Source organism: Malania oleifera, chromosome 8, assembly GCF_029873635.1.
Source record: "Malania oleifera isolate guangnan ecotype guangnan chromosome 8, ASM2987363v1, whole genome shotgun sequence".
Taxonomy (NCBI): Eukaryota; Viridiplantae; Streptophyta; class Magnoliopsida; order Santalales; family Ximeniaceae; genus Malania; species Malania oleifera.
This window is the reverse complement of record NC_080424.1, coordinates 4736181-4840859: the sequence shown is the minus strand read 5'-3', so window position 1 is coordinate 4840859 and position 104679 is coordinate 4736181. Positions and strand designations below refer to the sequence as shown.

At 36.0% G+C, this 104679-nt stretch overlaps 2 protein-coding genes across 3 annotated transcripts; both read right to left on the bottom strand.

Annotated features, from left to right (window-relative positions):
- Positions 1-9546: 9546 nt before the first annotated feature.
- Positions 9547-72112, bottom strand: LOC131163074 (probable protein phosphatase 2C 11). 2 transcript variants are annotated; one of them, XM_058119778.1, is made up of 9 exons: positions 71681-72112; positions 70053-70195; positions 69686-69784; positions 69435-69593; positions 66671-66757; positions 64941-65032; positions 51947-52018; positions 10026-10163; positions 9547-9948 (listed from the first exon to the last, which is right to left on the bottom strand). In XM_058119778.1, exons 1-8 carry the CDS (start codon positions 72004-72006, stop codon positions 10035-10037), a joined length of 1107 nt encoding a protein of 368 aa, XP_057975761.1. In that variant the 5' UTR covers positions 72007-72112; the 3' UTR covers positions 9547-9948; positions 10026-10034. The 2 variants fall into 2 exon arrangements, with proteins under 2 accessions (XP_057975761.1, XP_057975762.1); XM_058119779.1 differs by having other exon boundaries at positions 9547-10163; positions 71681-71961.
- A 16111-nt stretch (positions 72113-88223) lies between these two features.
- LOC131161862 (uncharacterized) lies at positions 88224-89931 on the bottom strand. Its single transcript, XM_058117848.1, has 5 exons — positions 89827-89931; positions 89012-89131; positions 88819-88915; positions 88579-88696; positions 88224-88371 (listed from the first exon to the last, which is right to left on the bottom strand). The coding sequence occupies exons 1-5, from the start codon at positions 89929-89931 to the stop codon at positions 88224-88226; spliced, it is 588 nt and encodes a 195-aa protein (XP_057973831.1).
- Positions 89932-104679: the final 14748 nt, after the last annotated feature.

The window sequence follows — 104679 nt, the reverse complement described above, 5'->3', positions numbered from 1 at the left end:
AGTAGTAGACAATCTAAAATGATTCACCAAAAGTGTACTTATTGGTTTTGCATTATCCATGCTAAACCTCTCAAACACCCTCTCAAAATTGCTACGCTGAGATAACCATAATCTTCTGGAAGCTCTGTTCCTGCGAATCTCCATCCCAAGAATTTTCTTGGTCGCACCCAAATCCTTCATGTCAAATTATTTGCTCAACAAAGTCTTCAACTTGATGACTTCACTCATGCTCTTCGCAGCAATCAACATATCATCCACATAGAGTAATAGAAAAATAAATGAACCATCATCAAGACTCTTCACATAAACATAACAATCATACTCACATCTCTTGTAGCCAATTAGAATCATGTAGGAGTCAAATCGCTTGTACCACTGCCTCAGAGACTACTTCAGCTCATAAAGTGATTTCCTCAATTTACAAACAAAGTGTTTTTGTCTAGACCAACTGAACTTTTCTGGCTGTACCATGTAAATCTGCTCCTCCAAATTACCATGAAGAAAAGCTATTTTTACATCCATCTGCTCCAATTGCATATCAAAATGTACTACCAAAGCCAACACTGCCCTGATGGAAGTGTGTCTAACCACATAGGAGAAGATATCATCATAGTCAACCATTTCCTCTGTGAGTAGCCCTTTGCTACTAGATGAGCCTTCAACTTTTCTCCCTATTTTTCTAATATTGCTTCTTTTTTCTTATACACCCATTTGCGTCCTATCACTCTCTTCCCCTCTGGAAGCTCCACCAACTCCTATGTCTGGTTCTTATATAGAGACTCCATCTCCTACACCATAGCACCCATCCATCTACTCTTCTATTGGCTGTGTACTGCCTCTTGAAAAGTAGTAGGATCCCTGCTAGTAGTAACGAGTGCATAAGAAACCAAATCTTCAAAACCATGCCTGATGGGTGGCTTGATAGTGCGTTGGGGTCTGTCTATAGCTATGCTATAATGCTGCTGATCTTTTGAGTTAGAACTTCTTGCATTTTGAACATTGTCTTCTCTACCATAGGTTTGTAGTTCTACCTGCACCACATTCTCATTGTTGCTGTAATTTTCTGGCACCTGTTTCTCTTCTTCCTGAATACGCTACAACATGACTTTCTCATAAAAAAATCACATCTTTACTAATCACCACCTTGTTTGCATTTGAATCCTAGAGCTTGAAGCATTTCACCCCTTTTTGATACCCCAAAAAGATACACTATCTAAACTTCGCATCAAACTTTGATCTTTCGTTACTAGACACATGCTTGTAGGCTTAACATCCAAACACTCTCAAACCAGAGTGGTTTATTTAGCTGCTTGTCCACACCTTCTCTACTACTTTCCCATCTAGTGCTGCACTAGGTGACCTATTAATCAATAAACATGCCATATTCACTGCTTCTGTCCATAATTTCTTTGCAAGACTGGCATTCACCTTGAGACACTGAGCTCTTTCAGCTATTATTCTGTTCATCTTTTTTGCTACACCGTTCTATTGTGGTGTCTTGCGTGTAATGACCTGCTTAATTTCCATATTTCTTCTATAATATAATAAAACCAACATGACAAGCTTAGCAGATCATAATCAACTTGAACCCGTGGGTACATGGATACATAAGAAGTACAGTACGGATGCCTAAGTAGTAGGAAAATAATAAAATATCATATATCCATCATCACTCATCACAATACCAGAGTTACTACATCCATTGTATTTATATATACATAATACACAACCCAGAAGAGACCTAGGGTCACTTTTCACAAAATCCATTTGACCCTATCCAAGTACTTACCCTTCAGAAAGGGCAAGTCAATTGTATCTATCTCAGCGGAGCTTTATCCGCTCTCCTATCAGAGGCTTCTGAAAAGTTTATATAATTCGGAGTGAGACACCTCTCAGTAAGGGAAATAAACTAATACTAGTGGGTGACAACATGAGCTTTTCTGTGTTATACATATATTTGTATACATAAACATAACCAGTAAAATTGTATGTATCATTTTTGGGAAAAACATGTATAATCATTGCATAACAGAACATACAGGATTTTCATAGTATAATTCATCTCATATAATAATAATACGAAAGCAACCCTGGTAGGTTAGCTGGTTGTTGTCATATATTACCCCCACATGATTAGGTTGTGTGGCCCAAAAGCAGGACCTGACAATGGTTGGCCGACCACTGCCAAGTCAAAAGTACAGTCTGTAAATCCAATGGGTCTGCCAGACCTGGTCCGTACACCAGGGGCGCTCACACTTCTTAAAACCACATCGACTATCCGTCCTCACGCTACTCCGTATAGCAGTGTTAACACAATATCTTGATGATCATGAACACATAGCAGAGGTACTGTACAAGTGCTAGCCTAAACCAAGCCAACCTGGTTCTGATAACATATAACATATAATGAAACTGTGATACATGGATATTTCATACTATTAATTGCCAAATCCATATCATCATGTCATTTTGCATATATACGTGTATATCATGAAAATCATTGGCCCGTATGCCGACATTTGATATTTTACCATAGTTCGGCCTATATGTTGGCAAAACATATCCATAGCTCGGCCCGTACACCGGAAAAACATATCCATAGCATGGCCCATACGCCGGCAAATCATATCCATAGCACGACCCGTACACCGGCAATACATGTAAAATTCTTGACTCGTACGCCGATTTTATTATAAAAATCCACATCATTATCATATTCCCAAAAAAACAGTATTTGATCATAAATTCTACTCATGTCACACAAAATGGGATTTTCATAAATTCAGAGTATCTCATCAGTTTCAGCAGTATTTTCCAACATAATGCATAATTATATAAATATATATATATTTTCTGAAATCAAATTATATAAAATTTATACTATTTTTTCATAAAGCATCTAGCTTAGTTTATCCCCTTACCTGATTCCTAAAGAGCCCCTAAGAAAACAGTCCTGCACTCGCAGGATTCCCCATTCAACACCCTAAAAATGATATTTCCCAGGACTAAACTTTAGTGTTTCTACGCGTACTATGCTTTCTATAACTGTTAATAAGTCAAATACTGAGTAGAAAGCCTTACCCTGAATTTGGAATGAATTTCCAACTCGACCCACCGACAATCCACTCTAGAAGATATGTAGAGAACTTCCCTAGGAGTATTGTGGTGGCTTCGGATCGTCGATCTGGCGAAGAACGGACCCAGAAATTAAGAGAGAAGGGGTGGGAGCTGAAGAGGAGAAAGAAGGAGAATTCCACGCGTGAGATTTTGGCCAAAAATGAAGATTTGTCCTATTTATACACTAGCCCTCGTCAACGAGTCACGTCACCTCGTTGATGAGGTCATGAAGACAACTCGTCGACGAACTCTCTCCTCGTCGACGAAATTAAGAATCACCCAAAAACCCCTCTCGGTATTTTCTCGTTGACGAGCCCAGTATGTCGCGTGCATTTGTCGTCGAAGACCTGTTGTGCCCCCTTTTTAATTTCTTTTTCTCCCTTTTTTTTATTATTTAAATATTATAATTTCTCTGGGTCGCTACATTGCGTGTTGTGAAGTGTCTCTTAATCCCATGCTGCTCACACAACTCTATGAACTTTGAATCTGTGTACTCATTACCATAGTCAGACTTGAGGCATTTGATTTTCCTCCCTGTCTAGTTTTCTATTTCAACTTTCCACAACTTGAACTTGGCAAACATTTCTAACTTGTGCCACATAAAGTAAACCCAAACCTTTCATGAGTAGTCATCAATAAAACTCACGAAATATATATGTCCTCCCCGTGATGCTACCCTTATTGGCCCCCAAACATTTGTATGAACATAGTTAAGAATTCCCTCTGTCTTGTGTGTAGATATCTTGAACTACACCCTAATTTGTTTTCCAAGAACACAATACCTATAGAAATTAAGCTTGTATGTTTTAACACCTTTCAATAGATTTCTCTTATGAAGCTTCATCATCCCACGCTCACCCATATGACCCAACTGCACATGCCTCAAGACTATACTATCTGACTCAAACATCGCAGCTGCAACTCCACCTACAAATGTGGTACCTAGCAGTGTATAAATATTTCCTGCTAGTTTCTACGCCTTCATCATTGTTAAGACACCTTTACTCACCTTCATTACTCAACTTGCAGACTTGTAATTAAACCCATTACAATCTAAAGTGCCCAATGAAATCAAATTCTTCCTTAAATCTGGTATATGTCTAACACCGCATAACGTTCTAACAATGTCATCAAACATTTTAATTTTGATTTTCCCTATTCCAACAACTTTGCATGATGCATCATTACCCATCAGAACAAAACCAGAATTTACTAACCTGTAGGTGTCAAACCAATTTTTATTGGGTGTCATGTGATAGGAGCATGCTGAATCCAGAATCCAAGAATCTATGAGATGATCTGAATTGGATGAAACAGAAAGCATATCCCCGTCACCGCTCTCCGAGTCTTCTTCTTCCACTACATTCGTAGACTTTGATGGACCCTCTTTATTCTCTGTATTCCCCTTCTTTTTCTCTAGACAATCTCGTTTCATGTGCTCCTTTTTCCCACACTTATAACACTGTATGTATTTCCTCTTCCTGGATTTAGACCAAGATTTATTGTTACTTAATTCGTTTCGAGACTTGTTCCTCCCACATTCCTAGTTACCCCTTACCATAAGCCCTTCACCTTGTAAATTCTCATCACTAGCTTTCTTTCTCTGATGAAAAACTATTAGAGCACTTGTGATCTCCTCCAATTAGAGAGTTTTTTCCCCAAATCAAAGTTGTAACCAAATTTTCGTACGTTGGAGAAGCAGGTAAGGAATTTAGTAACATCAGTGCTTTGTCTTCTTCTTTGAACTTCACATCAACTCACTTCAAATCACTGATGATCTGGTTAAACACATTGATATGCTGGTTCAGATCTAAGCCCTCTAACATCTTAAGACCATACAGTTTTTGCTTAAGATAAAGCTTGTTCGTCAACAACTTGGACATATACCAACTTTCTAGTTTCAACCAAACTGCCATCGGTGATTCCTCATCCATGAAGTGATACATCATGTCATCAGCTAGACAAAGTCTGATAGTTGCCACAGCCTTCGCTTCTAGTTCTTTCCAAATTATGTCATCCATTCCTTTCGACTGCTTTTCGTATAACGCCTTCACCATGCCCTACTGCACAAACAAATCCTTGACCCTCCTATGCCATAATCCAAATATTCCAAATCCATTGAACTTGACCATGTTGAACTTCATAGAAGAAATCCCAGACATCGTGACATGTGCTCTGATACCAATTATTGTGAAACATACGACAATTATGATGAATAGTACGGAAAAACAGAGAGATAAAGCAACAAAAACACACAAATTTAAACGTGGTTCAACAATATGCGTACACCCACAGGAGTGAACCGCAATTGAATTTCACTATTTCAAAGTAGAGTTACATCATATGTATTTATACTAACCCTAGCCATATAGAGGTATTAGAAAAATTCCTCAAACACCCTTGTATCGTACCGTGGGGGGTTGCCCCCGCATCCCCAACCTATTAATTGTCATAACCAATAAATCAATAAATTACAAACCTAAAAGGCAAATATCGTTATTCTTCTCCACTTCCGGCATCAGCTTGCTTTCTTTATACATATGTTCCACTCGATATGAGCGACATACTACAAACACGATGAAACTTTGGGAAAGGGTAGTTGAACAAAGATTAAAGCTAGAAACAAAGGTCTCAAAAAATCAATTTTATTTTATGCCTGAGAGATCTACCATAGAAGTTATAATCTTTTAAGAAGATTAATAGAAAAAGTTTAGGAAAAAGAAGAGGAACTTACATATGGTATTTAATGACTTAGAGAAAACATATGATAGATTACTTAGAGAAGTTATATGATGGATTTTAAAAGAAAAAAAAAAAGGCATCTGTAGTAGGTATACTGATGTCATTAAGGATATGTACGATGGAGTAATGACTAGTGTAAGGACTATAGATGGAGAAACTAGAGAATTTTCAATCACCATAGGTGTGTATCAAGGATTTGCTTCAAGCCTTTATCTTTTTACTTTAGTGATGGACCAACTAACTAAGAACATTCAAAATGAGGTGTCATGGTGTATGTTGTTTGCAGATAGTATTGTATTGATTGATGAAACTAGGACCAAAGTAGAGGCTAAGTTAGAATTATGGAGAGAAGCTTTAGAATCTAGATGCTTTAGGATAAGTAGAAATAAGACAAAATATATGAAATGTAATTTCACTAATGGTTGGAGGAATATTGGAGACAAAGTTAAACTTGATGATGAAGAAATAAATAGCACTTGTAGATTTCGATACCTTGGATCTATTATGCAAGTTAAAGGAGAAATTGAAGATAATGTGATGCATAGAGTTAAAGCAGGTTGAGTAAAATGGAGAAGTGCTTCAAGAGTGCTTTGTGATTGTAGAATACCCTTGAAATTAAAAGAAAATTTTTATAGGATGGCTATAAGACTAGTTACGTTAAATGGATTAGAATGTTGAGTGACGAAAAAATAGAATATCCAAAACTTAAAAGTTACTAAGATGAGAATGCTTAGATGAATGAGTGATATAACACTGACAGATAGATTAACGAATGAACATATTCACGATAAGTTAGGTGTAACTCCTATAAAAGATAAGATAAGGGAGAGACGACTCAGATGATTTTGACACTTGCAACGTAGGCCACATAGTGTGCTAGTGAGGAAGAATGAGTTAGTTATTGTGGGGGATAGTATAAGGGCTAGGGGTAGACCTAAAATAACTTGAAATGAGATAGTGAATGAGGATTTAATAGCAATAAATTTGTCAAAATGAATGGTCCATGATCGCATAAATTGGCAGAAAAAGATTCATATAGCTGACCTCACGTAGTGGGACTTGAAGTTTGGTTTTGTTGTTGTTGTTGTATAAATTTTAAGACTTAATTACCACAACATGAACTTGCAAGGTGAATATGTAGATTGAACTTTGAGTCTACATGCTTGTTAGTATAATAATTTAAGGATAATAGACAAATTAATGAAAGATCAATTGGTTGACGTGCCTCGTCAACCACCCAGATTCTATATGTGAATTTAAAATTGTAAACTTTCCACTAAAGTGTAATTTAATTAGTTGATTAATATTTTGAAATTTAAATTTATAATTTAATATTTTAATTACTATTGATAATTGAATGATGAATAATATTTGAATTAAAATTTTTGTAACCATTGTTAATAAATGAATTAATTTATGAAACAATAAGTAAAATAATTTATATTTTGAAAAATCCATGTAAATAAAACAAATAGTATTTGAAACCTCCAATAAATTAATAATTTAATTTTTATAGCATATAATAGTAATTAAATTAATATTTTTTATAAGCACTAATAATATTTAAATTTATTGATTTATTTGTCTATGATATTTAATGTCATTAAACATTACTATTATTTTTTAAATTTCCTATTTAAGGAGTGTATCCTTAAGAAGTGGTTTTTTTTATTTTTTATTTTTTAATGTAGTTCAAAATAAAATTAATTAGTATTAGTCAATGCAAAACAAGTAGGTACAGTTGAAAATAAGCAGATGCATATTTGATAGTGAACTAATGGAGATTGAAAAGAAAAATTAGAGACTAACAGATGGAGAGTTTGACAACAAACAAGAAAGCAATGCATGCCTATAATAAGATTGGAGACATAAAAGAAGAAAAAAATTAATGTAGGGGCTAAATGAAATATAAACATAAATAAATTTTTATTAGCACCAAAATTGGAGATACATCTATTTAATATAAATATTAAATTCAAAATTACGAAAAAACCAAAATAGAACGGCCAACTTGAAATTCCATCACTAATAAAATTAGAGAATAGAAGATGAATAACTCAAAATTCAATTTAAATTGTCACAGACCAAATTCAACATGCTCAAACTAATTCAAAAATCAGCTACACTGCAAATAAAAAAAAATAATCCTAAATGAAAGCTATGAAATCAACTTAATTTCTCAAATTCAACTCCAAAAATCAAATAACTGTTCACGCTTGAAAAGGGGTATATCGACATCCTCACATTGCTCGTCTCAACACTTGTAGTTTCAAAGATGATAAAGTTGAGGTATCAAACAATGTTGAGATTAGCTTGCCTTGTCAGAATGTAGCGAAACTCGCTTCATAACCACCATATCTTCACTTTCCTTCATCTCCTTCTTCCTCTTCTATTGTTGTCTTTCACAATTTATTTCTTTTAATTTATTGCCAAATTAGCAATAATTTTAATTCTACTCTTTCACTCCATAATCACACTATCAAAATCTTATGATCATATAGATAATCTCTAAACAATCAACAATTAATTAACAAAAGCCAATCTTAATATTATAAGAACAAGCAAAAAAATGATATTTTTAACTTGTTTCTATTAACCATGATTAAAAATAGGGAAATTATGAGTTTAATTTTTATGAAAACCCAAAAAACTAATATAAATCAAAATCCTTGTTTCTAACATTAAATCGATGATAAATTATGAATGTTAGAAGGAAGATTGTGAATTTATTTATCAAAATCTAGAAATTGATTTCAATAAAAGAATAAAAAAATCATCTAGTGAAATAACAAGAACTCCTCTTTGAGGAATATGATTCATGATAGTCGTTACATCATAAGGATGAAAAATCATGAAAATTACATACATGAGCTTTCATAAATTAGAGTGGTGTATTTTATGTTTTTGATGATTTAATTGATTATATAATGAGTTATTAATAGGATTTTAGGAGTTAAAAAATCAACCAATTACAAATTAGTAGAACATTTTTAAAAATAAAAATTCTAAAAAAATTAGATTTGAATTTGCATACGAGTTACACCATTTCTATTTTAATATTATAGTATATACTTACATACATATATATAAAATCAAATTGATCCATATGGATTACAATTAGTACACTCATCAAATCATTAAGATCAATTGCCCCAGGGCAAATAGGAGCTCACCAAAAAAGAAAAAAATGCACTTCAATTTTAAATTTGAGGATTATATCTACAATTTGCCGAAACATATAAAGCACATGAATAATACAAATTTAATAATTTGCTAATAAGCAATCTTCATTTTGATTATTATTTTTTTCATAATGTTATCACCTATCCAACCTGCCATCTTAAATATATAACTTTAAAACTTAAGTTTTCAGATGTTCTAAAAGTAAAAAGTATAAATTTCAAAACTTAAATTTTAGATAGCATTTGAGAGCATGAATTTCAAAACTTCAATAGAATTTTTAGAGATTTGAAACATCCTCAACACAATTTCATATTACTCAAAATCCATGCTGAGGTAAATAGTACTGTGTTGGTACTTGCGATTTGTCTGTCAAGAAGGCCAATCTTCAAGCACCAACTTGAACAAAAACAAAACCAAAAAGGAAAAGAAAGAAGAAAATATAAAAACAAAGGAAAATATATTTTAGCTTTGATTTAATCGAATTAGTCCAATGTACAATGATCATATATGAAGTCAATATATTAAACAGGTTGAATAAATATTCCAATGCTTCTGAGACAGTCTAACCATTGGGGAACCCATAAAATAGGACAAGACTACAATTTATCATTAACCCAACCTGTGCTTGCAGACCAATTGGGAAGGTAGAACACATGAATGCCCGAGATACAGTTATATGGGCATGTAGATATTAACTAAGAAGAAAACTTTAAAAAATAGAATAAAATAAAATAAAATTACAAATTGATGCACAGATCAACAGCTGAATCAGAACAAGGCTCTGGCCATGACCATGTCAAATACTGCCTGACAGAACGACTACCTGTATTGAGTGGGAATGAGCGAAGGGGTGAAAGCTTTTCCCCATTGCGGTGCGAATTTTCAGACTACTTTTAGCACCTACAACTGCAATCCAAGTATAAAAGCATTACATTAGATATTTGATTTTCAAAGAGCAAATCAAAGATGGAGAGAAACAAAACCTTAAATGCTCAAGAATTCTCAAACCGAACAACGACACAAGTAATGTTGTCGGAGCTCCCTCGTGCATAGGCTTCTGATATAAGTTTTCTTGATGCAGCTTCTGCATCTGATACGTTCTGCACTAAAGCCACAGCATCCTGAATGCAGAGGATGGCACTTTTGAGTGTGTGAAAATCGATTATCTATAGAGAAATCTAGTTTAGCAAAAGCAGTTAGAAGTAATTGATGATTTTAACCCTTTCCCTGCACTGATGACTTCAGAAGTACTAATTGAATCACCAAAAAAAATGATAAGAAAAAAATAATTATAAGCGGATATAAATTTAAGAAAAGGGAATTCTCTTTCAACTACAAATGTGAGGCCTTGTCATTAATAATATGGCCCACTTAAATGAACTTGGAATATAAAATGAAAGATCTACCATACTAGTGTGGACTAGTTATGTACATATGAATTTGTTGACATATCTATTCACATGCTAACAAAAATTTCAACAAACTTCCGTTAAGACTGTAGGACAGAGAGCATGCCACTATGCAGAAAGCCACAGTTGACGATGAGAGTGCTACTCAAAATCTTTATACTAGTATATACTATAATAGCCAAGCTCTTCCCACTCCCTCAATTCCTTTTGGGTAAAAGAAATGAGTTTATTAACGACTAACTAGACCAAGAAAATGAGTCCTTATAAGATACAAGAAACACACACACATACACACACACACACACACACACACACACACACACACAAATATATATATATATATATATATACAAATACAACAAAACAGCACAACCGCCATTCTGCTGTAATTCAGAAAAAGAAACCCCATTGAAACATTCTGCTGCAGAAGGCCACAAACAGAATCCTATTCCACAGCATAATCGAAGACATCCTCTTTCCCATTAAAATTCAAGCATTCTTCTCCCAACCAAATCCCCCACAAAACTGCAAAAATCGTACATCTCCACAATGCCACCATCTTGACCCCTCCCAAAACCTAAAAATGGTATAGCTAAAAAATCTTCCACCAACTCCAGACACAATTCTCTCCAAATAAGCCAAAAAGATTATTTCACACCCTCCATGAAAAGGAGCAATGAAGGAACATTTGAGAAACATATTCTGAACTTTCAAACAAAGAGAACAAACATCCAGGGACAAAGCCTCAAAAGGTTTCCTTCTCTGCAACATTGTTAGTGTTAGCTCTTTTAAGAACAACCAGCCAAATGAAGCCTTAATATTTGAGGGAACTTTAGCCTTCTGGATAGAACTATGAAGTGGAAAAGACAAAATTAGTTAAATGTTAAAAAACAACTTACAAGAGTATTCCCAGAAAAAAAATTAGAATCCCCCAACGGATGGCTTTAAATAATGATAGCATTCGCAGTGTAACAGTTGTGGCCATTGTGAATCTAATGTAACAGACACCGCGCTTGTGAATTCATTTTTTGCATTAGCAAACTTCTTAAAAACATATAGTTTCACATGTTTTGATCCTATAATCTTATATACTAGTGCTTTAAATGATTTTTAGTAAATTTTAATCACTTTGAATATAACATCTACCGCAAGTATTGGATGTCATCTTGGTTGCTTTAGTTACTATTGGCGAGAAGAAGCATGCATTTTCTAGTGATTCACAACTTCATTGATTATAAATAAAATTCAAACGAAGAAATCATATATGTAAAAAAATATAAATTATAGAATGCCATATTTTGTACCCTTCTGATCTTTAATGGAATTTTTTGCATCCAAAAAATAAACCATGTAATGTTTTTATGCTAGACAAGTGAACGTATTTTATTAGTCTCCAATGAACCTAATTGCTTTGCTGATCTCGTGAACCATGACTGCAAGTGCTCAAACCATATAATTACCCTTCTCTTATGTTCTATAAGCAATCTATTTTAAAGTGATGCGGCTTATCCATAACATTTTCATTTCAGATTGATATAGGGCAAGAAGACCGACCTTGGGAAGATCCTTGCTAGAAAATAATTAAGAGTTGGGTTAAAGAATTGTGGGGTTAAGTTAGTAGTTTATTATGTGTGTTTAGTATTAATTAGTATGGGATTATATGTACTTGGGGGTTTTTTGTAATATTTGTGTAAAGTAAGGGTATATTTGTAAACCTTGATGCTGCCCGTGCATCACAACCCTTTAACACAATTTCCCACAAGCCTTGCTCCCAATTTCTCCAAAAACTTTCTTTAATTCACCTTGATATTGATTGTCCTGCTGACATGAAACAAAGTCACAAAGAAAGCTCACAAATTACAGCAACAAAACATGATTTTTTATGCTGGCAGTGTCAATTTCAAGGTTTTGTGCTACAATTATCATGCTCGCTGGCAATATGCTGTGTTCACAACAAAACATCTCCTTGCAGCTCAAAATATTGTGGAGAAAATCCAAAATCTCGTGGCTGAAGCAATTTTTTCGCAAGACTGAAAATTGCAGAAAACTGTGGATGTTTCCCAGTTGCAGGTCGCCAGCGTGTGGGGCGCATGTGCCACTGGTGAGGCACCTCCAGCGATGAAACTTGGGTCAAGGGGAGATCAGGGGATGAGGAGTTTATTGGTGGTGGCAGTGTGATGAGAAAAGCACAGGAGATTAGAGTTTTCAAAGTGCCAACGGCTGTAGAAATTTTGGTCAGTGCATGGGGTTCCTCTGGTATCAAGACAATGAAATTTTGAGGGAACAGGTTTCGGGGAGTTCTGTTTTTGGTGGTGTTGCGGGACAGTTGCTGGAAAGTGGTGTTTGAGATTTGTGGAAATTACTAGAATTTCTGAAAAGTTCAGAAATTGCAAAACTGCTTTTCATTTTTTTTTAAAATTGAAATTCGCAGAGAAAGAGAGAGAGAGTTAAGAAACTGAAGGAGAAAAAAGAAGAAGATGAGATGTTGGAGGAGTTACTGGACAGAAACTTCCAAGAGACAGCCACAGAATTCAGAAATGAGAGAGTTGAGAGAGTGATGGAAGAGAATAAAGGAGAAGGGAACAGAGAAGAAGAAAGAGGGCAGAAAGCTGCTGAGCAGCAAAGGATTAGGGACAGAACATGATATCAGAACATAGAAGAGAGGTGAAGGAGAGAAGAAATCAGAAATAGAGAGAATTAGGAGAGGGGGGAGAAGAACAGGGCAGAAAAGAAGAGACAAGGGGATGATTTGGGGGGGGGGGGGGGGGGGGGGGTGAAATGGAAGAATGGAGATTGAAGTTGGGCTCTGATACCAAATGACGCAGGGGCAGCATCAAGGTTCTGCAGCCATGGAGAAATTAGAAGAGAAGAAGGAAGGGGAAGGGAGGATAGAGGAGATACCAGGGGGAAAACTCATGCTCACTTCTAATTCATCAATAACTGCCTACAACATGACTTTCACACACTATTTATAAGAAAGCCTCTTTACATGAAATTACACATAAACCCCTAAAACTACATTACGTTACAAATATAACCCTACTTTACACAAATATTACAAACCCCAAATACACATAATCTCATACTAATTAATACTAAACACACATAATAAACTACTAACTTAACCCAACACAATTCTTTAACTCTTAATTATTTTCCAGCAAGGATCTTCCCAAGGTCGGTCTTGTTGTCCTACATCAGGTTGTGATATATAGCTGCAGCATGTATAGGCATAAATTGAGCAACAAGGTGACAAAATATAGGAAAATGGAATGCCATTTGCCAAACTTTGGGCACAATTGTAAACTTTTCAACACCTTTCTCAAAAGTGGAGAAAAGGTTTGCAAAATCATCATTAATGGAAGACGTCCAATGAATGTGGTTTCCACAAAATGTAGTCATTCATATGCAACTTTATCCGGAACCCCATCCAAAGCCTTATGACATATCTTGGATTGAAAACACTATCTTACATGTTTATGAAAGATGTTTGGTTCCTATCCAAATGAGTGACTATTTTGATAATGTTTGGTGTGATATCAAACCTATGAGAATTGGCCATGTACTCCTTGGTTCTCTTTGGTTGGATGATTTGGGTGTGACTCAAGGCTTGAGAACACGTCTTCCATTATAATGGAAGAAAATCGTTTTGAAGTCTGCACTACCAATTAACCAAGACAAAGAATCTGAGATTATCGATCATGTAAAAAACACTCAACTTAAAGACACTACAACTAAGGCAATGAATGTGTTTGAAGACATCCAAAGACTTTCAAACATTTTCATTGTAGAGTTTGTCATCCTTGATGAGTTCATTGATGCCAATTCTCAAGTCAAGTCTATGGTGTTGCCAATGGAGCATGGTTTCTAGTCTTATTCAAGCACTAGCTTTCAAACAATCCAAGTTTGCTTCTCCCCTTGAATCTCCAACATTTCAAAATTCGAGGCTGAATTTTTTCTAACTGGGGGAGAGTTGATGTAGGACAAGAAGTAAGACCTTGGGAAGATACTTGCTGGAAAACAATTAAGAAGAGTAGGGTTAAGGAATTGTGGGATTAAGTTACTAGTTTATTGTGTGGGTTTAGTATTAATTAATTAGTATGGGATTATGTGTTTTTGGGGGTTGTTTGTAATATTTGTGTAAAGTAGGGGCATATTTGTAATGTAATGTAGTTTTACAAGTTTATGCGTGTAAATAGTGTGTGAAAGCCATAGTGTAGGCAGTTACTGATGAGTTTGAATTGAAGTGAACGTGAGTTTTCCCCCTGGTATCCCCTCCCTTCCCCTTCTCTCCCCTCTTCTAATTTCTCCATGGCTGCAAAATCTTGATGCTGCCCCTGCATCACAGATACATTTGTTTTTTTGGATATTTTACCTCCTAGTTACCCAACATGGTTGGTCCACGTAGCATAGCTTGTCTTATACTCATTTTATAAAATTTTTCTTTTACTTTTAAGGGCAGTCTACCATTTTATCTAGCCTGCTTTATTCCATGTATTGCATCTTCTTTAATTATTTTTTGCTTGCATAATAAACCCAAGGTGGCAAAATCTACAATGCTGAGTAATTTCTTGATCAGGTTCAACATTTTCTCCATTGTCTGGAGTCACTGGAGGATTTATTCTCTCTCTGCTTTATAAGTTTCGGGATGAGTAGAGATGGTTCATCCTTGTGAAGGTGCAGGATGGTTGCTGTCTTGTAGTGTATTTAGTTGGAGAGAAATGCTTGAATTTTCACAGGGAAGAAGATGTCTAGTTCTATGCTCTGTGATAGGATATCAGTGTATGGCCTCTTGTGGGCTTCTGCAGCCAGTTGTTTTAGAGGGCTGCCATTTTCAGATTTTGAGCACGATTGGATGGGGGTTTTGTTTCGATATTTTTTCTCTTTTTTTAAGGTGTATGGTGGAGAGATCATTTGGTTAGGTGGGAGGTGGTATGTAGGTAAAAAAAAAAGGTGGTGGGTCTTGGTAATTTGGTGTTCAAAAAGTACTTCCCTGTTGGCTAAATGGCTGTGGAGGTTTTCCCTTGGAGGTGAATTCTATTTTGGCAGATGTTTGGAAGGTGGGGTTGTGGGGGGCCAGCATTATCTTCTTAGCTCACTTTGTATTGTCTTTCTTCCTATCATAGCAAATGTGATTTCCTCTTTTCTTATTCTTGAGACTTTCATTTGGAAGGGATTTGAATGATAGAGAAGTGAGCGGTTGCCTTCTTGTTAGGATTCCCAAATCACTGGGATTTCTAATTAATATGTTAGGATTCCCAAATTAGTTGGGATTTCTAATTAAGGCGTTATGATTCCCAAATCAATTGGGATTCTATTTAATGTTGGGATTTTTATTTAACGTGTTAGGATTCCCAAATCAATTAGGATTGAGTCCATTAAAGGCTTGAATTGGAATATTATACATTCCTAATAGGAATAGGATTCCCTATCCTATATATAATCCTATGGGGCTTTTTCATTCAAGCAATAACATAATTCATAGCCTTTGGCTGATTTGGAGATAGATCCCCTCGAAGTGATCGACCCTATTTTATCTTTCTATTTTCTATCCTTTCAATTTTCCCAATTTCTATACAATAAAACCCTAGAAGTCTTATAATTGGCATCTGAATCGGCGTTCTTGTGGATGTTAACCCACTAACAAAACCTAGATCTTGGAATTCTCGATCTTCACTCATACGCAATGGCCTTAGAAAATTCAATGAAGTCTGAGATGGAAGTTAGGCTAAAGGTTGAACTTAGCAATATGTTTAAGCCTCAAAAGAGATCTAGGCATCGCTCTCTACCAGTAAAGAGAAAGAAAATGATGACTCTACGTCAACCAATCATAGGGAGTAGCCATACATGCCCAAAAAAAGTCACTAAGGTGAGCGTGATCATGGTCCTCCTCATATGAAGGTGGAATTTCCTTGATAGGACAATGATCACCCTACTGTCTGGGTTTCTAGAGCTGAAAAATATTTTTGCTTTCATTGTACTTCAGAAACATCTATTGTTGAGATTGCTACTATTAGTTTGGATGGCGATGTAATTCAATGCTATAACTAATATGAAGCATGTCATGTAATGCCTTCATTGGCAGAATTTGTTTTCGGAGTACTTGTCTGATTTGGGCTCATTGGACATTAGAATATTGATGGAGAGCCTGCCAAAATATGCCAAACTAGCATTGTCTTGGAGTATCAAACATGCTTTGAGCGACTATCAAACAAGACTAAAGATTGAATTGAATAGGTATTTTTATTGAAAGTCTCCTACCTAACATTGGACGTAAGGTCAAAATGCGTGGACACGTCACGAGCCTAGCTTGTTTAGGGCATTATGCTTGCATGTGACAGCTTGTCTCGTGCGTTTGGGATGGGTTTCCATCATGTAAATGCCAGTGTAGGTTTATTTTCTACTAGTTGTTTCTCTGTTTGCCAAATAAGGCAATATGACTCCTCAGTCACTTTGATGTTTCCTAGCGCCAAGATGAGAATTGCATGTAAAAATCTTTAGGGGAGGGTGAGTGTTCATCAATCTTGTAAAACTCACTAGCTATTGTCAACGTGTTTAGCCTACTTGCCTCCCTTGCTAAACACACAATGTTAACAGAAGTGTTGTTAATGAATTGTGTTGCTTCAATGTTTACTGCTTGCTCACCATTACTTTCATAATTGCTTACTGCTTCCACTAATATCTGATTGAATGTTAATGAAAGTGTTTCGTGGATGAATTTTAGTAAAAGATGGGTTGGTTAGTTAAGCAATAAAACTTTAGCTAGCGCCGCACGGTCCTTTCACAAAGGTGTGAAAATAGTCAGCCCGTGACACCTAGTATTAGAGCTCGGTGAATTGCTACGTGAATTTAGTTACCTTCGTTGTGGGATTGGGAAAGCTTTGGTAAGTGACCATGGCACCAACCAATGCTGAGAGAATCAGCGTATTGGAAGCATAGGTTGAGACAACATCCAAAAATGTGGCCGCAGAGGTGGCCAAACTGAGGGAACTTTTTGATGAAGTGATGGGATCACGAAAGCATCAGGCAACTTTGATAGGTGAAATGTTAGAGGACTTTCACCATACAGTGGAAACTTTGCAATCGCCAATAGCTGATCTGGATGCAAAGATGAATATGATGGTTCTTGCTATGGGGAACTCCCAACGCTCTGGGAGTTAGCAAAACCAAGGTACCAGAACCTAGGACATATGCTGCCTGTGATTCCAAGGATTTAAAGAACTTCTTGTTTGATATGAAGCAGTACTTTCAAGTTGTGAGGATGGCCTCAAAACAGGTGAAGCTGGATATTGCGACCATGTACTTGGTTGGCGATGCCAAACTATGGTGGCGTACCAAGTACATTGAAATTGAAAATGGACGCTGTGTAGTGGATAGTTGGGCAGACTTAAAGAGAGAGCTCAAGACCCAATTCTTTCCTAGAACATTGAGTACAATGCTAGGAAAAAATTAAGAGACCTCAAGCATATTGGGTCAATCAAGGAATACATGAAACAATTTTTTGCTTGATGTTGGATATCTGGGACATGTCGGAAAAGGATAAGCTATTCTATTTTCTTGAGGGGTTGAAGTCGTGGGCAAGAACAGAACTTTATAGGCAAAGAGTTCAAGACTTGTCCACCGCACAAGCTGCTGCAGAATGCTTGACTGACTACGCTAGTGATAATACCGTTTCGTCCAAAGGGTTTAGTAGAGAGGGAAACAATGGAAAGTCTTTCAAGAAGGGCAAACCCAAGAGTGGGGGGGCCAACTATAAGGCCTAAACTTCAAAGGAAGCTTCATCATCTCGAGGATCCAACACACCCAATGGAAAGGGTAAAATTTCATGCTACTTGTGTGGAGGCCCTTATAGAGTTATAGAGTGCCCACACAAGGGATCCTTCGATGCCTTCCAAGCTTCCACTTTGGGACAAGTGGTGGAAAGTGATGCAGAGGAGGAGGACACCCCGAGGGTGGGTGCAATGCATCCATGGTTTTAAATCACGATAGCAGGTAGCGTAACATAACGGTAACGGGTGTAATGGGAAGCAGGAGTAGCGGATGTTACATAACGGGAAGCGGGTGTAATGGCCGTGAATTTTTTTGAAGCACACACAACCTTGTGCATATTAGCATACTAGCATGTTTTAAACTTTTAGCCCTTCTTAGAAAGAGTTTTAGTGTATTTTGGATCCTTTAGTCCGAGTAACTAAGTTATTTGGTAAGGGCAACAAGTTTAGATTTGTTTTAAACCACCACTGATAGAAAAATTACGTGTGTGTGTGTGTGTGTGTATTTATACTTCTCATTGTTCTTATTTGTGATAAATTTTTATGTGCGCTAAATTAATTAATATAATAAAATACATTATACACTCCATTAATCTATTAGACACATAAGACATAAGAATAATACAAATATAAAATAGCTAGAAAAGAAAGAAGGTTGAAGTTGAAAAATATAGAACATAAATATCACATTGCTAATATTATCAAAATAAAATATTTTCCTAACAAGTTAGTATTTTCAAATTGTTAATTAATGCATCTATTATGAGTATTTAAAAAAATAGTAAATTTTGTATCATTGTCATCCTCTTTATAATCTTTTCCCCCTCTTGCACTTGGTATATTGAGAATGATATATGAAAGAGAGGGAAAAAGTGAGAAGAAAAAGTAAAAAATAAAATATTTTTTGGTGTAACAATCCTGTAGCAGTTATGTAATGGCCGTAGTGGCCTTTACGTAATGGTTGCGGTCCGTAACGGCTACTACGGCTGTGATTTTGCTTCCTACCAATTTCGCGGTGTGTAACGGTATCGGTAATCCAAAAAACCGTTACGTAACGGTCGCGGCCTTTATTTAAAACCATGAATGCATCAGGTGAGCACATTGGAAAAGCAGGCGAAAGCTCCAAAAGTTACACGGGCAAACAAACTGCTGTTTGTGAACTTGAGGATCAAAGGGAAGAGTACCCGCACTATGGTGGATACTGTGGCTACTCATAATTTTGTTTCACAACCGAAAGCATGGAGACTTAACTTATCCTTGGAGAAGGATATAGGACGCATGAAAGCAGTGAATTCTGTAGCCTAGCCTACTCTGGGAGTAGTGAAGCAAGAAACTGTGAAGCAACATTTTTGAAAATCAAATGCAATGAAATATGCTTGTTGAGTTTAGGAACACAAGAAACAGATTAATCCAAGTTAAGTATCAACTAAGAGGTTTATACACCATTTAGTAAATCTGGCATGATACCCTTGTTGCCACATTTTCATGGGATGGAATCTAAAAATCCTTATTTGCATCTTAAAGAATTTGAGGAAGTATGTTCTATATTTTTAGGTCAAAATTGCACCAAGGAGATTATTAGATTGAAACTGTTTCCTTTTTCTCTCAAGGATAAAGCAAAAAGATGGTTAAATACACTGAGACCAAGGTCTGTTGGAACAAGGCAAGAAATGCAAACTGAATTTTTGAAAAAGTTTTTTCTAATGCAACGAACCAATGCTTTAAAAAAACAAGTCATGAATTTTGCTCAAAAGGAAACTGAAACTTTTTATCAATATTGGGATAGGTTCAAAGATCTTTTAAATGCGTGTCCACACCATGGTTACGAGGATTGGCGTATTATTAGTTTCTTCTATGAAGTTTTGACACCTAAGATGCTCCAATTTGTCGAAACAATGTCCAATGGAGAATTTTTCAATAAAGAACCTAAAGAAGCATTTGTTTATTTTGATTATTTGGCTGAAAATGCTCAATCATGACACACCTCTTGTGTTTATGATCAAACTGAACCATTAAGGACCATGAGTGGGAGAGGTAAGTATACGTTGAATGAGGAAGATGTTTTGCATGCTAAATTTGCTTTACTGTCTAAGAAATTATAAGCTATTGAGTTAAAGAAAGTGCATGCAATTCAGGGCATTTCAAAGCAAGAAAAATGTAATATTTGTGAAGATGATAATCATATGACATCCGAGTGCCCCACTATTCCAGCTTTTAAAGAAATTTTGCTTGAATCATCTCACCTCGTTAATATGATTCCTCAACCTTCTTCTACACAATATTCTGACACTTATAATGCAGGTTGGAGAAATCATCCCAATTGCAGCTGGAGAAATGATCATCTCATGAATTCATCACATCCCGGAGCTGGTGCACCTCAATATTCAGTTCCTACTCAACAAAATGCACCACCTCCAGCTCGTAGGAAACCCATGGATGATCCACTTCAACAAATAAACACTACTCTTCGACAGTTCATGCATAGTCAAACCACCATCAACAACCAAACCTCTCAAGCCATCAATGACATGAGGAGCAATTTGACTAGGCTGAATACAACCTTGAGTGCAATAGAGAAAGTTAAATTCTCATCTCAAGCCCAACCAAACCCTCAAGTGCAGGTTGCAGCCATGGAGCCTTCATCCTCTACAGGAGTAAAAGTCAAGAATTGCAATGTTGTAACAACTAACCGCAGTGGTTAGGTGATTGGTACACCAGATAGAGAAGCTGATCAAAATGGTGAAAGTTACACTTCTAAAGAACAAGGTAAAAATTCTGATGTTGATGTTTCTGAATAATTGAAGGTAACTGTTCCAGCACCTTTTCCTCAAAGATTGGTTCTTCAAGAAATGAATTTTTTGGAATCCATACTTGATAAAAATCCTTTCTTGTTGTTGAACATGTTTTGTCGGATACTTTGGAGAGCATTGATTTATTTAAGGCTAATTTTTGTGCAGGTAACAAAACAGACTCGTGCCGAATCAATTTTCGAGACCCACCATTTCAATCTATAAACTTGCACCCATCAGATGAAATTCTTCCCAAGCCTCCAGACATCCTGTGATGCTTTACTTTGTTTTATTTTTAGTTTATTTGCACGTACATATTCTTTTAGTTTTAGTTTTTCTTTGTCCCTTACTTCTCTACCCAGGTACTCTTCTACTTCTCTTAGTATCATTCTTTTGCTTTTCTTTTCAATCATTGAGGACAATGCTTCATTTTAGTTGGGGGGAAAGCATTTGTATGTGCAATTGTGTGCTGCCATGTGATAGAGCTTTAATGTGATGTTTGCATGCATTAGACAGTTTGGTCCACTTTAGTAAAGTGCTGATATTGAGCTCAAAGCATACTAAATTCCTTATTAGTGTACTTTACATGTTGAATTTTTTAAATTTTTAAATTTTATTTTTATTTTATTTTATTTTATTTTTTTAGGACATGGAGCATGTAGAATGTAGTGCAAATCAAAGTTTAGATCAAAAAAGGAACTTATCCATTTCACTTAGTTTCAACCAAGGGAAAGATGTTAAAAGATTTTGCTAAAACACACACAACACGGGTAAGAATACTTAGATAGACTACCTTGAGTCATTATTAGTTGATTTACACTTTAGTTATTTGAGACTCTAATGAACCATATCCTAATGGCTTAGAAAAAGAAAAAAAAAAAAACAGGGAAAAAGTCTTAAGTGAATGAAAATGAGAAACAAGTCAGGGATCAATTGCAAAAAAGAAAGAAAAAAAGAGAAAAGAAGAAAAAAATAAATAAATAAAAAGAGAGGGAAACAATTGTGTATTGGAAAGGGCTACCTATTACCGGGGTCATAATAAAATAAGAAAGTAGGTGCCTTCTAAAGTGTAGTAGCGTGAAAGCCACCATTGTACATTTGTGTATTGGAAATGACTACCTATTACCGGGGTCCTTGCTAAATAAGAAAATAGGTATCTTTTAAAGTGCAATAGCGTGAAAGCCACCACTACAATGGTTTTGAATTAGAGTAATACCATGCAGTTGTCTCAAATTAACTATTATAATTGAAACTGTTAATGCCTCCTAGTAGTCAATCTTGGAATTCTAGCCTTATTCCCTTGCACGCAAGCTTTGTTACATTCCATTACCTTGGTTGATTTACTAAATGATGTATAAACCTCTCAGTTGATACTTAACTTGAATTAATCTGTTTTCTGTGGTCCTAAACTCAACAAGCATATTTCATGGCATGTGATTTTCAAAAATGCTGGAATTATGGTTGCTACTCCCTTGGTATGAGAGCATTCACGTTATTTGCTAGAAACTAGCAAAACGTTAGTTCTGGGGTGTGATTACGCGTCAAAGTTGCATAATTAGGTGTTTAAATGCGTTAATTAGTTATTGCAATTTTAATTAAATGCCTATTTATGTGCAATATTTTAACATTGAGTTCAATTGAAATTATTAAGATAATTATGGTCTCTTTGCCGTAAATTTACAAACATTCGTGTTTAATTATTGCAATGTATTATCGGAAATTAAAGGAGAAATTTAAAAAAAAAGAAGCTAAAAGCAAAAGAAACCATGCAATTGGAAAATAATTATATGTGTGACCCATGCAAGAAATTTAGTTCACGTGGGCCATGCACTTTTATTTTTGGGACGAATTTAAGCTTTTAAATTGGAGGCTAGGGGCAATATATTGCATGGACCATGAAATTAAAATTCAAAAGGAGTGGGTTAGCATGGAAGACTTTAAAATGCATGGCTTGAAAATGAAATTGGATAGGGCAGCAGCAAATTAATAAAGGAGGGCCCAATATAATAAACACATGCCAAGTGGGCCGTGGACACATGCAGCCAAAAGAAGAAGTGGAGTAGCATGCGGCCATGCAAGCTGGGAGTCCATGCGCAAAAGGGTTTTATATTTTAAAAGAGAGGGGCATCATGGGTCTCAGCCAATCACTACTGGGACGCACATGCACATGCACATGCAGAGGAGCATGGGTCTCTACCAGACACAGCATGGGATGCAGAGGGTGATGGCAGTGCAGTGTGTATGGTGAGTGCTGGAAAAAGGGCACACACAGCCGGGAAACAAATAAAATAAAGCATAGGGCAGTGGGTGTATGGGCTGTGTGTGGAGCAGCACATGCAGGTCATTCGACAGGTTTTTAGAACACCAGGGGAGGTCCAAAAAAGAAAGCCGTGAAGGAGAGGAGAGGCCGTGCGCCTAGGAGAAGCACAAAATGGCCATGAGATATAGAGGATGCATTTGGCCAAGCTTGGAATTTTTCCCATTCTTCTTCTCCTTTCTCTCCTCTCTCCTCTTGTTTCTTTATTTTTATTGTTTGCAATGATTTGTTCTTGCTTTAGGTTCTTCCAAAAATTTCAGATTACAACCATGTTAGGCCAGAATTTATCTTGAAGTTCAAGGAGTAACCCGTGGATGTTTTGGGTTGGATTTTCTCGTTTTCCCTAGAACTTTAATGTTTAATTTAATGGATTGTATTTCGTTTTATATTTAGAAAATATTAAAATGCTCTGTTCTGGGTTTTGATCAGTTGTAGACGTGAATACACAATTGATCCTCGAACTGGTGACAAGATTTTAATATTTCCTTACAAATTCTCTATTCTAGGTTTTGATCAGTTGTAGACGTGAAGGCACAACTGATGCTTGAACTAGTATTGTTGAATATACAATCTGTTAAGTAATTTGGATTATACTGAAATTGTGGGCTTGGAGCTAATTTTATTGCATTGACTTCCAAGCGCAGAAGCTGTCAAAGTAATATACAAGGGTGATTCCCAAGATCGAATTCACGGGGACAATGGGAAATATGTAAACATTAACGTTTCAATTATAACCCAAGAAATCAATTTATTATTTATGGTGACACGGATTCCTAAAACAAATAATTAACTAACGGATTGAAACAAAAATCAGGAAAACGAATGATAAAATAATGAGGTTCACGCACAAATATGATTTGACAATGATAATGAATCTAAGGATCTAAAATTACCAAAAACTAAATAACTAAAAGGGAACGCGCAAAAATTAAATTGCAATTAAAAGAAACAATTAATTAAGCACTTGAGGTGCAAGTTTTGCCCATTTCCGATCTGGTATTGAATATTCCCCTAATTTCCTTTTCTCTCAATCACTTGCCCATTCCTAGAGACCATGACTGGATAATATAACATTCAAGCTCGTAATTTCAATATAATCCAAATTATTTAACACATTGTATAATAAATTCAACAATACTAGTTCAAGCATCAGTTGTGCCTTCACGTCTTCAACTGATCAAAACCCAAAACAGAGAATTTGTAAGGAAATACTAAAATCCTATTACCAGTTCAAGGATCAATTGTGCCTTCACGTCTACAACTGATCAAAACCCAGAACAGAGCATTTTAAATAATTTCCAAATAAAAAAAGAAATACAATCCATTAAATTAAACATTAAAGTTCCAAGGAAAAGGTGAAAATCCAACCTAAAACATCCACAGGTTACTCCTTGAACCTCAAGATAAATTCTAGCCTAACATGGTTGTAATTCGAAATTTTCGGAACAACCTAAAACAAGAATAAATCATTCCAAACAACAAAAATAAATAACAATAAAAATAAAGAAACAAAAGGAGAGAGGAAGAAAGGAGGAGAGAAAGGAGAAGAAGAATGGGAAAAATCCCAAGCTTGGCCAAATGCATCTTCTGTATCTCATGGACGAATGGCCATCTTGTGCTGCTCCTAGGCACATGACTTCTCCTCTTCTTTGCAACTTTCCTTTTTGGACCTCCCCCGATGTTCTAAAAACCCTCAGGTCGAATGACCTGCATGTGCTGCTCTACACACAGCCCACACACCCACTGCCCTATGCTTTATTTTATTTGTTTCCTGGCTGTGTGTGCCCTTTTTCCAGCACTCTCACGCAGCACTCACCACACACAGCACTGCCATCACCCTCTGCATCTCATGCTGCGTCTGGCAGAGACCCATGCTCCTCTGCATGTGCATGTGCTTCCTAGTAGTGATTGGCCGAGACCCATGCTGCCCCTCTCTTTTAAAATATAAAACCCTTTTGCGCATGGACTCCCAACTTGCATGGCCGCATGCTACTCCACTTCTTCTTTTGGCTGCATGTGTCCACGGCCCACTTTGCATGTCCCATGCAACTTGCAATTGAAAATATAATTTAATCATTCAAAAGCCCACTTCTTCTTTTGGCAGCATGTGTCCACGGCCCACTTTGCATGTGTTTATTATATTGGGCCCTTCCTCATTAATTTTCTGCTGCCCTATCCAATTTCATTTTCAAGCCATGCATTTTAAAGTCTTCCATGCCAACCCACTCTTTTTGTATTCTAATTTCATGGACCATGCAATATACAGCCTCAAGCCTAAAATTTAAAAGCTTAAATTCCTCCCAAAAGTAAAAGTGCATGGCCCACATGAATTAAAGTTCCACTGCCACACCAATTTGCATGGGTCATGCATATAATTATATTCCAATTGCATGGTTTCTTTTGCTTTTAGCCTTCTTTTTATTTCTCCTTTAATTTCTGATAATACCCTGCAATAATTAAGCACGAATGTTCGTAAATTTACAGCAAAGAGAGCATAATTATCTTAATATTATCAATTGAACTCGATGTTAAAATATTGCACGTAAATAGGCATTTAATTAAAATTGCAATAACTAATTAACACATTTAAACACCTAATTATGCAACTTTGACGCGTAATCACTTGGACAGTGGGAAGGTCATACGAATTTCACAGCGGTGCCATTGGATGACTTTCCAATCATTTTGGGAATGGAGTTCCTGAGGGGGATGAAGGCAGTGCCGATGCCTTCTACTGGTTCCCTATGTTTGATGAGAAATCACCCATGCATGGTGCAAGTCATTGCAACGAAAGGAGACGATGGGAGGTTCCTTTCAACCATGCAACTCAAGAAGGGATTGAGAAAGGGTGAGCAAACATATCTAGCCACAGTGGTGGTAGATGAAGAAGTAGGCCAAGAATTGATGCCTACGACCATCCAAGCGGTGTTGGATGAGTACAAGGAGGTGATGTCGGATAAGCTGCCTCACAACTTGCATCCACAACGGATTGTGGAGCATGAGTTCAAATTGTAGCTAGGATTGAAACCACCTGCTAAAGGACCATATCGGATGGCGCCTCCAGGGCTAGCAGCATTGGGGAAAAACCTTGATGAGTTGTTGGAAGCGGGATATGTTTGCCCTTCCAAAGCACCGTTGGGAGCATCGGTGTTGTTTCAAAGGAAACATAAAGAGTATCTACGGAAGGTGTTCGACAGGCTAAGGGGAAACAATCTACATGTGAAGAAAGAGAAGTGCTCTTTCGCTCAACGAAATAACAAATTCCTTGGTCATGTGATAAAGCAAGGTCATATCCGGAGGGATATGGAGAAGGTAAAGGGAATGGAACATCCCCACGACAGTGAAGGATTTGCGTTCCTTTCTTGACCTTGCCAACTATTACAGGAAGTTCGTAAAGGGGTATTCGCGGAGAATGACTCCAAAGACAAAATTGGTGAAACAGAGGTATTATTGGCCGCACATGTATGATGATGTGGTTGACCATACCCGAACTTGTCTCACTTGCCAACAAGACAAGGTGGAGCGGAAGAAGATGGCAAGGCTGCGGGAGCCCCTACCACTACCATCCAAACTGTGGGAAAGTGTCTCACTAAACTTCATCACCAACCTGCCCAGAGTAGGATATGCAGGGTCTATACTTGTGGTTATAGACAGGTTATCAAAGTATGGTAAGTTCATAGCCGTACCAAAGTACTGTTCAGCAGAGGAGACGACACAATTGTTCTTTATGAAGGTTGTGAAATATTGGGGTGTTCCCCAAGAGATTGTTAGTGATTGAGACTCAAGATTCACTAGCAGTTTTTGGACAGAACATTTCAGAATCCTTGATTCACATGTTGACATCTCTTCGAGTTACCATCCAGAGTCAGAAGGACAAACAGAAAGATTTAGTGAGCTACTGGAAGAGTACATACGCTATTTCGTCAACGACAACCAGAAGAATTTGGTGCAACTACTTGATGTCGCTCTATTCTGTTTCAATGCCCAAAGGAGCTCAACAACCAACAAAAGCCCTTTTAAACTTGTTACAAGCCAGCAGCCACTATTACCTCACCTAGTGGGTGAGTCGTACCGAGGAAAGAGTCCCAGGGCGTACATCTTCACCAGAGAATGGAGATAGAATGCAGAAACTGCCCAAGCCTATCTGGAGAAACCTTCTAAGAAGATGATGAAGTGGGCAGATCAAGGGGAGAAGACCGCAACACTTTAACTGGATGAAAGTTCATCATGTGTTTCACGTCAGCCGCCTCAAGCCATTCAATGCCGACACTGACGATCTGAGTAAAAGTTAGTCAAATAGAGTAAAGTTGAAGACAGTGCAACCTGATAGACTTGAAGAGATCCTTGTAGACAAAGAGTTCATATCCTTAAGGAAGAAGCGGCAGAAGTTCTTAGTGAAGGGAAAAGGCCTTGGTGATGAAGAAATTAGCTGGATTTTTGCGGAAGATATGCAACCATTCATGGGCAAAGTTGAAGTGTACCTAGCGTCAAAATCTATGAGGACGTCAACCGCATAAGGGCGAAGCGTCATGAGCCTAGCTTGTTCAAGGCATTGCGCTTGCCTGTGACAGCTTGTCTCATGCATATGAGATGGGTTTCCATCATGTAAATGCTAGTGTAGGTTTATTTTCTACTAGTTGTTTCTAGTATGCCAAATAAAGCAGCATGACTCCTCGTTCACTTTGATGTTTCCTAGTGCCAGGATGAGAATTGCATGCAAAGCTCTTTAGGGGAGGGCGAGTGTTCATCAATCTTATAAAACTCACTAGCTATTTTCAACGTGTTTAGCCTACTTGCCTCCCTTGCTAAACACACAATGTTAAAAAAGGTGTTGCTAATGAATTGCGTTGCTTCAATGTTTACTGCTTGCTTGTCACTGCTTTCATAATTGCTTACTGCTTCTGCTGATATCTGATTGAATGTAAATAAAAGTGTTTCGTGGAAGAATTGTGGTAAATGACAGGCTAACTAGTTAAGCAAGAGTGTTTTAGCTAGCGCCGCATGGTCCTTTCACAAAGGTGTGAAAATAGTCGGCCCGTGACACCTAGTATTAGAGCTCGGTGAATTGCTACGTGAATTTAGTTACCTTCGTTGTGGGATCGGGAAAGCTTTGGTAAGTGACCATAGCACCAACCAATGCTGAGAGAATCAACATGTTGGAAGCACAGGCTGAGACAACAGCAAAAAATGTGGCCGCAGAGGTGGCCCAACAAAGGGAACTTGTTGATGAAGTGATGGGATCACAAAAGCATCAGGCAACTTTGATAGGTGAAATGTTAGAGGACTTTCACTATACAGTGGAAACTTTGCAATCACGGATAACTGATTTGGATGCAAAGATGAATATGATGGTTCTTGCTATGGGAAACTCCAACACTCTGGGAGATAGCAAGACCAAGGTACCAAAACCAAGGACGTATAGGGGTGCTCATGATTCCAAGGATTTGGATAACTTCTTGTTTGATATGGAGTAGTACTTTCACATTGTGAGGATGGCCTCAAAATGGGTGAAGGTGGATACCGCGATCATATACTTGGTTGATGACGCCAAACTATGGTAGCGTACCAAGTACATTGAAATTGAAAATGGACGCCCTGTAGTGGATAGTTAGGCAGACTTTAAGAGAGAGCTCAATGCCCAATTCTTTCTTGAGAACATTGAGTACAATGCTAGGAAAAATTTGAGAAACCTCAAACATATTGGGTCAATCAAGGAATACGTGAAACAAACTTCTTCTTTGATGTTGGATATCCAGGACATGTCGGAAAAGGATAAGCTATTCTATTTTCTTGAGGGGTTGAAGTCGTGGGCAAGAACAAAATTTCATAGGCAAAGACTTCAAAACTAGTCCACCGCACAAGCTGCCACCAAATGCTTGATTGACTACGGTGGTGATAATACTGCTTCGTCCAAAGGGGTTGGCGGAGAGGGAAATAGTGGAAAATCTTTCAAGAAAGGCAAACCCAAGAGTGGGAGAGCCGACTATAAGGGCTTCAACTTCAAAGGAAGCTTCATCATCTCAAGGATTCAACACACCCAATGGAAAGGGTAAAATTTCATGCTACTTGTGTGGAGGCCCTTGTAGAGTTATGGAGTGCCCACACAAGGGATCCCTTAATGCCTTACAAGCTTCCACTTCGGGACAAGTGGTGGAAAGCAATACGAAAGAGGAGGATACCCCGAGGGTGGGTGCAATGCGTTAGGTGAGCACATTGGGAAAGAAAGCGAAAGCTCTAAAGTTACACGGACAAAAGGACTGATGTTTGTGGACTTGAGGATCAATGGGAAGAGTACTCAGGCTATGGTGGATACCACGGCTACTCATAATTTTGTTTCGCAACCACAAGCATGGAGACTCAATTTAACCTTGGAGAAGGATATAGGACACATGAAAGTAGTGAATTATGTTGCCCAGCCTACTCTAGGAGTAGCCAAGCAAGTGACTGTGAAGCTTGGAGAGTGGGAAGGTCATGCAAATTTCACAGCGGAATCATTTGATGACTTTCCAGTCATTTTAGGAATGGAGTTCCTGAGGGGGATGAAGGCAACACTGATGCCTTCTACTGGTTCCCTATGTCTGATGGGAGATCACCCATGCATGGTGCAAGTCATTGCAACAAAAGGAGACGGTGGGAAGTTCCTTTCATCCATGCAACTCAAGAAGAGATTGAGAAAGGGCGAACATACATATTTGGCCACGGTGGTGGTAGATAAAGAAGTAGGCCAAGAGGTAGTGCCTACGACCATCTAAGCAGTGTTGGATGAGTACAAGGAGGTGATGTCGGATAAGCTGCCTCACAACTTGCATCCATGATAGATTGTGGAGCATGAGTTTGAATTGTTGCTAGGAGTCAAACCACCTGCTAAAGGGCCATATCGGATGGCGCCTCCAAGGCTAGCAACGTTGGGGAAACAACTTGATGAGTTGTTGAAAGTGGGACATGTTCGCCCTTCCAAAGCACCATTGGGAGCATCGGTGTTGTTTCAAAGGAAACATAAATAGCATCGACAGAAGGTCGTCGAACAGCTGAGGGGAAACAGTCTACATGTGAAGAAAGAGAAGTGCTCTTTCACTCAGCAGAGTAACAAATTCCTTGGTCATGTGATGGAGCAAAGTCATATCCAAAGGGATATAGAGAAGGTAAAGGCAATTCAAGAATGGAAGATCCCCACAACAGTGAAGGATTGGCGTTCCTTTCTTGGCCTTGTCAACTATTACAGGAAGTTCGTAGAGGGGTATTGGCAGAGAATGACTCCAAAGACAGAACTACTGAAGCAAAGGTATAATTGGCCGCAGATGTGTGATGATGTGGTTGATTATACCTAGACTTGTCTCACTTGCCAACAAGACAAGGTGGAGCGGAAGAAGATTACAGGGTTGCAGGAGCCCCTACTGCTACCATCCAAACTGTGGGAAAAAGTCTCGCTAGACTTCATCACCAACCTGCCCAGAGTGGGAATGCAAGGTCTATACTTGTGGTTATAAACAGGTTTCTGAAGTATGGTACGTTCATAGCCACACCAAAGTACTGTTGTGAAGAGGAGACGACACAATTGTTCTTTATGAAAATTGTGAAATATTGGGGTGTTCCCTAAGAGATTGTTAGTGACCGAGACAAGATTCACCAGCAACTTCTGGACAGAACTTTTCAGAATCCTCAGTTGTTCAGGGCATTATGCTTGTTTGTTACCGCTTGTCTCGTGTGTTTGGGATGGGTTTCCATCATGTAAATGCTAGTGTAGGTTTATTTTCTACTAGTTGTTTCTCTGTATGCCAAATAAGGCAGCATGACTCCTCGGTCACTTTGATGTTTCCTAGTGCCAGGATGAGAATTGCATGTAAAGCTCTTTAGGGGAGGTTGAGTGTTCATCAATCTTGAAAAACTCACTAGCTATTATCAACGTGTTAAGCCTACTTACCTCACTCGCTAAACGCACAATGTTAACGAAGGTGTTGTTAATGATCTGCGTTGCTTCATTGTTTACTGCTTGTTTGCCATTGCTTTCATAATTGCTTATTGCTTCCACTGATATCTGATTGAATGTTAATGAAAGTGTTTCGTGGATGAATTGTGGTAAACGATAGGCTGGCTAGTTAAGCAAGAGTGTTTTAGCTAGCGCCGCACGCTCCTTTCACAAAGGTGTGAAAATAGTCGACCTGTGACACCACAGACTATGACTGTTGCAATTTCCTTTGCACGGTTAGAAGAAGAGAAGTTAGGAGAAGGAAGACATGACTCCAACAAGACCATTAGCAAGTAAAATGTTGATAGCACTACTACACCATCTGCTCCTTATAATCCTCATCCCAAACAATTAACTCAGGAGGTGCTTAAAGAGCGACCGAAAAAGGGTTTGTGCTGGCATTTTGATGAGAAGTGGAATAGAGGGCACCGTTGCAAAAAGAAAGCACTCTTGATGATTAAACTAGTGGAGGAGCCAAAAGAGGTTGAGGATGATTGTGCTGATTCATATCAAGAAGGTATGGAATCAGATGATAACGACGAATTTATCACTTCTTCAGTTCATGCTTTAGTTAGGTATGTTAATCCTCAAACCATGAAAATTAGTGACTTCCAAAAAAAAACCAGCCTCCCTTAATTGATACGAGTAGCACTATAATTTCATGGACATTAAAATTGCTAACGTCTAGCCTATCTTGTGGAGCAACATGAAAAGTTTGAGGTAAAGGTTGTCGATGGATGGACCTTGACATGTCAAAGAAGGTGTTCGAAGGTTAAACTTACTATGCAGAATCATCGGTTGTATGTTGATTCCTTTTTGCTGCCACTACAAGACTGTCAAGTGGTTTTGGGTATGTTAAGAACTTTAGGTAATATAGCTTATAATTTTTCTAAATTGGTTATAAAGTTTGTCGTGAACAGCCAAAGAGTGACTCTTAAAGGCAAGCATTGCACTAATGTCCCTATAGTTTCAAGACATCATATAGAAAAGCTCCTTAAAAAGGAGCGACATAGCAGCTTGGTACAACTTCGAGCACCAGAGGAGTTATGACATCAATTTGGTCAAGACCAAAGGCTCGAATCTCATATTTCCAAATTTTCTAACTTATTTGTGGAGCCACAAAGATTGCCACCTCAACAAACACATGATTACCCATTCCTCTATTGTCAGGTTAACAACAGCTACTAGTTGGCATAGTGGACTTGTAGCAGATGAGTTTAATGTAATTTTTTATTTTTGTAACATCCTTTAGGGTGGTTGATTTCTTGTACTCTGGATTGGTGACCCCTTGATGCCCTTTTAATACATACTTTCTTTATTGGAAAAAAATTCCTCTATTGCCAAGTAGTGTCCCCACTAACGTTTGTCCTTATCCCTATCCTTATTTTTAGAAAGTATAAATATAAAAATAGTTAAAGAAATGTTAGATGCTAGAATAATTAAACCAAGTGTCCTTCCATATTCTTCTTGTCTTATTGGTGAAGAAGAAGGTTGACACTTGGCGGATGTGTGTTAATAATCAAGCAATGAACAGAACATTGTGAAGGATAAATATCAATCCTCGTTGTGGATGAATTATTAGATAAGTTGGGAGGTGCCTAGTAGTTCACTAAACTCAACTTGTGATCAGGTTATCACCAAATTCAAGTACAAGAGGATGACATTAGAAGACTGCATTCAGAATTCATGACGACCATTACGAGTTCGTTGTTATGCCTTTTGTGTTAATTAATGTGCCTTCTACCTTCCAAAGTCTCATGGATGACATTTTCATGACCTTACCAACATAAATTTGTTCTCATATTTGTTTTATGATATCCTGATATATAGCTCATCTCTTGAAGACCGCTTCTATTATTTGCAAACTGTACTCACCACTCTTCATGCGCATCATTTTTTTGTCAAGAAATCTAAATGAAGCTTTGTGTTAGGGGTTGATAGTGTGACCTCGGTTAAATGGGGAGGAGAGATGTCTTCACTTGCCTTTACCAGGGATTTTTATACTGGATGTTGAATAAATCGGAGGATGGCTTGTGTGGTTGTCTTGGTGATTGAATATAACAACTAGTTCCACATGTCATTGAGTATGAAGGTCGCTTGTCTTCATGAATTCATAATTGTTGGCACTGATATTTCATACCTATGATGGCTTTCAGAAACCTCTTGCATGTTCATGACAGCCAAACTCAATGTGTGTTATTGGCTAACTCTGTCGAGGGTGTGGCTCGATGAGTGCCGCGTGGCCCCTTAATTGGGTTGAAATTGGCGGTCCGTGAAAATTGGTATCAGAGCATGGTTTGCATGAGCCCAGTGGGCGTGAGAACACTGTGAGTTGTAAAATGAGAATTTAAAATTTTGTAAAACAGAACAATGTGGAGGCATGTAAGGCAAGGGACGACTCAAGAGAAAAATGATTTTGAAAATACAATTGGGGAACTGGAATAAGTCACTCAATGTATGAAAATCCCTGGTATGGAGTAGTTGTAAGCCTCGAGAATAGGTTGAAATACATTGAGGGCATGATGCCATCTCCCATCTCGTGAAGGAAAAAGACAAACGGAGCTTGCGGTATTCGAAGGAAGATTGGGCAGTTGGAAACCTAGCAAGGGCGCGATGACATACATAATCCGTGGGGGTCGTGCCAATAGAGCTTGAGGCCTCCCTAAGGGAAGCAGACCAATAGAGCTTGAGGTCTGCCAAAGAATATTGAGTTATTGGAAGCCTTGTATAGGCTGAAACATATCGAGGGCGTGATGCTATTCATTGTCCCAAAGCGGTAGTGCCAATAAAGATTGAGGCCCCCCTACGGGAAGGAGACCAATTGAGCTTGAGGTCTATTTGAGAATATTGAGCTGTCAGAAGCCGTGAATAGGCTGAAAGACATCGAGGTCGAATGCAATCTAGAATCTCATGGGTTTGTACCAATAGAGATTGAGGCCGCCCTACGAAAGTTAATTGAGATCGTTCCTATGTTGCGCGTACAGAGTTTGGGAAGAGAACCCATTACAATTTGATGGGTAAGTGAGCAGAGGACCTCCAGTAAGGCTACAAAGAGAAGGTAATGGTTCACACCAAGCACGCAGAAAAGTAGGCAAGGTGACACCCAAAAGTGCAAAAGGGAAGGCAATGTGAATGCTACACGCTCTGTAAGTCAACATGGAAGAGAAAGGGTAATGGTTCACACCAAGCACTTGAGAAAGTAGGTAGGGCGTCACACCAAGTGCAAAAGGGTTGGCAGGGTAAATGATGCATGTTTCGGTTGGTATGGCAAAGATAGGATAATGGTTCCCGCCAAGTACCTAGGAGAGTAGGCAGGGTGACATGCCATATGTGTGAAAAGGGGTAGGCAGGGTGAACGATGCGCGCTCTGACCAAATTAAGATAGATAATTGCAAGCCTCTGATGACTTGAACGATGATATGATGCGAGATTTGGTAGATTTCAATACCCAAAAGACAACCAACTGGAATGGATGAGTCATATACCCTTTCCATTTCTTTACTAGTCGGTAGTTGTAGATACCTCACATAGTTGATGAGTCGTATCCTTTTTCAGATCCTTAACTGTTTGTTGTCGTAGTTATCTTACACAATCAATGAGTCCTATCCTTTTTCAGTTCTTTACCAGTCAGTTGTAGTAAGTACTTCGCACAGTGGGTTGAGTTATATCCCTTTTCAGTTCTTTACAAGTCGGTGGTTGTATTTCTTTTATACTGTGGATGAGTTGTACAGAGTCAAGATAAAATATGTAGGGTATAACCTGGTAGACATGTAGTCAATGACGAAGGGGGCATCAACAACAAGAGTGGGAAGTCTTACAAATACATCGACGAGGTCATCGATAGAGTGAGTGGGGGAGAATGTTAGGGGTTGATAGTGTGACCTCGGTTAAATGGGGAGGAGAGATGTCTTCACATGCCCTCACCAGGAATTTTCATACTGGATGTTGAATAACTCGAAGGATGGCTTGTGTGGTTCTCTTGGTGATTGAATATAACAACTAGTTCCTCATGTCATTGAGTATGAAGGTCGCTTGTCTTCATGAATTCATTATTGTTGGAACTGATATTTCATGCCTACGATGGCTTTCGGAAACCTCTCGCGTGTTTATGATAGCCGGACTCAATGTGTGTTATTGGCTGACTCTGTCAAGGGTGTGCCTCGATGAGTGCCACGCAGCCCTTTAATTGGGTTGAAATTGGTGGTCCGTGACACTTTGCTTAACCGCATGTGGAATACCTTGGGCATATTGTTTCCCAAGAAGGTGTTTCAATTGACCCTTTTAAAACACAAGTGATGACAAACCGACCTGTTCCACAAACAACAAAATGCTACAAGGATTTTTGGGGTTGACTAGTTATTATTGCAAGTTTGTCAAGGATTATGGAAAGATTAGCGCTCCACTGATTGATCTATTGAGAAAGGATGCATTCAAATGGAGTGAGGAAGCTAAACAAGCTTTTGTTAAGCTTAAGCATGCAATGTCCACCACACTTGCCTTGCCAGATTTAAATAAGGTGTTAATCACTGAGTTTGATGCATTAGGAGTTGGCATAGGTGTAGTTCTAATGCAAGACGGATGCCCCATTGCTTTACCAGTAAGGTTCTTTTTCCGTCCCACATCAACATATTAAAAAAGTTGCTAGCCATTGTGCATGCAGTTACAAAATAGAGATCGTATTTAATTGGCCGGCATTTCCAAATCCAAACTAATCACAAAAGCTTGAAATATTTTTTGGAGCGATGAATCTCTTCCATGGAACAAGTGAACAACAGAAGTGGGACACTAAATTGTTTAGGCTATGATTATGAGATTATTTACAAGAAAGGGGTCAAGAATGTGGTAGTAGATTCACTCTCACGACTTCCTGAACAAGTTGAACTTGTAGCTATTTCTATATTGACATGTACTACTCTTGAAAAAATTAGAAGGGAATCGTGGAAAAATTCGGATACTAGAGGTATTATCCAAAAGCTACAAGGAGAGCCAACTCCAGTCCCTCTTTACTTTTGGGACTCTTTAAACTTATTGAATAAGGGGAGGGTTTTATTAGTGCCTAATTCAGCCCACAAGAAAACCATACTATAAGAGTTATACTCATCATTGATCGCAGGTCACTTTGGTTTCCTTCGAACCTCCGTGTGCATTTCTTGGGAATTTTACTAGGAGGGAATGAAGAGCTAAATCAAAAATTTGCGGCAGAATATTCCTTCATTGCTGTCACAAATAAAAACTCAAAAGTTGGATAGAAAGAATTATGTTCAATGGTCTAAGGCTGTTAGGATTTATTTAATAGGATTAGGAAAATCTGACCACTTGCTCCAATCTGATCCTTCTGATGAGAAGAGAAAAGAAGTGTGGATTTAGGAAGATGCTTTGATTGTTTCCTTCTTGTGGAATCTGATGGAGCCCCAGATTACATAGATGTGCATGCATCTAGATAAATGTAGGAGATTTGGGATTATGCCAAGCTTCTATACTCTAGTAACATTACACATATGTATGATTAATCACAAGAGTACTTTCAATTACAACAGGGAGGCAGAAGCAATGCAAATTAATTTGGAGAGATGAAACGTATTCATAAGGAGCCTAATGTTGTGTAATCTATAACTACCAACGTTCATAAGATGCAAAAGTAGAAGGGGCATATGACAAATCTTCCGGTTCAAGCGAGCTTGAGATCTGAGTTTGAGGTTGTCCAATCCTAGATACTTAGTAGTGCAGAGTTGGCATCATTTGTCAATGTTTATTCTCGTGTCCTTCGTGCTTCCTTTAACACACATTCTCTTGCTTTTGTATCTAATTCTAAAAGGACAGCCTTTACCACACATGGTGATTCTAGTTCTCTACCAAACAACCACAAAAGTTATTGAGGTGGCTCGAGCGGTCATTGTGATAGAGATGAACGAGGTAGAGGCACTCCTTGTAAGTGCGCTCATTGTGGATGAGGTAATCATAGTATTGAGCAATGTCGAGATCTCCACGGAGTAGACCTTCATGTGTTGCCAATGCAACCACCACCAACTCCACACTTTTGGGGGCAGCAAATGCAGCCGCCACCGACTCCACTCCTTTGGACCAAGTGGGGGGCAACCTATTGTATCTATGTCAAAGGAAGACTTGTAGAAATCCCTACAGTTTAGGAGTCATGTGTGATCTCTATAATTAAGGAATGATTCTTGACTGTCTTATTTTAGGCATGTACAGAAGAGGTGCTGGTCAATAGGGATTTCCGTGATTCTTGTATATTCCTTTATTTTAGGATTTCATTTCCTTAACTTAGCTACTGGTTACAATGTTATATAGTAGGGCATATTGTACAGTTTTTTAAAATTAATATACAAAACAGTATTCTTACAGTTTCAACATGGTATCAGAGCTCTTTTTTTCCTAAACCAAGCTAACTATGGGGGACGACTCCATCAATAGTCGAGAGTCAACAACCTCAAGGACTCAAACGAGTCGAACCAATGCCATCATCAGTTCGAATGGACTAGATGACTCTTCTTTCCAACTATCGGATGAAAAACTCAATGGGAAGAATTTCCGAGAAAGGGCCCAATCCGTGAAACTCACAGTCGACGGCATAGGAAAGCTTGGGTATCTTACCGGCGACTCAAAGAAACTTGATTCAACGAATGTTGTGGCACTCCAGCAATGTAGATCAGAGAATTCCTTGATTACCTCATGGCTTATCAACTCCATGAAGCCAACTATCAGGAAAACAAATATGTTCCTGCCCACAACAAAAGAGGTGTGGGATGCAGTCCGAGAAACCTACTCTGACGAGGAGAATGCTTCCCAAGTCTTTGAACTTAAGACAAACCTATGGTAGATGAAACAAGGTGAGAGGGAGGTGACAAACTATTGCATGGAGATGCTGGCACTATGGCAAGAACTGGATTTAAGCAGCGAAGAAGAATGGCCCTGTGTTGAGGACGATGCACTGTTCAAGAAGAGATTGGAAAAGGAGAGAGTTCTTGAATTCCTTGGAGGCCTTAATCGAGATTTAGATGATGTACGAGGAAGGATTCTCAGCTGCAGACCTCTACCATCCACTCGAGAAGTGTTCGCTGAAGTGACGCATGAAGAGGCAAGGCGCAAAGTCATGTTGAAGGAAGCTACAACCACGGTACCAGAGGGCTCAACATTTGTATCCCGAGGGAGCTGCAGTGGGCCAAATACCAAGCAACCAAAGGGCCACCTCTGGTGTGAACATTGCCGAAAGCCTGGCCATTCCAAGGGTAATTGTTGGGAGATTCATGGCAAGCCAGCTGATTGGAAACCACGGTAGAGCACCAAAACCAGAGGCTATCAAGCTTGTTCTAAGACTCATCTTGAGAGGCAACAAGTGGCGAGCAACCATTTTAACAGTGGCAGCAGCAGCAGCAGCAGCAGCACCTCCAGGCATGACCAACTACAAAAAATCATGGAGATTCTATCTGCTCTCCAAGCCTCGAGTCAGTCACCAAAAAATACTCCATCTGGCAATTTGGCACACAGAGGTAATTTCTCACAAGCCCTATACACCTTTCGTAACCATACACCATGGATAATAGATTCTGGAGCCTCTGACCATATGACAGACTCTTATCACCTTTTCTTATCATATACCCCATGTGCTGGTAATCTAAGAGTCAAAATTGCTAATGGAACTCTTGCTCCTGTTGTTGGCAAAGGGAGTCTTCGGATTTTTGACTCAATTACCTTAGAGTCTATTCTTCAGGTTCCAAAATTATCTTGTAATCTTTTGTCTGTCAGCCAACTCACTAAACACTCCAATTGCTTTGCTAAATTTATTTCATCCCATTGTAGGACTTGCCATCGGGGACGACGATTGGCAGTGCTAAGGAGTATGAGGGAATCTACTACTTCGAGTAAGCCAAAATGATTGATTAGTGTCAAAGTGTTATTTGTAATTCTGTCTCTATCCCTAAGAATAGTGACCTAATGTTATGGCATTCTCGGTTGGGTCACCCCAATTTTCAGTACATGTGTCATTTATTTCCTTCGCCATGTTTGAATAAAATGTCTCTTGATGTTCAATGTGAAGTGTGTGAACTTGCAAAACAACGAAGAACTTCATTCCTAAAATCCAAATACAAACCCACAAAACCTTTCACAATCATTCATAGTGATGTACAGGGACCTTTCCAAATTTCCAATCGCACCCACACAAAATGGTTTGCGACATTCATTGATGATCACACTCGTACTTGTTGGGTCTACTTGTTAAAAGATAAGTCTGAAGTAAGTTCGGTGTTTATTAACTTTTATGCCATGGTCCAAACACAATTTCATACCAAGATTCAAATCTTGCGTACTGACAATGGCACGGAATATTTCAACCACACCTTGGGTCTCTTCCTTCAAGAAAAAGGGATAATTCATCAAAGCTCATGCGTTGACACCCCTCAACATGATGGGGTTGTTGAACGCAAAAATAGACACATTCTTAAGATAGCACGAGCCTTAATGCTCATTAACCACATGCCTAAAATGTTTTGGGGTGATGCTGTTCTAATAGCCACTTACCTTATCAATAGAATGCCCAGTTATGTTTTGTCCTATGCTACACCCCTTGACACTCTTCTCGAATTTTTCCCTACCTCTCGGCTGGACTCCAATCTCCCTTAGTTTATTTGGCTGCATTGCCTTTGTGCATGTCCATCCTCACCAGCGCACCAAGCTAGATCCTCGGGCCAGCAAGCGTGTCTTGGGCATTCTCCATCCCAAAAAGGTTACAAGTGCTATGACCTTACTTCTCGTCGTCTCTTTATCAGCCTTGATGTCACCTTTTTCGAGACCACTCCATTCTATCCCAAGTCTTCTATTCAAGGGGAGAATGTGAGCGAATCTTAGACTCAGAATAATTCCAATGGGGACATGTTTTTCCTAGACTTTCCTCTCACCAATCTACCATCCTCCTCCACTTCCTTGCCAGTCACAGAAAAAAACTTAAAACTCAAGGGGAGAGATAGAACAACAGAATAACAAGGGAGACTAGTCTACTCACGAAGGCCGAAGCCAAGTGGTGATGAAAAACTCATTCCCGAAGCACCAAGAGAGTTAGAACTGGCGATAGCTCCGAGCAACCAAGAGCCCAACCAAGAACCTCCCAACAACTCAAAACAGGTAATAGAACCTACTCCTAATAAATCTGATGAAATTGATCTGCTCATTGCTCTCAGAAAACATCCTCATTCATGTACCCTTCAGCCAATTGAAAAATTTGCGTTCTATAATACCTTGTCCATGGGATACCGTGCCTTTACTTCTAACCTTGATAGGGTCAAAATTCCAAAGAAAATTGAGGAGGCACTTGAAATTCCAGAATGGAGAGAGATTGTAATGGAGGAGATAAGGGCATTGGTAAAGAATGGAACATGGGAAGTTATGATTAGCCACGAGGAAAGAGACCAGTAGGCTGCAAATGGGTATTCACTATAAAATACCGAGCAGATGGGATAGTTGAAAGATACAAGGCCCGGTTGGTTGCAAAAGGATTTACTCAGACCTATGGCATCGATTACACAGAAACCTTTGCACCCATGGTAGAGTTGAACACTATCTGAGTGCTCCTATCTCTGGTAGCCGATCTAGATTGGCCACTTCAACAACTCAACATCAAAAATGCATTCCTAAATGGTGAGCTAGAAGAAGAAGTGTACATGACATTACCCCCTGGATTCAGTAAGAGGGGCAAGGAAAACAAAGTCTGTAAACTGAGAAGTCCTTATATGGACTCAAACAATCTCCCAGGGCATGGTTTGATAGATTTACAAAGGTGATAAATGGAGAGGGATACTATCAAGGACAAGCCGACCATACTATGTTTTTCAAACAAAAAAATGGGAAGAAGTATGGTTTTAAATCGCGGTAGCGGATAGCGTAACGTAACAGTAACGGGTGTAACGGGAAGCAGGAGTAGCGGATGTTACATAACGGGAAGCGGGTGTAATGGCCGTGAATTTTTTTAAAACACGCACAACCTTGTGCACATTAGCGTACTTACATGTTTTAAACTTTTAGCCCTTCTTAGAAAGAGTTTTAGTGTATTTTGGATTCTTTAGTTCGAGTAACTAAGTTATTTGGTAAGGGCGACAAGTTTAGATTTGTTTTAAACCACCATTGATAGAAAAATTACGTGTGTGTGTGTGTGTGTATTTATACTTCTCATTGTTCTTATCTATGATAAATTCTTATGTGTGCTAAATTAATTAATAAAAAAAAATACATTATATGCTCCATTAATCTATTAGACAAATAAGACATACGAATAATACAAATATAAAATAGCTAGAAAAGAAATAAGGTTGAAGTTGAAAAATATAGAACATAAATATCACATTACTAATATTATCAAAATAAAATATTTTCCTAACAAGTTAGTATTTTCAAATTGTTAATTAATGCATCTATTGTGAGTATTTAAAGAAATAATAAATTTTGTATCATTGTCATCTTCTTTATAATCTTTTCCCCCTCTTGCACTTGGTATATCGAGAATGATATATGAAAGAGAGGGAAATAGTGAGAAGAAAAAGTAAAAATTAAAATAATTTTTTGGCGTAACAGTCCTGTAGGGGTTACGTAGCAGCCGTAGTGGCCTTTACGTAATGGTTGCAGTCCGTAACGGCTGCTATAGCCGTGATTTTGCTTCCTACTGATTTTGCGGTGTGTAACGGTATCGGTAATCCAAAAAACTGTTACATAACGGTCGTGGCCTTTATTTAAAACCATGGGAAGAAGACTATTCTGATTGTGTATGTAGACGACATTATCCTCACCAGAGATGACATTGAGGAAATGGGAAGATTGAAGAAAGTTCTAGCCACATAATTCGAAGTGGAGGATTTGGGGCAAATCTGATACTTTCTAGGGACGGAGGTAGCTAGATCAAAGAAGGTAATTAGTGTTTCACAATGAAAATACACCCTTGATCTCCTGACCGAAATAGGCATGCTAGGTTGCAAACCAAGCGACACACCTATTGAAGCTAGAAAAAGTACAGAGGATGTTGGGAAACCAGTAGATAGGGAGAAATATCAAAGATTAATAGGCAAACTAATCTACCTATCACATAATAGACCAGACATAGCTTTCGTAGTAAGTGTAACAAGTCAGCAAATGCAATCTCCAAAAGAAGCACACCAGGAAGTAGCCTTTAGGATCCTAAGATATCTGAAGGGATCTCTAGGGAAAGGCTTATTGTTCAAGCGAAGTGAACAAAAGGAAGTGGCAATATTCACTGATGCTGATTAGGCTAGCTCTACAGAGGATAGAAGATCCACGACTAGTTACTGCACCTTTGTATGGGAAAATCTGGTCACTTGGAGAAGCAAGAAACAAAATGTTGTAGCAAGGAGCAATGCAGAGGCAGAATTCAAAGCTATTGCTCAGGGAATATGTGAAGGATTATGGCTGCAGAGGCTATTGGAAGTACTACATGCTGAGTTACCTATCAAGCTGTACTATGATAATAAGGCAGCTATCAATATCTCTCTCATCCCTGTCCAACATGACATAACCAAACATGTAGAAGTTGATAGACACTTCACTAAAGAAAAGGTGGAAGAAGGAACTATTTGTATAACATATGTCCCTACTAAGGAGCAGATTGCAGACACATTCACCAAGGGACTACCTCAGCAACTCTTTTGAGGATTTCATTGGCAAGTTGGATATGATCAACATCTATGATCCAACTTGAGAAGGAGTGTAGAAATCCCTACAGTTTAGGAGCCATGCGTGATCTCTATAATTAAGGAATGATTCTTGACTGTCTTATTTTAGGCATGTACAGAAGGGGTGCTGGTCAATAGGGATTCCCGTGATTCTTATATATTCCTTTATTCTAGGATTTTATTTCCTTAACTTAGCTACTGTTTACATGTTATATAGTAGGGCATATTGTACAGTTTTTTAAAATTAATATATGAAACAGTATTCTTACAGTTTCAACAAGAGCATTCCAAGTTCTAGTAGTATCAAACGTCATGACAAGATCTTCTTCCCATAGCATCTCTTGCCCAAATAAGTAATCCAACAGCATGCATGTCATCCAAGACTTCTTGTCCTAGTCTTATAGACTCCACTATCATTGACCATATCACAGGTATACCCAATTTCTTCTTTACTCTTCACTATCCTACATATTTACCATGTGTTACTCTTGTTGATGGATCCACCATTGTCGTCAAGGTGATTGGGATTGGAAATCCCACTTCTTCTATTTCTCATCATTCAATTTTGTATATTCCCAAATTTCCCTTCAATCTTATATCCACTAGCAAGATTACTAAATCCATGAATTGTTCAGTGACATTCTTCCTTGTTTTTGTGGTTATTTAGGATTTGAAGACAAGGAAGACGATTGGTTGAGGGCGTGAAGTTGGTGGGCTTTATCACTTTGAGTCGCTATCTCCTTCTACCGCATACACTACTTCTGCCACACCTCTCCAAATTCATAGTCGCCTTGGTCATCCTTCATCGAAAAAGATGAAACGTCCAGCTCCTAATTTGAGCTTTGTGTCTAGTCTTGATTATGACTCTTATCAGTTGGGAAAAATCCTCGTGTCCCTTTTGCTTCCCAAGTCAATAAACGGGCTGCAAGCCCTTTTATGTTAGTCAATTATGATGCTTAGGAGCCTAGTAGAATTATGTCCAAGTTGGGTTTCCGGGACTTTGTAACCTTTGTGAATGATTATACAAGGATGATTTGGCTAAATTTAATAAAAGATTGTTCTGAGTTATTTCATATATTTTGAGCCTTTTGTTATGAAATAAAAACTCAATTTATTTAGCCAATTCGAATACTTTGGTGTGATTATGCTAAAGAGTATTTCAATACTCAATTCAGTATTCATATGACTCAGTTTGGCATTATTCATCAATCATCCTGTGCCCACTCCTTAATAAAATGGAGTTGCAGAGAGAAAAAATAAAAATATCCTTGAAATCACTAGCACCTTACTTTATCAAATGCTTGTACCTAAAAATTTTTTAGAGTGATGTTGTACTTACTACTTGCTATCTTATCAACAAGATGCTATCCTCTATTCTTAGTGGTAAAATTCCCTACTGCATTCTCTTTCCTAATTCACCTTTATTCTCTCTACCTCCTTGTATATTCGAGTGTGTGTCCTTTGTTCATCAACTAACTCCCAAGGAGGATCAGTTGGATCCTCGTGCTATAAAATGAGCCTTTCTGGGATACTCATGTACTCAAAAGGGATATCATTGTTATAGTCCTGTGCTACTTCACTTCTTTGTTTCTACAAATGCTGCCTTCTTTTGAGCTTACACCTTACTACACTTAGTTCCTAAGTGCTTTTGATCTCAATGAGTCTCTTCCTCTACCTAATCTTCCAAATTCAAGTATATTGTCCTAGCCTAATCAACCACCTATGTCTCCATGAAGTTCAAGTCCATCTCATCATCTCAATCATCCTAATTTGCAAGTGTATTCATGATGGCGGCTCCAAGAAAGAGAGTCCCCTCTAGCTTCTACTATCACGCCTTTGGTTTCCTCGTTTAATGATCATATTCCCATGATGTTGATCCTCCAATTGCTGTAAAAGGTGAACATACATGAACACAACATCCCATTTCCAACTACGTTTGCTATGACTTCTTATTACCCTCCTATTATTGTTTTTTTATTACTCTCATCACCTGCTACCCTTCCTAAATTTGTTTTGGAAGCCTTAGACCACTCTAGATGGAGGAATGCCATGGTTGAAGAGATGAATACTTTACAGGGCAATGGTACTTGGGACTTGGTATCTCTTCCTTCTGACAAGTCTATGGTTGGTTGCCATTGGGTATACACTATGAAAGTCAACCCTAATGGTTTTGTGACTCGTCTTAAAGCATGTCTTGTTGCTAAGGGGTATACTCAAGTTTATGGTCTAAATTATTCCAACATTTTTTCTTTGGTTGCCAAACTCACATTAGTATGTTTGCTTATTTCCTTGGCTACCACTTGTCACTGACCTTTACATCAGTTAGATGTGAAGAATGCCTTTTTGCATGGTGATCTTGAAGAGAAGGTCTATATGGAGCAACCACCTATGTTTGTTGCTCAGGGGGGAATCAAGCTTAGTGTGTTGACTCAAAAAGGCACTATATGGTTTAAAACAATCTCCTAAACCATGGTTTGGTCGATTTAGTGTTGTGGTACTTGAGTTCGGTTTTTGACGGTGCGTAGAGAATCACTTTGTATTTTATCGTCATACTTAATTAGGTAGGATCCTCCTTGTTGTGTATATGGATGATATTGTTATTTCAGGTGATGATAATAAAAGTAATCAAAGTCTTAAACATCATCTATTGACTAAAAGTTTGAAACCAAGGATTTGGAACCATTGAAATGCTTCTTGGGTATAGAAGTATCTAGATCTCGTATGGGAACTGTTTTTTCGCAGAGGAAGTATGTTCTTGATATGTTGGAGGAAACTAGACTGTTGGGATCCAAACTGGTTGATACACCCATGGATCCTAATAGAAAATTAGTGTTGGATATGGGCAATTTGTTGCCTAATCCTAGACAATACCAGATACTTGTTGGAAAGTTGAATTATCTCACAGTCACTTGGTCGGACATATCTTTTGCAACAACTGTTGTGAGTCGATTTCTAGATTCTCCAAGGACAAGTCACTAGGAAGCAGTAATTCACATCTTGAGATATCTGAAAGGTGCACCTAGAAGAGGTCTTTTATATCAAGATCAAGGTCATACTTATATTTAGGGATATACAAATGCAGATTGGGCTGGGTCGCCTTCTGACCGAAGATCCACAATTGGACTGTATCTTGGTTGGTGGTAATTGATTTCTTGGAAAAGTAAGAAAGAAATTTTGGTGGTGAGGTCAAGTGCACTGAATGAAAGTATAGAACTATGGCTCACAATACTTGTGAACTTATTCGGTTGAAGAACTTGTTGGAAGAATTAAGTTTTCCACATTCTTAGTCTATGGAGATGATGTGTGATAATCAAGTTGCTCTTCATACTTCCTCCAACCCAATCTTTCATGAGCAAATGAAACACATTGAAGTTGATTGCCATTTTGTTTGAAAGAAAAATGAGCAGAAGCTTATTACTACCACTTACGTGAAGTCTGATATGTGGCTTGCTGATTTGTTTACCAAAGCTTTGGGGGTGCTTGTGTTAAATTTATTTGTAACAAGCTAGGAGCATATAATATTTATGCTCCAGCTTGAGGAGGAGGGTTAAAGATTATTTTAGTCTTTTAGTATTAATATTAAGTGTGTTAGCATGTTAATTATTGAGAGTTAATATGGGTATTATAGTAATTAGAATGTATTAGATTTGTATTATAAATAAAGGGAGAGATCTATCTTCAAGTTAGGTCATTCATTTAATCAAAATCTCAACAAAATTTATTAACTTATTTACTTTAGTTTAAAATTGAGGTGTGGTAGTACATTGATGGGGAGGGGTAGGGGCTTTTATAGACAAGGGAGGTACCCCAACTTAACTTTCATCGTTGTGGTACTGTCAGATTTTAGGGTCCACATTTTTTTGGTCTTAATGTCTTACTCTTCCATAGGGTTTGCTATCATTATATAGAAGAAATTCACATAGTTGGTGTCATATTTCCAGGAAGATTTTCAGCAATTAAATGCTGCCAGAATTTCTGGAACATGCTGTCAGAATTTCAGGAACATGTTGCCAGAATTTCAGGCACATGTTCAGTGCCAGCATGCTGCCTGATTTGCAGCATTATTTACAGCTACAATATAAATATAAAATAAACATCATAAGATACAAATTATTAACCATGTTTTCCCACAGGTACAAGGTTGTGCAGCACCCTGCTTCTGCAGCACTGCTGCCCCCTGCTGTTGCTGCCTGCACTTGCATATATTTGCCCTACATCCACTGATTATTATGGAATGATAGAGCCTTACTCTTCTTATTAATATATAACCCACATGTTTTAGTTGCATCATCCATGAGCCTCGGGCTTGTTAGACCAAGTTGGGCAAAATTTGTTGTCTTTGTCGGCTCACTAATACTGATGCACTGAGTTCAGTATTTGACTTTGACTAGGATTTATTGGGCCAATTCAAAATTTTAAAAATTGATAAATAACTGAAATGATTTATTAAACTTGGTTTGATTCAGTTTGATTTTTTTTTTTGGATTTTTTTTTATATCTTTTCGGCATGAATAATTTTTAAGTTAGTCTGTTTGGTTCAGTTTGGACATTGGCCAAAAAACTGCTTAATTGAACTTTGTTTAACCATATGAAATGGTTCAGTTTTGGTTCAATTAATGATTTAAGATGGTTTGGTTAACCAAACCATGCCCAGCTGCAATTATTATCAAGATTCGAACAAATATTACACGCATGTGCATACATACGTATTTGTATGGGGAGCATATATGGGCATATATTGTTCATTCAGTACTAGGAACAAAAAACTGAAGGTGGAACTCTGGCTGGCCTTTCCCTCCTTCACTCTCAGGTTCTGAGTTCCAGCAGTGGAAGCAAGCCAGCAACAAATCTCTTAGAAAAAGAGTAAGAGGCAGGTCACATGACCAGCCATCAGGTCCGGCCAAGTTGACTTCAGATCACTTATTTTCTGGTTTAGAGGCATCACTCGGATTGGCAAACTGACCTGTGGACGGGCCAGTCCAGGTTTAAAACTATGTTTGCAGTGCAACGCAACATCTTAGTAAGAAAGAGCATTTTACTTGGCATTAGAGACTGTTGGAGGGACAGGGCTGACCTAGAATAGCTTCAACCTACATAGTAAGAAAATACTTGACATTCTGACTTTTTGATGATGTTGCCCTAGATCATGCAGAACAGTGCAAATGGATTCATATGGTCGACCTCACCCAGCCCAACTTGAGGTTTGGTGGGTCTTCAATTTCCCATCATGCAATTTCCCTTCCCTAGCTACCGCTTATGGATAGAAGAAGAAATTTAACGGCACAAAATATAAACACAAACTGAAGTAGGACAAAATCCTCAAGATTAAGAAAAACCAAACAAAAGAAAAGATGAAAGAAAAAACAAATCAGATAAAGGCAGCTAATTAAAAAAAAAGCCCACATCATACCCTTCCCCTAACAACTCATGGTGCGTGCTAAATTATCCAACTCTCTCTGACCTTCTTTTTACTCTCACTGCACCAATATCTTATTTCTTGACCATGAGTCATCAATCTTGATCCAATTATGTCCAAAAGATTTTGAGGTTCATTATCCTATCATTCGACTCTGCCTCAAGAGAAATAGGTGTTGGTCAAATACTGTACCCATTAAAAGCATTTTCCTGCCACCTAAACAAAGGTAGCATTTAAACTTATTTTATTAGTGCTAAAAATTGGAATCTTTCCAATCAACAGCTGGGGTTACAAAAACATGTACACCGCTATTCATACAACTACAATATTACTGCCCCCCAATTACATCCATTAATGAACTACCAACACCATTAAAAAAAATAGTCAAATTCATTTTCTTCATCAGACACCTCATTTTTTAGACCCAATTCCTCCACCGACAACAATTTTATTTCCCAAAACATTCACGGTATCAAGCTGACCCTCTATCGGCAAAAAACTCCCATCATCATCCTTCAGAAGAATTTCTTCATACGCCGCGACAGACGAATTTGCTCCTCAAAAATTATATGCACCACAATCAGTGATTGTATCACCCAATGTTTTAAAAGGCGCAATCAAGGCTTGGGTCTAGGTGAGGCATGCCTAAATCACCTTGAGACTCCATCTAAAATAGCAAGACTTAATCTAAAATACCAAATCCCAAAAAGGCTAATGTATTACATGTGAGGCTAACACATTTGTACAAAAAGCATGCCTTTTGCACCTTCCTTGTTGAGGCTTATGTATTTTGGGTGAGTGATTCTCAAGTCAGATTTGGCTAAAAAATTTTAACTTTATGTTTATACAAAAGAAATGTCATAATATAAGTTTATTTCTAAAAATTTTGAACCTCAGCCTTTCCAAAATAATCGAGGGTTGAGCCTTCGATCTTCAAAATAATTTGAACTTTGAAATGTTATAGCTATCTTTGGTCATGATATATGAAATGAATTCATGTTATCAACTTTTGAATGGCCAACAAGTAGTTTATAAATTATATTTGATTTTCTTCTTTCTACGTTTTATTTTTGATTTTTTCTTAATTTTTAAAAATATATGTATTTTATTTGCATTTTTTTTAATCTAAAAATAAAATACTCAAAAGCTTACCCCTTGCCTCATGAGGGTTAAAAAGCCTCGCCTTATGCCTCCGCTTTTTAAAACATTTTATCACCCTTATTCCCTTAACAAGCAGTCTTCTTGGAACAACCAACTGAATTCCTTGAATCACCACTAGCATGCTCTACCTTCATGTAACCAACCCCACCTAGTGGGACTTAAGGCTTGGTCTGTTGTTGTACCACTAGCACGCTATCCCGAAACCACTTGCATCTGATTTCCCTAACTCTTGAAATTTTGGCATCCAATCGCACCAATGAAGGAACCTTCAATATCTATTTCAACAAAGGATTCTGACTTAACCATCTACTCTGGTTCCTGCTTTGCTAAGGGTGTAGAGCTACTGCTTGCATTCTGCGTTAATGAAGGGATCTACATCAGATTTTGCTTGGAAAAAGACCCCTTTCATTCTTCAGGAGTATTTTCCTGGCAATCAAAAAAAGCGAGACTGCTCTGGATGAAATATGACCACCATTGGACCGTGTCAGATCCCCAGGCTCATAACAAATGCCCAACTAAAACATGGACTGACCCACTTAAATTTGGGCCCTCTCCTTTAACATACCATTTTGGTTAGTCACAACATGCCCACCCTGCTCAGCCTCACTACTAACTAGTCAATCCAAATTGCTCCAAATTTGGCCCAAATCCAAGATTATGTCAATAATTACAGATCAATCCAACAAGTTTTCGCACTGTGACTCTGTCTGTAAACCCTTGTCACCCGACCACCTGGCAAGCCATCATCCCACTGTAGTTGATGCACTGATCTCCTCTATTAGATGCTTACATATAAGTAACCCCCTTCACCACCAACTACCCTTACTCTCCCTGACAAGTTAGGGTTCATAATGGAAGATTGTTCTAACATTTCCAACCATATAACCAATGGTAGTGTTTCACAAAAATCTTCCCACTTCTCCCCTTTCAAGTGTTCTTGGTCACCCTATTTCCAGAAATTTCTTGTTCATCAATCGACTCACCATCCAACAATTCAATATCCCAAACCCAAATTGAACAAAATGCTTTGAACAAACAAATACTAAAGAAACACTCACAAATCTACTTTGCAGCCATCAATGGAATGCTAATCTGCCAATTCCACCCCCATGTCTTCTCTAGAAAACAAACAAGGCCTCTTACACTCGCTTTCTCCAATCTCAAATCAAAGGATCTTCCCTCTACCTAGATATGTTCTTCAGTAGCTCTCTCCAACATCTCCAGAGATGATCATATCCATGACAAGGCAATTAAAACGAGTGACAGGAGAGAGGTCAAGATTAAACCATTAAAAGAGGAAAGAAAAAGGAAAATGCTTATATATAATTTTAATTGGAGTAGAAAAAACAGGGCTAAAGATGGCATCAAAAGTTAAAAAAAAAAAAAAAAAAGAATAATTTCCTCAAATTTCACAGGCTTAGGATGTGTTTGAATTTGTTGGTCTGAATTGTTTCTGTTTTCATTTTGACTTTTAAAGGCTGACCATACAAAACATGTGGGAAAACACATGTTTTAGCTTGCACAATGTAAAAACATGTTTCCCAAAGACCTTGTAACTGCATTTAAAATTTTCTTTGAAAATGAGAACAACGTGAATACAGCACAAATAAAATATAAAAATAGAACAAAAAACACAAACATTTTTTCACAAATATCTTAAAGTTTACTATTAATGATAATATTTGCAATAATTTAATGTCTAGCAAAATATCCTGCATAATAAAATTAAAAATTTGAACATGAAATATTCATAAAGAACAGTGATCAAATCAAAACACACTAACATGTTTTCATTTGCATGGAGCTTGTGGAATACACTTCTTCAAGTTCTTGGTGAAGGGTGGGTTTTTCCAAAGTCAGGGGAGGAGTTCTTGCTTATTTCTTTCACTGGTTTTGGGAAGGGTAAGGATTAAGAGGTTGTGGATGTCTGCTATACGTATCGTGTTATGGGGAATTTAGCTGGAAAGGAATGCTAGAATTTTTTTCTGGAAAGAGATTACCAATATGGTTTCTTTAAAAGAGGGTGCAGTATTTGGCTTCTTTTTGGGCTTATAATGCAGGTGTTTAAAGGGTTGCTGTTTTCCGGATGTCAACCAATATTGAGTGGCTTTATTAAGTTGATGTTCTTTTTTCTTTTTTCTGTGTTCATGAGTGAGGAACTCTTGTTCTCTGCTATCAAACCTGTTTCTTGCTACCATCCATAAAGCTTCTTTTTCTATCCAAAAAATACTATGAAATCTATGACAAGTAAATACAATGGCCAAAATACTGCAGTAAATAAGTCCAGTGTGACTTATCAAAACATCCAGAAATTTTTCCACAAAAAGTAATAAGTAACCAGATAATTGCATTGAAGCAGAATGAAAAATAGGGTCATAAGAACTTACCTTGTTTGATATGACATTCCAAAGTCCATCACTTGCAATAATTATAAAATCTACACCACTAATTTCTTCTTCCTAAAAATTTGACACAGAAACACATAACATAAGCAAAAGGAAGTTGAGGACAACATGTGTGCATAAAGTGCAACACTCACAAAATCTCCACATGCCTTGCAAGAAGATGATATGGGGAAAAATAAGCACAGAGCAAGGATATCACAAATAAGTGTATAATACAAAGCATAGAAATGTCACATAGTTTAAGATTTAATCGTGAATTTGTGATTAAACATGCAACCCTTTTGTTTGTTCTCAGCTTTTCCTCTACTAGTTGGATGCCACCTTCTAATTTTCTTGCATGAATTAAGCTACGACATTGGTTTCTCCAATCACAGATTAACCTCCTTTCCCTCAATTCTTTTTTCTTTTTTTCCTTTCTGTTTTTGTTTTTTTTATTTTTTCCCCCCATTTTAAAGCCAGTAAGATGTACCAAGAAGCCCCAACTCATAATGCCAATCACTAGATATTTCAAAACAATCTGGCTCCACTCTATTCATAATATCTAACCTATGGTAGTTGCACCTAAATTCCCTTTAAATGAAAAAAAAAAAATTGAAAAGCAAAGGCATATGGCAAGGTGTTTTAATCCTTATGACATAAGGTGTATGAGTTAAGATGTTGACCTTTTTGGAATTTCCTTTTTTTTTGGCATAAAAATCTATAAATGAATTACAAATGATTTTCAAAATAAGGAGAAAATTAAGACAATTACAAATAAAATTTGTAGCGTTTCTTATTGGCAATTCAAAATATACTAGTTTGAATTCATTTGGTCAGTCAAGCCTAGAGATAGTGTTTTCATGATCTAAGAAATAAAATTTTGAATTATTTTGGAAAGGTTGAGGTTCGAAAGTTTTAGATATCAACTTGTATTAGGACATTCCTCTCGTATGTGGTTAAAATTTTCTAGCCAACTCTAACTTGAGATTCACACACCCAGAATGCATAAGCTTCAACAAAAAAAGGTGCAAAAGGGTGCATTTTGTACAAGTGCGCAGCCCATGGTATACAATATGTTGGTCTTTTTGGGATTTAGTATTTTAGACTGTGCCTTGATGCATTTTGTGTAGGGCTAAGGCTGAGTATTATTCAGCATTAACAAATTGAACCAATCGAATTTAGTTAATTTAGTTTTTTAAATATTAAAATTTGGTTAGGTAGACCCATGGTGGTCAAGAGGATAGTAGCTGTTTTGATAACATTTGAAATATTCAATGAACTATGATAGGAAGGGATTAATGAAGGGTTTTCTTGGCTAATTGTAGCAGTTTTCACATTTGTTTTGTTTTTCAATTTTTTTTTTTTTGTTTTTTTTTTTTTTCTTTTTTGTTTCCGAGGATTTAAATACTTGCTATGATTGTACATTCTCTTTCCTTATACATCTTCCTTTATCATCAAAAATACCAAAATTTGGTCAATTAGGTCTTGATTTTCCAAAATTTTGTTATCAATTTTTAGTTTGGTACAGTGTAATCTAGTTCAACTAATTGATTTTATTGATATACATATATTATAATTTATAAATTAAATATTAAGCTTTGGGAATTGGTTTAGCCCCTGCCCACCTCAAGGTGTCATGGGCTGAATATTTTTCACCTTTGTGAAAGGACCGTAAGGCACTAGCTAAAGCACTTTTATTTAACTAGTTAGCCTAGCGTTTACCACAATTCACCAACATAACACTTTCATAGTCATTTAAGCAAATACAAGCAGAAGCAATAAGCAACTTATGAAAGCAATGGCACTTAAGCAGTAAACATTGAAGCAACGCAATTCATTATTAACTCCTCCATTAACAATGTGTGTCTAGCAACAGAGGCAAGTAGGCTAAACACGTTGACAATAGCTAGTTAGTTTTACGAGTTAATAAACACTCACCTTTTCTATGCTATTCTCAGTTTGGCACTAAGAAACATCAATATGACCGAGGAATCATACTCCCCTTTTTACCCTAGGAAAAAACTATCGCTGAAAATAACCCTACACTAGTATTTACATAATGGAAACTCAACCCAAATGCACAAGACAAGTGGTCATAGGCAAGCATAATGCCCTGAACAAGTTCGAGACGTGACACTCCCTCACTTACATGGTTGACATCCTCATAGACTTTGACACTAGGTACACTTCAACTTTGTCCGCGAACGGTTGCATATCTTCCATAGAAACCCAGCTGATTTCTTCGTTGTCAAGGTCTTTCCACTTCACTAAGAACTCCAACTGCTTCTTCCTTGAGAAAGAACTCTCTGTCTGCAAGGATGTCTTTAACTTCACGTTGGTCGGGTTGCACTGTCTTCAATTCTGCTCTGGTTGACTGACTTTTGCTTGGATCTTCGATGTCAGCATTGAATGTCTTGAGACAGCTGACATGAATAACATAGGATGCACTTTCATCCAAGATGTAGGGTTAATTTTGTAAGAGGCCTTCCCGACTTTGGCCAAGATGGGGACAAATCCTTCATATTTACAAAGTAGCCTCCTATCTCGTCCTCATAGTGACCTGATCTGTTCAAGATTGAACTTAACAAGCACCAAGTCACCTAGGTTGAAGTGTTGCGGTTTTCTCCCTCTGATTTGCCTACTTTTCTATCCTCTTAGAAGCTTTCTCCAAGTAGAATCACACAAACTTTACATCCTGTCTCCATTCTTTTGGCGAAGATGCACGCTCTAAGACTCTTTCCTCTGTACAGCTCGTCCGCTGTGTGAGGTAATAGTGGTTGCTATCCTATAACAAGCTCAAAAGGACTCTTGTTGGTTATTGAGCTCTTTTGATCATTGAAATAGAACTGAGCCACATTAAGTAGTTGCACCGAATTCTTCTGATTGGTGTTGACAAAATGGTGCAAGTACTCTACTAGTAGCCTATTGAATCTCTCCGTCTGTCCATCTGTCTGTGGATGGTAGCTCGAAAAAATGTCAAGCTATGAACCGAGGATTCTAAAAAATCATGTCCAGAAATTTTCAGTGAATCTTGAGTCTTGGTCACTGACAATATATTGGGGAATACCCCAGTAGTTCACAACATTATTAAAGAACAGTTTTGTCGTCTCCTCTGCTGAACAGTAATTTGGTATAGGTATAAATGTACGGTACTTTGAAAACTTGTCTATAACCACAAGTATAGACCTTGCATCTCCCATTTTGGGTAGGTTGGTGATAAAGTTTAGTGAGACACTTTCCCACGGTTTGGATGGTATTGATAGGGGCTCCAACAGTCCTGCAATCTTCTTCTACTCCGCCTTGCCCTGTTGGCAGGTGAGAGAAGTCCGGGTATAATCAACCACATCATCACGCATATGCGTCCAATAATACCTTTGCTTCAGTAATGCCAAAGTGCATTATCATCCTGACTGTCTGGCTCATATGGTATCATGACACTCTCTCAATAGTGTCTTCCTCAAATCTCCAACTTGTGGCACAAAGAGTCGGCTACCATGGGTCATCAGCAATCAGTCTTCCATCCAGAACCGACATGCTTTCCCCTTTTCTATCAACTTCATAAGATTCTGCACAAGTGGATCTTTGACTAAATTCTCCTCGATGCGCTCTCGCATCGTCATGGTAACGGTACTCATTGTTAAGTGTGCTACCATTTGTAAGGCCGCCAACTTGATCTTCCTGCTCAATGCATCAGCAACTTGGTTTAGGCGCCCCGCCTTGTGCTCAAATGAGAAATCAAAATCTGCCAAGAATTCTTGCCACCGGCCCTCCTTGGTTGTCAACTAGGGCTGTGTGAAGAAGTGGCTAACACTCGAGCTATCTGTTTTCACCACAAACCTTGACCCAAGTAAGTAACATCGCCACACACGGAGACAATGTATCACCGCTAGCATTTCCTTCTCCTAAGTTGTGTACTTTCGTTCCGCTTCACTAAGCTTATGACTTTCGTACGCATCCCTCTTGTAACAAGACTCCTCAAAGGGCGTAGTCCGATACATCTGTTCGTACCTCAAAGGGTTTCATGATGTCTAGAAGAGCAAGTACCGAATCTCTCACCATGGCATCCTTCAAATCATCAAAGGAGCAGTTCTCCTCAAGTACCCCTTTATGAACTTCCTGTAATAGTTAGCAAGACCAAGAAAGAAACACAACTCCTTCACTGTCGTTGGAATCTTCCATTGAATAGCTCTTATCCTCTCCATCCCAATATAACCTTGTTCAATCACATGACCAAGGAATTTAATGCTCCGCAGAGCGAAAAAGCACTTCTCTTTCTACCCATCCAACACAACTTGGATGGTCGTAGGCACCAACTCTTGGCCTACTTCTTTTTCTACCACCACCGTGGCGAGATACATCTGTTCACCCTTTCTCAATCCCTTCTTGAGTTGCATAGCTGAATGTGGGGGTGACCTCCCGTCACAAGGAACTAGAAAAAGGCATCGACACTACCTTAGTCTCCCTCAGGAATTTCATTCCCTTCCACATGGTTAACCTACCTAAGGATGCAGCGTTCACCCTACCTACCTTAGGCTCTTGGCATGACACGCTGCCTACCCCTCCTAAGCTCTTGGCATGGCACCCTACATGCACTCTTGGGTGCTTGGCATAAACCATTACCCTTTCTCCTCAAGATCAACTTACCAGCGCGTGCAACGTCCACCCTGCCCACCCTTTGGTGCTTGGCATGATACGCTGCTTACCCCTCCTGAGTGCTTGGCGTGACACCCTACATACTCTTCTAAGCGCTTGGCGTAAACCATTACCCTTTATCTGTAGTGTCAACTTACTAGAGCGTGCAGCGTTCACCCTACCTACCTTTTGGAATTTGGTGTGAACCATTACCCTTTCTCTATAATGTGGTCAAAGTCCTCCGACAACTCCACCATCAAACTATGTTGATCTATTTGGGATCCCTCCAATTAATCAACACATTCCCTTAGTTGGTTACTTCAGCCACTTTGTTGGTTGACAACTCAGCCTTTGCTTCCCCAACACATCAATTCTCTAGGCATTGATCAGCATGGTAATTTACCAAATCTTTACCAATTCCACAATGAAGGCAGCTGGATTCATGTAGCAAACAACCAAGCTCTGATACCAGGTGTCACGAGGCAAATATTTCACACCTTTATCAAAGGACCATGCAGTGCTAGCTAAAGCACTCTTGTTTAACTAGCTAACCTAGCGTTTACCACAATTCACCAAACAAACACTTTCATTGTCATTCAAGCAAATATAAGAGGAAGCAATAAGCAACTTATGAAAGCAATGACTCTTAAGCTAGTAAACATTAAAGCAACGTAATTCATTAATAACACATTCGTTAACAATGTGTGTCTAGCAAGGGAAGCGAGGCAAGTAGGCTAAACACGTTGACAATAGCTAATGAGTTTTACAAGTTGATGAATACTCATCCTCCCCTAAAGAGCTTTCTATGCTATTCTTGCTCAGGCACTAGGTAACATCAATACGACCGAGGAGTCATACTCCCCTTTTTAGCCTAGGGAAAAACTATCGCTGAAAAATAATCCTACACTAGTATTTACATGATGGAAACTCATCCCAAACGCACAAGACAAGCGGTCACAGACAGCATAATGCCTTGAACATGCTCGGCTCGTGACAAGGCCCTAAGCCTAGTTTAATGACTCAACTAGTCCAAGCCTAGTCTGCTGCTCCATAAACCACAATAACAATTGAAGAAGCTTGGGGCCCTCCACCTTCCTAATTCCCTAGGCTGGAACATTGGTTGAATTTGGTTAACCAAATCAACCAACCAAAATTTCGGCCAGTTTAGTTGTGTTTAGTTTGTTCTTTTAGTTAAGGGAAATAAGTTGACAGAAACTTTTGTTTTTTGTTTTTTTATAATGAAAGAAGATGTCTTTATTAGAAAAAGAAGAATGTACAAGAAGAAGAACAAGAAGCCCACCAAAATAGAAGAAAGAAAAAACAAAATAAAAACAACTCAAACAATCAAACTAACAAAGCCAATCAACCTTGTTGGATCTTAGAAAACCTCACTCCTTTAAAACAACCAGCAAAAGCACCCCAACGCGAGGCCAAATAATGAATCCTCTCCCATAACAAAGATTCATTCGACTTTTCTTCCATAAATATACAAGCATTTCTTTCAACAATCCATAAATCCCACAAGACTGCGAAGTGCACGTACAAAGCATAAGCATCCTTCCTTTCACCAAAATCAAAAAAAGAAGTAGCCAACAAATCCTCTACCGACTTTGGACAAACCCAATTTTCTCTGATAAGATCAAAAATCTTATTCCATATATTCCAAGAAAAAATAACTCAAACAAGCAGTGCAAAACAAACGAGACACTGTTTCAGAACTATCAAAGCAAAGAAAACATATATCAGGGGAAGGTGCCATTGCAGGTCTCTTCCCCTACAACGGATTGTTGGTGTTAACTCTACTAAGAAAAACCAACCAAATAAAAGATTTGATCTTTGAGGGAACTTTGGCCTTCCAAATAAGTCTATGTGGAGTGGAAAGGAAATATTAGCATTAATCAAGTAGTCACAAAAACATTTGCAGGAGTAAGGCCTCGAAGAGTCTAAAGACCAAGAACGACTATCCACCCCAAAGGAAGGACAATAGGTCCCCAATAACATCAACAAGGAAGACAACTCCTCTACCTCTCTACCATTACGAGTTATACAGGAATAGAAGTCTCAAGAAAATGGATACAACAACAAAACCAAGCCTTAATTCCCACTAGGTGGGGTTGGCTCTATGAATCCTTTTCCGCGAATTTATGTGATCATGGACTGTTTCTTTTGAAAAATTCAGGGATATTAAACTCTTACTCACTATATACTCCCGAGTTATTTTAGATCTTACCCTACCCCTTCTACTGCCCCCCACAGTAACTAACTCACTCTTCCTCACTGGTGCACTATGTGGCCTACGTTGCAAGTGTCCATACCATCTGAGTCGTCCCTCCCTTATCTTATCTTCTATAAGAGCTACACCTAACTTACCACGAATATGTTCAATTCTTAATTTATCTTTCAATGTTATACCACTCATTCATCTAAGCATTCTCATCTCAGCAACTTTTACTTTTTGGATATTATGTTTCTTCGTCGCCCAACATTCCGATCCATATAGCATAGCTGGTCTTATAATTGTCCCATAAAGTGTCTCTTTTAATTTTAAGAGTATTCTACGATCACAGAGCACACTTGAAGCACTTCTCCATTTTACCCAACCTGCTTTAACTCTATGCATTACATCATTTTCAATTTCTCCTTCAACTTGCATAATAGATCCAAGGTATCTAAATCTACAAGTGCCATTTATTTCTTCATCATCAAGTTTAACTTTGTCTCCAATATTCCTCCTATCCTTACAAAAATTACATTTCATATATTTTGTCTTATTTCTACTTATCCTAAATCCTCTAGATTCCAAAGCTTCTCTCCATAATTCTAACTCAGCCTCTACTTTGTCCCTAATTTCATCAATTAATACAATATCATATGCAAACAACATACACCATGGAACCTCCTTTTGAATACTCTTAGTAAGTTGGTCCATCACTAAAGCAAAAAAATAAGGACTCAAAGCAGATCCTCAATGTACACCTATGGTGATTGGAAATTCTCTAATTTCTCCATTTATAGTCCTTACACTGGTCATTACTCCATCATACATATCCTTAATGACATCAGTATACCTACTACATATACCGTTTTTTCTAAAACGCACCATAGAACTTCCCTAGGTATCCTATCATATGTTTTCTCAAGGTCAATAAATATCATCTGCAAGTCCCTCTTCTTTCCCTAAATTTTTCCATTAATATTCTTAAAAGATATATAGCTTCTGTCGTAGACCTCCCAAGCATAAAACCAAATTAATTTTCTAAGACCTTCGTTTCTAACCTTAATCTTTAGTCAACTACCCTTTCCCATAGTTTCATCGTACGACCCATAAGTTTAATTCCACGATAGTTATTACAATTTTGAATATCTCCTTTATTTTTGTATATAGGTATTAAAGTGTTTTCCCTCCATTCATCTGGCATCATGGTATTAAATAACAGCCGTTACGTAACGAAAAAACAGGTCTCCGATACCGTTTTAGGCCGCATTAGCGGCGAGCCAAAAATTCACATGGATAACGGCCATTACACTAACGTTACTGAGCGTAACGTCCGTTACGCAGCTTCGAGCCTTCGAACCCTTACATTTATCGTCCGCAAGCTAAGTTCAATTCCCTTTTCACCTAAATCACTCTTCGATTCTTCGTCTCCTTCATACGTACAGCTTCGATCTACTGATCTGAAACTTCGAAATCCCTAAAACCCCCAAAATCTGCTTCGTACAGCTTCGTCTCCCTCAATTCGTCATTCATCTCCTTCGTCCAAGAACCCAAAAATCAGCAAGCCTTCGATTCCTCCATTCGAAGCCTTCGATTCCTCCAAAATTTGGAGGCTTGCAGGTTGCAACTGCAGCAGGCCAGCAGCTCTCTCACAGTCGCAGGCTCGCAGCTTCCGTGGGAGTGGGAGTCGGGAGTGGGTATTGGGTAAGTGGTAACTGGGTAGTGGGTGGTGGCCAATGGGTATGTAATATGTATGTTGTTTTATTATTTCAATTTATGCTTTATTGCTTAATAATTTATTCTGTTTTATTATTTCAATTTATGCTTTATTGCTTTATATAAATTGTAAATTTCAGTTTGTTTTAAATTTGAGTTTATATAATTAGTATATAAATTGTAAATTTCAGTTCATTTAATTAGTATATAAATTGTAAATTTCAGTTTTAAATTTAGTTTGTTTTATAATTTCAATTTATAGTTTATATAAATTATAAATTTCGGTTTATTTAATTACTAATTAGTATATAAGTTGTAAATTTTGTTTTATAATTTCAGTTTATAAATATAATTAGTATATAAATTTAGTTTATTTATTATTTAATTAGAATACAAATTAACAATTATAAATTATTAATGATTGTATAAGTAGAATTTATTAATTAAAATAAAAAAATAAGTATAAAGTTTTTAAAATATAAAATTTATAGAGTTACTTAGACTCTTAGAGAGTTACAACCTAGAACTTAGAACTTAGAAACTTAGTACAGATTTAGTAAAAAATTATTAACTAATATTCTACATTTTTATTTTTTTAAATACCTTGAGGTCCTTGACAATTAATAATTTAATATTAGATCTACAATTCATAATAAATTCTAATTTCTACACAATTAGTCAAGTCTCAACTCTTGAGTGACTCAAGTTCAAGTCTATTACCATTTAAATAATTAAATTGTAAGATTTACAATTTCATATTTATTTTGTTAAATTGTAAATTTTAAAGTAATGTAAATTATTAAAAAATATGTTTTTTTTTTGTAAACAGCGCACTAAAATTAATATAAAAATCATAATGCCTATTAAAAAGCATTTGTAGGTTGAATGAAGACCTTTAAAATTCATTAAAAATCATGTATTATTGGATTTCATGCTTATTTTTCGATTTTGGCATGGTTGTGCTTGCGCGAAAAAAATTCATGACCGTTACGCCCGCCTCCCATTATGTAACACCCGCGTCTCTCGTGTCCTGCGACACCCGCGACCGTTACGTGACGTTACCCGCGACCGCGATTTCGAACCATGTCTGGCATTTTCTTAGTTTTCATAATTGTATTAAATAAATTAGTTAACCATATAATTTCGTTATCACCTAAGCATTTCGAAACTTCAATTGGGATGTTATCTGGTCCCATAGTTTTCCCATTTTTCATCTTTTTTGGTGCAAGCTTAACTTCGTTAACTCTAATTTTGCGAATAAATCACATATTTTTACTCTTTTCCTCATTTGACAATTCTAAGTTTAAGCCTTCTATTTGATTTTCATTAAACAACTTACTAAAGTAACTAAAGTAACTTCGCCATTTTTCTTTAATGTCTTCGTCCTTAACCAAGACAATATCATCCTCACTTTTTATGCATTTTACATTTCCTAAGTCCTTGCTCTTCCTTTCTCTAGCTTTAGCAAGTTTAAATATATCTATTTCCCCTTCTTTTGTATCTAATCTATCATACAAACTATTAAATGATCTATATTTAGTTTCACTAAGGGCTTTCTTTGCATTTTTCTCGCCTCCTTATACTTTTCAAAGACATCCCTGTTTCTACATTTTTGTCACGTTTTATACCAAATTCTTTTTGTCTTTACGGTTTTTTGTACATTTTTATCCCACCACCAACTTCAAAATAAAAAGAAGGAAATAACCTCATCATGACCTGAACTCCAACAAAAAAGACAAGGAAAAGAATATAATAAAGCAGCATTATCCACCCAGAAGCCTCCCCAAAAACAAATACAAGAACCACTACCTAGGACAAACTTAGTGTGAGCAAAAATTTTGGTTAATTTGATTACTGTAATGAATTAATTGTGCCGACCGAATGCTCAGCCCTTATTTTGGGAGTGCCTCGTCTTGAGGCGAGCCTTGGTTGAGCCTTTTAAAAGATTGATGAACACGGTTATAAATGTTTCTTCCCCATTCTCTCTGGTCTTCTATCTAGCATCTTGAAGAATGCTCATTTTAGCATGACACCGCTGTTGCTTATTCCATTCTTTAAAATGAAGGAGTTACTTTCTTGTCTCAAAAGTGAATAAAGAATAGAAAATGGAAAGAAAAGGGAAAGGATGCTGTTGCTGAGACCTATTAATGGACTCATTTGGAAAAAAAAATTACATTAGAGGGGCTTAAAAGAGATTTTTCTATGAGGTTATGAGGTTTGGCAGTATAAATTTCAACAGAAGACAATTACCATGTAACAAGTTGCAAGCAACAAAAACATAAAATGGAAACAGTTGGAAAAATACTTAGACAGCCTGCAATGCAGTATGCATATGGATAATAAGTAAACTATGAGCAGAACTTTTCATTAGTGCAAAGTCTCATCAAAATGCATTGCAACACCCATTTAAAAAACAACACAATAGCAGGGCAATCATGAATAACTGTTATAGCAGTAAACCTAGCATCATTTGTACTCATGATCTAAAATTTCCATAAATTGTCAAAATTTCTGTTGAAATCTCTGCTTCCCACCACCCTCTAAATCAAAATGTAGGTCAATTTCTGCCAAAATTTCCACAAATCATCCCAAATTTCTTGAAATCTTAAAATTTTCAGCAAAATTATCTGCAGAGAAAAAAATTCCCTGAAATTTAAAATTTGAGATTCAAAACCCAAATTGAAAATATCTACATTTTTTTTTTCATATTTGAAAATGACAATTATTAGAAGAAGGAAATAAAAGATAGTTTTCATGCTTTAAAAAATTTATGCAAAATCTGCCCCAAAGGTTTGGTTCATAGACATGGGCGGGCAGAGGCCTTGTGTTCAATTATGCACAGAAGCTAATCATTGATTTATCACGAGGGAGTTGTGGTGCCAGTCATGTCCTTCCCTGGTTTCGTGCCTCTTGAGGGGTCTAAAAAAAAACAAGGCCCTCAGGAGGCACCAAACCACACTTTTAATAGTGGCAGCTCTAGCACAACAAAATTTAAATTACATTTCCCTTATTCTAAATTTTATCAAACCCGCAAATTTCAAATTCAAATTTATATTCTCAACAAAAACTTCCATTCCAATGTTCCCTTTGTTCAAACACTTCTCCACAAATACCTCAAAAAATACAATGAATAAAAAAAAACAATAATGAAAAAAAATTATTTTTAAGAAGTCCAATGAAAAAGTATCATAAATCAAATAGTAATTTCAAGATAAACATATTACAATGTTTATACAGTTTACATGTCAAAAAATTAATATTCAAACATCCCCAAATTAACCAGCTCTAATATAACATCACTATCTTCTCTCTTGCCTCATAATGGTACAAAAGTTAACAGATTTATAAAAAATCCCAAGATTTTCAGCATAAATCAACATTCCAAAAAAAACTGAATTTAAAACATTTATTGCCAAAAAATTTCAAACTATTTATTGCCCAAAAAACTTACAGAAAATTGCACAATTAGTTTCCAGCAATAACCAGATTTTATTGTATATTAACCCATATACCAACCTAAAATCCCTACATCGATTGTATCTTCCATCCAAGAAAGCAAATTCTTCCAATAAGATGCATTTTTAAATCTAAATTTTATTTTTTGTATGATTTGTAATGGGTCAGTTTTCAAAACTTTAGACATGTCAATTTCCAAATATAATTTTAAATATTTAGACTTCATTAGTTAGTAGTTCAAAGTGAATCTAAATTCAATAATTTACAAAGATAACTAGGCAGTGCCTTTTTTTTTTTAATACATATTGATTAGCTACTTGAACAATATTTTTAACAGATGGATTTTGCGAAAATAAGATATTAAAATTTTAATATTTAATAACAATTATATGCTGAGAAAATTGTAAAAATGTGTACAGCAAACTAATATCCTATGCATAGCATGGGGTCTTTGCAAGTAGCCTAATAAATATAGACTAGCTGTGTGGACCATTATAATAAATATATTATTTATTTATATCATTGTGCAAAAAGTTCTCTATTTTTTAGATTTTTTAATTCAAAATTACCAGAATTGAGGATTGAAGTTTTGGAGGCCAACAAGAGGCCATTATTATGCTTATATATGTATGTGTGTATACATACATACATATATATATATATATATATGTACACACACTCTCTTCCACAATTTTTTAATCAAAATTGAAACTGAAATTGGCATAAAAATCTGCTTATTTTTTAAGTCTTGAAAAATTTAAAACCCTGCTTGTGCTCCAATTTCCAAAAAGCAAACGAGGAAGCAGATACTTTCTTTAAGTTCTAACATACACTATACAGTTAGGACAGTGTGCTGTCATCACAAAGCAAAATTAGTTGGTATCATTGGCTCAGATCATAATATTTTCAAACGAGGTAATTCTTCTCTAATAATTCTTCTCTATTTAATTCCTTGAGAAGTATCCAAATACAGATTACCTGAATTTCTGGCTCAGCAACAACATATGGCTTAAGTAATTTGTCTCCGAATGCACGAGAAACAGCAAGAACACCACCAACTCGCCATGTTCCTAGCAAAGGTTACCAAAACTTCAGAAGAGCTTACAAGAGAATGCACTATATGGACACCACATTACATTCATATCATTTGAACTTTTCTGACAAGATGCTCATATCATTTGAACCTGGATGTTGGATCATAATGGTGACATGTCAAAACAGTAAATCCAACAATCTAATGACCTAATCTTTCTTGGATCAATAAAAAAAATCAAAAAACAAAATTGTACTTTTTAGTAATACAAACATCTCTATTCGTTAAATAGGCAGCACTTAGACACAACCCAATGAAAGCAGTGCATTGCAGCAGTAAACCTCACAGAAAAATCAGCAAATGGGAGCACACATGCATTCCACAATATCATTAAAGGATAAATCAGAAAACTTAAAAACAATTTTTAAAATCAAAAAATGTAAAAAATTATTTCACAAAAAAATCTGCATAAGAACAGCTTTGGGAGAATGGAACACATGCAAAACACATAGAGGAGGAAATTTAACCCATGCTACTACATAAAGACAGTTTCTAATTTACAATTAAAAAAAAAAGAGAGAGCTATAAGTATGACGTAAGAGCCTTGACCCAATGGTAAGGGTGTTACGCTTAAACCTGAGGGTCAAAAATTCAAGTAAAATAAAAAGCTTCTCCAAATATGGAGATAAGACTGCATATATCATGACCTCATCAACCCCCAACATGGTGTAGGTGCCTTGCGCACTAGGTGCTGGACTTAAAAGCTACAACTATGCTGCTAAGTAAATTTGAAAAAAGAATATCCACAATTTACATCTATAAACCTACAAAAAGACACACACATATACACACAAAGGAAATAAAGAATCCGGTTAATTCAAATACTATGCTCTACGAGAATCAACAGTCATGGCCAAGGGAAGGAGTTGAAGAAAAAGCTTCTATGCTTGACTTGAACACAAAGGCACGTGAGTCAAAAATCAAAGCTTTCATATGTCAGACTTCTATTTGGGCATATTCCAAAAGACATACCGCCCCCATATCCAGAAATATGACAAATATAATCCTTTAATTGGGCAAGATATATTTCAAGTACCAGTCCTCCATTACTCTTATCAACAAGATTTTAAATTTCACTTCATATGAAACTTTGCTTTACAATTAATTCTTTATGAAAGCTCAAAACAAGAACTCAAGCCATATGAAGTTTTCAAGCTGACTTAATGTCAAACTCAAGCCACTTGTATTTAAGCCATGCTACACAATGCAAGATGATTAGCGAGCCACTTCCCATTGTCATCATCATTGTGGTTGTTTAATAGGCCTGCTGCATAAGTAAATGTTAGGGCCTTTTTAGTAGTTGAAAACAATTTTCATTTCCCATTTCCAATTTACAATGAATTACAAAAATGCCACCTCATTTTCCAATCTTCCAACATTTGTACAGGAAATCATAGATTTTTCACTAATCTCCAAGTTTTTCCATATAAATTCTGGAAACTGAAAAACAAGGACGAAAATTTATAATTCCTCGGAAAACTGGAAATGGAAAATGAATTGTTTTACAACAACTAAACAGTTGATTACTAAACTATTACATAAGCATACATCCATCTACAACCGAAAAAATAAAGAAAGAAACAATAAGTCAAAATACAAATGAGACACAAAATACCTGCCCAAATGATGAAACCTCCAGCCTGTTCAATCCTCTGGCGTTCATCAGATCTATCAGGTTTGTGATCGATAGACAACGGGATAGCTGCAATAAAATTAAATCTATGAAACATGTGAAAATTAAAATTTAAAAACAAATAACTAGATTTATGTTTGTAAGTTGGTACAAATCCAGTTGAATCAAAAGCCCACAAAAGTTTGTTGTAGGTTATCAAAAGCCATCACAAAAGCAGTACATGGAATTTTATTATGATTGGCAACCCTTTTCTATAGAATATATATATAAATCAACATATAAATGCATGCAAACTCCAAGGCTTAAAGGGATTAAAGAAGCTTTACACAATTTGATAAACAGAAGCACAACAACCATATTATTCACAACCAAGAAGTCTAAGGAGGTTCACTAGACAGCCTTGGACAAAGGTGAAGTCTAGGGTTCAAACCCTGCCGCCTGCAACGCACATCTGCGATTTAACTCCTATGTGTTGGCTGAGAGCACAGCTGGCGTAGGCGTGGGATTAGTCTAGCGCGCAAGCCCAGGAAACCCAGCGTATCCAAAAAAAAAAAAAAGAAGTCTAAATTAAGTTAAAATACAGAGAAATAAGCACATATGAGGTGTGCCTCTTAACTCTTCCTAGAATACAACAAGCCCTTAAACACTTTGCTGGGCACAATTTCAGTTCAATATTACTTAATCTTGGTGTTGATTAGAAACTGTACATCAATACTGAACTGAAGCAAAACAAGCACAACATAAAATGTTATAATTATTGTCTAAAAAAGAAATACTATCTATCATAGTCTAAATAAACAGACTGTTTATTATGCCTCTATGTAGTCTCCTAGATCAACTGTTTCTTTTAATCAGTTCTCAACTTTTTTCAAGTCATCAGGTAATGATAGATTGTGCAAAATATAACACTCAACACCTAAAGAAAAAGCATTCTATAGCTTAACGAAAAAAAAGGGCTAAGGAAAGGGTCGTCAGTGTACACAGTCTTGTCCCTACTTTTATGTAGGGAGGCTGTTTCCTTGGATTCAACCCTGTGACCAACTGGTCACAAAGGAGCAGTCTTACCATTGATCCAAGGCCCACCCTCTCTATAGCCTAAAGAAATCATTTATAAAATAAGTACCCAATGCATATTCAAGAGATAGTTACCACAAAGTAAATCACCGCTGCAGATCAATAGACATGAATGCAAAAGTTGATACAATGAGCAACAAGTGCAAGGCAGACTCAAGAGACACTTACAGAATCAATCACAACTGCAGACTAGCAGAAATGCATGTAGAAAAAAATTTAGAGATGAGCCCTTAAACACTTTACTGAGTACAATTTCAGTTCAATATTACTTAATCTTCGTGTTGATTAGACTGCACACTAACACTAAACTATCAGAAACAAAACAAACACCACATAAAAATGTTATAATTATAGACTAAAAAGGAAACACTATCGCTTCATAGTTTTAATAAACAGACAGATTATTACGTCTCTATGTAGTCTCCTACAGTAACTATTTCTTTTAATCAGTTTTGGACTTTTCTTAGGTCACTACTCACCAGGTAATGATAGATTGTGCAAAATATAACACAACACATAAAGGAAGGATGCTCTATAACTTAAAGAAACCATTTCATAAAATACATGCCCAAAGCAGATACAGGAGACAGTTAACAACAAAGTAAATCGCGCTACAGAGTATTAGACATGTATGCAGAAGTTAATCCAATGAGCAACAAGTGCAACATAGATTCAAGAGATAGTTATCACAAAGTCAATCACAACTACACATTCGCTGACATGCATGTACAAGAAAATAGATACAATGAGCAACAGGTGTTCATTCAAGACATTCATTGAATAGCATAAATAACATGTCATCTAAAAATGTCATGGGGCCTATAATTTAACTGAAGAAAATAAAGCATTTAGCTGACATTAGGGTGCCAAAAGGGGAAAAAGTAACATAAATATTCCTTAACATTAAGCCATGGTGATTGGCAGCAGGCAAATTTTGTTCAAATAAAGACTGACTGTATCAGACTGGCAGAAAAGTGGTTATGGTTGGTTCTGGATACACCAAAAAAAAAGGATTAAAAAGCAAGTTTATTTTGGATTTGCAAATTCAGACAATTCAGATATTATGCCCTATTTAAAGGGAAATCCCTTTATTAAATAAGGGGATTAATTTAGATTTTAATTTTTTTTTAAATAACAATAATTTTAATTATTTGCCCCCAAAAACAGAAAATATAAGATCTATTCCTTCGAAATTTATGTTTTTCAAGTTGTAAAAAAAGAACATGTTGCCTAGGACTACATATGAGAGTTTGTCAAATAAAATCCAACATCTTTTTTGTAAGTGAGAATTACTACTATTTCTTTTAAAGAATCGTACGAACTAACACAAGGAAAAGTTACCAGTTACAGGTTCAGTATATATAATATGGTTGTATATAATTATCTAAAGATAGAGAATCAAAGTAGAAAAGGAAACAATCAGATGATTAGGGTTCGAAATTCAGGTCTGTTATATTCCCAGTCAAGCAAATATCCCTTGTACTAGGCTGTAGGCTGACCAGGAAAGCTGGAACCAAACCTACCCCGAACTCTTGCCCAAGTCACAACAAAGAATGCTTCTTTACTTTGTTTTCATTCTACAATAACATTTCTGTCCAGATTATTGCAACAAAATCACAAATTCCAGCTTATATGCCATAAAAGTCACACCATCAGTAGACAAGGCAGCAACCTGAACCAGATCTAGAAGCAACTACTCTTGAATCCCCCACATTTGCAACAACCAGACGGTCCCCTAGAAGCATGGCAGTTGATGCAGTTGACCCAGCATCTTTTTGCTGTCCTATTTCTTCATTGAGGTAATCAGCATCTGTCTGTCTAAAGACTTCAACTGCAAACAAGAATTATTCACTGATTGATGAGATGGAATATGACAGAATAAATCTGGTGTATTCCATGGGCATGGGCATGATGACTTCATACCAATAGCTGATTTTGTGTCTTTGATAAATTCTGGGTGGCTACTTAAATTTTTGAAAAGGTTGTTCTTAAGGTATTCTGCAGTTCTGGAACCTCCATGACCTGAATTGGAGCACAAATATCCAAGAAAAACCAAAATAGTGTAATTAGTTAAGGAGACAGCTATTGTAGGTCCTGCCAAACTCTTACAGAGAAATTAGTCTCCTCAAATTAAAACCGTAGGAAAAAACAAGTACAACTGAAGGAATAAAAAAGAGCTAACAAAAAAAGAGACATAAAGCACCATGAAAAATTCTGGACATACTACTAATAATAATAAAAACACTTGGAAGACCACCAGAGCTTGGTAGTTAAAAAAGTTGAGACATACCATCAAAAACTCCAAAAAAGGCAACCATCTGACCATCAACTTCCGATATCCTTGTTTCATAGAAATCTTCCATTGACGCCCTTTTGCCCTTGAAACTGGAATAGCCATAACTGAACCTTGCATTTTGGCTTCCCGTGAGAAAGCTAGCCAAGAATGGAGTATTTTAGTCTCTGTTGTAACTTCAAACACTTTAAAGTAACTCCAAATTGAAAAACGGCCTCACATTTCACTTCAAAACCAAAGGATTAAGTAGCACTGGCAAGCCCAAGTCAACCCATCCGATCCAGATGGCTTCACTCTGGTTCCCACAGCCAACAGATTTCATCATTTTAAGATATTTGATTATTGTAAATTCATTTAATTACTTTATGACCACCTATAAGTTACAGAATTCAAATTTCGCACCCATTTTATTCAATGCACCGTGCTGTGCTGCATAAGCCATGAGGTTCAAACATCCCATATAGAAAGTACCATCCGAAAAATGTCATTTTCAATTTTCAATTAATCGAAAAAGAATTTTAGTTGAATTTCCATCAAGTTGATTAATGAAAATTTTAATATAAAATTCAGTTAAGTCTTGTACAGTAAATATACTCTTAAAAAATGGGATAAGAAACAATCAGTTAGGCCATAATCAGCTTCAAGATCAAGGCAGAGACTATAAAATTCAAAAAAGGCGATAAACGAGGCAATGTGTTAATAGTTTATACTTAATACACAAACTCACCATACAAAAGAAATGGAAAACTTAACACACATTAAGGCTGTTGTTCACTTAAAGAATTAGCCCAATAAATACTTGAAGAATGAGGGGTTTGAAACACTGAAATTCTTATTAAAAAAAACACTGAACTGCAATGCAGTTGAGTAAGACACTATGAAAATGGAAATCCACTCTTGTATGAACCAATAAGAGAATCAAATTTTCAGTTGTGTTGGGAAAATGCACTGGCTTGTTTTGTTTCCACTTTCACATTCCGTCATTCTCAAGTGGTTTTTGATTTTGAAAAAATAGATGAAACAAGGTTGCAAAGTCTTCCGGAAACATGTCTCCATACTTGAGGAGCCAAAACCCATGTTTACAACATTTTCTACTTATGTTGAAGAGCACAGAAGTTCATCCAAATCAGTAGGCACGTATATGCTTCTAGGTTAAGCATAAAATAAAATAAAAAATTAAATTAAATTAAAAAAAAAAAAACGAATCTAACCAAGATAATTCCAGCTCGAAGTTTTTTCATAACGTGGAAGACTGCGATGGTTATGGCAGATAATTTGCTTAAACTCACTGTTTTCAACTCATACAGCTGTCACTTTACATGAAATTTTTCTATATAGCTCTAGTAAATTTCACATCTTTGCTACTACAGGCATCACTCAAGTAAATTGGGAAGCTTTAGAACGAATGAAAGGTTCCACATAGATAGATAATTCATTTAAAATACATAAAAACAAGACTTGGCACATTTCAGGAACACAAAATTTCACCAAATTAAAAGCAAAAATTAAAAGGGGCATCATAGTAATCACGTAATGGCAATCAGGCAAACTGAAATTAAACCTAGATATATCGAAATATACCCATAACAATGAAATTGGAGGCATGTAATGGGTGGGAGGCGGACCTGATACCGCCACCGCTGAAGAGGGCGTCGGGATCCCTGGGGGAAATCATGACGTGGTGGTGCTGGTGCTGGTGCGGGTGCTGGTGCAGGGGAGACGATGATGGCTGCGGTGGTTCAAAGGCAAGCAGCGGCGGCGGCGGTGGCGGCGGCGGCGCAGGCTTAGGTGGGGCCTCTTCATCCGCATCCCCAGGCCGGGGAGCGGAGGCGGAGGCGGAGGCGGAGGCGGGGAGATTTGGGGGCGAATCCACGTTCATATTTGCCGCATTTCTCAAACGTTTCAATTTATAATCAGTGGCTGTGTCCCTCTCTGTATTTATATTATACATAATGTATTTTTCAGTTTATGGCATATTTTTCTTTTGGTAGAAAAAAGTTGAAGAGCACATGAACCACTCGTAGGTGTTCATGATTCAGTTATTCAAATCGAACAATATTTCCATTCAATATTTTTTGTCAATCAAAACTGATTCGAACCCTTCATTTAAATGATGATCCAATTAATGACAATTTGCTTATTGGATCCAAACCAATTTTTAAACCATTATAATTTTTTAAAGAAAAATGAGATATTTTATTTAGATTTTAAATTTAATATGTTTATTTTTAATTTATTTATATAAGTTAATCACCTAAAAATATTTGTATATAACATTTACGTTGCAAGTGTTCATACCATCTGAGTCGTCTCTCCCTTATCTTATCTTTTACATGAGTTACACCTGACTTATTACAAATAAATTGTCGAAAAATGATTCATATAACCGATCCTACTTAGTGGAACTCAAGCTTGGTTTTTTTGTTGTTGTTGTTGTATTTCAGTATTTTGTAACTTTAAGATATATTATATATATTATTATAATATAAATACCATATATTTTAAATAAATATATCTATTGGTTTGGTTTAGGAAAACACATAAACATAAAAATCGAAAGGTGCAAGCCTCTTTTTCTGCTCTATCGGCTCTGTACCGCCCTGAATGCTCTTCTCCAGCACCGAAACGTTATCCACCAAGTCAAATAAGTTCTAGACTTGGAACCCCACTATAAACTCATAAATCCTTCATCTCTAGCCTTTTTCAAACTTTCTGGTCTTCCTCGCCTCGTTTGGGATCAGGAACGGAGCAAAACACGATAGCTCAACAAACTTAACCGCATATTCCCCGACAGTCATACTCCCCTGTGTCAAGTTAGTGAATTCCTCAATATTTTCCTCTCTGATAGATAACGAGAAATACTTATCGAAAAATAGCTCATTGAATTGATCCCACATCAGAGTAATCTTTACTAACCTCTGTTTCTCTAGCAACTTCATAGGAAGCCACCAGCGTTTCGCATCCCCTACCATCTTAAATACGGCATAGCGGACCTTCTGCTCGTTCGTGCAGCCAAGTACTTCCAGTATCTCCTGTGATGACCCAAAAATATATATATATATATATATATATATATATATATATATATGATTAAAGTACAATAATAATAAAATAATAAAAATAGTCATTAAGTTAATATCAATACGGAAGTGTTTTTCTGTAGGATCCTTAATTCCATGTTTGATGCCTAAGAAAGACCTTGTCTTAGCGAGTGCTCAGAGACCATTGCGGCTCAGTCGCTCCCTGGAGGTCGGCCTGGTCAAAATGGAATTTCATAGGATAAACAGGATAGACACTGTTTGTACACGTAAATAAGTATATATACATAAAATAGTGTTTTGACAGACATAATTTGTAGAAATACATAATAAGATAATAATATAGGTATCATATGTGGGGCCCACAAGACTATGTGGAGTCCACATGAGTCCCGGAGCCACAAGACACTGTTTATATACGTAAATAAGTACATAAAATAATGTTTTAACTGATATAATTTGAAGAAATATATGATAAAATAATAATAATATAGGTATCCTATGCGGGGCCCACAAGACTGTGTGGGGCCCACATGAGTCCCGAAGCCGTATGGAGGTTTACATGAGTCTCAAAGTTATGTAGGATGCATAAAATCGTATAAGAGTTATTCGAGTTACGTAGGATTCATTCGGGTCTCGAAGTTGTGTGGGGCACACAAGACCATGTGGGGCCCACATGAGTTTTCAAAATTTAAATTTAATTTTTGTTCAAAAATAAATAATAAAATAAATAAATACTTAAAATAGTTTATAAGTAATAACAATGATAATAATAATGACAATAATGATTAAGAAAAATAATAAAATAATAAAATAATTAATTAACTAATTGATTAATTAATTAGGTAAGTAGTTAATTAAAAATTTATTTAATGGGAATGGTGGCAAGCACTCCCACATGGCCTCCATCCCCATCCCATACTCAATCCATACCTTGCCCATCCCTTGCCCATTCTTTAATTTTAAAAAAATTATAATTTCACCCATCTCCCCACACTTTTATAAATTATATTTCTTCCCCAAAATTTTCCTATAAATAGGGAGCTCTCAACCTTCATTTTTCACAATAATTTTCTAAGGAAGAGAAGGATTAGTGAGTGAAAGAATTTGTGGTGGAGTGAGAATTTTGAGTAAGTTCTCACTCACCCACTCTTTCCGATCTCATATCTTAAAGATAGTTATTGTGTTCGTAGCACACGGTAAAAGAAGAAGGTAAGTAAATTTTGATTATGTTAGTTTCTTTTTATTTTAAATTCATACCCGAGTTTATTATGTACGTAAATTTTAATTATGTTACTTAGTTTCACAAAATTTCTATGAGTTTATTTTTACGCATATTTAATTATATCAGTTCTATCTTTAATATACTTGCATCTATATTTGGGTTAAGAAATGTTCTAATCCCCTCGGGTAAATTTTCAGCATTTATTTATATTCAAAAATAAAATTATATATATTTTTAACACAAAAATTGTGTGGCATGAGTTTATTTTTACGTTACATTTTTATGAAAATATGAGTAAAGATGAGATTTTCACGATATTATTTTAAATTGCATAAATTATAATAAGATGATTTTAAAATCCCTTATGGCAAAGAAAGTTCAAAGTTATAGATGTTCGGTACCGCAGCTTAAAGTTTATACGGATCAGAGTGCACCCACACTGTTTACAGAGTGGTTATTTATGTTAGTGGATTTCTCCTGAGTGCACACCTGGTTCCGGACCATGACTTAATAAGGAAAATCTCACTTAAAGTTTACGTACGTTGATTTAGTTTGGTCGGCCAGCCAGCTAAGTCCAGTCTTCGGACCGCACAACCCAGTCATGGGGGTAAACATGACTTACGGCAAACAGGCCTAAGGGTGGTTTTTATAATATATGTTTATACATATTTAATTACGTGTACAAAGTTACTGATGATTTGAAGAAAAAATTGTAAGTTTACGTGAAAATGATCATTTTGGTGCTTAAATAACGATCTAAGGAAAATGTATAAGGAGAAGTATATGTATGTTTATCATTAAATATTTTTACAGTTTTAAAGTTAAAAGTTTAATTTAGCAGTTATAGTATATGATTGTAAAAATTTATTATTGAAATTTATGACAAAAGTTTTATGCAAAAATTTTTAAATTTATGTTTATTCTAAAAGCAGTCTTGAAGTTATAGTATTAAATATTATTTTACGAAATTTTTTAAAAACTCATTTTGGCCACACACTAATAATAATCTTATTTACTTATTGAGCGTCGTCTCACCCCAATCATATTTTATTTCAGATAACTCTGAAGGACATGTCGGAAATCAGGCTTAGCAAGCATGCGGGTGGGAATTAGAAAAATAAAGATTGATTAGAAATATTAGTTTGGTTTCAGATATTTATGTTTGTGTAATTTTTCTTTTTTGAAATAAATGATTGTAATATGGATAATTAGTGCTCTGGTTTAATAAAAATTGAGTTTATTTTACTTCCGCTGTAAATGAGTAGTAAAAAGTTAATATCCCAGACCCCTCGGGGTCGGGGTGTTACATCTCCTCTATTTGCTGAATTCAGTTTTCTACAGTCACTAGATCAGGTCCTCCCTCAAGAGTAGGAGGGTTCAACCTCATAAACTCTTTGATGCTACAACCCTGATCTACTACTGGACAGTTCTGCCCTCTAGGATCTTTCCTCATTTTTGCCTAACTTGTCGGGCTATACCCCGTAGCATCACGGAGGTATCAATGTCCTCTTCATTGGAGGTATCAGAATCATTCCTTCCTTCAGCCTCTACATCCTCATCCCTATGATCCATCCTGAAAATAAAATAGAAAAGGGATAAAAATTTCTTTATCATAACCCTATCAACACAATCATTAATTTAAATTCCAATATACACCCAACTTCTCAATTTATGACCAATCTCATAGCTCATAAACGAAATCATCTAAGTTTTATCGTGGCTTTTCTAAGGTCGTTGACTGCTTCAAAAAAATCACAGGAAATCGTCAATGTATTTTCGTCTCCAGGTTACAAAACAAAATCATACACTTCTTAACACCTAACCTGTCCATTTCCTATCGTCATTATCACTTATTCCTATACTCTAGTATTAATCATTCTTGAGTCTGCAGAATCCCAAAACCTAATGCTCTGACACCAAAATATAACGCCCTGAACCCAAAACTAGGGTCCGGAGTGTCATTTGAAATATAACTCTAATATCACCTTGTGACGCCCCAAACCCGCCAAGTGGGGCCCGGGTGCCACGTGTTTCATTTACCTGTACCTGACTACATATCAGTTATGTAGTGGAAATAATAACAACTCTTTAATAATATACCAAAGTTTCTACATCTATATACATCTCAAAAACATAACCCAACATCCAGTATTCACAACATTTACAATTCTGAAAACATAAATATATTACAACTTAAAAAATATGCACATCCAAAGTTTATACCTCTCTCTCTCTCTCTCTCTCTCAAAAGTGCTATACCAGCCTTGAGCTCACTAAGCTCAATCCCGCAGAGGTCCTGAAAAAGATAAAATTCAACTATCGAGTGAAACACATCTCAGTAAGGACGAAATATATTAAATCAACATTTGACAATCTTAAGGTTTAAGTACAACATATATGTATATTCATTATTTTCAAATGAAACCACAATTATGAAAGCATTCCCCGTTCCTACTCAAGCACATGTAAGGTATTTTACCAATGAGAGTTCCCAAGGATAGGGGTGATTACCCACTCATACAAGTAGCACCCCTCTGTTCTGATACCTTAAGCAACTTACAGTCACAACTGAAACATATCAGGGCACTTACCTTACTCAGTAAGCCCTCAGGTAGACGATTTATCTCGTACTTACACGTTCACACAAAGGTTTACTAGCAGAAGTTCCTGATAATAGGGAAGATTACCTACTCATACAAGTAGTTTCCCTCTGCTCTAATACGTTATGCTGCCCACAGCTACATCTGCTAACTATCAGAGTACTAGCCTTTCTCAGCAAGCCCTCAGGCAAAAAGTATACCCTGCCGCAAATACATGTAATACTATATATTTAATACTAATAATACTTTAATACCTTATTCTTTATGCTGTTATCTCTGTGTCATTCATTACATTTGCATTCATATTTTACATTTCTCAATTTTGTATTCATGTCTACTTACACATATTTTGTTTTCATGTCATTTCCGTCTGTTGTTCTTATAACCGTTGCTTCCATATCTGCTATTTCCATATCCGTTTTTCTCATATTATCTATGGTTAAACTTACAATTATGCATTTAGAACCCTTTATACCGGTGATAATCATAGTCATGCTTTCGCCCTATTGTAATGCCCCGAACTCTTAAGCCTGGGTCCGGTGCGTTATACCTGATAAAATCCCTGATAATCCATAAACCAATATATACGCAGCGGAAAACATAAACATAATCTTCATGTAACATAATACCAGAGTTTACTAATTATAACTATAATCTATAATAAATCATCCATCACCTGCATTTTCATAAATCTAAATAACTCCCAAAACAATTCAGTATTTTCACAATCATTCCTTACTCAATAGCCTTAAAACATAAAGACATAAAACATAAATATTTACATTCCCCAAAATTAACATAGAAATATACCATTTTCTTTTTCTATTTCCCAATAATGCTATAAAAACCTCGAGCTCTCAAAGCTCGACCTCGAGGATGTCCTGAAAAAAAAATACATTTATATTCGGGTGAGACACATCTCACTAAGGGAAGAAACAATATATTAAACTCATCGTGTAGCCATCATGAGATTATACATATCATTTTATAATATTTGCAAAATATTAACATAATACTAAAAGTCATTTTCTGAACCTAACAATCACATGCAAATGTTTACCCACGAGATTACCCAAAGATAGGGGTGATTACTCGCCCATACAAGTAGCACTCCTCTGCTATGATACTTAGGTAACCCGAAGGTCACTACTGAAGCATACTAGAGCACTCACCTTACTCAGTAAGCCCTCAGGTGTTAACTTGATCTCGTACTCACGCATTCAACAACAGTTTACCGGCAAAGGCCCTAAGGATAGGGAATTCTACCTGCCCATATAAGTAGGTTCCCTCTGCCCTAGTGCGTTATGCAACTACTGCCACATCTGAAGCTACTAGTGCACTCGCCTTACTCAATAAGCCCTCAAGCGAAGAGTATGCCTCACCCAATCGTAACATGTTTTACATACATAGATACTTATAATATCATGATACATCATTCTTTTCATCGTTATTCAATCATTCACATTCTTTCATGTTCATAACTTAACATTTTATTGGGTTTCACTTTAGGTCACTCTTTCCCATATGTATCATTCACATTTCACATTTCATTTCATTGCATAACATTTTCATTTCATTCCTTTGTACTACCGCCGCTCTTTAGCCGTCATCAGTTAGTCCACATAGAAATGCGTTAGAATCTGCTACAGTTAGTTCACATAGAAATGCGCTAGAATCAGCTAACCTGACTTTCAGCTGTGGTACCTTTACATGGTTGCATTTAACATACACAGGCAACATTGTCCATATCATATTTTATTATCATTGCTTTACTTACTTAACTTGCATCTTATACATTTAACATATATTTGCATAGAGTCTTATGCCACACAATTTAGCAGTAAAATTCATACATTGCTTGTAAAATAAGCCAACCAACATTTAACGTTTAAAAATCGAGAATACCTTTCATTTCTTACATAATTATCCTGAAAATATTTTTCCACTTTCATCAGTTCATTTTCGCATATACATATCTAATAAACAACCCTAAACTCGAAAAATATAATTTAAACAGTTGGCATTTTACCCATACCAAAACATATACACGTACATATAACATAATTTATTTTTCCATTAAATTCATAAAAATTTTGATTTAATATATATTTTTTCTCTTACCTGATTTCTTACACTACGCCAACAGGGACCCCGAAAAGATGCCTGCGGCGCTCACCCGGACCCTGAAATTAAATTTCTAATTCCAATAAATTATTCCTGATTAAAATACTATTTAACTATTTTCTAAGGTCATAATTCCTAAATAAATAGTAATACCCGCAAATATACTTAATTTGCCAAAATTTTCAAATCTCATTCTCACTTTGGAGTAGGGTCTAGAAAACCCCAATTGGAAGTTTACCTACAACAAAATGACGACAACCGTGATTAGGACCACGTGGTGGTATCAAATCGTCGATTTAACCGCATATTAACAGTGAAATTGGAAAAATGGGAAAAAAATTTTCTTTCTCTAGGAGTAGTGCCTAAGCCGTTCCCACGAAAATCTGCTATAGTAGAAATGTCGGCAATAGAACCAGGAATCCAACGGCACCTTCCGTTTTCCCATCTGTTGCAAATCCGCCGAGAAATTGAGAGAGAGAGATGGAGACGGAGGTAGCTGGCGCGCGCAGGAGGATTATTCAGGGTGGGGGGTTTGCGCCTTTGACCTCTTCTTCTTCGTTCTTTAACTTTATAGATGTATATATATATCTTATTTCAATTAGTTTTTAGTTTTTTTTTTTAAATCCAATGTAATAATGTTTAATTTAATTACTAATTATTTAATTATTTAATTTATCTTAATTTACTTTAATTTCTTTAATTTTAATTATTTTTTTAATTTAATTTATTTTATTACTTCAATCATTTTAATTTTTCGGATCTTTACACCTATGACGGGTTGTGCGACCCGAAGGCTGGACTCAACCTTGGTTGGCCCTCCAGAGTTAAATCAACTACATTCTACAGTCTGTAGGTCTGATTGGCTGTTCCCATACTCGTCTAGACTCTAGGGGGACACTACCCTTCCCAGCACAATCGACCATCTCGTCTCCACACTCTATCTAAGACGTGTGGGTGCACTAGCGCTACCAAACAAATCTGCAATAGTACTGTGCCCTTTTCTGGTCCACCAGAGTTCTCAAACCATACACTGTAATTTAACTTTACCAAACACATGCAAAATAAATCATGTCACAATTTAATTCTCGATGCATTTCCAGTATTTCTTGCATTTCATACATATATCATAGTTTAAAAGCAGCAACTTCATTTTACTCATGCCACACAATTTAACAACATGTGTTTCATACGTTCACTGAAAATAAGTCAACCCATAATCATCATTAATATACTGAAAATATACATTTACTTTCTTTCTTAGTTAACCAAAAAATCTATCATTCTAACTTTCTATTTTCACAAATAATATATAGTAGCACAGTCCTGGGCTCAGAAATTTACAATTCAAACGATTGGCATTTCAAAACCCACATGAAAATCATATATATACATAATATTTCCATTTTTCACCAGTTATTTCCTCAAAAATCCTGATTTAATATATTCCCCTTACCTGATTTCTTGAACCACGCCAGCAGGAACCCCAAGATGATGCTTGTGGCGCTCACTGAACCCTAAATCAAAAATCCTAATTTAATAAGATAAACCCCAAATAACCTACTGTTTCAACATTTTCTTAACCCATAAATCTCAAATAAACATTTAAAACCCCAAAAATTAGGAATCCTAACCCTTACCTCAACTTTGGAGCGATTCCTGAAAAGCCTAGTTTAGAAATCTGTTCTGCTAGATATGTAAAGAATCTCCCCTAGAACACCATAGTGGTTTCCGTTTGTTGATTCGGGTTGAATTCGGACTGGAAACTTAGAAAGAAGGCAGAGAGAGACGTTTTAGAGAGAGAAAAACGAAGAGAAAATGATTTCTTCACGAAGAAGCTTCCTCAAATCTATCTATACATGATGTTGCCACGTGATTTCATTTACGAACCACAGAAGGGAATTCGTCGACGAGAGGATGCATTCATCGATGAAACTTAAAATTTGAAATTCACTCTCTCAGGATATCTTCGTCGACGAGGGACTGAACTTTATCGACGATCCCTAGAAGATCACTCGTCGACGAAGACAAAAGATTCCTCGACGAGGTCTACCGTTCTTTATTTCAAAAATTTCCCTTTTCCCTTTATTATTTATTTATCTATTCTATTTATTATCTTTTTTAATTATTTTAATAGTTATAATTTTCCGTGTCTCTACAAAAATGCTACAAGAATAATCTTATTATATTAGGGCAATAGAAAATAACAAAAATATCTTAGAAATGACTTTTACTATTTTAATTTTTTGAACAAATTTACGAAAATTTTTATTTTTATTTTATTTTAATTAAAATTAAGTATAAAATAAATTATTTAATAGAAAATTTTAATTCTAAATCTAGCAACGAGTTACCAAAAATAACTAGAAACCAAAAAAAAATTTATTTTAAATTTTTTACAGAGAGTTGAAAATCGACAATAGAACAAAAAATTGATGTCAGAGCAAATGTATTTTCATAATATATTTCTTCATTATATAGAAACGAAAATAAAAAATCAGGAAAAAAAATACGATGCCAAACGACTCGTAAATTGAACAACTACGAGGTTTTTAGTTATAAATTAAACAACTTTTTATTTTTTATTTTTATTTTTGTTGCAATGTATTAGAAGAAATTGGAGATTATAACAAGTTTATTAGTGTTGTTAATCCTTTGTTCCTATTATTGTGAGATTGTGACAATAATTGAATATCACATTTTCTACTTTTTAGTTGTAATATTTCAATACCACAATTCATTTTTATGGATTAAAACACGATGCACATATTTTTTTAATGAAGATTTAAACAAAATTGTCATATGAATTCAAAATAAAAAAATTTAAAAATATCCCTACAAATAATTCAGAAAATAATTTTATCTCTTCAACTACATGTATAGTTATTAAATAATTTCTATTTTATTATTATAACTTAATTTAATGTGTGTTTTACTAAATCATTATTCAAACCATATTTTAATTGATTGAGCCGTTAGTTCAATTTCTAAATGTTGGGTTTATAGGGTTTAATTGCTTTGAAATCAAGAATGAAAAAATTACTGTGATTTAAGGATGGTATGAGAATTTATTGTTATCTTGTTAAAAATTTAACTAATTAAGGGTTTAAATATATTTCTCAAGTATCATTATGTGTGTGTGTATATATATAGACAATAAAATAAACAAAAGAGAAATATAAACAAACGGATTGCTAGCTTTTAACTTCTAGTTTTAACTTTTAGTTTTTGTCATGATTTTAATTTTATTAATTTGTCAATGATAAAAACAACATTGTGGTGACCATGACTATCTTTTTTTTTTTGTAAAAAGAAATATAATAGAAAATAAAAAAGCATGATCATAAGCAAAAACCACCAAAAAAAAAAAACGACAAAGAAATTAGAGGGAAAAAATATTTAAGGAAATAGTTCACGGTTGTTGGCATGTACTATAATTAAACAACGTGAAAACTTAGGGGCCTATTTGGTATTGTTACTATTTTCTATTTTCTAGTTTTGTTTCTCCACAATGAAAAATAGATTCTAAAAATGTGTTTGTTTTTGTTGTCAATTTTTTACTTCTATTGCTGATTTTCAACTATTTTCCAGAAAATTGAAAATCAAAATTAATAGTTTCCAGTTCTTTTAGTAACCTATTTTTAGAAATTTTAATATCCAAAAATAATTTTTTTGGATTAAATTATTCATTTTATACACTTTTAAATTAAAATCAAAATTAAAAGATCAAATAAATTTAAAATATTTAAAATAAAAATTACATAAATTTTTAAAAATAATAATAATATCAATTACAAAATAATTTTACTATTTTTCAATTATCATGTCCAATATAATTGTTATTGTAAAGTAAAGTAAATTCTAACAGTAGAACAATTAAAGAGAATAATTATAATATTTTTTTTATTATAGTAATTTTTTATTGTGTATTATTTGTAATTTTATCATTTTAATAATATTTTGATTTAAAGATGAAATTGAGTATTTTTTTAATTAAAATTTTAATCTGCATTAGTTTTATAAATGTTAACCAAACATGCTATTGGTTTCAGTTTTTAGTTTTTGTTTCTAGTTTTTAATTTTTGTTTCTGATAATTTTTTACTATGATACCAAACGGACCCTAAATAAACTCATATGTTTGTTTATTTGAAGGATCATTTGAACTTCACCTAGTCCAATTTGACGTTTAATTTTCCTTTTAGCAAATTTCAATCTCACTGTAATAAGTAATGGTGGACACATGTAATTCAGTAGGGACCGGTGCTCCACCGAAATTGTAAAAATGAAAACAAATTCTAAGTAAACTAAAGGTTTATCCTAACAAAGTACTATTTTGCTCCCACGCTTAAAGGTAATAAACTTAAAAGATCTAATTTTTTTTTTTTTGTAAAATAGGCAAAATAGAACAAACTAATTATAATGAGATGCTAGGAAATATTTGTTTTTTTTTTAAATAAATGTTATTTGAAACAACTATTAATTATATTACATGTAAATTTATGTGCATATAAATTAGATGTATTGGAAATATTAAAATATTTTTATTTTAGTATTACTTATATATTTTTTGCTTACGCCAAAATTTTTTTTTTTTGGGTCTGCCATTGCTTATAAGTACTTGTGCTAGTAAGTTTAGGATAGTTTAACATTTTCTTAACATTATAATTTTTGAATTCAGACGATGTTATAATATTTTGATCATTTAAGATGATAGAGTTAGAGACCCAAAGAAATGGGCTAAACTTGGTACATTGATTGGTAAAAGGAAAAGACAAAGGAAAGAAAGCCTAAGAACAAATTGGTGAAATTTTCTTTTCCCTTGATTGGTATAATAAACAAATGAGAAGAGAAACAACACAAACTATTTTTATTTCCTTGTTGGGAATTAACAACAAGTTCTCGAAACCTATAAGAAAACAAAATAGAGAAAGAATACATGTCAAAGAAAAATCAATCACACGTACAAGATAGTATTTACGTGGTTCGGTAATTTTACCTACGTCCACGGAGTTGTAGGGATTTCACTATTATCGAGAAGAAAATACAGAGAGTGCAGCGATATAATACTCTCTCACTCGCTCTCTCGCGAATTATGTCAACTTAACCTAATCACCCAAAAAATAATCTTTTTATATGTTGTGCATAGGGCTCCATGGACTAAGCCTTAGGATAAAAATCTCTCATTAAAGAAAAGTCGGGTCATCATCTAGATCAAACGCAAGTAGACTCCACAAAGTCCGACAAATCTCCCACTTGAAGACTAGTTCAATCACCAATATAAATCGCAATCCTCCAAATGAACAATCTCTCATCCTTATAACCCATCCTCTTAGCCTCAAGTTAGAAGACCAACTGAAGCTATACACAGTTTCAGCTTCTCAATAGTGACATCCTTAGTCAACATGTCTGCCGGGTTCTTAGATCCACAGATCTTCTCAAGTATTACCAACTTATCTTCAACAAAGTAACGGATAAAGTGGTATTTTGTCTGTATATGCTTCGACTTTGAATAAAAAGATGAATTCTTAGCAAGAAAAATTGCACTATGACTGACACTGTGTAGAATGTCCATCTTCTGCTTTTTACCCAATTCGTCTAAGAAACCATGTAGTCAAATCATCTCCTTTCCAGCTTCAGTTGCTTCAACATACTCAACTTCTGTAGTAGATGAAGTAACAATCTTTTATGGATTTGAAGCCCAAGATATAGCTGTACCACCCAGAGTAAATACAAACCCGGTAGTATTCTTTTTACTATCATTATCACAAGCAAAATCAGCATCTATATAACCTTATAGTTTCAAACTTGCACCTGTGAAGTAAAGACATGTTGTGATACCCCATGGATGAAAAGACTTAAAAAGATTAGATGTTACTACCCATATCAACAAGGTACACATTTCTTTTCGAGAGCTTTCCCATAAGAACTCCACGGTTAAGCGTGCTTACCTTGGAGCAATATTGGGATGAGTGACCTCCTGGGAAGCTTTCTCAGGAATGTGAGTGAAGACAAAACATACTGAAAATGACACGTGTTGATTTGTGGGGCCAGTCATTAGTTCGATAAGACCTGCCCCTTTGTTGTCTGGTTCAGGTGGAGGAGGAGAGATGCAGTGCTCCCTGGCAGACCTAGGTTGGGGCGTTACAAATGGTATCAGAGTAGAGGGGTGCTACTTGTATGGGCGGGTAATCACCCTTATTCTTGAGTAATCTCGTGGGTAAAACTTTGCATGTGAATGTTTAGGTTTAGAGAACGATTTCAATGTTATATGATGATTTGCAAATGAAATAAAATTTTATCTATACACCTCATGTTAGTCACACACTATTTTAATATGTATGTTTCTTCCCTTACTGAGATGTGTCTCACCCGAATATAAATGTTTCTTTTTCAGGACAACCTCGAGGTCGAGCTTAGGGGCTCGAGGGATTCTTAACATTTTGAGGACTTTATAAGAAAGGGTATACGTTAATCATATTTTGGGGATGTATATATTTTATGTTTTATGTCGTTATGTTTTAAGGATGTTGTGAGAGAAATGGTTACGAACATACTGAAATGTTTTGGAGATGTTTATATATATATGGAAATGTAGGTGATGGTTAAATTTTATGGGTTTTTAGTTAGGATATAGTAAACTCCGGTATATTACGGTATTATGGAATGTCGGTGTTATGGTATATATTATATGGAGATGATGTTTATGTTTTCCCGCTGTGTATGTATGTTAATGATTTATAATTTAACAGGATAATATCAGGTATAACGCACCGGACCCGGGTTTAGGGGTTCGGGGCGTTCACCTGGACCCTGAATCCAAAAATCCTAAATTAAAATAAATTCCAATTGACTCAAATCTTAAATGTGATACCCCATGGATGAAAAGACTTAAAAAGATTAGATGTTACTACCTATATCAACAAGGTGCACCTTTCTTTTCGGGAGCTTTCCCATAAGAACTCCATGGTTAAGCTTGCTTGCCTTGGAGCAATATTGGGATGGGTGACCTCTTGGGTAGTTTTCTTAGGAAGTGTGTGAGTGAGGACAAAGCATACTGAAAAGGATACGTGTTGATCTATGGGGCCAGTAATTAGTCCGATAAGGCCCGCCCCCCTGTTGTCTGGTTTAGGTGGAGGAGGAGAGATGCAGTGCTCCCTCGCAGACCTAGGTTGGGGCGTTACAAATGGTATCAGAGCTAACACCCAGCTAGAAGTGTGATGAGATTCATGTCGCCTGGGTTTGGAAATGTGGATTCGCAACGAGGACGTTGCGTTCTATAAGTGGGGGAGAATGTGATACCCCATGGATGAAAAGACTTAAAAAGATTAGATGTTACTACCTATATCAATAAGGTGCACCTTTCTTTTCGGGAGCTTTCCCATAAGAACTCCATGGTTAAGCTTGTTTGCCTTGGAGCAATATTGGGATGGGTGACCTCTTGGGTAGTTTTCTTAGGAAGTGTGTGAGTGAGGACAAAACATACTGAAAAGGACGCGTGTTGATCTATGGGGCTAGTCATTAGTCCGATAAGGCCTGCCCCCCTGTTGTCTGGTTCAGGTGGAGGAGGAGAGATGCAGTGCTCTCTGACCCAGGTTGGGGCGTTACACATGTATTTGATGAACCCCTCAGATATCTCAAAATCCACTTGACTGCCTCCCAATGTTGCTTTCTTGATCTACTCATGAATCTGCTCACAACTCCTACTACATTTGCAATGTTTGACCTTGTACACACCATAACATACATCAAGTTGCTAATAGCTGAGGCATATGACACCTTGCTCATATGGTCCCTTTCTTCTTATGTATTCGGTGACTGTTCTTTGCTTAGTTTGAAATGACTACCCAAGGGTGTGCTCATTGGTTTAACTTCATTCATGTTGAACCCGCTGAGAATTTTCTTCACATACTCTGACTGTGAAAGCTTCAATGTACCATTAGCCTTGTCTCTAATGATTCGCATTCCAAGGATTTACTTTGCAGCTCCCAAATCCTTCATTGCAAATTGTTTTGACAATTGTTTCTTTAAATTATTAATCTCCTCAATGCTAGACCCTGCAATGAGCATATCATCTACATATAATAGTAAAATGATGTAAGAATTGTCAAAGAACTCAACATAACAACAGTGATCAGCTTCACATTTCTTGAACCTAATTTTATGCATAAAACTATCGAATTTTTTATACCACTGTCTTGGAGCTTGTTTTAGACTATACAAGCTCTTTCTCAGTTTGCAAACTAAATTCTCTAGTCCTTGGACAATGAAATGTTCTGGATGAATCATGTAAATGTCTTCCTCCAAGTCATCATAAAGGAATGTCGTTTTCATATCTAACTGCCCAAGATGTTGATTTTTTGCAGCCACCATTCCCAATATCAGTCTAATTGTCGACATCTTCACAACTAGAGAAAATATTTCTGTGAAGTCAATGCCCTCCTTCTACTAGAAATCTTTGACAACTAATTTGACTTTGTAATGCTTGCTACCATTATGTTCATTCTTTATTCTATATACCCACTTGTTGTGCAAAGTTTTCTTCCCTACTGACAATTCAGTCAGTTCTCATGTCTGATTCCTCAACAAGGAATCCATCTCATTCTTCATGGCTAACTCTCACTTGCTTGAATTTTCATCTTGCAAGGCTTCATCATAACACTCTGTCTCACTACCATTAGTTAACAAGAGATAATTTATAGCAGGTGAATAACGCTGTGGAGGTCTAATGGTCCTAGAAGATCTACGGACCGCAACTACATGTGTACTCTAATTTACCTGTGATTCTACATTCTCTTTATCCTCTTCACCCCTTTCCTGGACAGTACTTTCAGTCAACTCATCTAAGTTAAAAAATTCAGATTTCTTCTGATCTATCTCGGTGACATATGACACTACAGTTGACTTGTCCTTGTACATAACTTGTTCATTAAATATCACATTTCTACTTCTGATGATTTTGTTGTTTTGTTCATCCCAAAATCGATAGCCAAATTTCTCATCACCATAGCCAATGAAATAACATATTTTAGACTTTGCATCAGGTTTACTACGAGCATCAGAATCAATATGAACATAAGAAACACAACCAAAAACTTTTAAATGAGAAAATTTTACCTCTTTATCGCTTCAAACCTCTTTAGGAAGTCTGAACTCCATGGGAACTGAAGGTCCTTGGTTTATCAGTTAAGCTGCAGTACTAACAACATCAGTCCAGAAAATTTTTGGTAGTTCAACACGCAACCTCATACTCCTAGCACACTCATTGAGAGTTTTGTTCATACGCTCAGCCACATCATTTTGCTGTGGTGTCCCAGGAATGGTCTTTTGCATTCTGATTCCATATGCAACACAATACTCTCTGAACCCTCCATCTATGTACTTTCCTTCATTGTTCGACCTCAAACACTTTATTTTCAAACCTGTCTCTATCTCAACCATAGCCTTCCACTTCTTAAAAGTTTCAAATACATCAAATTTATTTTTCAGAAAATAAACTCATACCTTTCTGGTTGAGTCATCAATGAAAGTAATGTAGTACCTTGAACCTCCAAGGGAAGCAACAAGAGAAGGCCCCCACAAATCTGTGTGCACTAACTCCAAATTTTTAGCCTTCGGTGTCCTGCCAGTTTTCAAGAAACCCACCTTTTTCTGCTTTCCTAAGATGCAACTTTCACACAAGTCAAAATCAATAAACTTCAATTCTGGTAGTTTCCTTTTTGACAGCTCCCTTTCTCACTCATGTGACCAAGTCTGCGGTGCCATAAGCTTGTATCAATACTTGCTTTAGCAACTACAATTGTGTCTCTTGGACTTGAGGTCATGTATAGAGTACCGGATTTCTTTCCATGAGCCAATACTCTGGCTCCATTTGTAACCTTCCAAGTGCCATTAGCAAACAACATTCCATGCACTTCATCATCAAACTATCCGATAGAAATTAGATTCCTTCTTAGGTCAGGAATATGTCATACCTTCTCTAGTAACCAAACAGACCCATTGGGCAACGACATCCGAATGTTTCCCATACCCACAACAGCCAAGGCTATACCATCAGCCAAATACACCTTACCAAAATCTCCTGCTACATAGTTCTGTAAGATTTCATAGTGTGAAGTGGTATGAAATAAAGCTCCTGAGTTCAAAACCCAATCACCAAGTAGACTGTCTACTGTAAGAAGTAATGCATCCTGTACCTCTTCTGTTACAGTATTAGCATAATCATCCTCATTCTTCTTCTTAAGACTTTTGCATTGTCTCCTAAAGTGACCCGTTTTGCCACAGTTCCAGCATTGTCCTTTTTTGGCTAGATCTAGATTTATTTCTACTCCGATTATAATTTTTGGATTTTGATCTGCCTCGATATGAATTTCGGTCATTACCTCTGCCTTTTGTCTCAAGGTTTAGGACAGAACTAGATCCTGAGGTTTCACCCGCATCTCTTCTACAAATCTCCTTAGCCAAAATTAAATCTCGTATATCATTATGCTTTGGTTTTTCTTTTCCTGTGGAGTTGCTTATTGCCATCCTCATTGCCTCCCAACTGTTTGGCAACAAAGCCAAAACGATTAATGCACGAATCTCATCATCAAAATCAATTTCTATAGACGACAATTGATTTGTGATAGTGTTAAACTCATTCATATGTTGTGCTACTGATGCATTCTCTACCATCTTCAAATTAAATAGTTTCTTCATCAGATGTACCTTGTTATTTGCTGACGGTTTTTCATACATACCAGACAAAGCCTTCAGCAGATCTGCTGTTTAATCAGATAACTCCTAGTACTTGTCTGTCAAGGAGAGTCCATTCTTCGTCCTTCATAGTAGCAGGTTCTTCTCCTAGAAGCGACAGATGCAACTTCTTCCTATAGAGATAATCCTTGATTTGCATCCTCTAAAATCCAAAGTCTGTGCCACTGAACTTTTCTATTCCATACACATTTCTTGCTTCCTCTGCCATTGCTCCCACTCGAACCTAACCCTAGGCTCCAAAACCATTTGTTGGGAATTAATAACAAATTCTCGAAACCCGTGAGAAACAAAATAGAGAAAGAATACATGACAAAGAAAAATAAATCACACGCACAAGACAGTATTTACATGGTTCAACAATTTTGCCTACATCCATGGAGTTGCAGGGATTTCACTATTATCAAGAAGAATATACAGAGAGTGTGGCAGTACAATACTCTTTCACTCGCTCACTCGTGAAGTGTGTCAGCTTAACTTAATCACTCAAAAAATAATCGTTTTATATGCTGTGCACATGGCTCCATGGACTCAGCCTTAGGATAGAAATCTCTCATTAAAGAAAATTTGGGTTATCATCTAGATCAAATGCAACTAGGCTCCACAAAACCCAACATTCCTCTCAATGTGAGAAAAAAAAAAGATCAAAAAAAGTTGTATATTAAATTGAGTGACAAGTATTAAAAAACTTGTCAACCTAAAAATTAAAGCTTATCGAGTGAGACTCCAAGAAAAATTTGTTATTGCTCTAACATGCGTGCACTTATGAAAGCCCATTGAGCTTTACCAGTGAAAACATGTAGGTCCATCATACCTTGTGTAACTTTTTTTTTTTGGGTTTCTTTAATTAGAAGAGTAGAAGTGATAAGTTTCAACTTTTGAACCTTTTAATCAATAATTATTTACCATCGCTCCATTTTTTTATTCTAACCAAACAATAAGAAAGAAATTCTTTATTTTTTTCTATCCCTGCATAATTTCCTATTCATTTATTTTTCACATAATAAGATTTTGCGACCTTATCAATACATGATGCTTTGGACATTCTAGTTTCTCGAACATTCTTATCATTGATAGTCTAAATTTTGTTTATAAAAAAAACGAAGAGATTTATCATAGAGAACATGAAAGCATAAGAAATCTTCCTTCAAAGAAGGATAAAATCAACTAAAAAAATTAAGAAAATAAAATCCATTGATCTCCTCAAGGTTTCTCATATGACATCAACCCCCAAGGTTTTATTTTAAGGGCCCAAAATCCCTTCTTTTGGTCACTAGTGAACAAAGCATCATTGATACTAAAACAATGAAAGTATTTCTTAATAAATAACCAAATGTCCCTTTACTTAATGTATGTGGCAGCTATAACAATTGCCATGTGAAACAAACTTGTGAGGGAGCATCACGATGATGAACCCATTGTTTTGCTACCCATTGGTTATATTGTTAATATATTGTTGGTTTTGAACTTCTTTTTTGTGCAATAACCATGTAAACATTTCCCAAAAAATGAAAAAAAAGAACAACTTATTTTTACAACTATTTACTTTTCAATAAAATTAAAATAGTTTGTCAAGATTCCAGTCTTGGTGGCTTAACAAATCAATAAGGTTGCTTAAAGGGTCTATGACCACAAAACATAATAGAGAACTTCAACCAAATGTAAGATTTTAAGTGAAGTCTCTTATGCTTACATTAGTGAGGATTCGAGGAAAAGATAGGAAGCTATGCCAAAGATGGCTTACTTTCCCTAAGGATGTATAATTAAAAAAATAATTTGAGCAATTAATTAGCGGACCATTCACATATATTGTAAGGGAGGGGTTGTGGTTCATGTTTGTAGTGAACCACTCTCCCTATCCAGAACATGGATCCCCATGCCAAAATCATATGAGAGAACTTATACCTCTATATTTGCATAATGGCTTTCTAACATTGATTAATCAAGATATCCTATTAGTTGCCCTTTATTCCCTGAATCAACCTAAAGGTTGGACTAAAGGAGAGATTTTTTGAGCTCTAGATAGTGTGGCTCCAATATTATGATGCCATCAAGTCTTTAAATTAAATTATATATATCTAGAATCAAGTCAAGACCAGTTTTCCGTCAAGTTAGAACCTTACTAGGGATTGCACTTATGTGAGGTAAACCACTCAAATTTATAAATGGTAATGAAAGTCTGAGTCTAATTAGAATAGTAATGAGAAGATTTAAAGCATTAAATTGGCACATGCATGTGGTAATCAATTTGCATTTTTTGAACTATTGCACTGTTTGTTAGGACTTGTCATCCTAGGCAAGTTGTCATTGCACTTCTAATTAAGATCCAACAATGATAACATATTTTAATGCCCAAAAATGTTGTGTAGATATTGTCTACTTTGGGCATACTCCTCATAATTTTAAAACATGTTGACATAGGTAAGGCTCCAAACCCACATATATAACTGAGACCTTTCTCCTCCTCAAGCATGTGGGATGCCCCCCCATCCCTAGCTCAACCCACTAAAGAGGTCTATGTACTAGGTTGTCTCTTTCATATCATAGAAGGTTGTTTGGGAGATAGTGGGTATCACCACCTATTCAGACTTGTTGTCCTTGGAAGCATCCTCATCACACTTCTAATTCAGATCCAATCCTTATACTATAATGTAATGCCCACACCCCTAAGTAGATATTGTCCACTTTAGGGCGTACCTTTTATAGCTTCTAAAATGCATCTACAAAGGTGAAGTCCCAAACCCACCCACATATATAGTGTAAAGATTCGAAAATTATACTATTTAAATAATAGAGAGAAATGAAAATTTTAAAGGGTCAAAGCAGGGTTCATCGATGAATGCCCTGGTTTTATCAACGAACTCCTTGTAGGATTCATGGACAAGTTTCAGTGTCTCATCGACGAAGAGATACCGAGAAGGGGTAATTCAGACTTATTGGTTCGTCGACGAGCCCTTTACCTTCATCGACGAACTCCCTTCTTCGGTTCGTCGACGAGGTCACGTGTCTCGTCGATGAAGTCACGTGGCAACAAATTATATAAAAGCACAAAAAAAATCAAAATTTGAAGAAATTCAGTTGCCCATTTCTCTCTCTCTCTCTCTCTAAATTTCGGCACCTCTGCATTCTCTCTAGATTTCTGGCTCCATCTCTCCTTGGTTCGACGATCAGAAGCTACCATGATGATCCTAAGAAGATTCTCTACAACTTAGCCAAAGTAGAATTTTGATTTGAAAAGTTTGGGTACCATCCCAAAATCAGGGTAAGTGGGTTATTTAAGGTATATTTGGTTAGTAGGCTTTTCTGAGCCCATATTTTGTATTAAGTAGTGATATACTGGTGGTTGGGATGATTAAATTAGGGTGTTACGATTTCAGGGTTTGAGCTTCCAAACACTACAGGCTGGGTTAAGGATCCTAGTAGGTGTAATCTCAAGAACCCAGGTAAAAAGATAAGTAATTTATAGTTTAGAAAATGTGAGTATGATGATTATACTAGATGTCAGTTGGTTGACAGGGACATATATATATATATATATATATATATATATGTACAATTTCAAGATTTTGGAATTATGAACACCATGAGTGTGAGTTAGAAATTAACAGACAAACTCAGTTTGCTAGGTAAGGGAAATATGCTATGCCAGTTAAATTAAGAATTTTTATCAATGAAGCATATGTATTCTGGTATATGTATTTTAGATGGTTACAGATATTAAATTATATGATTTTCAAGATTATTATTCAGACCATAAATTATATTTAGTATCAGAAAATATAGATTTCAGAATATGAGATATTTATTTATTCTAGTTGTGTGATATGAGTTAATATCAGACTAGTTCAGTAGTTATACAACTTTAGATTATCATGATTTATAGTATACATACAGAAACATATATTTTACAGCATTTTCAGAATATCATGATAACTATAACATTCAGATTATATAGTACATTCAGATATTATAGATTATTCAGATTATACAACATATTCAGATAAGATATTACAATGTTATGGTTATTTCAGTTATATCAGAATCATGGTAAAACAGTAAGATTATATATATATATATATATATTTATATATATATATATTATATTATTATACAGTATTAGATCTCTGATGAATCAATTCAGTTAAGATTCAGTCAGCAGAGTACGGTACCGTAGTTATTTTAGATCAGAGTGTAACCACATATCTTAGATAGTGTGTGAATTTTCATCAACCGTACCTTGGAGGGATTGCAGGTTCCCTAGAAGTCTAGGTTGAGGTGGCCGGTTTGACAAGGGAGATGTCAGTTACCGAGCCTTTAGAGGGATTGTAGAGTGGTCAGTCTGATGATTGATAGAGTTTCAGTTGACTTATCCTAGTATGCCAACCGGTGTTAAGTCTCGCCTCTGGGCCGCACAACCCTATCATGAGGGGTTAAATCATGACATACAGTTTTCTAGGAAAGTTTCACAGTTTTATATATATATATTTACAGAAAAATAATAGATATATTGTAATACTAGAATTATGAATAAATAGAAAGCTCAGATATTATAGTTGTATTTTAAGTCACATAGGTGTGAGTTATACAGTATATTATGTTACATGCTATCTCAGTTTCAGTTATTTATCAGTATATTATTCATGTAAACTTAGTTGTCACACATTGGTAATAACATATTTCTTCTTACTAAGAGTTGTCTCATCCCAGTAACTTAACATTTTTTAGGTGATCCAACTAGACGAACAAATCAAGCTCGGAGATAGAGAGGTCATTTACACTGCCCTGACTGTGGGGTAAGTGTTTTCAGGGAGATGCATTTTCGGGTAGATTTTAGGAATCTGGGCAGTTGTTGTTGAAGGTTGTGTATCTATGTATATATATATATATATATATATATATATATATATATATATATATATATATATATATTTTGGAAAAAATACAGAATTCTAGTATTGTAATAATGGTTGTACAATTTTGTGTTTTCTCGCTGCATAGTTGTATTCTAGTAGGTTTGAGCAGGGGTATTAGAGTAAAAGACTTATCAGTATATATAAATATAAAAGAAAAATGGTATGAATTTTGAGGTCGTTACATATAGTCGAAGACTTTCTCCTTGCAGAGCAATATATAATGCCTCCTCGTCCTCTCACCCCATTAAAGAGGTGGGCTTATTAGTTTTCTCTCTCTCATCATTGAAGTTCCTCTATGGAGATAGAGGCTACTAGCTACCTATAGGGACTTGGCATCCTCGATAAGTGTTACACCATATTTTTTTATTAAGATTCAATTTTGATACCATAATATAATTCTTAAACACACTATGTAGATGTTGTTTACTTTTTACGACATATTTGGCTTTTAAAATGTATACACAAATGATGCAAACCCATATATATATATATATAGTTAAAACGCTTCTCCTCCACGAGCAATGTGGGATGCCTCGCTACCCTATCTCAATATAGTGGGTGTTAGATTATGGTATCATAGTTGGATACTAACAAGATGTGTGGTGACGAGACTTACGAAGGAGAACAAATCTTGGAAGGTGACTAGTACCTACTATATTAATAGACCACCTTCGGTAGCTTGGGAAAGATAACTCAGTATGTTGATCTATACAAGAAATGAGATGGCATGGGGAAGTGTCCCACATCGATAAGAAAATCTATGAGGGGTGTGCCTAGGGCGCTAGAAAAGGAAGAGATGAATGTGTGCTAAGGGCAAGGTTGGAGCTCCACAATATCATTTTTGCCAGCAAGGAAGGAAAGCTTCAGGCATAGCACATTAAAAGTTCCACTATGACTGGCAGTGTTTAATTTTTGCATTGGGGCAGTTTAGACTATAATCAAGTGGGATATGATGGATAATGATAACCTTCGTTTGTGGGAGAGGGTAAATATGTCCAATGTGCACAAATGGTGGCTTAGTAGGAGCTGGCTAGGGGGTGGGGGTGGGATTGGCCAACCCTATCGCACATAAATGGGCTAAGCCTCCCTCTTTAGGCAATACTAATGTGTTAAACAAAACATGAGCTAATGACCCTTAGCCTAGTCTAACCTAGCCCTTATACCAAATGTTCCCTAAAGTACTTTTTTCATCATCCATATGCTATTTTAGTTCTTATGCAACGACAATAGCAATGAAGCCTTCTAATAAATAAAGGACTATAAATCCTTACCCACTATTTTATTTCAAGTTATTGTATATCCACCCTTACCTTTCAACTGCCACCAGCCTAAACTAGCTCATTCCTCTATATTGCTCCATTATTTAGCTTTTTTTACATTGCATGTGCTCAAATAATCTTAGTCTTATGTACCATATTTTATTTTCATGCTCAACATTTTGATCCAAATAGCATAACAAGTCTTATAGATGTCTTATAGAACTTTACTTTTTATTTAGAAGTACTTAATGATCATACAACATGCCTGAAACATTTATAATTGTGTCAAACAAACTAGTTAACCATATTATTCCATTATCACCTAAGCATTTCCAAACTTTAATGTAAAATTTCATCCATTTCTATAACTTTGCTATTTTTTTTTTCATCTTCTTTAATGCATACTTAACTTCATTAACCTATTTTTTTTTTTGGATAAGTCTTCAATTTTCAATTTGTTTTTTCATTCGTCGATTTTAAGTTTAAGTTTTCCACTTTGTTCTCATTATATAGCTTATCAAAATAAGTTCAATATCTTTCTTATATCCTCTTCTTTAACTAAAGGACAATATATCATCCTCATTTTTTAAACAATTAATATTAGCTAAGCTCATGTTCTTCCTTTCTCTAACTTTCAAGAAGTTTAAATATATATATTTCTTTAATATTTAATGTAGCATATAAATTAATTTATACTCTATATTTAGTTTCACTGTTTCCCACCTAGTGAGACTAAGACTTGATTTTGTTTGTTTGTTTGTTATTTAGCTTCACTGTTTGCCTTTTTTTAAATACATATCTTTCCTTACCTCTTTATATTACATATTAGAGTTTTTTTGTTTTTTTATGTTTCTAGAATTTTTTGCATTCTTTGAACAACATTTTTCTTTTGATTGTCTTTTAGGCATCTTGATCCCGCTACCAACTTTCTTTACTAGTCATGTATTTTCTTCCAAATTGACTAAAAACTTATTTTGCTATCTCTTTAATAAAACTAGCTATTTCTACTCCAAAGAATATATGCATCTAGGTTATCTCTTGTTTTCAAGTTGCCATCTTTTACATTTTATCTTTAAATTTAATTAGATGTTCTCCCTTTTACGTTTCATCACCTTGTTATCATATGCACATTGATACTATTGTTTAATGCATATATCTAACACTAATGCTTTGTGTTATGTAGTTAAACTTCTCCCTAGAATAACTTCAAAATCCTTTAGTTGATATACTATTTATCATCCTAACTAGTTAAAAAAATATTTTGACTTTTATTGTGTAAACTCTTGAAGGTTATTAATTGATTGTTCATCTATCTTCTTATAGTGCGTATTCATTGTTATAAGATTATAGGACATAGTCAAGTCAATGTCATATCATTGAATTATTTTTATCTCCATACTTAGATCTTCCGTCTATCTTCTTGTAAGGTTAATTGAAAGAAGTCAACATGTCCTTTGAAGTAGGTCCTATGAGTATTTTTACACAAAGATAAACTCTTAATTTATCAAGACTCAAGAAGGAGCTATGGGTCAATCATGTCCTGCCCTAGTTTGGTGCCCTTTTTCGCATTTTGGGGGGGGGGGGGGTCTGAAGTTTAGAGGGGAGCTCCTTTAATCTATCATTTATTATATGCGAATGACTTGCTTTTTTTTGCTAACAGAGAAAGGAGATCTTTGAAGATGCTTTTGAAGGCGTTGGATTTGTATGAAAGTTGGTCTGGCCAATTAATCAACAAGAAAAAATCAGCTCTCTTTTTGTCCAACAAGATCAACATTTTCAGAAGAAATGGGTTATTTTGATTGATAGGTTTTGTGAAAGGAAAATTTGTAGTGATGTACCTTGGGGCACCTTTGATTTATAGACGCCTTACTGCTAGAATGCTTGAACCGTTGGTCTCAAAAATTTGAAATAAGGTGGCGAGTTGGAAGATGAGGGTGCTGTCTCAGGGAGGTCATCTCATCCTTATTCGACATGTTTTATCATGCATGACGAAACATACGTTAGCAGTTCTTTTAGTTCCTATGGTGGTGATCAAAAATATAAATTATTTTCTCTTTTCTTTTCTCTGGGGGGAGAGTAATGATAGGGCAAAATGAAATGGTGTGCTTGGTCAAGGGTTTGTAAACCCTTAAATGAAGGGGGTGTTGGTGTAAGGGACCTTAATGATGTTCAAAATCTTTTCACATGAAGTTTACTTGGAGACTTATGACATTAGATAATCTTTGGACCCGTTTCGTCTAGGCTAAATGTGTTAAATCAGGTCACATGGCTTCAACCAATTCTACTCCCGCGGGCTCTCGGTTTTGGAAGACAATCATAAAGGTTTTTCCAGAGGTATATGATAATGTTTATGTGAAGGTTAAAGAAGTAAAAACCTTTTTTTGGTTTGATAAGCGGTTGAGCAGTAGTCCCCTTGTTGAGTTTTCTTACATGGTCCATTATCTTGAGTTAAAGATTCAAGACTGCTGGGAGTCTGAGAATTGGAATATTGATATGCTGAAAAAATTGGTACGGGTCCCCAAAACGAATGAGATTTTGATGTCGTCTATAAAGCACAAAGCGGGGGCCTGATGTGTTTATTTGGAAGCCTTTCATAAATGGAAAATTTTCAACCATCTCGACTTGGGAGGTGATAAGAACTAAAGGGGAGCAATGCCCGTGGATGGAGTGAGTTTGGCATAAACTACTTCCTAAGAAAATATCGTTGTGTATGTGTAAAGTTGTAACACCTCGAACCCGAAACTAGGGTTCGAAGTGTTATTCTAAATAAATCTCTCATACCAAATAAATACACAACGGAAGATCTCCATAATAATTACTAGAGTACTAAAAACCATTCTTTATTACAATAAAAATCCTAGTATCACAATAAAGTTCCGAACTCATAAAAAAAACACAAATAAAATAATAACAATTTTAACTAAGGACCTTCTACCCCACCAACGTTTCCAATGCGCACTCTGATTACTGTTATACTCCTCATGACATTTGAAAAATATTGGATAAAGATGAGGTAAGACACTACTCAGTAAGACGGAATAAATTATTATCAGTGTGTGGCAAATGAGTTTCAGTGTAAATAAATATATCCATTAATATAACTTTAAATGAAACTGCATTTTATAATTGTAAGTCACACTCATAATTGAAAATACATGCTTCCCATTAAATCTGCAAATATGAGTAAAAGAACCCCCCTGTATGGATAATCGATATGTATAACCCCTATGACGTGTTGTGCAGTTCGAAGGCTGGACTTAACTTGGTACACCAACGCTAAGTCAAAGTAACTCATGTGTTAGTCCGATTTGCCTACTGAACTTGACTTGTACACCAGGAACGTATTCAACCCCTCTCGTTGGCCAAACGAACTTTCCATATTAACACTGTTTTGAATAGTGTAGTTGCACTGATACTGATATGATCCATCAGAGTTCTTAAACCATATAATGCATTCTTTTCGACATTTCTCGAAAACCAGTTTATCATCATAATGTAATTCCCATATATATATATATATAAAATAAAATACCACTTCATAAAATCTTACTATAACCATTACCATACCATGAAAATCCCAACAAGTTTAATTTATACAATAAATTGAATTAATCTCATCTCACACATTTTAAACAATAATTCATACTTTAATTAATCTTATATACTCAGATTAAAATCAACATAATATTCATATAATTATATTCTTCAATTTAAACGGTTCATCTTTGAAAACAGCTGATATAATTTATTCCCCTTACCTTATCCTAAGAGTGGTGTCTACAATGTCCCTACGACGAATTTACTTCGGTTAAAATGTTGGTGACTGAAAATGGAACCTAGAGATATTTTTTGTTCTTCAATCGGCACCGATTTTGTCGAGAAATTGAAGAGAGAGAAAGTGACGGTGAAGAGAGAGAGAGAGAATTTGGAGGGGGGGGGGGTGCCTCTATGAATTGGATTCAGTTCCAATCTTCCTGATTGTTCAGGGAGATTAGATCTTATATATATATATGTATATATATATATTATAACATTATAATATAATATTATATTAATATATTAATTAATTAATTAATTTTAAATTTTAAATTTTAATTTTTTTTTTCAGGATCATTCCACTAATCTTGTATAACTTATTTTTGGGGTCGTTACATTCTCCAATCATAAAAAATTCATTCTCGAAATTTACTAATTATAACTCTAAATAAAATCTATTGTTAACGTCTACAACAACAACAACAACAAAACCAAGCCTTTGTCCCACTAAGTGGGGTCGACTATATGAATCCTTTTCTGCCAATTTATGCGATCATGGACCATTTCTTTTGATAGATTCAAAGATATTAATCCTTACTCACTATCTCCTCCCAAGTTATTTTAGGTCTACCCCTACCCCTTCTACTGCCCCCCATAGTAACTAAGTCACTCTTCCTCACAAGTGCACTATAAGGCCTACGCTGCAAGTGTCCATACCATCTGAGTCGTCCCTCCCTTATCTTATCTTCTATAGGAGCTACACCTAACTTACCACGAATATGTTCATTCCTTAATTTATCTTTCAATGTTATACCACTCATCCATCTAAGCATCCTCATCTCGGCAACTTTTACTTTTTGGATATTATGTTTCTTCGTCGCCCAACATTCTGATCCATATAGCATAGTTGGTCTTATAGCTGTTCTATAAAACTTCCCTTTTAATTTTAAGGGTATTCTACGATCATATAGAACACTTGAAGCACTTCTCCATTTTACCCAACCTGCTTTAACTCTATGCGTTACATCATCTTCAATTTCTCCTTTAGCTTGCATAATAGATTCAAGGTATCGAAATCTACAAGTGTTATTTATTTCTTCATCATTAAGTTTAACTTTGTCTCCAATATTCCTCCTATCATTACTAAAATTACATTTCATATATTCTGTTTTATTTCTACTTATCTTAAAGCCTCTAGATTCCAAAGTTTCTCTCCATAATTCTAACTCAGCTTCTACTCCATCCCTAGTTTCGTCAATTAATACATCTATTGTTAACGTCTAACACTAAAAAATATCCTAACCTACCCATTCCGACCCTTATCCTAATTCATATCTATACTCTAGTAAAAATCATTCCTAGAGTCTACAGAATCTGTATCCTAAGCTTTGATACCAACTGTACGACCCGTACTACATCGGGGTACCGGGTTTACCTGTCCAAATCTCATTTTCATAACTAAGCAGCATAATCATAAACACAAAATCCCGAATACAATACTAGAGTTCTAATACCATCATATTTACATAAATACTCCCAAAACCTTATTACATCCCCACTACACAAAAATATGTCTAACTGTATACAAGACAATTCTCACCCATACTTACTTTCAATAACACTATATATGCCGTGCTTTAAAGCGCTAAACTCGACCCCTACAAGGTCCTAAAATGTTAAAATATTTGTTGAGGTGAGACACCTCTTAGTAAAACGGAATAAATTATTATCAGTGTGTGGCAAATGAGTTTCTATGTAAATAAATATATCTATTAATATAACTTTAAATGAAACTGCATTTTATAACTATAACTCACACTCATAATTGAAAATACATGCTTCCTATTAAATTTGCAAATATGAGTAAAAGAACTTCCCTACATGGATAACTGTCATGGATTACCCCCATGACGGGTTGTGCGGCCTGAAGGCTAGACTTAACTTTATGCACCAACGTTAAGTCAAAGTAACTCATATGTTAGTCCAATTTACCTACCGAACCCGACCTGTATACCAGGAACGTACTCAACCCCTCTCGCTGGCCAAACTGACTTTCAATGCCAACACTGTTTTGAATAGTGTGGCTGCACTGATGCTGATTTGATCCCTCAGGGTTCTTAAACCATATAATGCATTCTTTTCGATATTTCCTGAAAACCAATTTATCACCATAACGTAATTCCCATAGATATATAATAAAATACCACTTCATAAAATCTTACTATAACCAGTACCATACCGTGAAAATCCCAACAAGTTTAATTTATATAATAAACTGAATTAATCTCATGCCACACATTTTAAACAATAATTCATACTTCATTTAATCTCATATACTCAGATTAAAATCAACATAATATCCATATAATTATATTCTTCAATTTAAACGGTTAATCTTTGAAAATAGCTGACATAATTTATTTCCCTTACCTTGTCCCAGAAGTGGTGCCTACAACATCTCAACGAAGAATCCACTTCGGTTAAAACTTTGGTGACTGAAAATGGAACCCAAGGATATTTTTCGTTCTTCAATTGACGCCGATTTCGCCAAGAAATTGAAGAGAAAGAAAGTGACGACAAAGAGAGAGAGAGAGTTGGCGAAATTTTGGGGGGGGGGGGGGCGCTCTGTGAATTGGATTTAATTCCAATCTTCTTGATTGTTCAGGAAGATTGGATCTTTTATATATATATATATATATATATATATTATAACATTATAATATTATATTATATTATATTATATTATATTAATATATTTTATTATGTTATTCAATTAATAATTAATAATTAATTAATTATTTATTTATTTAAATTTTATTTATAGTTAATTAATTTTAATTAATTTTTAACTTTTAATTTTTTAATTTTTTTTTGAATCATTTCACTAATCTTGTATAACTTATTTTTGGAGTCGTTACAAAAGTCATGTTCCAATGTCTTCTTGTAGATGAGAGAGTGCGGAAACTAAGATTTAATATGATCTCATGTTGCAACTGCTGTGTGAATAAAAAAAAGGAGTCTTTTAATCATGTTTTGAGTATGGGATCCATCGCAAGTATGGTATGGAAGAGAGCAGTGTCTATCTTGGGAATTCTAAATTTTGATACTGAACCATAAAGGGTGAAAATTAGTAAATGGTGCAAATCTGCCAAAAAATCAATAAAAAAAGGTACGATTATCGGTTCGCTACCTACTATAATTTCTTGGAGACTATAGCTCAGACGTTGCAAAGCCTGCATGGAAGATAAGTATGAGGCAGGAAATGCAGTTTGGTTATCTGTGAGGTTTTGACTCGCACAAATTGTAGAAGGCGTGAAGGGTTCTATGCCTTCTATAGATAAGAATTTATTGGAAGATTTGCAAATAAAAACGAAAACGCCAAATTTTAGAACTCCTTGAAAAGTTGTCTAGGAAAAGCTTTAGTAGTTTGGTTGAAGTTAAATATTGATGGTTCTTGTAGAGGAAAATCGGGTTCTTGTGGTGGTGGTGGTATTATCTGCGACTCATATGGTAATATTAAGGTCGCTTTCTCTAAAAAATTTGAACTATGTACTAACAATGGAGTGGAGTTGCGGGCTCTTACTAGTGGTGTTCGACTCTGTAAAGAGTTGGGAAATCAAAATATATGTATTGAAAGTGACTCGAAATTGGTGGTGGGATGATTCACATATGGAATTTGTTCCTCCTGGTACTTATGGGACTTTTGAAAATTATTAGAGAAGGAGTTATAAGATTTTCATTTCTCTATAAAGCACCAATTTAGAGAAGGTAATCAGGTCGCAGATTTCTTGGCTCATCAGGCGAGGGAGGCAACACAAGGAGATATTTTGCAGGTAATATGTTGTCGAGTAAAATGAGAGGTCTCATTTATATAGATAAGCTGAGTATTCCAAGCCTTCTTCTTTAATTGACATCATTTGATTTTCCTTTAGTTTATGTTGGCAAGTAATTGACATCATTTTACAGGTAATTTGTTTATATTTGTTTTATTTGGATTGATTCCATGTAGGCATGTATAGATTGGTTAAGTTGGATTATGGTATTGGTTTTTTTTATTATTGGTTTTGATGTTTGGGATGGTTTTTATAGTTTATTTGTAAATCCCATGTGTCTTGCTTATAACCATGGTATTCCCCCACCAAAAGCGAGGGCTATCAACAAAATTGGGGTTTCGCTAAAATAATTATAATAATAATAAAAAAACAGAATTGCTAGTTTAGGTTGAAATTTCAAGGGATAAAAAAATATTTGTATGTAACTTTCTAAAGTTGCCTTTAAGGTTTTCTACTAAGCATATTTGAAGAACATGAAACACTTAATGACATTTATGTTCTCTTTCTATTATGATTTCTACACCATTCTTTCATTTTTTTTTAAGTGTACCAAAGTTTAAAACCTAATTTTCTTATTTTTCTAATATTTCCCCCTAATCACTTATCTTTGATACCAAAAAATAAAATTGAATGGGTCTTTATAATTTTATATATTCACCATATAATATTTCATTTTATTCTACTTGCCAAATTTTGAATTTGTCAATTACTTGCTGTATCCATATTTTTATTTTTCAAGTTGCTAATCTAACTCTAATATTTTTTTTGACTCCATGATGGTAATAAGGATGCCCTAGCAAACAATTAGAATTCATTTTATAGAGAATTGATAAGTTTTATGCTAAAATCAAATTATTGTGAGTCTAAACACATACACATGTGTGTGTAGTACATAATTAATATATATATATATATATATATATATATATAAAGTATGAAAAAATGATGAAACATAATGTTTATAATATAGTAGTAATAAAATATAATTGTTACTGATACACAAAAATATAGCATAAGATGATTGTGGTATTAGTGTAAATAGAAATTAATTATAATATATCTAAAAATAACATTATTATTATGAATAATTTATTAAATCATTATTTCCTACTAAATTAGCAAAGAGAGT

Coding starts and splice junctions, on each gene's coding strand:
- LOC131163074 (XM_058119778.1), bottom strand. CDS start 72,006: ATGTATAATATAAATACAGAGAGGGACACAGCCACTGATTATAAATTG. Junction 69,594..69,685: donor AGACACAAAATCAGCTATTG/GTATGAAGTCAT, acceptor TCTTGTTTGCAG/TTGAAGTCTTTAGACAGACA. Junction 66,758..69,434: donor TGCTTCTAGATCTGGTTCAG/GTTGCTGCCTTG, acceptor ATTTTATTGCAG/CTATCCCGTTGTCTATCGAT.
- LOC131161862 (XM_058117848.1), bottom strand. CDS start 89,931: ATGCAAATCAAGGATTATCTCTATAGGAAGAAGTTGCATCTGTCGCTT. Junction 88,697..88,818: donor AATTGTAGTTGCTAAAGCAA/GTATTGATACAA, acceptor GTTGCATCTTAG/GAAAGCAGAAAAAGGTGGGT. Junction 88,372..88,578: donor GCTTCCCTTGGAGGTTCAAG/GTACTACATTAC, acceptor ATATGGAATCAG/AATGCAAAAGACCATTCCTG.